Raw genomic sequence first — 139,779 nt, forward strand, 5'->3', positions numbered from 1 at the left:
TTAACTACTTTTGCAAAGATTTGTTTTTCCTGCAGTGTTAACGGCTATGCATGCATTAGATCGCAATGTCGGGATTTTCATGAACACATTCTGAGTTTTTTGGGGAAGAGTACATCTTCAAGGGGTTTCAGGCTGTTAAGAGGGTTTCTCCATGAGGAAAGTCCAGGTTTTTCTTTGCTTGGTAACTTATTGTTTGAAGCACGAGCATGATCAGAAGATTTTTATTTACAAATTCCCATCTCCGCTACAAAACAACAGAATACCAAGAGAATTTTTTCAAATGTTTTCTGCCGTCTGGTGCTTTTCTTTTCTCAAGAAACAAAATTCCTGTGTGGGAAAAGTCTTTGTCAGACATGTCTAGCACTTTATATTTAAAAAGCACCGTGCAATGTTCAATTTCCCACATGCAAAATAATTGAATCGTACCTCGAAGGTTAATAAAAAAAACACACACTCTTAAAACCGTACCCAACAATAAAATAGCTGGGGTATAGCCTTCCAATACTATCAATAACACATGTCCTCAAACAGAGTACTGTATAAGAGTATATATATATTATTTAAATTTTCAAATTAATATTTAGGGGCAACCCCACCTATTGGCTGAAGTCCCCCAGCCTGTGCAGGAGTAAAACGCCCTCGGCTCGAACCGTGGGTTATTTCCCCCAGAAAAAAACCCAACCCTCCCAGGCGCTGTTGTCCGATATTCAGTGGGACTCTGAACTCGAGTGGAAGTGAATCTTTCCCAAACGAACCTCCTAAATTGAGTTCCCATTTCCATCACGTATTTTCTCTCTTTCTCAAATGCTCCCCGTTTCTATCTGAACATGGAAACCCGTGCCGGCACCCAGATCCCCTTTATTTTATTTGGCCGATACCGTCCATATCTACACAGACGGGGTGCACAGTGCCGAATGTAAAATACTGTAGCTTCACCGTGAAAATAGTCGTGTGCGGGTTTAAAAGAACAGCGCTCACCTGCAACGTACTTACAATACAATGCAGGTTTTGTTTTTTTGGGGGGGGGAGCTCAGCATTTGTAAAACTCCTTTTCAAAAAGACTTTTGTTTTCTCTGGCTTACAGAACACTTCCCTGCTTCAGGGTTCATCATGGTCCAGGACCCTGTTTTTATTTAACATTTTAAGTTCTGACTGCAACGACTTCCCAAGCTACAGTAACATAAAACGGCTGGATTTGTTTTTAAAAAAATATACATATAGCTGTTGTTAAAGCAATGCAAAGCAATTCGGAAATTATTTGTGAATCCCTAAATGTCCCATCTCGCGTACTTATTCGGAAGCCTGCCTGGAGATCGATGTCGTACAATATCGTGCAAACCAAACGTGATTTTAAAGAAACTTAAAACTCTCTCATGCGTGGGGAAGGGTTAAAAACTACCGACCCCTTCTCTACAAATAACATTTTAGAAGCCCTCACGACTCCGCAGCGCGGGAACTTATAGTGTAAAATCGAGGTTATATTGATAGGAAACTACAAATTTTCATTCTTACTAAACGGACTGATCTGGGGGGGAATTTTCCCCATAAAAAACCCTTGTTGAGTTTCCCCAGCTGCTAACAATGTTCTCACAAGGCTGCCTCGCCAGTCACTGGAAATCCCCGGCTGCCTGTTGCTCCGCCCTTGCTCGCCTGGCTTATATTGGACGGGCTCTGCGCCGACACTCATTTTGAGCTCAGAGCTAGAGAGAGGACTGTCGGAGGCGCGACTCAAGATCAAAATGGAAGCTATTAATGGTAACCAGGGATATTACAACATGGAGGATCGGGATCTGAAGCATGGGAAACATTTGCAATGCCAGGACGAGAGGCTAGACAGCGGGTTGGATTCTTTGAAAGAGGAGGAATATCAAGAAATCCTGCAGGACATGGAAAACCTGAGGGTGAATCCCACGGAGGCCAACCGGAATGACTTCCACAACGACCCGTGGAAACTGCAGAGGACGGAGGACGGAGACACGTAAGTTGAATTTGTTGACCGCGGAGGACCCGCGCGTTACGAAATAACGAGGAAAGAAGGGCGCTTAGTACGAGTGCATGAGCTGGGGTTTGATCGAAAACGGCGTGGCTTGTAACAAGCATATGCCGTGCTTTTACAGAAGAATCAAGAAGTGTTCAGATAGAAACGACACCATAAGCGGGGGGGGGGTTCGTACTCGGAAACAAAATGACCATCGCGCACCAGAGCACGCAGGTCTGCAGGGAGTCGGGCGGCACAGACAAAAAGGGTGCATGCGAGAAACTTTTTTTTTTTTTAAAGAGTTCAAAAAAACCTTCGGTCTTTGAGGCGAGAAGGCGCTGGGCGTTAGTCGGAGGGGTTGACGTAAACAGCGGGGCTCGGAGTCCTCTGCGCCTCGCAGGGGCGGCGGCGGAAAGTCCCTGGCGCGGCGCCAGCGGCGGGGCGCTCATGTGTCAGGACCTCGCTAGTGGAAATTACCACCGAAAACCCAGGCTTGCGCAACACGCAAGTGCTGCTTCAAGCACTTCCCTCCCTCCCCCCCCCCCCCCATCGGCCTCCTTTCCAGTCCCTCCAGAAACCGTGTAACTGAATGGATTCTCATCTTCTTTTCCTCCAGGTTGCTCCACCTGGCTGTTATTCACGAGGCCGCGGACTGCGCCCTGCAGATTATCGAGCGCTGCCGCGGTGACCCGTTCCTCAACGTCCAGAACAACCAGAGACAGGTAATTTCCAGCAGAAGGGATGTTTTTGTCTAGTTCCCTTTAGTGGGGAGGAATTGTTAATGGGGGTTTTTTTTTTCCTTCAGATTTTAATGTGCAGTGAAGACGTTGATGAGCATGGATTGACATTCCTCTTCCTTTCTCTTATCCAAATAGACGGCTCTCCACCTGGCCGTGATAATGGAGCAGCCCCAGGTTGTGGAGAGGCTGCTGACCGCTGGCTGCGACCCCAGGCTGACGGATGACTGTGGAAACACGGCCCTGCACATCGCCTGTAAGAAGGGCTCTCTGCACTGCTTCAGCGTGCTGACCCAGGGCAGCACACAGCACCTGCCCTACATCTTCAACACCACCAACTACAACGGTAGGTAACCGTTGGCATTCGTCGTGCAGTGATGCCCTTTATTAATGTTATTAATGTTAACTCGGAGTCAGCTGGCTTTGGTAAAAATAAAGACTCTGAGCTGGAAATCGCCAACATTGACGCCAGAAACAGAAGGCCTGGTGCCGATGTTGAATATCTGGAAAGATCGGAGGATCAGCCCCACTACCACGCTGAACCATGGTGGCCTGTCACTGACCAGCTTGCTCTTCCTTCTCCTTTTCCAGGACATTACTGCCTCCACTTGGCCTCCATCCACGGCTATCTTTCGCTGGTGGAGAACCTCATTCAGCTGGGTGCCGATATCAATGTGCAGGTAGGTTTGTGCTCTGCCTTGTTGGGCAATTCCTCGGGGTTCGAAGGGGCATATCGTGAGAGGCTGGGTGGTACACTTGAGCATCTTTTCTGGAACACGTCTTCCAGTCCACCATTAGAGCCTTGAGTTTTAGCGGGGACTTTGCTGTGAGATTGTGCTTCCGCTGGCTCTGGAGAGCGTGTGGCCTGTCTGACGTGAGCTCGCCCTGTCCTCGCAGGAGCAGTGCAACGGCCGGACCGCCCTGCACCTGGCTGTGGACCTGCAGAACCTGCCCCTGGTGCAGCTCCTCGTCGCCAAGGGGGCCGACGTCAACAGCCTCACCTACGGGGGCCACACGCCGTACCACCTGACCTACGGCCGGCAGAACGCGGAGATCCAGCGACACCTGTACGCCCTGACCGCGCAGGACCTGCGGGAGCTCCCGGAGAGCGAGGCGGAGGAGAGCGACGACGAGCCTCTGTACGAGGAAGATGACGTAAGTGTCCGCGCTGTCCCAGTCCTTGGCTGAACCGGGTGGGGGTGGGGTGTTGACGCATGAGGCACTCGACTGAAGCAGGAGCAGGAATTAACGTGACACTAGTTGTCATCAGCTCTGATTGGATGTGTCGAGAGCCGTGGGTGGTCACTGGTTTCCTTTCAGGAAGCTAGACGTGGCGGTTCTCTTACCTCTGCAGAAAAGTGTGTGTGGGAGGGGGTTCTTGACTCCTGCGGGCCCCAGAGCCTAACCTGCTCCTTTGCTTTCCCCTCCAGATGTACGACGACATTCAGCTGGTGCGGCAGTAGTGCTCGGGCCCGGGAGCCTCGCGCTCTGCTGGAGGAGCAGAGGAGAACACAGCCGCTGGCAGGTCCCAGAGCCTGCCCTGGCCGGCAGCCAGTGCCAGCAGGAGCACTGGCCAGACTCCGTGTCGCCGGGCCGAGGGCGTGGGAAGTGTTTGTGGAGAGGAAGGGCGGGGCACAGGGGAGCTGGACAGACAGGCTTTGGAACTGATCAACACTGTGAGCCCAGGGAGGATTGCACTGGGACCCAGACAACCAGTTCACTGCACACAGAACCTGTACTGGACCTGAATTTCCAAAGGACTCTGACTCGGTCTTCACAACCCGGAATTTCTGCAAGCTGTACACCTTGGAGTGTAAATATGTAAATGATGTACTATACAGAGAAATCTATTTTTTTTGAATGAACTCTTTTCAAATAAGTTTCTTGAAGTAAATGAAATGTTATTATACATGAACACTATCGAGTGTGTGAGTATCTTGTATGTTTTAAGTACTAACTGAGGAGCCATACCTGTATACATACTGTAAGCAAGAATAAAAAGAGAACCATGACCTCTGTGAATTTGTCTTGAATTCTGGGATGTGAACAGGAAATGTGATAGTGGTGCTAAATGGGGGGGGGATGAGCTTTTTAGAGATTTGAGAGGAGTAGCTCAGAATTTGAGGGTCGCAAGCGCTTCCACTTGGAGGTTGATAACGACATTGGGAGTCCTGGGATTCCAGCCTGCAACCCCGGTTTATAGTCGGCTACTCTGAGGTGTTAATTCCACTGTTCAACAGCACAGTGTTGCCCTCGAGATGAAGTTAAGACAGTGCAAAGTACAGAACACCCCAAAATATCTTTTTTTAATATAAAAAATGGAGTGCTAAAATATCTTTGTATAGTCCTAGGTGCTACGCAACATTCTTAGACTTGCGCCAAATTGATTTCACCATGGCTGTCATTCATACTGTGGTGAGGGGGCTTGTAACTGGAAGTTGATGGGCTCAAGCACCAGAGAAGATGCTGCTTCATCCACTCTTGAGCAAGACACTTCACTTGAATTGTTCAAGACAAACGCCCAGCCTTATAAATACAAATATTTGCTTTGGATCAAGACATGAGCCTGATCAATCAGTAGTACTGTGTACACACTCGTCAGCCACGTCTTGGGGCACGGTCTGGACAATTATCTGGGAAGAGGATCGGATTGTCCCTGTGCATGCTGTACGTGCCCTTTTCCTTGTCTGATCAGCAGGCTGGAATTTCCAGAATGGGTGGGAACTTCCAACAGGCAAAGGGATTGTAAACCCCCACCCGAATAAAGGCAGGCTGCTTTTATTTCAACTTTTCAACTTTCCTATATCCCACGTCTTCATTCACTTAGGATATTTCCCCTGGGAATTAGTCAGGAGAGGGGTTTCAAAGTGCAGCTCTGGGAAATGCGAATTGGCCACGAAGGATGTTGAAAGAATTTCAAGAAAGACCGTCCACATTCTGAACAAGGATTGACTCACTGGGCATTTCCAAATGATGCACTACAACTACCCCAATGCACTACACTGAAAATAAACAACATTCCTTAACACAGAGAAGTTAGATTAGTTAGTGAGTTACACTAAAGGAAAATGAAAGAGGTATTTTTGTTCAGTATTTTCTAAATAATCTTTTCCTAATACCTGCAAACAAAACAAACAAGTCTGATTTGTACCACTGTGTCTTTCCAGGCAGCTTTTCAGAAACAAAGCAATCCACACTTTTTTCTTCTGAAAGCAGAATTCAAGTATTTTTGGAAATTGGCGTGGTTGTCATACTCCAGTGATTATCTCCACTATAACAGACGTTTCCTACGTCTGAATGTTTAAGCAGAGCCAACTCTGGTAAAGTTTTCTTTTTTTTTCTTTGTTCCCGTGCTCGGGGGAACATGCTGTTCTACAGGACATTAGTGAAGCCATTAATTTTTTTTGCTCGGCACTATCAGGTATGTGTTGCGCAAAGCCTCACTCGTTCTTTGGTCAAGGGAGAGAGTTCCCTTCATGTGGTCAGAGAGGGAGCAGAAAGGCCAGGGGTCATGAAGGAGAGGGCTGAGGCTTCGTTCACACCTACTCTCTTCAATGTGGCTTTAAATGTTATAAATACCCAGTGAATAGAAGCAAACATCCTCCCACACATGAGGAAAACCGCCAACGTAGGATGGCCGAATGCTTGTGTCCCCCGCCCCCCCCACACACAAACAGACTGCCAGTGCTGGGGGGTACTGAAAGAAGATGGCTTGTTGGTTTGTGAGTGGGGTGGGGTGTCAATGTGTGTGTGTGTGCTTGGTGCAAAAGATCAAGCAGAGGGTAACCCCATCCCTGCATTTTCCAACCACTTCATCCAATAATTCCACACTGGGAAATTTTCTTCTTCCTCCAAAAGGCCGATGGATGAGTAAGGGGGACATCGGGCAGGAGGAGGAGAACGTGGTGTCCATGGAATCGGAAGTCTCGGCGATGAATTCCGAGGGCAGGTTTGTAAAAGAATGGAGAGGTTAAGGAAGGAATGACCGAGTCACAGAATGCTAGGGGAAGGTGTAGAACTACAGGAGTTAAAGGAGAAGTTTCACTGTGAAAGGCCACAGACACAAAGGGCAGCGCGACCATGGCCTGGATTGTCAAAATCAACCCTTGAGCTCTGGTCTTCGCTGCCCTGACGTGCTGCTTGTCTTCTGTCTGTAGCACCAGTGGTAATGGCAGGAGCTTTCTGGAAGAGGTGCAATCAATATTTAAATGAGCTGGACAACCACGAGGCCTCTGGGTATCCGTGTTACTGGCTGGACGTTTGCTGGTGATGCATCAGCAGATGGTGCCTGGTGTGGATGGGTGGCATGAGGTGATGGTGGCTGTGGACAGTTAGGAGGATGTGGAGCAAAAGGCTGTGGAGATCAGGTGGTCAGTGGTATGAGATGATGGTGGATGTGGACGATGTGGAGTAGAAGGCTTTAGAGATCAGGTGGACTGCATTATGAGATGATAGGTGGGTCAGGAAAAATGTTTGCAGTTGAAGGTTTACCCTGAGAACATTCCAGGATCATCCAGAGGCTTCATTTGCCCACACACCCAAAGACTGTTCCCCAGCACAAATGTGTTTTTTCTGTGTTACATCTACTTTTCCTTGTTCCTTTGTTTTTTCCCTACTATCTGTTTTTTACATGCTCCAGCGGGGCCCTGGTTTTCCGCTGTTGGATATCTTTATCACGGAGATACTGTGTAAAATAATGCACCTCGTGTAAGTTAAGCTGGGGGGGTCCAACTGATAGGAACAAGGTTATAGTCTTCATTTTAAACACAGATTTCAACAATTCCCCTTATTGTTTCAATGGTGTAAATCGTTTGCTATTACAGTCACTGCAAAGGGCATGTTTTTGATGTGGTTTTTGTATCATTTAAATAGCAGCTCAGCTCTGTCCTGGGATTTTGGTGTTTCTCTAGTGTGCTCAAAGAGGGCTCAATGTGAGTGTCTTGTGATCACCTCCTGTTTACTGTTTAGGTAAATTCTCGTCCACAGCGTTGTCTATGAGCCTCTCACAGCAGCAGCATGCAAATGACTTAGTCATAACTCTCACCCATTCAAACAGGCAGGAACAGGAAATGCGCAAAAGCTAAATGAAAATTACAAACATCTTGAAGTGCCCCAGAAGTTCGAAGAGCCGCTTATGATTCAGTGTGATTTGAGAAATGACAACCATAGAACAGATGGAAAACCCAAGGCCAAACGAATGGCTTGGGAGGTGTATTACTCACACAGAGAACCAAATCATCTTATTGTTAACAAACTTGATGCAAAACTCTCCCTACATCTAAGCCCATCAACACAGCCTTCCAGGTAGGACCTACATATTGCTCAATTTTTATTTTCTGAGGAAGTCGGTTTATTTTCAGTTTGAAACTTTTCTTGTCATTGAGTAACACTTCACCTGTGAATGATTATGCAAGCATGTGAGTAATAAATCCTGGGACATTTCTGATACCTCTTGAAAAGAAACTGTTTGGCAAACTAATTTTGCAACTAATGCCAGCAATGTTTTTTATTAAATAGACTTTAAATATAAGAATGGGGCTTTCATGTGCTACTTTGATTATTTGTTATAAGTGCTTTCATGTAAAACATTTCAGGCAATGCACATGGAGGTTTTTGTAGTCCATGCATGGCAGCTTCTTAACCAGCATGCCAACACACGTTTTGCTATTTTATGGGCACTCTTCAGCAGTTTCTATGCTGTGTCACAGTGTCCAGTGCATATGACACAGCAGAGACAAAATGAGTAACAAATGGTTTGTGTTCTGTCACAAACGTGTAATTAAAATATACATGTGACATTGCTGGGGCATCCTGGAAAACACAGCTTATCTAACTTTCTATCAAGCAGTTCATTGATTTAAACTCATTGGATTTACTATCCAGTGGAGAAGCACAGTAATCTCATTGAAAGGGCTAGTCTTTAGAAGTCCTGAAGAACTACCAATAGCTTCTGGGAACATGAAGTCACATGCAAACCTTTCAAGGACATTCTTGGGCCTTGGGCTCATAGGAATGTCCTACACTGAAGAGCTGAAAGAGCTGGACATTGTTAGTCGTGTACACAGAGGACTTACAGTGTAAGAGAGCTTGATCCAAGCACGCAGAACCCTTAAAAGCATCCGATAAAGAACACCAAACACCCATTCCCAGAATCCGCACTGAGCCTAGAAAACAGAAGTGGAAACTTGGAGCTAGATCGTTTAAAACAGACAACAGGCGGCGCTTCTTTATACAGAGGTGTGGGTTCGTGGAACCGTTTGCTTTGGCGTCCAGGAACACAATATTCCCGTCTGCAACTTCAATTCGTTTGAATAAACATCTTTAATACTATACGTCAGACTTGCGTTCCTTTCTTCTTTTGCGTCCAATTTATTCGTAAACAGACGCGTAACATATGTACAGCTGCTGTGTTGTCTAGAGAATATTGGGAATAGGTCGTTCATTCGGTAAAGTGCCTTGATCGCAGACACGAAGCAGGAGACCGCTCCAGGTGCTTTCAGAGCACTAAAGCGCTGCAGTGATGTAGGTCATGTGACTGCGCACACGTACACTAAATAGGAAGTAGAGCGATAACTCATTCTCTTTTCCTCCAGAATAAACCCCCTGTCAGAAATCCCCTTCCTTCTGAACCTGTTACAAGCAAACGAAACAGAATCAGACTGACACCAAGCGAACGCGTCCTTGTTCTTTAAAATAATTTACCGGAAGGAAGGGAAATTTGCACACTACGGCATTTCTACTTTCTCCTGCTTTTACTCTTACTGGGATTAAGAAAATATACCCATATATAGACGTCAACAGTGTAATGAGCTGTTTGCAGAAAAAGAACTGAGTTTTAAAACAATGTCAGTTTGATTGATATTGCGGAGTTGTTTTTTTAAGCCTCAAAGATTAAATCTGGCTATTACATATCACTGTAACGATAAAAGATACTTGATACAGCAGTGTGAGCCTGGTCAGTACCTGGATGGGAGACTCCTGGGAAAGCTAAGGCTGCTGCTGGAAGGGGTGTTAGTGGGACCAGTAGGGGGCGCTCACCCTGCAGTCTGTGTGGGTCCTAATGCCCCAGTATACTGTAAAAAGGTGCTGTCCTTCAGATGAGATGCTCTGTGCTCATTAAAAATCCCAGGGTGTTTCTCAAAAAGAGTAGGGGTGTTACGCTGGTGTCCTGGCCAAATTTTCCATTGGTCTTCACCAATCATGGCCTCCTAATAATCCCCATCTCTGGACTGTCATCATCACTCTGCTCTCCTCCCCACTGACAGCTGGCGGTGGGGAGAGTACTGGTGCACTCTGGGTGCCACTGCATCATCCAGGTGGGGCTGCAGACTGGTGTTGGTGGAGGGGATCCCCATTACATGTAAAGCACTTTAGCGGAGTGTCTAGAAAAGCACTATATAAGTGTAATTATTATTGTCATTTACTCCCAAATTTTTAAACAAATTCATTTTGGCACATCTACAAACTGAATATGTAAGATACCACCTCAGGGAAATGTGCAGGAAGCTTGGTTTTGCTAATGCCAGTTATATCATGAGAACATAAGAAGCTAATGGTAGCTCATCCCTTACTCCCACAAGCCTTTGTGTAAAGAACTACCTGCTAGGTTTAAATGCTTATCCATGCAGATTTCACTTTCGGCCTCTGGTTCATGCTTTACCCATGATTCCAAAACAAGGGCTGACTTTAAAGATCTTAAATACTTGGATAAAGTCCGCTTACAGCTTTCTGTACAAGACTGAAAAGGTCTGTTCCTTCAGCCTGCCAGTGCAGGTCACTCCCTCAAGCCCACAATGTATCTGGGTTGAAACCAGAACGAAAAAACATTGCATTTTCTCTCTTCTCTTTTCAGTATGGAATAAACTTGTTCTTATGTATCTGGGTGCTCATTTCTAAACTGATTCCAGAAAAATAAATGTCATGCGTTATCCAAAATTGTACATAATTTAAATAAGGTCTCACTAGTTACTGTACTAGTTAGAACATCATACAATTTTAATATAACATCCCTTGATTTACATTCTATTATTCTAAATTTATCATCCAAACTTGTACAATTTTAACATAACATCCCTCGATTTCATTTTAAATTTATAATCCGAGAGTTTTCTTTGCCTTTTTTAAAAATAACTTCTACACATGATCTAAAAGATGTAAAGGTGCCAACATGTGCACCATCATTAATTTGAGTAACCTCTTTAAGCTCAAGATTTCCCATTTTGTATTGATAGTTTGCTTCTGCATTTGTCTACATCGAATGTCACAAGCCAGTGTTTGCCCAATCTTGAATTTTACATAAATCCTTTTGAATGTTGTTTGCTGCTTCTTCAGTGTTTCCTTATCTTCCTGTTTTGGTGTCATCCGCTAACTTGACTCATTTACTGATTATGGCAGAATCTAGATCCTCAATTCAGAAGAGCAGTGGTCCTGCGGCACTAATTACACCACTGCAAACTGAGCATTCAAGCCCCATCTGTAGTCTTTCCGTTAACCAGTTCGCAACCAAACTGTATTTCTGGAGTATCTATATAGGAAGACAATATAAATATATATATATAGGAAGACAAAGAAAAGGAACAAAAGCAACATTTTCCAAAACCTTTTTTTTAATGGAACAGGGTAAATATACAGCTAACAATGGTCATAAGGTTTGACCTGCATTCTATATTCTTTAGCAGTGCTTACAGGGGATCAATCACTCTCTGGCCTGGCCTATAGATTCAGTACAAGTTCAATCTCTCTCTGCTAGAGACACCAGGTGTCCATCGATCTCAGCTTCTGACAGGATCCTGCAGGGAAACAGAGGCAAGACAGAGACTGAGCAGTCTTTTGTGATAGAAATCCGACATATCGATAAAAAATCATTAACTTTGACTTGAAGCTTTAATTCTATAGACTTGAAGAGACAATAAACCTTCTGGTTTTTTTATATTAATTTACACAAATATATGTGGATGGTAAACTTTCAGATGTGTTAATCTCGTTTTATGCTGTATGTTATTCCATGTAAACTTCCTTAATTCATACTATTTGTTACCAACAATAACAGGAAAAGAATTACAGCTACCAATTTTAAGAAATAGAAACTATGTGACAATGTTCACACTGTCTTTGTCTTTGAAAATGGAACTGAAAGGTTTGTGATGTTTGGCTAATCTCAGATTGATACTATGATGCATAAAAGATCTTTGTCTTTCTTGTCTTCTTTTGGGTTTTGTGCATTGACATCTTCCTGTGATGTAAAAATAAAATGCAATTGTCATTTACCTGAATTTAGGGTCTTCTGTTGTAACAACGCCAATTTCTAGCTCTGAGGGCTTGAAGTCAATGGACAACACCGTAGACAGACAGGTTATTGCTGTCTGGGGAGATATCAATTTGAGAAACACTCATAAATGTATTGTCAAGGAAAATATAAATATTTTGAGACAAATTGCTAATTTATTCTGCCTTCCTTATTTTAAATTCAGCAAATGTAAATGAAGTCCTAAGGAAACTTTTAATACCTACTGATTCTGTGAGAATATGTAGCTTGAATTCTTAAGAGGCTTTTCACACTATAAATATGGGGAACATCCCTGTTAGAACATCATTAACACCATGATGACTGAGAAATCCCACCGTCTGCTGATTCAAGTCTTCTTAATCTGCAGGACACCAGGGCCCACATCTGTGGAGCTCACTGCCAAATCCATTGCAGACTCCGGGAAAGCCAAACGTGCATAAAGACCTAGGTTTTCACTGATGTTACAAAAAAGACTGATAACTCTTAGCCACTGTATTTCCAATGAAAAATAATGTTCTTAATAAGAATGTTAATAAGCTGAACTGTCCACAACCTATTGAATCTAGAAGACAAAACTGGTAAGCAAAAGAATTATTACAAGACAAAATAAACTACTGTTGTAAGTAGCTTACTATTACTTTGCATGTGATTCATCATTTTACAATACTGCCACAGATTTTTGGTGCACTGTGATACTTATGTACGGTATGTTAGTATTTTTATGGGTCGCCCTACATAACATATTCAGGGGACCGTAACACCCATTATAAAACAAGGGGGTGGAGTCATTTAGCATTCCGAGTTATTGCCAGTCCATTAAAAAAAAACACTTTTTTTTATAACATGCAAGTCTCGTTTTCTGTGAATGGAGCTTTAACATTTACCGCTTGGGCTCATCCCAACATGCACAAATCAGCTTGGGTAGAGCACTGGATTGGGAACGAACATGCACGCAATTCTGTGCAAGTCTGCAGATCCGAACGGTGAACCAGAGGTGTGACCAGACCGCTCGTTCACACTGCTGAGGTGCGCACCTTACCTCTACCGTTTGGTCGAAGGTCCAGTCGAGTTTCTTCTTCACCTTCTTCTCGAGGAAGCTGGTGGCCTCCGTCTGCTTGACGCCAGCGGCAGTGGCCTTGAACCCACAGTAATACCCAGCCGGATCACATTTGTACACCTGAGGGCCGAACTCTTCGTCCACTCCAATCAAGATCATGCCTGCGATTAGAGACACCAACCATGAAGACCTGATGCTCAGCTCTTCAACCCGCAGCCCCAGCAAAGCTATGGTCTCCAGCCAGAAAGGTATTTGATGAAGAGGACAGTTTTGACTGCAGACAACACTGACATAATTATCATCAGCAAATCACAGACACGCTCCGAAACCTACAGTAAGCAGGGGTGTCATTATGATGGGGTGGGGATAAAGAGGGACAGAGATCATTTCTCTTGATTTGGGGTGGGTACAAATATTCCCCGTTAAGCCAGTGGAAATAAAGGAAAAGGCAAAACTAACTTGCAATCTTAATAAGATTACACAACTTTAAACGAACAAGTGAAGGGTTATTCCCTGCTGAAAAGAGAAGAGAAGAAACAACGTTTCGGCTGTGGAGCCTTCTTTGGGCGCGACATGTTGTGTTTCTTTTCTTAACTTTTTGGCAGAGAATACACCTTTACTTGCTCCTTCGCCACAGCTCCCTACTTATACAGCTTTAGTTTGTTTGCAAGGCCAGCACATGTCAGAGGATACTAGAACACTAAGGGAAGACGCACAGAAGCTTTAGTGCTCACTTTAATAAGAGTACTTACAACAGCCAAGAGGCCTCATCTCCGCATTCTGTGTGTAGACCTGAGAAATGTCTGCGATTCTCTTACAAAGCATGTCCACGGGGATCTCGTAGCCATATTTATATTTCCAGTTTGCGGCTTCATAACGAGCTCTCTGGACCTGGGACCGGCTGTCAGCTTGACACACAAAAAACACACAGATGACCTCAGACTGAGTGCTGGGACCCAGCAAATCAAATCCTCTTCCCTCCAGAGAAGCTAAACCCCTAAAGGTACTAAATACAGATGATGTTAAAACACCCTAAAACAGTTTTATAAAAAAATCCTGTAGTATTTTTGTTTTAGATGCAAACTAAATGCACTAAATGAAGTGCTAGCATTAGTTTTTACATATGCATATTCTTATGAGGCTCACATTTTAAAAGTATCTATTCAAAAGTCCTCCCTACTCTACGTTTGTCAAGTATGCACTAAAGGCAACACTTGTCAGAAAAACTAGAACTGCTGCTTTTCCTTCTGGGGCGAGCCTGTAACACAGGTGTTAGCAGAGTGTCGGCAGAATGAGATTTCCTGCCCTTCACATACCTGTCATCCCAGACATCACACAGCCAATGGTTTCAGTTATTCTGAACAAATGGGTGACAGTGTTGGAATCCAGCAGCTTGTCCTAGCAGAAAGAAACCAGACTATTTAACTGTGTATGACTCTCGACATCCCACTCTCCAGTTTCTGATTGCACACTGAAACTGCCGTATAAACTGCATTGCTTTGCCTGAAAAGTGATGGACTGTCACATACTACAACATACAGAAGACGTATCTTTCTTCACAGCAACGGTATACCCAGACACAGCACTACAGTGGAGCGCTGTCAAATGATTATGTTTGCTTGCATCCAGGGAGTGATTTACAACCCCTGGACCCAGCCATTAAAATACGAAGGACCAAAGAACCTCTCATTGCAGAACACAACCTTGTTCTCATTTAAAAAAGAAAAAGAAATGGAAAAATCTGAAAATACCATAGATTCATGTGAAAATGTAAACCTCCTGAAATCAGATAACCACACTTCAGTTATATAGCATCACTAGAAGGGAAGAGGCCTGTCTCTGCATACATACCGGTACTTTCTTCTGTGTGACAACCACCGCACAGTCCTTTCCTCGGACAGCTACTGAGGTCAGACCGCCTTGGTTAATAGCCTTGAATGCGTATTCTGTTGAGTGTAAAGGTACACATACAAATCACAGCACACTGCCACATGTACAGGCATTTAAAAGGCAAAAAATACATCACTCGGGAACTTTGTTTTTACCTTTACCGATAAATAAGTGCCCCAAGCAGCGAAAAACAAAACGACACAAGCTGGCATGTTAGAATGATACTACCGGTAAGTGGTTTTCATTATCACTCCCGTATCTAATTATCTGGTGCCGTGTTGCGCCGTCATCTTCACAATAAAACATATTTTAACCTTTAAGGGTTTCTTAAACTTGAACATTATTTGCCCCCCCTTCCCACCGTTTCCCTTAAAGACGCAATGTCAACGGTTTTCCAATGAGATTAGATTTCTCAAGAAAATAAAACGAATTCAAAGCGACGTTCATCATCGTTTCATGAAAGCCTGAAATATTTCACCCTAACGACAAGCTCGCTGCTCTGTATTTATTGAAGGTATAGCGAAGCATATGAAACGCTGACCCCGCGGAAACAAAACAAGTTAAATAAAACAACGATTAATACTCATGGGGCCATGTCATTTCTGTATTTCTTTCTTCACCGGTATCGCCTTAGGATTCCCTTTACGCGAATGAACATTAAGGCCTCAGAGCCTATGACTCGAATTCCCCATCAAGTCGTAAAAAAATAAAAGCTAGGCGGATTTTCCGATGTCATCATCATTAAACATAGCCTAATTAAACATAGAAGAAAACGTTTTGGTTCAACGCTTCAACAAATGCTGTTTGTTGCCGTATGGGGGGAAAGGACCCCACAATGACTGAGCAACTAGCCGAGACGCTGTAGTTCAGAACCGATGCTAGTGTACAATCAAAGTTTAAAGCATAAACTTCCGTACTAACCTACTTGGTAGAGTCTACCTTCGGGAGAAAAGATGGTAATATGTCGATCGAAACCCGCGCTGGATCCCCGGGACATTATGATTTGTTTCAACAAGAATTTAATATACAAAAAATTGGAAAATATATTGCAAACACAACTAGAGACACAACATGCAGTTTCAATTCACCCGGAAAGAGAACCCCTCTACCCGACGTTCTACTACCGGGTCACAGGGTGAAAGGAGGGGTTGCCTTGGTGACAAAGACATTCGCTTTGTTTATTTTATTCAGCACATTGGCGAGTTCTCTATATTGTTAGATTACCGCAATGCTAGTGCATATCACAATAGGCAAAATATATATTCGTTTTTTGCAGTTGAACGTTATCTTTAAAAAAGCCTCTAACGATTTGTTTCCAAAAACGTCGATGAACGTTTATGTTTTGATTTCTGTTGAACCACTAGAATTTTTCAGTTATCTAAAACTTTTAAATGTTAATAAAAATTTAATTGTTATTAAAAATTAAATTGTTGCTTCTCAATTTATAAAGCTTGAACTGAATTTGACATTTTTTTAATCACATTCCACAAACCGTCTAAACATCTGTTCTGCCCTTAATGTGTGACTGATTTACAGCCCATGGTTTTAGATAAATTCGCCATATACCATAATAAAAGCACTACTCATATATTATGAATACTACAGAAAAAAATACTTCCCAATATAGTTTTAAAAGCTAAGTCCTTACTGAAAGGGACATGAAATTGTATTAATTTAGTATGTAAAGGTTTGCATTTGGAATAAGAATTAAGTTCTCTGACAAGAAAATCAAAAATCAAAAAATGATAATAATTAAAAACGTAGAATATTATTATATACAGTATGTATTTTCATATAATCTTCTCTATTTTCATGCAGGTTTTGACTTCACACCTTTCTTCACTCCTTACACTTACTGAGTGGCCTCACTGCCTCTCCTGCCTCCTCCCCACTCCCAGCTTTTGCTCTTCTGTGCTATTTAATCTTTGCTGTCTGCCCCGTCCTTCTCACACCTGAAGAAGGCTTCACAGCCGAAACGTTGTGTTTTATGTCTTCTCTTTTCAGCATGGAATAAACCTGTTACTTGTTCCTTTGCAGAGTATGTTTTGGCTATTGTTATAGCAGGACGTTAGGGAAGATGTGCGTTTGTCTTGTTTAAATCAGTTTTACAGCAGTTGTATTTCACCTTTAAAACTTCACCAGCTTTGCCATCAGAAATGTGTAATCATGGGTGTTAATAAAGGAAACGACATTCTTTATAATAATGACAATAATAATAATTACTTACAATTATATAGCGCTTTTCTGGACACTCCTCTAAAAAGCGTTTTACAGGTAATGGAGATCCCCTCCACTACCACCAGTGTGCAGCCCCAACCTGGATTATGTGACAGCAGCCATAGCGCACCAGTAATCTCCCCCCACACCAGCTCTCAGTGGGGAGAACAGAGTGATGAAGGCAGTTCAGAGATGGAGATTATAAGAAAACCATGATTGGTAAATTTGGGCAGGACACCGGGGTAACACCCCTACTCTTTTCAAGAAACACCCTGTGATTCTTTTAATTCTTTTTAGTGAGGGTCAGGACCTCACTTTTACGTCTCATCTGAAGGACAGCACCTTTTTTACAGTATAGTGTCCCCATCACTATACTGGGGTGTTTGAAACAACAGAGGCTGCAGGGTGAGCGCCCCCTACTGGTCCCACTAACAACTCTTCCTGAAGGAACCTTAGCTTTCCCAGGAGGTCTCCCATCCAGGGTCAGTACGTTTGGAATCAAGCATGGGCTGTACAGTACATCTAGATTTGACTAAGAAAAAAGTGCAGTGAAGGAATTCAACAAGAAAAAAGAACAAGGTGGATTGGAGAAGATGTGGTGTGCAAAGCTTTTCAAAAGCACAAAGTTAGGTCATGTTGTTTTGTTTGCTCAATTCACGGTCTTTGATTTTCGTTTGTGTGAATCACTCATGTGAACCAAATACAGTTATTTAAGCAAATGCACAGCATTACAGTTTGTCTTTATTTACAGTGGATATGCAAACATTTGTAAAAACGTCTAGATCAAGAGGTGTTTGCAGTACAGGGATAATTTTAATGCATTCAATAGATGGAACACATCAAAATACATTTTCCCACACTTTCCAGGAGGAACCCAGGAATTTAAATATAAATAAAAAAAAAACAGGATCTGGAAGGATATTATACAATGTTATGATTTAGTCAGTGAGACCAAAGTTATTTTTTATCTAACAGAAGAACTTCTTTTCAGTATCCTACAGACCTTCGTCTTTGCACAGTGTCTCTCTTTCTGTACTGAAGACCTCATGTGTAACCAATGCGATATATCACAAACACTTTGGAAATAATAAGGCCTCTCCATTCCAAAGTGTGTTTCCTCAGGATTTTCTTCTGAGACAAAGCCACTGTTTCGGGACTTCATAGGAGCACCTTTCCAGCCCTTCCACATCATAGGGGATGTGCCAGGAGGATTCATGAGTCTGGACGATGGTGTCGTAGCTCGGTATTTCCTGAAAAAGACAAATGAAATGTTTCTTGATTTAGCTCACCAGTTGTACATGACCCTGCTTTAAGGCACAGTGGCACTTTAAGGCTCAGTAGCTACATGGAGGTGCCCTTAAAACTGAGGACAGGAGGGCTGATTTACCATAGGGCTGTGGGAGAGTGGAACGAGCTGCCCAGCCACATTCCTGAAGAAACAGCTGGACCATGAACCTGGAAACCTAAACCAATTAGCCTCTTACTACCAAGTGGGTAAGGGGGGGGGGGGGGGGGGGGGGGGAAGACCTCCTCCTGTCTGTACACCCTTATTATGTTTGTAAGGCTGTTTCTGGGGCTCCCTCACCTGAAAGCGGATCCTCTGCCCGGGGAGGAAGTTGTTGAGCACCAGCTGGTGCCCACGCTGCCACTTGAAGAACAGGCGTCTGGCGCTGCTGTCAGGGAGACAGGCCTTGTGATCCCTCATCAGGTCCCTGCTGACAAACCTGCAGTGGTTTCCTGAGTGCAAAGCCGCATACAGCAGAAACGGGTCGTCTTCCGAGCTGTCCCCGGCCAAAGACAGAATCAACAAAGCACTATGGTGAGCTCCAGCTGTCCGCGGCTTTATTTCTTTTGGGAGATACGAGACTGGCGATGCATTTTGTTCATCTTGTAAAACTGCAGGAAACGTGCATTGCAAATAAGTATTTTTACATCACATTCACACCTTTTTGTATCAAGGATAAAAAATGCCGTTACCCCATATATGCAACTCTTACAAAGTAACACTAACTTTTTCACATACAGTACTTAAAGAGTTTCAACACGTGAAACTGTTTGATTAAGCCTCTCCTATCGCAGCTCCATGTGGTGCCAGATGTACAAACAATCCATCTGCAGTTGAATTATAATTGCCCAACTGACAGCCAGCAGGAAAAAAAAAACAAATGACATAAAGAAAGATTCTTTTTTCCCCAAAAAGAACAGAGATTACTTTTCACATTATGTAATGAAGAGTTCAGTTTGCATTTCTGGGTGCCATAATGAAACGTGGTTATATATGTTAGATAATATATGCAAGGTAGAACTTTGTGCTGGACTGTTTTGCAATATGAACATGTATTGGCGTCACCTGAAGGCAGACCAGAGCTCATATCTGCACAGCTCAGGGATGTGTCAGTCGATAGCACACACCATATCCTCAGACATTCAAAGAAATCGTAGAGATAAAGATGAAGGCTTCGGAGCTGCGCTGACTCAGCGCTGCTCAGACTCACATGTTTTCGGTGAAGAAGCAGTCTGCCTTCTGCTGAATGAGGACCATGTGGCTCCTGTCCCAGCTGCGGGAGTTCTTCAGCATGTGCTTGCGCCCCAGGACGAGCACCCGGAGGCCCTGCGAGGCCAGTTCGGACACCACTGCCAGCAGCTGTAAGGGCATGGACAGACCAGCTGACTCCGGGAAACAACCAGCTCTTTCTCAGCTCTTACCCTGCCTGGCAAAGACCAGCAAGGCTGGTTCCCAGACTTAGTTGAAGAGGAAGTGGACAGAATAAGACGACTGTCCTACTGTACATTCAGGAAATCAGTATTCAATACCCAAACAAAAGAAATTTCAGAAGTAAATATTGTATGATGGTTCTTTAAGGACTACACAAGGATTCATGAAAGAAATGTGGGGAGCTAAGGATGTCAAGCTTGTTTTTCTAATACTCCAGGTACTGTTTTTAGACTTGAGTAATTTGGGGAGAAAAACAGCACTGAGTTCACCACCCTTTTGCATGTTACAAATTGATTTAATTTTGTGATTTTGTTTTTCATCAACGTGCAGTGTCTTTTTCTCACTGCCTAAAAATTTACACGTGCTTTTTGTGGATCACACAAAGCTAGTGTTAAAAAAGATTCAGGCTTTAGTTACATATTCATACTATAACTGCATCAATCTGTAATGCAAAATACCACTGGCGTAGGATGTTAATGTAGTAGTTTATATACATAACCTTTTGATCTGACTTTAAACGCGACCTGAATTAAACGTTCCGAAGATGAAAATCATCATCTTGGTCTCTTGGTTCTACCACTCTCCATGCTTGGGAAATGTTTATTTCTGTACTCTTCCTCCTACCCCCTCTCCTTGTATAGCCCACGCATTCTTTAACAGTAACAGGGGGATTTCCTGCTGGCCAGGAAGTGGGCAAAGAGTGTCTCGACTAACTATGACTAGACTAAGGCCAGGGAAGACAAAGGAGTCATAAAGGAAGCTGATTACTGCAGCAAGTGGCTTTTTTCCCTTCCTTTTACTGATCATACCACTCCTTCCGGAGCTTCTGGGTTATACATCTATACTAATGGGATGCTGAAAAGGAGCAATTTATCAATGAAAAAAAGTAATCTTCAATCCTTCACAAGTCAAGGGCTAGGCTTCACGGGAAAGTTTTGTACGCACAAAAAACTCTTCACTTCGTCACCAAGCAAGTTAATTTTAACATGCCATATCTGAACATGAATGACAAAGCAGACTAGAGTATAGTTCCTGGTCCATGCACATCTCCTAGAATATTTAGCACAATGAAGTGTTATAATGTCCCCAACTCTGAGAGCCTCTGATTTTGCAGCTAATGTGAACAAGCTTATTTCTTATCAGCAAATAATTTTTAATTATTAATGCACCTCATCATTTATAGGAGGTATATGCAGTGACTAGACAAGCACATTCTGAATCCCTAAATCCATCTGCTTGAACTATTCTAACTATCACATGACGAAGATGCAAGTAGATCTATCCAGGATCTATCCTCTACGAAAGCAGCGTTACGGACAGGCTACTATTTTACAACCTAATTTTTTTAAACCAAGTTTTTAAGATAAATCCTTCTTCACAAGGGACTTGTGAAGGATTGAAGATCCTGTTTTTATCATCTTATTGCCTTTTTCAGCTTGATGGTTCCTGAGTGCCCCAGCTGTTCTCTTCCCAGATGTCTGTGTGCTGACTTGTCTGTGTGCATGTAACTCTTCATGACATGTCGTTTGCCAAACCACTTTATACCACACGGTGTCGTGGGACGCCGAAGCCTACCGGGCCAGCAATGAGCGCAAGGCAGGGTACACCCTGGACAGGACACCAGTCCATCGCAGGGCAAGTGCAAGACAATCACACATGGGGACAATTTGGAGGCCACGGTAAAGGCCGAGGGTAGAAATCTGGCCTGGACACCGGGATAACTCCCTACTCCAATCGAGAAATGCCCAGGGATCTTTAATGACCACTGAGAGTCAGGACCTCGGTTTAACGTCTCATCTGAAAGACAGCACCCACTACAGTAGAGTGTCCCCACCACTATACTGGGGCATTAGGACCCACAGAGACCGCAGGATGGGTGCCTCCCACTGGTCCCACTAACACCACAAACAGCAGCAACCATAGCTTCCCAGGAGGCCTCCCATCCAGGTACTGGACAGGCTCAACCCTGCTGAGCTTCAGTGGGTAGCCACTCGAGAGCTGCAGGGTGATATGGTTGCTGGCACTGTAACTCTACCCTTTATGCCTTCACACAATGTCATTGTCCTACTTGGCTAGTTTATTACAGTTCAAACGGAATACTCTGCGTTATTAGGAAGTCCGAAAAAAATCTTCTATAAAACGTGTAAAGTCAGCATGATGAGGAAATACAAATCAACTAGCTTTTTTACCCTTGCTACCAGTATGAGAAAATGCTGGCAGCCAGTCTTTTCCTCCCAGGATTTCGGAATGTTAGGTTTCATTTCGGGACTGTACCGTATGCTCATCACCACTGACTCAGGTCACACATTCCACAGGCATGACCAGACACATCACTCAGAATGAGATTTTTCATGAGCATCAGCCCACTTAACAAGTCAAACAGGAATCTGCTTATAGGCTAATCATTAGTAAGTCACACATTCCATTGATTTGAGACAGAAACGCTCTAAAACAGGGTAAAATACAAGCCCAGCCTTTTGAGAAAAAACATAATAAAAGCATTTCACTTTTTGGGGGATCTTATATTTAACCAGATAAGTCAAATGAGAACAAATTGTCATTTACAGTACAAGGATGACCTGGAGACCCATTTACAGGGCAGGATGCTGATTAGATTAACCTGAATGATGTGCCCATGCGCAGGGGTACACTAGCAGCTTCTGAAATGGAATTTGAAGCCACAACCCTCCAATGAGCATTTTAGAGACTTATAACCAATCCTGCAAACTGCTGTCCCTGTTTTATTGTAAATAATATATTTTAATTAACAAACTAATAGTAAATTACAAATAAAGTTTCAGCATTCCCTGAAAAATAGTTTAACGTTTAGTTCAATTTTTTCCCCCAATTATAAATAGCATTGTAGGTATAATAGATGGACACTTACAACACATCACAAAGAGTTAGCAAATATTATTTACGGTTCCCTACAGAGAGACTTTGCATATTAAGTATGCCATTTCAGAGCAAGTTCTTTAAAACAGCAATTTTTAAATGAGGCAGTATCAGTAACATCTTAATTTGTAAAGACTTTCTTCATTGAACATTCTGACTAAAAAAGACTGACTTATCAGGTAAGTCTGACTAACTTATACTGTTAAGAGTAATGTTGCTTTGCCATGTTGCACAGAAATATTAAAACTGGCTCTCAGATGTTAGAACTGCAGTGTCAGAAAACAAAATATACTCTCAATGAGCTAAACAGTTCCTTATAAGACAACAGAATTATTGTTTTTCTCTCTATATTGTGCGCTCACACAAAGGTGGCTAAACAATATATCACATGGCTGGTTCCAAAGAGGAAAAATATTTTTTTTTACATTTCATTCTTAATTTCAGCTTCTATATTTTAAGGAAGTTGTGAACAGACTGAGCATGTCAAATTGTCCACCTTGGAAACCACTACTATCCCGTGTTATCCAGCACTGTCTTGTGAAAGAGCTAAACTTTCCCCTACTGGACTCTGAAATGATTATACCAGGGCTGTCTTTACTGCCACACAACCTTGTGACGGTTCTTTGGAATACAACTCCTGGCAAGCATTCTGCTGAAAAATTCCCCTGTTATCTAATTCCATCTCATGGAGTTACGGAAGAGTTCAGGGTTAGTACTCTTCCACACAGTGCAATCTGACTCATTCATCACAGGAGGCTGAATGTGTTATGAATCATAACATTACAGATACAATGCATGGCCTGCCAAAAACTACAGGGCCCTCAAAAAGTATTGGGGCAGCAAAGCAGAAACTGTTTTGCTTTATAGTCAGCCAATTTGTGATATTTATGCCAGTATGATGGCCTGGACATACATGGCACCTTTGGAACTGACTCAGTATCTTTATAGATGATGTAACCAATAATGGCACCAGGAGAGTGAATTGTGAGGCTTACAGGTGCATTTCATCTGCTGATGAAGGAGAAAATGCTGCCGTACTTCCTGGATGGCACTTCACCAAGTAGCACGACAATGACCCAACGCATACGGCAAACACAAGCGTCAGGAGAAAAAAACCCGGAAAAATCCTAGCCTGGCCGAGCTCATCGCCGGATCTAAATCCGACTGAGTGGCCAATTTACAGTATATGCTGGAGAAAAACAATGAAGGCAGAACACCAGGAAAGAAATCAAGGCTTGGCAAAGCCTCTCGGATGGTCACACAAAGGGCTTGGTGACCTCAGTGGGCCGCAGACGTCACGCAGTTGTCGTCTCAAAGGGATGTGTAACTAAACACATTCAGCAACAGTTTGAAAATGACTTAAAGTAAATGTGTCCCAATACTTACAGCCGCTTGAAATTACTGGGATGAAGTGGGCTTGATTACTTATGTGATTTAATGCATGAAACTTCCCAAGAATTAGATACATATTACGTTGTAACTGTCATTCATATTAATCTACTGAATACGCATACAGTACCAACGCTTGACTGTAAAGCAAGAATTCCTGCAGGCTTTGCTGCCCTAGTTCAGGGCCCTGTGTGTGGCATAGCTCTGCAGCTCTCTCTCCTTCTCTGCCCCGTGTGCGTGGTGCCTGTCCCATTTAGGAATCCAGCTGACAGACAAGACAACAGCTGTAGGTGAGCAGGGCTGAGCCTGAACTACGGAGGTCAAGTCCAGCAGCAGACAAGGCAACAACACAGGACGGACGCCTTCGCTGAGTCCACAGGTGGCCCATCCCACCCTGAGATGAAATCAGCCATCTGTTATCTTGCCAAAGTACAGCCGTTCAGTTTTACATCTGGATATTTTTCATTTGATTAACACATTCACAAAAAACAGGAGTGCTCAGTTTCCGTATCAGCAGGTCTAGATTAACGGACAATCATTCTTTCATTCAAACAGTAGAACCTCTGTAGTTTTTTTTAACTGAGTTCTAAGAGGTGATTTGGCTGATTCCCAGCAGTCTGCTGGTGTGAGAAATAACAAGAAACATGCAAAATGTCCGAGCGACAATCACACTTCCTCCACTTTCCGTTCACATACTCTGTCAGTCTGCTCCACTAGCCTGTCATCCATTTGCCAGAGTTCAGGACCACTTTGTCCTGAGTGGATGGTGGTGACCAGGATCCTAACAAGGAAGCAAAAGAGTCTTCATCCCAAACAGAACAACAGTCCCTCACAAGGAACACATGAGAGGGGCACCAACTCGCCAGAGCAACATGTCTTTATCGCTGCCTGATGTTTAGCCATTAAGATTGATTGAACAACAAGTTCAATAGCCATGGAATGCCTTAACAAAACCTATTCAGGAAGGCTGAAATGTGCCCAAGATTAGGACAGGCAATATGAACACTTGGAAGTGTTCACCTTTAAATTAGAACATTATGACTGTCAAATACAAGCTTGTCCTGAATTACCTGTTCATTTCAATAAAATCGCACTGTTTGTGCTAATGATATCATTTGCTGCCTCCGATCATTGAGCGTGTAACTGGGCCAGATTCACGCAGGTCCTACTGAAAGTAAGGAAGAGGAACATGAGCAGTAACAGCTCATGTTTCTGTATGTACTGTACACCTGTGCTAAAAAAATGCCTCTATAGCTCACAATAAAGACATGCGATTCATGAAACCCCACTGCTATTTAGGATACATCATGAATCATCAAGCTTGAGAATGTTGAGGGATGCATGGTCAGAAGTTTAACACAGTATAGCCCCAGCTACACTGAAGTGTTATGTGAGCTAGATTAGACTAACACTATTCCCACTGGGTGCCGACAGAATTAATTAATTGCTATAATTGCTTACACTTATATAGCGCTTTTCTGGACACTCCACTCAAAGCGCTTTACAGGTAATGGGGACTCCCCTTCACAGAAGTAATTCTTGCATGCATTGTCATGTCCACCAAATTGCTCAGCAAAATCTCTTCGGTTCACAACGATTTTTTTCTGCTTGATGTGCTAAAACGAGTAAAACAAACTCTTTCATAATTTCAGAACCCAAATCCCAAGTCTGAGCCATTTCACAGCCCACCAGCACTTTGTTCTCATTTTTAATGATGAGGTGTTATGCGTACAGCCTCGTCCTACAAGTGAACTACTAGGCAAGGCAGTGCTCCTCTGCGCCAACTGGCTGAAATGCAGAAAGGGACTTTAACTGCAGGAGCTTGTAGGCTGATTAAAACTGCCAGCTGTGCCTATTAAAGTGAAAGAGGCAGTTATGCATCTGAAAACTTGTCCCTGCCATCCCACGTCTGATAGGTAACTCTCCCTTCCTCCCTCTCTTTCTCACTCTTGCTATCTCTTGCAATCTTGGGGAGTTTTATTCTTTTCTCCCTGGCAAGAGAAAGTCCCTCAGAGAGCTGGGGGAAGGTACCGAATCTCTTTGGAAAGGCGACGCCGACTCAAGGAATCTTTGAGTGTACAAGACACAACACAAAAGGCACGCTGGGCTTGTCCAGAAACCCTTAACCACAACGTAAACAGCCTGACCCTCTTCAATAAAACTTTCCAGAACTTCCTATGGCTTGGTTTCAAGTGTGGGGGACATGTCAGTGAATAATAACAAAACAGCTCTGAAAATGACATTCGGAGATGGAAGTTGAAGCACCCGTTTAACACTGCTGCTATGTGTGAGGGTCTTTATCTCCGACATCAGACTTCATTGCTGCTGGCTCTTCTACAAACCTTGCGGTCCTCTTAGTGTTTGCTCATTTTTTTACAAGAAGAGTTTATAAGAAAATGTGAAGGGATTTTTGTCAAACAAATTCTTCTAATCAACGTGATTTTGTAGACTTCCGTTACTAAAGTGAAATCTGTCATTGTTTTTTTTTCTTTAACTCCTTGCACTGTGCTTTATTTTGCCTTGCTAGGCACACACAGTGAGCCATTACCAGAACGTGTCCTGAGTAAGTCTTCATCTGTAATGTAGCCATATTTGAGCTAGAGAGCAATGATGGCAGGGTGGATAATAAAAAAACAATAATAACTGCTTTTCGAAAGCAAGTCTTGAATTTTACTACTAAAGTCAGGTTGATCAGATTAGGATTAACTTCCACTTTGCCTAAGCCTGCTAACAGCATTCAGCTGAAATTTATTGTCTGTGTGGTTTCTTTGCACCAGCTATTTAAGGGACAAAAGCCGCTCCAGGGTACAAAGATCAGTTGCACATGCACAGACAAAAAAAGAAAGAAAAAATCCACTTTTCATAATCAGTATATTTCACTCCTGTGTTAGTCATATTATTATGGTGCAGAAATCCCCTCTCAGTCGATCCACGCTTCTGAAAGGGGGTCTGTAGGCGTTCCTCAGCGCCAATTCCTGCCTCACACAGTGTGGCTGTCTGCAGAAAGGCCCCCACTCGAAGTCTGAGCCACTCCACAGCCCATGAATGGCAAAGCTCTGCACCCTAGTCTAACCACAGCTCGCAAGGGGCTTTCTGAGAGAGCAACGGCTCAGTCAAAGGGCTCCGACATTCACAAGGCCGGGTTAAGGTTGTGTTCTGGAAAACCGGTGAAATGCTCAAGAGTTTTCTGTGCTTTTTTTGTGTGGCGTTGTGTGGGGGAACAAAGATGTCAGAAGTGAGAATATGAACTTTTAAGGACAATACAGCTCGCTGAGGCAGCTGATCTGCCAAAGAACAGACACACTTAATGCATAGGAGATGAAGACTGTGAACAAGCTTTTGTCGTCCAGAAAAGCATGGAGAAGGGCACTGGTCCAGACATTCCACTGAAGACCACTGGCACTGGGCTGGAAACAGAGGCACTGGTGCAGTAAAGAGCATATCCACTGAGTTACTGGGCTCTTTCCAAAATGGCAGCTTTCGGCTTGGACCCGCAAAATGCTGACAAAGCTACTTGACCGCTCCTGTTTCTCAGCATTACTGGTTCTGAAGTTTTTCTGTAAACACCTTGCTTACTGTTAAAATTTGCCAGAGCGAGGATGAAAATGCTAAAGGGATAATATACTGTAAGTCAGACTGAAACCCCTCAGTGTTTCCTCTCTACAGAGTACAACTTTTTCCACCATACACAATTGTTTTTAACCAGCAAAAAATTAACACCTAAGTCTTACTATGACTGTGAAGCTCCAAGCCAATCAGACTAAGATTAGGAGGAAAAAAAACATTTTATTTTTTTGGTCCCATTACAGTAAATTGTGCTTTCAAGGAAATTTTTACTGGATAAAAAAAATGTCCAGAAATGCCTTGGAACCACGGAAGCTGGAGAAACCTGCATTAGTGCTGTCAGTGTTGCACACCTTTTCGGTGAGCTGACATTGCTTTAAAAATTAATCAAATGTGACGGTAAAAAGTAAAGGGTTTTTCCCCGTTTCTCTACATCTTTTAAACCGAGGCAGTTATGAGAGTGTAGAGAAGAGACACAGGCCTGTGAGATGCTTGATTAAGACAGAAAACACTGAGCTTCAGCACCAGAGGGGAAACAGGATGAGGATGTTCCATCCTGCTACATATGAACTGCTACAGAAATTAATTCCTATTCATTCCTATTTGCTCAAGAAAGAGAATCCCACAGAAGTGCTTTTCCTGTAACAAGAAACTGTATTCATGTGAGAAAAGATTTTGAAAAAGTTGTTTCCTGGACCTTGATTCTATTTAAAGTGACTCCATTGCCATCGAGCGCATTAGCCTGCAGAGGTGTGGGTTGTCTGGAGCAAAATAAGGAAGCAGCTGGTTTAACTACAGGCTACAGGGTCTGCTGTAAGTGGACACTGCAAAACAGTTTGAGATAATGCTCACATTCAATTTTTTCTGCATGCATGCTGTGTGCTGGAGAATGCACAGCACCCGAAGACGATCTTTTGTAAAAAGAGTGACGAGTAAGGAGAGACCAGAGGTTTTCTAGAAAAAGCAGTAAAAAAAACAGTAAGCCCAGAACTACACTTATTATTATTATTATTATTTCTTCAGAGAAGAAAATCTGCTAGCATTAGTTTGAAGAATGAGGGGAAGAAACAGATAAAAAAACGTTTACACGGATACACGGAGATACGCATTTTAACTGTTTACTCTCCTGGTTTGCAAAATCACATGCAGGTCTTCACAGCCAGGTCACATTCCATGGACAAGGAGTCTCAGGGTGACCAGCAAGACGTTCTAGAAGGCGTCCTAGAAGACACCTCGACTGAGGCAGCGTCGATGAGAATGAGGAGATCTAGAGTGAGCTTCTGCACGGTGAAGTTTGTCTTGCCCGGCATCTGTAGAACAATCTAAAAATAAACAACCTTCCCCCACAGGAAACTGTGGTGGTGACGGTACTCAGCTCTCTACTCTTCAAGGAAGCCTCCAAAGGGCTCATTGAGATGCCTCCCACCTTGCCTGCCTCCCCTGACCCAGCTCACATGAAGAAGATTCCATCAGGGGCTGAGGTCAGATGGAAAATGCACTTGTTACATCAAAAATTCCTTTGCCAACTGGCGGTGTGCTTTTCCAGTCACACCGGAGAGCAGTTATGAAAAAGAAATGTCTTATTAATGAGCTTAATGTCATATAGGTGGTAGGAAATGCTGCATTAATAAGCACATACTGTATTAGACTTATTCATGAGAAAGTCTGACTTTAACAAAGAAACAAGATCCTCTGCCAGGAATTGTCCTTCCAGGTTTACAGTACTGTTTACCTATTTCCCCAGAATGCTTAGAACCTTGTCTGTCTTTTATTACTTTTGAAAAGTGAAGCAGTTTAGTGGAAAGGATTATGAACAAAAGTTCAGTTTCCAATCACCAGCCGTAACTGAGGCCTTCACAGTTTTGGATAAATCTGATTTGGTGCTTCTTTTTTCACTGCAGAACATATACTGCATTTACAGTATTACTTACAGGAAATATTTATTACTGTATTATTTATAATGTGTATTCCTTTAAGACGAAGTTACTATTAAGTGAAGCCTGTGGATAGAAAAATATGCTCTGCTTTGGACAAAGATCCCACAATTGCAACATCATACCAGTATTCTTAAAATAGAAAATAATTTCCTGGTATTATTTATATAGCCCCAGACTGCTTAGTCTGTCTGAGGAGGCCGGTTTCCACCCAGCATAATGCTTTTCTGAATGTTTTTAACCATAGAAGATCACACATAATGTGATTAAGGTGAGTTTGTAAAAAAAGACAAACCGAAGGCTCAGTTTTCAGACCAGATATGATTCTGGTGCACTTTCAAGATTAACACTGCCAGTACAGACGATGGAAGTGTGATGCAGTGAAGGGGCCCTGCTATTCCTCATCAGAAGCCAGCCGCTGAAAATTCTTTGAACAACATTAAAAGTGAAGACTGGACCTGGAATTTACGTCTCCCAATGAGCTGCACCCCATCACCGTGGAGCGGCCGCTGGGTTGCAGTCTGATGTGAAGAAGAGCAGGTGCTTGCGTACCTGTAGGGATCTCTGCGGGATCTTTGAGCACACAGAATCCCCCCCCCCCACGAGCTGTGGGGTCCTGACCTCTGGGGGACGGAAAGTGTGAAGAGTTCAGCTCTCAGCAGGAGGGGGAAGAGACGGTGCCCTCCCCTCCCACAGGATCCAACCCCCACGGCCTCTGCTGCAGGCCGGTGCAGCGCCCCCTAGCGGCGGCCATGGCATCACACGCAGCTCACAAGCAAAGCAGAGAAGCTTTATCCGGGCAGAAGAGAGCCTCCCGTGGCCTGAAGGATGCACAGCGACCTGCTGTCAAAACGCTTCGCTCTGCCACAAACACATGAAGTGATGGGCACTTCGCAGCCTCCCGACCACACATTCGACGACCCCTCAGACCTGTGGATGCGAACCCTTTCTGAAAGCGTTGGGGAAAAAAAACACCAAGTGCGCTTCAAACCGGCACGTTTCTCAGGTGACGGGGTACAACCCTGCTGGCCTAATGTCAGTTACGTAAATGTGGGAAAATGAGGTCGGCGCGTCTGTCTGTATTCGCCACTCGGGGCAGGAAAGTGAGTCACTGGAGTTTCTGCACAGATTCTGCTCTGCCGCTGGTCCTCACACACAGGGAAGTGAGGAATGGTTGTCACGGTGACGGTTCATTTAAACCAAGGCTGGGCCCTCCTTCAGGCCAAGACCAAAGAGCTGAGTCACACTGACGTACGGCACGCTAGCTGAGAAGCAGGGAAGACCAGGCGGCTCGCAAGGACCCGCAGCCGGGTTTTCAAGCAGGCGAGGTAGCAAACATGGCAGAAAAACCCAAACAAAATCAAGATCAAAACTATAAAAAACCAACATATTAAAGGCTGGGGGGGGTTGGGGGCGGGCAATGCATCTGCGGTGACGGCAGCCGGTCCCTGTCGCCACCTGGCTGGTGTCCCAGAGAAACATCTCCAGACATGAGTCCTGCTTCCGTCAGTGACATCAGTGCCAGCTTCAGTGAGCTCACTGACAAGGAGACGATACCACTGGCTTCGGCTTCAGCTTCTTCAGGATGCCAGGATCCGGAACTAGCAAGCCACCCACAGCGCTGGAGTGTTTATTCCAGAACACAGGAGGACGGGGCCCTTGGATCAGTCAGCACCAGAGCCTCCTTTCTTTTGCAACCCTGTTTCTGTTTTTATGTGCGTCAGGAAGGGTAGATGGCTCAACTACGCGGCTCAATTTCTGGTGAAAGGCCCAACAGGAAGCTGAGCCACTCTGACTTCCACTTCTGGGCTTACTCGGCTCTCTTCCAGTTTTACAGCTCTTTCTGACAGCTCAACTCTCCATCAGGCAGTGTTACAGCTCGGCTCTCTGGCTACCAGTTCCACTCTAAAGCCTGTCTGGTAAAACGGACTAAAATGATCATTACACCTCTGCCCTCTCGTGCATGTTTTAACCGGGAACACGAGCTCGCACTTCGTCAGCGAAAGCAAGCCGTGCCACGCCGAGGAGCCCCTTGTGGGGCTGAACCAGCTGCTCACTGCTGCTGACTTTGAATTGAAACACGTGAAGTGGAATTAGAAGCCTGTTGAGACAATTCTGCTTTCCAGTAGGGGGAAAAGTACCAGAAAGAATAAAACTCTCACATTCCCACAATATGTAATGTGTAGATGAAGGGAACAGCTCCCTCAGAGTCATGCTCTTCTGTCTCCAGCTGTCATCATCCACCTCTCCAGCTCTCTCCACATCGCCACATCAGGAGTTACATTATAATTCCTATTTCTACAAGCCAGTCCTATTGTTGCGTATTGTTTACCCAAATAAAAGGGATTATTTCACACTGAAAAGACCTATTCAAATCTCTTCGAATACATCATCACACACTGCGAGCGCCTACGGCCTTACAGCTTCCCGAGAACTGCGACTGTGGTTGTGTAACGGCACAGTCACTCAGGTCCTGTGGGCACTGCTGAAGTGCTCTTCCTGGCCTGTGAAAAGAGAAAACCACTGGCTTCCACCTCCTGGCTGCCTGAAAAACTGCTCTGCTGCACTGATGTGCTATCTTCCCTTGTCTACTGCAGGATGCAGTGTGCTCTGATATCCTGTGGCTTGCTTCCGATTTCATCACGATGTGCAAATTAGTTGATTCCCCAATCACACTATATTGAAATAACGTAACAGGAAAAGAGAAATAATGCTTTCTACAGGTAGATGTAAACTTTTAGATGTAAAAGTATAACCTGTTTTATACAGCTCACTGTGTACACAGTGAGCCACAACACCTTACGCTGAAAGCAGCAAAGCCCAATTTTCTAAACACTATTTTGCCCCCAAAGGGCATAAATCGGAGAGGAAGAAAACAAAATAAGAGAGGAGGTTCAGAAACTCACCGTTTTGGCCTGATTCCCTTTGCTGGAGGTGTTAGCAACGTTGAGCCCGTCGATCACCACATCGAATGGAGGCCTCTTCTTCACGAAGCTCATGAAGCTCTCCAGCTCCTGCAACAGGAGATCCCATGGGTCAGTGGCACTGTGCTGCCATGGGAAAGAGCGTTTTTACTGTGTTTGAGTCCTGCCCTTCACTCAGCCACAGACAGCGGCTATCCCACCTGCTGCCTGCTGCCTGGCGTCAGACACGATCCTTCAGCGCACCACCGTCGCTGATGGTACGTCGGGTTCATAAAGACAAATGCTTTGTACTTAAGACAAAAACCCATTTCTGAGCAACGCTCTGCTTTGTTACAGCAGCCTACACTTTAAAAAACACTGGGGAAAAACACTCTTTTGCTTCAGTGTGATACCTGGGGACAAATCCAGGATATATGGACATATCTATTGAGCGCGTTGACTCAAATAAAGATGATTAAATCGCAGAGTTACAACAACAAAACGATAACACGATCTACATGTGCTGCGCCTACTAAAGTACTGACACTACACTGAAACTATAACCATGTTCTGAGCAACCTTTTATTCATATGAAAAATAGAGGATTTGCATGTGCAACCATTTCCAGAAATGGTTTTGCCTTTGGTTCAATGGGATTACAGGAATTTAGGCCATTTTAAGAGAATGTACTCTGATGTGGTGACAAAGAAACTATGGAAGCTGCTGAAGTTCTTGGGTTAGAAAAGGATTTAGTTTGTATCCTCCTGGCAGCCCCTCAGCACTGAGCACGAACCATGCTGTTTCATCACGAAAGAAGAACCAGACAGAAATGGGACCTGGGTTTGTGGATCTGATGGCCAGACTGTCACCTCTGGCTGCACCATAATCTGCAGTATTCATTGCAGGAGAGCTGCTGTGACCACATCTGCTGTTTTCTGGCCAGAAAGATCTTATTAATAACTTTAACATAATATCTAACAAACGCCACCCAGGACGAAATCTCACTTCTCTTTTCCACACACAAAGCCTGTGGATGCCGATTCACAAAACTCACTTTTCTTCCCCTTTTGAGGTGAAGCTGAATTACAGGTGTTAAAAAGGTAACAAAATCAAAGGGCTTTAGGACACAAGGGGATTCTAAGGCACACTAATGCCAGCTCACACTCTGCAGTTACCTTGCGATACTCGACCGGCCTTGCATTGATGAAGAGAGATAAATAATTCATAACAATGCAATTTTAATGAAAATAAAGCATGCTACATCTGTTGCAAATCTATAGCTTTAAAAGTAGGATGAAGAGCTATGTACAAATAAAAGAAACTAAACTATTAAGAGAACTATCACTTTAAAAAGGCAAAAAAACAGCTGAAGAAGGACTTTTGTCCAGCTTGTCTGGAAAATAAAATGATTTTCTAATCACTGAAACCTTATAAAAAATTCTATATTTCTGCAAAAAGTACTGTAAATGAAACTTTTAAGACAATACGTGCATTTTTTGCAATACACTGTTTACAGCAGATTTTCGGTTGAAACACTGTAAATCGCAGAAACCAGATCTTGTTTTCAGGACCCCAGAGCAGGCAGCTGCTTTCGGCCAGATAAGCAGCAGGGCAAGCTGTTAACAGGAAGGGGGAAGTCTATAAACGCCAAAAACGCAGGGAATTTCCTCGAGGGACAAAAAGGGAGTTTCACACAGAAAAAAACATAGCATCCGAACATTCTTATGAGCCTAAATTTAAGCGGACAGTTAAGAAAAAAAAGGTTCAACACATCTTGACAGTGCATATACAGTAGAGCCCTGCAGAAACACAGCTCAGAAATGTTGAAGTCAAAAGAGAGGCCTCAGATACAGTCTCCCTGCTGGAGAAGAGAAACCTCTCCAATCGTTCAGTTTGATCTGCTCTAGACACAGCGTAAACTAATAGGAGCGCAAGGTGAAACTGCAGGACAGCAATTTGCAACAGTAACCCAAAGCGTCACACAGACCACTGTCTCTGTGATGCGAACCTGCAGACTCAGGCTTGTCAGTAAGCAGAGAGATTGAGTAACTTTCATCCACCAGTATGGACATGAGAACAGCATGAATCCTGCCCCAACTTGCCACAGAAAGGAAATTCCTTTTTTTCAAGATTTACTGGTTAGTTTCATGAGGTTTTCTAAGTCTTCAGAGAAAGGGTATTCCTGTGCCAGCTCATCAAGTAAATATGCTAACAAACAAGATCTCTCCTTTTATTTCTACAACAAAATGACCATCTCCAAAAATGCATCGGACATTGCTTTCTCCTCATTCTAAATATACCACCATGCAGTGCAGCGAGCTTTAGTCGTTAAAGGATCATTCTTTTTTTTCATTCCGTAGCTATACAGGTTTACTGTGCTGTAAGTCAGCAATAAAAGGAAAATACATCCTCCCTGCAGATTTGTTATCTTTAGCAGTTTTGCTTTCCATTGTTCAGTGGCCGATCAGGAGAGCGGAGGTACAGTAGGGGTGGCGACTCAGGGGAATCCCAGCACCGGTGCTCTGTGCTTTTCCACAGTGTTCGTGTTTCAGGACAGGCGTGTCCAGAACAGCATGTTCCCTTTGTGACTGTCTCCACACAAACCTCCCTGTTGTGTACAGGCCATGTGACAACACAGCCCTGCTCACGCGCTTCAAAATACTTCACATGCCATTCCCTTGCCCAAGAGATCTCCAGTGTGATTGTGGGAAGACACTGTTGAAAGAGGGCCTTTGCCCCACGGGCTGTCTGTGCACTAAACCTGAAGGAAACTGAAACAGAGGCATTTGAAGGTTTATGGTTTATTCTAAACTTTGCTATGGTTTACAGAAAATAAATAACAATCAATTCTGCAAATGAGCCATCCAAACTGATTGTAGAGGAGCTAATGACAACTAAAAGTGCACATTTAAGGCAAAGGTGTCCTAGGAACAAGGGTTTTCCCCATAGTTGACATATTTCTTGAGCACACAGACAGAAATCATTTTCAGGCACATTTGTAATTCCAGCCACACTCCATAGTAATACAGATTGACAAGACTCACAAACTGGTTCACCCTTTTATTCTGAAAAACTGAAAGAACCAGTGTTTTTTTCTGGCCTCAGGAGAACTGCACAGCGCCAGGTGCACACCCTGCAGTAACATCCCTGAGGACCCCTGGGGGTCTCTTGCTATCCAGCACTCAGACAGGAGAATCCCACCACGTATTATTGGGATTTCGGCTCAATCTTGTTATTGGGATATCGGACCAACAACTGAAACACTGTAAGTGACCTTTTAATTGTGCCCAGCACCGGAAATAAGGATATAATCGCATAATGACCACAATACTGAGCAACTTTAAAGGCCTTATATGCTCTGATTCATGTTCAGATCCTCTAATTCCCATTGAGTTTAGTTATGAATAGAATTCCAATACATTAAAAGCCATGAGTGACTTCGATATTATATCACCAGTTGTGCTAGACTTGGAAAGGGAATTTTACCTCTGTTAAAGATACCAAGTCTGGGTTTTTTTACATCGTGACTACAAAGTGCTTGCTCAATTCATTTTTCACAGCCAGCTTATGTAGACAATTCACAAGTACTCAAAGACGCAAGCAGGAACACAACGCAAAATAAAATCCCCTAAGTGTTGTAATTCTGTTCCTGCTAAAAGTGTTTATTGCTGGTGCAGCAAAAAGAGGAAGCCAAATTCAGAAACCCAGCTAAATTGTATCTTTCTAATAATGTGCCATCATGCACGCAGTATACATGGCCAATTACTGTGAAAAAAGACAGCAGAAAACTGTAACTCTCTCTATGCTGACTGACCCTTTCCCAAGAAATGTGCATGCAAAGCTTCACTGGCAGTTATGACAAGTTTAATTTAATTTATAAGAATGTCGTCACATCTCACATCATCCTTTGACACACGACTTCTCAAGAAATGGTTATCTTTTAAAAAAAAAAGAGGTGTGTATTTCAGGAACAAGAGTTCGGGATCAAATTTCAGGTGCACTCTGAAAAAATCCCCATGCAAACACCCTGTTTAGTTTATGGAAATGCTTTCCTTGCGGCAGCTCGTTTTAACTCGTTTTGATAACATTTTCTGCCCAATGCTAAATGCAGACGCTGAAAATAGGAAGGGCAAAAAAAAAAAAGATTTCTACGGTCAGGGATTAGTTCTTTTGCTTGTGTGATTTTAAACACAGCAGCTCAGGGCCCGATCCTTAGCCACTGCTCTGCTCCAGGCTTGTTTCAGTTCTCCGAGGCCGGGGGCCGTGCAGGGTTAATGTACAGACCAGGGACTTTCCAGACTCACTTGCGTGCAGCGCGACACTGCGAGCGCCTGCAGCTGGAAACCACTGCCTGGTGCTTTTGCTGAAGAGGGCAGAGAGCCTCACAACACTCAGCTTGCTCTGCCAAAGGTTTCACAAAAACGTCCATACAAGCTCTCGGCACACACAACGCAGGCTAACCAAGCGCTTCGGAGACACCACAGTGCCCTTGCTCTGGGGCTGCTTCAAAGGTGCCAGACCCCAGATTTTTTTTTTGTGCCTAAACTTTTTGAGGCCATCACACTGATAAAATCTCCATCACTCTACGTAGTGATAATATCGGTAGCAACAACTGTTACTCTTCGAACAGTGCGTTGCATGCAAAATACATTTTTGTACAAAAACTACAAAGCTATGTTTCTTTCTGTTCTTTAAGCCAGTGCGTTTTTTATAAAATTGCTACCTACAGATAGCATTCTTGCATACTACATCTGCTAGCGCTGAGGGCTCTGAGCTTATTCACACAACACAAAAAGGCATCAATTGCATGCTTCTGATAAAAACCCCAACTGCATTCTACTGCACACCGGACAACAAAGAATGAAACTAAAGGTCAGCTCCCTCACATCTTACTGCACATTTTAATAAATAACATGATTACAAAAAATAATAAAAATGCATAAGAAGAGAGATGAAAAATTGTACATTTTACACTTCAATAAAAGAGATCAGTGATTATGATAAGGAAAGGCATGCATTTTCTGCACTTATAATGCACTGCTGTTTTTGAGATACCTCAACTGCTGTTTTTGAGATACCTCAGAACAAAGCTCAGATGACATTAAAAAACTAAAGACAGATGCTGTCATACTTTCAGGTGCTCTTGGTTTAATTTAATTTGCATTAGGAGGCAAAGGTCCTTTCCCTTTACATGACAAACACCTTGTCCCAACCCACCTTGAGAAAGCAAAGTGCCCTTTTCTTGCGCAAGCGCTGCTCTGAGGAAGTATGAAGAGAAACAAAGCCGAGTGCTGGAAATCCCCAAGCTGGAGACCAAACTGAGAAGCTGCCTGACACAGCTTTCTAATTTGAGTCTGTTCCTGTGCAGATGGACAGGTGGTTCTTTTCTTTCCTTTCCACACAGCCTTCAGCTCATCCCCCTTCCATTCCACCCAGAGAATCCTACACATTGGGGAAGTGAAAATGTTTATTTTTCAAATAAAAGTAGCACTTGAGGTGTCCTGGGTGAGCTCGGGGAGAGAAGAACTTTTGCAAACGTTTTGAGAACTCTGTGATGCAGTTCTGAACATTAATGAAAATTGATTAATAATAATTCTAGACTAATGAAGACTTTGCAGACACCATAAGCGCTTTAGCTGCATGGTGGAAAGCATTCTGCAAAGCACACGTGGAGAACTGGACTTTAGAAACAAACTTCTCAATAATGGAACTTCAGGACATTTGGAGGACAACTGCAGCTACGAACTCTTTTTACACACAAGAGCAGCCACCAGCCCATCGCATGCCAGAAGGACACAGTGTAATAAAGGCCACTGCTAAGCTCAGAAGTGACTTGGAAAACAACCACCATCATTAACAAAGGGGCCGCCAACAGTGCATCAACACCCTGAGTTTCCCCTTTAACTGAAATATTTGAAATATGTCGACTTCAGCTCTGCTTGGCCCCCTGAAGAAAAAGCAGGCAAACACACACACACACAAAATATGTGTGGTTTGGTTTGAAGCCGAGAAACAGAACCTGGATTTCCCCCTTGTTATTCTGAATTCTCAATGCAACTCTGTCGCCACCTTGAGGAATCAAGCCACATAGGCAAAAGTGAACAGTTTTTAAACAACTTTATACGGACCGGAACACACTGACTTAAACTAAGTAAAAACAGAAGTTTCTGTTAGTAGAAACTTAATAAGACAGAGAACAAATGTTTCTACTCACTGCTGTACACAGGTGACTATATAAAAGAAAAAAACAAGTTGCAAGGAAATACTTTTTTCAAACTACGGGGTGTGGTGACCCACAGTCTCTCAGAAGAAAAGCACACAAGGCAGGACTCCGCCCAGGGACGAGAAACAGCTTTTGTAAGAGTTTTATTCAGAGCATTCCAGCCTTTTGTATTCAGAGCTGGGGAGGCACCTTGTTCTTGCAGAACAGAAATAAGTTGAACAAAGTGACCAGGACGGGTGGCACATTTATCGGCGCATTCTTGGACTCAATAACATGTCTGACGGAGAGACATATTATAACTCTTGCACATAAAATTTTAGATGACCCCCTCACATCCACTCTTTTTAGAATAGACTCTCCTCCCGTCTGGGAGGAGGTACCAGGTCCTCTGTATAAAGACTAAGAGAGCATCTAATTCCTTTGTACCTGAAAGCACTGACATTTTGAAAATGGAAGAAACAGTTGAACTTGAACTTTATTGCCATATGTAACCTGTCCGTGTACTGGTACAATGGAATTCTTACTGACAGAAAGTCTCTCGACTGTTAAAACAAGTGTTAAAGTTGCAGGTAGGGATCTAATTATTATTGTTGTTGTTGTTTTCAGACTGTGTACATGCTAATCATCTGTTTATTAATCTTAAGGTTCTTGAAGAGTTCTGACTGAGAGATGTTGTTGAATGTTGTTTTGTATTATTGTGTGGTACTGTGGTTGCATTATTGTCATATATGTTGTATAACTATGGGCTCTTGACACGCATGACAAATTCCTTGCAAATTAATGTAAATGACAAATGTAAATTCCTTGAAAATAAAGGTTAATTCATAGCCTGTGTCTGGGAGAGGTGAGGAGCACTCACCCCAGTTTAGCAGCAAGCAAAGAACTGCCTGTACGACAGCGTCACAAAAGTAAAAATGGCAGCTGGCAAAGCCATGACGATGTAAAAGACGCAGGTGACCTCACATTGGCCCTTATCACAAAAACCCCCGCACTATGGGAGACAATGAACCTACTTCCTGTTGTGGCTGCCCTTTCTTCTCTAGAATGAAATGAATCATGTTTCTGAAGTACATGAGCTATAATCTAGGAAAAAGATCCAGCAATTTTACACACACACAAAATTGTTCTTCCAACCGCAAGACACAAAAATGAAAAAAGGTAAAAACCCCAAGGGTGCAGCAGGACCATGAAGGGGGCGGCCCTCACCTGTGGCGTGGTCTTGGTGAAGACGTCCCGGCCCCGGATGACATCGCTCATCACGCGGTCCTTCAGCTGCCTGTACTCCTCCTCGCTCAGCTGGATGGACTCCAGCCGGGCCCTGCAGCTCCGGCACACGCTGCTGGACATGGGTGGACGCAGGGAAAGCCAAGGGAATGCACTGGCACGAACCGCCCACTAACACCGAGCAGCCAGGCTTAAACGCGAGTCACCGAAAATACCTGGGAGCTCAGCTAACTTTCACCACTGGGGTTTGTGCCACAATGTCATAAAGATACTACACAATGCGTAGGCACTGCAGTATCAAAGTGTCTTTCTTACTAAGCACTCACAGTCTACACTATCTACACATTTTTTCCACTGGGTAGCCGTTAGAGTATCTTGAGTGGTTTTGAACACTGAGGTGCTTGAGAAAGATCTTACTGTCTGATCCCCTGGACTGACCAGAAGCAGCATGTTCTGACTACACGTGACACATGGAACCAGCCATGACTAGCCACGTTCACGGTGGGCCTCGTGACTTCATGCCGCTCATTGTAACCACCAGCTGGCAAGAACAGGGTGAGGTGCTACTGTATTTCCTGTCAAGGGAATGATGGTGAAGCCACACTTTCCAAACCACACTGAGGGCATTAGAGAGATATTCGCAGGTACAGACACTGAATAATAAGCTTCTACAACACCGCAGGCCTCTGGTAACACAAGCAGGGATGACTTCACCAGACACAATAAATGTGCACAATCCCTTACCTGGTCTCAACAGTGGCCCAACTTCCTTCCCACATGTTACCTGGGAGACTTAAAAGAAAAACGCTTTATGAGACTTTAAGCCTTAATTTCCTAACAAAGCAGCACCACGAAGCGAAACCTGCAACAGGCTGCTGGCTCAAGACACAACAGCAATGACTTAATTTGGACTCCATTAACAAATGAAGGTGGAACTGCAAGTTGAAGTTAATTTTCTATTATCAGACAGAGAGGTGGCGACCAGCACTGGCCTTTAAACATCCACAGTCTTGCAGGTTTCAATAACTTTACTTCATCATTGATGACAATGCTAAAATTATAATATTAACTTATTATAAAATCTAGCAGCCGTCTCTGATTCAGAGTATGACTTTTGACACAAACCTCCATTTTCTTACAACTGTGTCACTGAATCTTGTGTTTTTACCTAACAATATTTCTAACTAGAAGCTCACTCTTCATTCATATAATGTGTTTTAATGTCTCTGCCAACAAAGACGGTGAAAAAGGATGAATTTATTCAGAGCCACAGCTGTGGCCTACCTTTCAAACCAGGCCCTGATGCTCTTTGCCAGTGCCTCTCCAGGATAGATCTGGTTGTCTCTCATGTGAAGCAGGATGGACTGAAGTTTGCTTTCATTCCCTTGGCCTGAGAAGCCACTATCGAACAATGTCTGCCATGTTTCCTGGTTGGGACTAAGCCCCGTTCCAACCATTTCTTCATATAATTCCCAGGCAGTTGTGCTCTCGCCATGCTGGACAGCCCCCCAGATCGCATCGCCGTAGTTGCGAGGGCTGGGGGTGACGACTTTCTTCGTGCTTTCCAGCAGCAGGAGACACTCCCGCCAGCGCTCAGTCCTGCTGAAGCCTTTAATGAACAGGCTGTAGGCCCCAGTATCCAAGGTCTTGAACCTGTGCCTCATGATGTCATACAAGTCGAAGACCTCTGCTTGGTGGTTTCCATGGACACATAGAGTCAGGTACCTCAGAAGAAGTTCATAGCTCACAGTCCCCGTTTCCGTGGCTACGTACCCCAGAAGAGACTGCGCCACATCAATGGCGCTGCCTGCTGCCAGCATCTTCTCCATCATCTTCACCTCGAAGCGCTGAGGGGCCCCGGCACTCTCCTTCCGATTCTTCCACTCCGCTGCCGTGAGCGGGCGGCTAGGAATGTCATTTTCTTTCGGCCTCCTGGGCTCCTCTGGCCCCTCAGCAAGGTGTTTTCCCTCTTTTCGCTTAAGGAGCTCAGCTGTTCTCTTTGCTGTCCCCGCTTCAAACACTGAGCTGGGTGGCTTTTCCCTGCTGGGAAAGTCTTTCCATTTGGTGCCCGAGTTCCTGTAGCTCCCAGGGAACTTATTCCTCTCTCGTGTGGACGAGCAGCGCACACGAGGAGCACCTGTGTCCACAGGTGATCGCACACTCGGGTGCAGAAACACCAAAGGTCTCGAATGACTGAGGAGTGTGCAAATACTTCTAGCATTAGTCCTTGTGTAGGAAAAGAGTAGAGACCCCATCTTTAATCTTGGGAAAGTTACTTTGCGAATGCGTGGCTCAAGCCTACAAAAAACACCGCGGTCTACAGCTTTTGACAGGGAACAGGGCAAAGTGGCTTTATTACTTTATAACTGCACCAAGCCAGGAAAGTCAGAATCCGTGACTCTCATTTCTGGGTGTAAGAAGCAGACGCACTCCCCAGTCAGATTCAAGATCTTTAATAAAACAGGCGTTTGAAAACAGATCACTTAAGTGTTTGTGGTGATGCAGCAGCAGGTTACTCGAAAGCTTCAACACATCGAATCTTCTGATTTTAAGAGTTCAACAATGTCAAGCGACTGAATGCTATTTACGCTTCCCTAATGGTCCAGGAAGATCGCTGTTTCATCGATTAATCGCAAAAAAAAAGAGAGAGTAACTCACATTACTTTACAAGCCATCGTTTACTCAACCACTCTGTACGAAAAATGAAAACGTTAAACCAAAGCACACTTTCCGACACACGCTGGATGACGTCATAAACAAGTGACGCGCCCTCCTGGGGTGAAAGGTCGATATTGCCCCGCCCCTTCACGCCGTGTGAACCAATCAGAAACAACTACAGTGCTTTGGCAACAAATCGTAAATGAAAGCAGACGGGAACTTGTTCTGAGAGATTTCGAGTTGTTCTGCTTAGTTATAATTGATTTTAAAGTTTCAATGTCGAGAGATAAAGCAATAGAATGGAAAGAAATTCTAAAGAGGAGGTTGGCAACCTCAAAAAAAGGTGAGTGAATAAAGTGTGCCTTTGTTTGACCTTTTTAAACCATCACTGGGCGATATCTCTATGCCTTATAAATGGATTTTGTTTGACAATTTCATCAAACTGTATTTTAATGTTAAAGGAAGTTAGACAATCGCAATCGCAAAGTTAAAATTTACAGAAGTTATTTAGCTAATTAACATTATGTTGTCAATTACGGTATTTTTTACCGTTGTAAATGTTATGTTGTGTAAAATCTGTTCAAGGCCATTGGATAAAACTTAAAGTTGCTTCGATTATCGATTCATAAAGTTTTGCTTCTCCGTTGTCTCTCAACTCAAATTTGCATAGTAATTTTTGTTATTAATATGCAAGTTATATTCACAACGAGTCGTAGTGCACGACTGTGAAGCGCAGAAACATGACTGTGCAATTGAAACTATAACACGCCGATTGATGTTTATTAGGGTTTCTTCAGGATCCTGGAGATGAGTACGGCACTCTCTGTTCATTTAAAGGAGATTGTGAGGTTACAGTTCTTTGTTTAAGAAATGTGTACTACAAATATTTTAACTATTCGGACAAGCGTCTTTAAATACTTCAAGCCAACGTCAATCCATCCCCAATGTAAAAATTAAAATAAGCTTTCTGGCACTAGTTGTAATATTTCAGGTGAAAATACTGTAGCATTAAAACTTTTTTATTTTTCACATTTCGTCTCTTGTGTTTTCTGCCCAGATGAAATGACGGAGCAGGAGAAGAAAGACGAAGAGATGACGTTGTTCACTAAGCACTACACAGAGTGGGGCTGGGGCAGGCGGGATCGCTCCTATAGGAATATACCGCGCTTTTACTACCGGGTGAGTGCGAGGGCAGCAGGCCGGCTGCTTGCAGTCTGATGGACCTGTGAGAGCTCTGTAACCTCTGAGCTCTTTCCTTGTGTGTCGAGTATAACACTCGCTTGTGGTGCAAACTTCAGGCCATTACTTGTTTGATGATTTTTGAATATCTTAGCTATCCCAGCATCGCTGTTGCCTTCTCAGTTCTTTTAAAGTAAAGTAAAATTATATATATTTTTTAAGGACAAAGAACATTAGAAAAGGTTACAAATGAGAGGAACCTCTTGGGCTTTCTAGCCCTTTTGGTAGTTAATAGGGGTGTGACCCCTGTGTCCCTGCCAAATTTCCTCCCGGGCCTTTATCAGTCATGGCCTCCCAGTAATCCCCATCTCTGAACTGGCTTCATCCCTCTGCTCTCCTCCCCACTGAGAGCTGGTGTGTGGGGAGAGTACTGGATGATGCTCCAGTACTTTCCCCACTGAGAGCTGGTGTGTGGGGAGAGTACTGGATGATGCTCCAGTACTTTCCCCACTGAGAGCTGGTGTGTGGGGAGAGTACTGGAGCATCATCCAGGTGGGGCTGCACACTGGTGGGGATGGAGTGGATCCCCATGACCTGTAAAGAGTGTCCAGAAAAGTGCTCTGTAAGTGTAAGGAATTAATTATTAATAGTTTATTCATCCAAAAAAAACCTTCCAGCCATTTCTCGAAAGAAGCCATTGAGTATTAGCCTTGACAACAACCTTGATTTGTTAGTGTATTACAGACTCCCACAGCCCTTTGCATAAAGACATACCATGCCTCCTGTTCGCCGTTTTACAAGCGCAGGGGGGCAGTAATACTCAAGACCATATTTTTATGGTCTTGGTCTTGTCATGGACGTTTGCACTTGGCCTTGTCACGGTTTTGGACAAGGATGGGATTTCATTTTTTCCCGAGACCGGTTGAGACCAGTTAAAAAAACACAGAACACATGTACATCTGTTGTAGCCTATTATTTTGCTGCCTCTCAAAAACATATTTCTGCCACCAGATGAACATTATACGCATCCAATAATAACCAATGATTGTCCGTTGTCCGTGATCAAAGGCGCCAGTTTTTTTTAAGGATGTTGTCTATACAGTAGACTACACATCATTCTGCCGAAAATGTCATCTACATTGTCGATACTTCAGTTCGCATGTGAAGCACAAAGAGTTCGTCTGCAAAAGGACACTGGAAAAAAAAACATACTGCAGAGTGCAAAGTTTTCAATACCTCAATTTAATGAATTATTTTTGATATGTGAGCTGATTGCTAGTTTTGTTACTGTTTAGAATGTTTGTGCTAACACTTAACGTTTGGCACATTCATGATGATGGCATCATATAGCTATTTGCGAACTGGTCTTGAGTTAGACACACATTTATTTAGGTCTTGGTCTTGTCTTTGACTCACCCCCACTAATCTCTTCCCGGACCCGGTCTCGGGCCGGACTCGGACTAGGTGGTCTTGCCTACAACACTTCGGATATGCACTCGGTAAGAGATCTGCGTTTTAATCTGTTTCCTGCAGTTGCCAGCTGAAGACGAGGTTTTGCTGCAGAAATTACGAGAGGAATCCAGAGCTGTGTTTTTGCAGCGGAAAAGCAGGGAGCTTCTGGACAACGAGGAGCTGCAGGTAGTTAATAAAAGTGCACCTGTTCCTAGCTTATTACACGGTTTTCTGTATATTTGAAGTCATTTCTGTGTAATATGTCTTCTCGTGTGCTATTCCCAGAGCACTGCTGAGTTGAATAAAGTCACGAATTGCGAGTCTGTTCCTCCCTTGTTCTCCCAGAACCTGTGGTTTTTGCTGGACAAACACCAGACGCCGCCTTCGATAGGGGAGGAGGCCATGATCAACTACAACGGCTTCCTCAAAGTCGCTGAAAAGGCAGGAGCCAAGTGCAAGTAAGTGGGAACGGACAACAATGTAGCCTACTGTGTACGTGATCTGAAACCCTGATCTCATCATTTTTGCAAGAAACAGCAAATCTCCAATAGGTTTTATAAGTCTTATGATGTTTTGTGAAGGAAATCCTACAGCTAGGAAGTACATTATTATATCAAGGTTTTAATAAGCTTATTAAACTCAATAGTTAAAGAGGAAAAGATAGTAGGAAACAAAACCCAGATTTATATGTCCTACATCTATGTTTTCTTTGTACATACTGAACGACATTGTAGCACACTTTCCAGAATTAAGTAGTTGGTGCTCTGCAGATTCAAAAGATTCTACAGTGCTGGTTCATGGTTCCGAAATAAGGTGTGAATGCAAAGGTTTTACCCTTCACATGGTGTTTGGGGAAGAGTAAACCAACTTATATTTTAGGTTCAGCAGGGCTGTAAGACCTGGTGGTTAGTTTATTTTGCTGGATATCCCACATCAATATCTAGTTCTTATCTTTGGGGAACGGGAAAGGAAAACACACCATTGTCTTGAACTGAGGTTTACAAAATCTATGTGATAGAGTTTGCTTAAAACTCTTAAATAATTGATTTGCAATGCAAATTACAATTACTTGTTACACACAGTCACACATATTACAAAAGGGTACAAACAAAAAATTGAGTATTTTTTCTAACTGAAAACCCTACACAGATTAATAGTACTTTTAAAACCAATACACTGTTTTATTTAAATCCAAATTCTTATTAAGAAAAGGACTTTGTTTGAATCATTTTTTACAACTGTATTTGTTCCAAGACTCTTAACCAACAGGCTCCAGCCCTGGTCCTGGAGAGTCCCAGTCTAGGAAGAAATAAAGGTCACTGTCAACAACATTTTTAAGAACTGGGAACACGTGTCAGTTTTTGATTAATTAAAATAGTAATGTGTTTAATTAAAGGTACTCTCATATTGGAGGTCAATTTTTCTTGAATTAACTCGCTTTACAAATAAACTGTAATTGAGCACACAATTTATTCTCAGTCTTTAGTCTTTAGAAATTATTTAGTTTACCTATAAAACCCATCGGACTGGAGCTTTCCAGGACTACAGCTGGAGATACCTGCTCTAAATCTTTGTTAAATGCAGTAGTCCGTGTAAACGCAAGCTTTTTTATCCTCTTTTGAACAGGCAGTTCTTCACAGCCAGAGTCTATGCCAAGCTCTTGCACAGTGACCCATACGGAAGGATATCAATAATGCAGTTCTTCAACTACGTCATGCGTAAAGGTTTGCTTTTTGTACAGCTGCAAATGTGTGACTGAAACAGTGCGATACTGTAATTCATCTTCAGAAAGTGCTTTGTGCTGTGGATGTAACAATTGGCACATTGGGGAGTGTGCCATCTGGAGGCTGGTGGTGGTAGTGTTTCATTATTTACTGATACTTGCACTGTGTTACGTCCTGGAGCTTCAAAACTTTCAATTCCTACTTTGGAATATCTTTATTTAGTGTATTATACATGGTTTCAAAATAGTTACAGTTCAGTGAGTCTGTTTAGCTTTGCTGTTGTTTAAGAGTCAGATTAAAAAAAACAAACAGTCCTTCTGAAAGGGATACTTGCAGGATTGTGTATTTTTCATGTTGGGTGTATTTGTTTATGGTTATTGTTTTCTTTAAAACATCATTTGTTTCTTCCTTTTCCCCAGTGTGGCTACACCAGACGAGGATTGGGCTGAGTTTGTACGATGTGGCCGGACAGGGGTACCTCAGGGAATCGGCAAGTACTGCAACATATTGGTGATTTTGTTTGGCTTCCACTTTTATCCAAAGGAACACACATTTAGAATTTACAATTAACTGCGTTTTATTAAGACTTAAACAAAAAGGGAATGAGACCATTTCCCACTGCTCTCCCTTCACTTGGTACACCCTGAAAGACAGTCCATGATGTCACCTTGTGGAAACGATCTCTCCCTTATCCTGTCAGATCAGGTTTCTGAGTGTTCAGTGATTTACAGTTTCTCCTTAGCGCCCTCTGAACGATTCTCAAAAGTGTTAGCTAAATGACCCCAGAGATGACTTTTAAAAGGTGCTGATAATGTGCAAGGGTGGGTGATCACACACCTCTTGATCTTTTGAAATAAAATGGAATTAATTTGTCTGTCCTGCGAGTTATTTTGTTTTAATACATACCGTCAGGATTAGGAAACGTATTTTGGGAATGCTATTGCTTATTGCAGAAAATATCTGGATCTCTGGTCATTCTTGCGTTGACTGTGGCATCGGCTGAGGTCATGCCGTTGCTAGAATCGATGCCTGGGATTGTGACTGGACTGTGTTGTGTGGCAGGATCTGGAGAACTACATACTGGAGCTGATCCCCACTCTGCCACAGCTGGATGGCCTGGAGAAATCCTTTTATTCCTTCTACGTCTGTACAGCGGTCCGGAAATTCTTCTTTTTCCTGGATCCTCTTCGCACTGGTTGGTTGCCTGCCCCCCCCCCCATATATCCATATTAGCACAGCTTTGACCCTTCTTATACACACCCCCCGTATGTGAAAAAGATCCCCCTCATCCTTTTCAGGGAGTTTTATTAGATCTACATCACCGTGTTGTTGGCACAAAAGATTGTTTACTGATGTGGGGATCCATCTAGTTTTCCAAGGTGTCTTTGTGATCTCTCGTTTTAGTTGTATTAATCACTTTAGTGTGCATCAATCTCTACTCCTCTGACACATCGGAACCTGACATGTGTTTGAACCCAGGATTTGCGTGTACGAGGGCTGTGAGATATTAGGGCTGATAGCTGGGCCACACAGGTCTACCTGCTGTATGTAGCACATTTTCTGGAGGGGAAAAATGGAACAGCGAATAGCAATCAAGACATCTTCGCCCATGTAGCAGTGGTGAGACTGTGATAACAAATAACTTGCTAAGCCCCTTGAAAGATTCATAGTGTAAAATCTCTTTCTGGTGCGAAGACTATTTCTGCTTTACTGAAACAGTGGTCTGTATTCTTCATTGCACGGTGAAAGCTTCTTGCCTATGCATATGGTATTGACTAGGTTCTTTGTGTTGTGCTTTTAGTTTTCCAGTACTTAACTTTAAAATCTTTCTTGCAGGGAAAATAAAGATTCAAGACATTTTAGCTTGCAGTTTTCTGGATGATTTGCTAGAGGTAAACAGAGTTTATGTTTATTTGTTTTTTTCTGGGATGGCTAAATACATGACCAGTGGGAAGCAGGGCAATGGAAACTTGATTAAGATACTAAATATAAAACAGACTAATGAGGCCTTTGATTTAGATTTCTTGTTTCTTGCTGACAGTATATCGTTATCTAGTGTATTCAATGCTTTTTTACAGCTAAGAGATGAGGAGCTTTCCAAGGAGAGTCAGGAATCAAACTGGTTTTCTGCTCCATCAGCCCTCCGAGTGTATGGTACGCAAAGTTCATCAACTTTTATCTGGTTAATAAAAGGAACAGATTTCTGTTTATAGCGATATGTGTAATCATTGACATGCAGTTGTTTTGGCGCAGGCCGAGGTATCCAGTGCAGTATCACTTTATCAGTACTGCAGTATTACCTTCTTCAGTCTTGGAATCTCGTCTCACGTGAGGAAATGTGAAATGTTTTTAATGCAGAAGGAATTTGAACTTGGGCCCCCAAAGGTTCTGTAGACAACCGTGTTCTCAGGAGACCGGGGGGATGACCGCCGTGGTCAGGTTACATCAGCCCATTGCGTTTTCCCGCTGCAGGTCAGTATTTAAACCTGGACAAGGACCACAATGGGATGTTGAGCAAGGAGGAGCTGTCCCGCTATGGAACGGGAACCCTCACGAACGTGTTTCTGGATCGAGTCTATCAGGAATGTCTCACTTACGATGGAGAGATGGTAACTCCCAGCACGCAACGCGACACAGAGTGAATTGTTGCTACTGTGCTTAAATGTACAGGGTATATCAGTCGTCTGGGCCTATTCAGGCAATTAAATAGCATGCAGTTTTTTGTTATTACTGAAATGTGTTGCCTATGGTTAACCATTGCTTACTGGAACAATTCTTAAGACAGACCTGATCTGAGAGCATGAATTCCAGAAGCTTTTTTAGTGCTGCGACACAGTTTGATTTTCGGCCATAACCCCCTTTGAGTCTTGCAGGGTCTCAGTCCACTGGGCTACTGTGTCCTGTCCACCTCAGAGGCCTTGTGTCATCCAACCTGTTTTGGACAGTTTGAGGTGTATACTGTATGTCCTATGGGTGCAGACTCCTGATGCACCCTGTGCAATTAGGCCGGTTGATAAGGGCTGTCTTTACATGGATGCAGTGAGGGGTTCGGAAATAACCTCTTTGCCTCTTCCTTGTGCTTGTAGGATTACAAGACATACCTTGATTTTGTTCTGGCCCTGGAGAACAGGAAGGAGCCAGCTGCCCTGCAGTACATTTTTAAATTGCTGGATATTGAAAACAAGGGCTACCTCAATGTTTTTGCACTCAACTATTTTTTCAGGGTGAGTAACACTAGGTGCATTTCTTTTTGAAGCACGTAATGCATCAAAACACAAATATTGCGGTAATACAATTCTAAATTCCCTTGATGATTGCAATGAAATCCAAAATCAATGTTTTCATCAGTAATCACTAAAGGTTATCCACTTTCATTTTATTTCTTTGGTATACTAAAACGTGCCAACAGTAAATCCTCAGCATTCATATCCACTAACATGACCTGATTGAAAGTTTACCAACGCATTGAACTTTATACCAGAGCTCTATAAAATCTTAACAATTGTCTGTCACCACATACCCATCACATATTTACTCATATATAAATCATGGCTAATATCATTATTAACAATAATACTACTCCTAATACTGATGGCACATTCTGCCCCAGCAGCCACGCTCCCAAGCTGATCAGTTGAATTAAGGGAGAAATGTACAGAGCCCAGACTGTACAAACCCAGTGTGGCGTTCAGCCAGGACAGCTCGGTGAATACCCCTATTCTTATCAACAGTGCCATGGGATCTGGGATGACCTTGGCTTTTAATTCACAAGTTTGCACTTCAGTTTTCTGAAAAGTATCTTACTTCCTGAATCCTCATTGGCTGTTGCTGCTGTTTTTGCTGAACTGTTCTCACTTCCGTAGAAAGCACACACTGTTAGCTTTTCAAAAGATCTCCTTTGAAAGAGTGTGGAGGTTCCTTCTTAGATTATGGTTAGACAACCCCCCCCCCCCCTCACTCCGCTGTGCCATCTGTCCTCGCTCTCCTGCTCCTTCAAATAAGACTGCCTTTGTATTTGTTACAGTAAAGCTGAGCATTTTGTTGAAGGAAAGAAGTTTCTTTTATGGGACTGTGGGGTTTATATTCAGAGCAGGTGCTGATCAGAGTGGTTAAACCACTGCCTTGTGAGCCTATACAGCATAGGCCTGATATCCCTTAAATGCTGATTGTTTCTCTGTTTGCGTACCATCTAGTTCCAGGGGTCTTCTATTTGTGTACATTACTGTAGATATATTGTATATATGAAGTGTATTGTTCTAGTGGTTATAATGAGTGCATCTCCAGTAAAATAATAGCTTTTCATCCAGTAATGTTTCAACAGGCCGTTGTGGAGAATAGATTTTTTTGGTTTTGTGGATAGTACTGTTCACGATTTATATATATAAAGATTGAGGTCTTTCTGTTTTTTCATGCTGTAATTTTGTAACACAAATGGGAGCAGAAAAGGAGCATTTTTTAATTGCACTGTGCTGTTACTTCCACGTAGGCCATCCAGGAGCAGATGAAGCTTCATGGGCAGGAGCCAGTGTCCTTTCAGGATGTCAAGGTAAAGAAGCATTTGGCAGTGGCAGGATATCGGACAGCTACCTTTTTATTTCTTCTGGTGTGCTGACCTCATACAAAATCCTTTCTTGTTCTGCAGGATGAAATCTTTGACATGGTGAAGCCCAAGGACCCATACAAAATCACCCTTCAGGATCTCGTGAACAGCGGCCAAGGGGACACTGTCAGCAGCATCCTCATTGACCTGAACGGTTTCTGGACCTATGAAAACAGAGAGGTCCTTGTTGCCAATGACAATGACAGCAGTGCTGATCTGGATGAGACATGAAACTCCCTCTGGACTGGCTGCACAGCAAGAATGCTAATCCCTCCTTTCCAGAGAAATGTACAGTGTAACGTTGTGCAATAAATTATTGTTCCATTTTAAATGGAGTGCCATAAGGACATAAGAAAGGTTATGTATGTGAAGGGGCAACTTGTTGCAAGTTACTCTAGTAGTTTAGGAATTTGAGGATCTTCAATCTTTTCTTTAAAAATGACAAGTAATCTACTAGTGTGAATATATGGCTCTTGCCGAGGCTCCTGAATTTCCTTGCAAGTGTTTAGTGCTTCATAGTGCACAAAGTAAATTGATCCAAGTTTCATCTTTATTAAAAGTTTATTAAGCTGTATTATATACAAAATAAAATGCATATTCTTCCCCATTAAATATAAAAGCCTTCAATTTAAACATTTACATAAATAAATTATAAAATGTTTTATAAACAAAGTGAGCTTGTTTTAATTGTAGTGCAGCAGATTAAATGCAATTGTAGACCAGGTTCCACTAGACCTTCGCTTTCTGAAATTTAGTTGCTTAATCCAGGACTTGCCAAGGCTAGCTGTGGGATTTAAAATGAAACCAGGAGCTGTGCCTGTTTTGCCAAAGTCTAAACATGCTGCAAAATCTTCTAAAGTAGCACTGAGAAAAGTCTAAATCATCCAATAAAGACAATGTACTTATTAAATGAAAATATCATAGTATACAATTAAGGCCATGTTTTGTAAAGGTTATGCAGCCTGGGTATCATGTTTTGTCTGTATGAATGGAGTTTAGATACGAAATCCATGGTAAGAACAAGGATGAATCCACCAATTGCAGGAGTAACAGCTAGTCCTGGTTTAAACGCTTCACTCTTGATATACTATATCAGACCATTTCTGCAAACAATTAATGCTTCCCTTTTAGACAGCTATAGTTCATATTAAACAATACCACATGTAACACGTGAATTAATAGGCAACAGGAGATGTCCGAGGTATATCACAGTGCATGTCAGAAACATTACCCTCACATAGAAGGCTGTCATAACATTAGTAATGCAGCTGTTAATTACTGATTACTTACATATTCTAAATAGCCAGGTGTCTAATATAGATCTCCCACTGTAGTACAGAAGGTGTCAAATCAGATCATGCATGACCTTCATCCGTTTTCAAAGAGCCCCTGCATGAATGCTGTGAAGATCACGAGTGTTCAAACTATCCAGTCAGGTCTAAATGAAGGCATCCTACCATTCAACTGCTTTGGTAATTGACAGTACAAAATCAATGAAGATTTTGGACACCTGGTCATTGCAAGAATACACCTTTCAAACGATGAGTTCTGCAATATTGCCATTTCTACTTTTGTGATGAAAGTACAGAAGTTTTTTTATAAGCATCCCTAGGATCCCAAATGATGTTTAAAAACACAGCCTTACAGAAACTGTATGCTCTAATTAACCTTGAAGTGACAAGGTTTGAAATGATAAACCTCGGTTTATCAGTGCACAAAACATTTCTAGTAAAACATGTTTACTACTGGGTACTTCTTATATAAAATTTCATTAAGGTATCCAGACACGCATTACATACAGACATAAAACTGTATATTTGTGAATAGCAGCTGACTGCCATTTAGCCCCCATCTCATAGAAACTCCTTAGGTTTCCTGTGTAAAGGCCACTGGAATTCTAAAACCTTTTAAGAGATACATTTGACCAAGGCATGTGCAGTATAAATAGCGTTTTAGGGTAACATTTACTCATATGGGATCTCTCACATTTTTAAACAATTAAGGTATCCTGCTAGAAGTATCTAACGATTGGTTTGGTGTTTCAAGTGTGGCACATATACTGTACAAACAGAAGTCTAGTCAAGCGAACCCATGCAAACAAGCGATGCTGAAAAGGTACAAAAAGGTCATTACGAGGGGATCTGTTGTGTCTTTAATAGCGGGTTAAGTGGGCAGAGGAGCAGGAACGCGGGTGCTCTCTGGAACGGAGAGGGGCTCCTTCTCCAGCTCGAAGGTGACGTTGACGAAGGACGCGGACCCCCCCTCTGGCTGCTCCGTGTGCGGCTCCTGGCTCTCCTGCTTCTGCTGCTCCTCAAAGCGCCGCTCTGCCTCCTCGGACATGCGGTTCTCATCCTCTTCCTCCTCCTCCTGTGGTGTGTCATTCACAAGGACAGCGGTAAGTGTTTTCAGTGGGGGGGGGGAGTTTGCTGTGGGCAATACATTGACTCTTTCATACTGTATGTACATCACCCTCAATTTCTTAACCTAACCCTATTTGAGGCAGCTATTTATGCTAAGTTCCTATGCGGATTTGCTTTTTTGTACTCTTAACTTTCCACATGCATCCTGCTTTCAGGCCATTAACTGTTACATACCTCCTTCTTCACCCTGTAGTATTCATCGATGGCATACTGGTACTTAGGTGAGGTTATACCAAAGAGCGAAGCCATCTTCTCTCCAAGATAGTCACACACTGAAAACCACATGTGGTACATTCAAGTTAGAAAACACGCTTTACTGGACATTTAAAAAGGCGTAAAAGAAACTGATGTCTGCACTTAAGTTGGGGAAAAATAACTATGACAGGAAGCTTAGTTAATTCCAGAGTGTTTAACAACCGAGTACTGCCATTACAATGTAGGGACTTTGAATGATTGTCTTAAGAGGAGTGTAAAAAGCTCAACTGCAGAGCTGCTGAACAAACTGCAGCTACAAAAGGTGTCTTATTTCCAAAGACAGGTGCAGGTTTTGGAAACACTTACCCGATATCGTTGAAGTGGCAACTCTCCACAGATGGAACCAAAAGTAGGGTCCCCAGGTCAGCTTCGACTGTGAAGGAAATTTAAAGAAAAACTTTATCCCACAAGAGCCATCCTCTTGCTGGAGCAATCCGAGTTACGATTTGGGGAGCAAAATCAGCTTTGGAGTCTTCACTTTTCCACCTCTGAGAGTCAGGTGTGCAAGTCGCATGGATCACACCTGACGTGACTCGACCCGACTGAATGAAGCATGATGAACCGTGAACCCTTACGCAGGTCTGAGCATTCCACAGGAGCGCAGGACACCACTGCAACCACACACCGGACATCACAAAAATCAACTGCAATTTTTAAATTTCTTACCAATTAATCATCGGGTAGAAACTAATGTTTCTGTCTGCAGACAATGCATGGGGCTACGGAAAGTTCTGCAGAACCGTTCTCAGGTAAAGGGAGGATCACGATGTCTTTTAGAATAACCAGTACTCATTCTAACGACTACAAATTATAGGTTTGCAATGTCCCAAGAGTGCAATAAACCCATAAGTAATCAGACTTGGCATGGGAAATGAATGGAAATCGGAGTCCATCTTCATAGAACTCTGTCATTTCAAAGGGTCTCAGTCCATTTCGTATCTGCAGTGCCTCTAAAAAGGTTAAGCCCTCATGTAACACTAGTTCATTTTCCATCAGGCGGCTGACGGAGCCTTGAGCCCCGCACCCTGGATGAGGACACACACGCACCGGGTCCATAGCCGGCAGCAGATCCTTCTCCTCCGGCTCCGCCTCGTCCTCCTCGTCCGTGCTGTACTCCTCCATGGTCTCCCCGCTGGCGAAGTGGATGATCCGGCGGGGCACCTTCTGCTGCTGCTGCTGCGCCGTCGTCGTCTTCTTCCCCAGCTCCCCAAGCTCCACATTTTCGAAGTCCTTCCCGACGCCCGGGTTCTGCCAACAACAGGAAGCAAGCCCCGTTTCCCCGGGCCCAGAGGGGAGCCATTCGCTTTGCGATGAAGACGGGATGCGGATGAAGGGCTCACACACCCCCTCTCCCTCGCCGTTACCGGCAGCAAAAACAAACCAGGAGGCAGCATTCCAGCGGCTTCTGGCAACAACCTGAATCTGAAACCGCTTCAGCCAAAACCTGCCCGTGAACCCGATGCTCCGGACACCTGACAGGAGCAAGCCGGGCACAGAAGCAAGCGAAAGGCAAGACGGTCTCAGCTCCGGGGACCGGCGGCCTCGACGATTTCCCTCAGCCCCTTTAGTTTTACTTTAGGAAAACTTCCTTTGAAACAAAGAGCGAGAGACCAGAACATTGCATTCCACTGCCGCGCTGAGCGACAATGAATGACAACAAAGCACAAGCTACCCGGGTGCAGCTCCCGACACGACTCGGTCGTGGCCGAGACCCGCCAGCCGCCTCGGCTCCTGGTGTCGTGAGTTGAGCCCTGGCCAGGTGTCACCACTGAGTGACACAGACCTCTGCTCGGATTACTTCGCTCTGCGAAGTTTGCATTTCCCAACAACGTAAGAGCTGCAAAACCCTGTCATGCACAATTAGAGCTCAGCTGTCGCGGTCTATACTGGAGCCACGGCACCAGGAAACAGAGAAATTAATGAGAAAGCCGCCGCCGCCTCCGCCACCACAGCGACAGCTGAGCACTAACACACAGGAAAGGCTGAAGTGGTCAAATGAAGAGGACGGGTTGACAGGGAGGTGATCTCCGGCACTCAAACCGCAACAACGTCCCCATCGGTACACCCGCCGAGCTCAACTTACCTTCTCCACGTCCATGTTCTGTCCCAGAGACACGTTCACGTTGGTGAGATAGAGCGATAACTCCGCCATCTCCCCGCGTCTTGCCCCGGGTTGTTGTTTATGTGGGCTGGGCTGAGCGGCCGCTCTCCAGGGCGCACCCGGAAGTGACGTCACCCCCCGCAGCGGCTCCGCCCCGCGCGCCGCGTGAGCTCCATGGGAGCGGGTGGGGGCAGAGCCCAGTGCGCAGGCGCCGGAGGTGGGCAGTGTGGAGAGTTTTTTTTTTGCATTTTGCAAGCTGTACTCGGTGTTGTGGATTGTCTTCGCGTCTAAGCGTAGAATAATAATAATAGTAATAATAATTGCTTACACTTATAAAGCGCTTTACAGGTAATGGGGACTCCCCTCCACCACCACCAGTGTGCAGCATCCACCTGTAGAAAACGTACAGGTGTACTTATCAAAATTGTTGATGCTCCTGTAATGTATCTCACCATTAAAACAAAGTTGTGCTGTTGTATATGATTAATGCGAACCGCGCTCTTGCCCGCCGAGAAATACAAGTACAGCGCAGAGCTGTTTATGAGGTGGGTGCCAGTCGACTACAGCAACTGTATTTCTTTCTGAAGAACCAAATCAGAATAGCACAGATAGGCTATTAACAGCAAATAAGACATACGTGTTTTGACAGAATATGCACCTAAATGTGCCCCGTTTCTTCACTTGCCAAAGGCGGGTCAAAAGAGTACACTGGCTTGCCAGAAGTCAGTCTTAAATGGCTGTTACACGTGCACAAAACAAGCAAAGACGCTAGAGGCCTAGGTGTCACGGGGTGTGAAATCGGACATTATCTGCGGCCGACTCGGTGAAAATCGGCACATTCGGACACGGTCACAGTCCAGCCCACAGCTCTGGGTCCTGCGGCGCCAGGGCGCACGCGTGGCTCGGCGCAGACCGGGCTCCCCCTGCAGGAAATATGGAGGCACAGCAAAAATACCAGCGCTGCGGGCTCGACCATGCGCCTGGGGGACCCGCCCTGCCACAGCACCAGCACAATAGGGACGTGCTGCCAAACGCTAAACAAAGCAATCTCGAAACTAGACGTATTGCGTTTTTGTAAGGCCACGCGTTTAAACAGAGTGCTCACTTGGCTAGTTCTATCACAATCCACATTTTCACTTGTGCCTGGACCCCCCCGTCCGGGAGGGCAGTGGTGCGGCCCGATAGTAGTGAAGGGAAGGCTGCGGCGGGGCGCTGTTTGTTTTCGCTGAGAGGCTGCGCTGAGCAGCTGTTGGGGGGTGCTGCTTCGGTTTTGGCTGGCGTCCCAGTGTGAGCACCTCTCAGCTCTTTGCTTCGCGCTTCTGGGGGTGCCGAGAACCGCCTGACACGACGGCCATGGCTCTGTGCGGGGGTGTCGGAGCCTCGGCCTTGCCCAGCGAGCTCATCGTGCACATCTTCTCCTTCCTGTCGGCCCGGGACAAGCTGCGGGCCTCGGCGGTGTGCGCCCGCTGGCGGGAGTGCCTCTTCTACCCGGCGCTCTGGACGGAGCTGAGGCTCAGCCTCGGCGGCGGGCCCGGCCCCGAGGAGACCCCCAAGCTGGAGTTCCTGATGCGCAAGTTCGGCTCGTTCGTCCGGGAGCTGCAGCTGGAGTTCGCCCCCGTGGAGGGCTACCTGGGCCCGGGGCGGGCGGCCGAGGAGGAGGCGCAGTTCGCGGGCCGCTGGAGGGATGCGCTGCACACCTACCTGGACCAGGTGCTGTTCGTGCTGAGGGGCCTGCGGAACAACAGGTAGCGGAGGGAGGGGAGGGCGGGCCTGCGGTGGCGCCGACTCCCCGTCTTACGTAATCGCGCCCGGTGTTTCAAAGTACCGAAACAACCCTTGGTGTCGCTTTTCGTCATCCTCTCTCGGAATAAATGCTCTCGGGCGATGTATCTTTCTCAACTTTTGTTGTTGTTGTTTTACCAGCTACGTAGCGAATGCTTTGCCTGTAGCGGTTCATAGACGGGAAGGGTGCACGCAAAGCGTTTGATTATATATATATATGTGTTTTTTTGGTTCCCCACCACCAGTAACAGCGGGTGACATTGGCAGCCATTACATGTTGCAGTCGGCTCTCGATCTGACATCTGAATTCGACCGGTGACCCGGGAGCACCTCCGCAAAAGGCTGACCCGGTCCAGCTGCGCACTCATCCCCAGGAGCGTGTCCCCGGGCAATTTCATTTCGGGATCGAGCCCCGCTGACCCCTGCCCTGATCCGCTTATATTGTGAATTTGAATTTTGGATGTTTCCCCCTCCCCCCCGCTGCGGGGGCCTCCTGTCGCAGAGACCGAGCCTGCGGTGCCCTGGCGTGACGGGGAAGCGGCACGTCCCGGTGCCCTGCGGCGGTGCACAGCGGGACCGGTTCCGGTTTGCAGGAAACCGGTAGTCACGTTTGCCACCCCTCTCCTCACGGCGAAGCTGAGTTCGCCTCGCCTTTACCACCGGAACTGTTTTTCTGTGTGTGTGTGTGTTTTCCTTCAGCGTGAGGAGGTGTGATTGTTGGTTGAATGACATACGACGACAGACTGCACATGGCTGTACACAAAGCATCGTGTGTCTCATAATCAGTTTGGTGGCGAATTCCAGCCGGCCATTTGCTGGTTCTGCTGAATTCAGCAGGGGTCTGTATGCGACCCATCATCCTTCATGCGCTCCTGACGATTTAAGAGGATCTCTCTGGACTGGTACCAGCGACAGTTTAAAGGCCGTTACACGAGATCTAGAGTTTGCTTCGGTGTGAGTGTGGTCGCAGTGCCGAGGGACTTGAATAATGTCGCTGGTGTCTTGGTCAGGGTAATGCCTCATGCTTATCTCTGCACGTGAAGGCCGGTCAGGTCAGGAGGTGGTACAGACTGCGCTGGGATGGTTATGGGCCTGCTCCCAGGTGCTTGTCTGATGGAAACGGATCCTGGTCTCCTTGTGTGTTGGGCGGCGTGACGTTGAGGGAAGCCTGTGGCCGGGTCGACCGGCTTGACCCAGAGGGTCCCGGCCGGGGGGTCCTGACGCCGCGCCTGTGGTCTAGGAGGAGATGGGGCGGGTCCTCGACTTTTATGGTTTCCCATGCGGCCTGTAACTGTGTGTGCTTTCATGGCGTGGGGCAGGAACAGCGATGTGGCGTGCCAGCAGGAAATGTTTCACATCGGTGTTGAATTGGTGGGATTTCCCGGGATTTTGTGAGTCCAAAATTCCCGGCGGTAGCTGTGTTGGGTTTGTTTTTGTTTTCTGGAGTAGTTTCGTATTTAATTCTGTAGCAGGTACTTGGATTTGCCTGGCAAGAAAAGGGATTTATTTGTATTTAATTCAACTTGAGAGACAGCCACTCTGTTAAACATTTTTGGGGTGGAAGTGGCTATCAGGGTGTCGTAACCTGAGGGACAGTGGTTGGTCAGCACCTAAGGAGCTTCTAAGCAAGGAGGTGCCTGCTGACATGTAGGAGTCTGAGATTCACCTATCAAAGCAATTGTGAGGTTTATCTTGGTTTACCTTTAATTAAATCATTGAATGTCATCAAAGGTCCTTTTATAGAGGAGTTAAATACTTGGTAGCTGTGTGGGGTTTTTCTGGTTGGTCAGGACCGCAGGCATGTGGGATGCCTTGTTTGTAAACACTGTATGTTTTTGTTGCGTATTTAGTGTGCATATTGTCATCGTCAACAAAGGTGTTGAGCCCAGTGTGCCTGAATTACTCTTTTCACCAAAGCTGTGCTGGAAAACGGAGAACCCGGATGCTTCCCATTATACCAGCTGTTCAGGTATTTTCTTGGCAAAATTTGGTTACAAGTTGGGGATTGTGGTAATTAAATTTACTGATTGATTAATCCGCTTGGCCTGTATCTGATATTCACCATTTTCATGACCTGCTGTTTTTAGTGTTTTCTGAAATGCTGGCTTGTACCATTTTTAATTCTGCCTTGGACGGAGATTAACGCATTGGAATTGATCTCATCAAGGTGACTTCCGTAGGTCGGAACAATCTGACTTCCTGAGAGGCTCCCTAATGCGGTTTTATAATGTGGAAATAACGTTGCAGACAAGAGGGAGGCCCAGTGTTTAGATGGCTGTGGTGGTCCCTCCTGCTTCAGGAGGCAGTGAGTGGTGTTTGTTTGCAGGTACGATGGAATCTGAGGGTTGCTGGAGCTTTGCTACAGTCTAAATCACCTTTTCTGTCCATGTAGCTCCTTTTGATTGTTCTTAGGTTTAAGAACCATGTTGTGAAAGGGAACAGTAGTTTCCATTCTGGAATTCCAGCACGGCCTTCCAAAATATTCCTCTTAATTCAGCTGGTGAAGCAATTTCTCACTTTTCTGATCTGATGCATGTTGAATTCTGGACTTCCATAGAGGGTGAAATGGTTGCTCTCCTTTATGTGAGGCACCTTGGGATAATTTGGTATGAATAGCACCATTCAATTAATACAATAAATTAATAATAAATACATTTATTATTAATAAAATTATATTATTATTTGTATTTTTATTTATCCATTTATTAAAGCAGGTATTCTCATTTTGTTACAGAAGCTTCTTTGGTTTGTTTTTCATAGTTTCGAAGTTGGGGTCCTGTTCTGTTTCAAGTCATCTTCTGGAGTGTAGTCTTCTCCTGTGAAAAGAGACTAGCCAGCATAGGCAAAGAATTTGCAAATTAGAGATGCTGGGGGATGTTCATTGATGAATTATTTAGAACAGGAACAAAACATATGAAATGTCTGAGTGAGATTTTCGTTATTGACCACTAAGAGGGTTGGAAGTTTTAAATATGTAGCTATGTGGGCAGAAAAATCAGTCACGCTGTGTTCTGGAATGGGTCTGTCTCGGGTAGCCTGATAAACTATTGATGATAGCAATTTCTGGATCAGCAATCTTATTATCGCATGTTGTGTAATTTCAGATGATTCTCATTCAGATTTGGTTTTTCTTGCTGCTTTGACATTTGCAGCTGATAATTTAGAACTTAATTCCCCTGCTGTCTTTCTGGCGAAGCCGGTGATTTAGTTCATATGGGCTTTTCCAAGCCTATAGGCTGCTTGTTTTCTTACTTACCGGGCTGTTTTGGAAGCCTAGGCTTTTTCCTGTGAACATCACTAAGCCTAGAAACCAGAAGAGTGGGTCAGGGGGTTATTCTGCCCACTTTACTCATTTCATTGATAGCGAACCGGTCTGTGAGTCTGCTGGGGTGGTTTTGTGGATACAGCTGCACTGGCAGCTTTGACAGCATGGTGGGATACAGCTTGTTTTACAGTTTTTTCCAGACCCCCTCAGTCCTGTGCAGATAGAAGTGCCGTTGTTTCAGTTCTTTCCCATAGTTTTGCTTGAGGCCTGTGGTTTCTGTTTTTCTGTTGCTGCTGAACAAGCCCGTTGTGTTGATTTCGTCAGTGCCATTGTGCTCCAGTAGCCTCAGCTCCTGCAGACCATTCTGTGTGTCTCCTTGTTTTTGTTGAACGCAAGTGCGAAGAAATGTAGTTTGACATCGTTTTGTTGGGGTTTCGCTTCTCTTAATGTTTAAGAGTTCTAATAGAGTCCTTTTTGTTCTGCATTTCCAAGTTCACTCTACTGGATTCCTACTTTTTTATTTTCACTCTGATTCTCCTTTTTTTTTTTAAGAAACCTGCAGAAGCTGAGCCTCTATGGAGACACTTGTATCCTTCAGGAAGAAGGAATTTTGGACCGTGGTCATCTCGGTCAGGTGGATCAGGCGGGCAAGAAGATCAAAGAGTGAGTGACAGGGAAACAGAGTGCTGTTTTCTGGTGGCGATCTTTAAACGTTGGAAACTTTCCTTAATTCCAGTCATTTCTAAGCAGCTTGTAAGTCTTTTTTAAATTGGTTGTGTATCTTTCACACATTGGACTGAAGATCAGTTATGAGAAGTCCAATCCAATTTCTTATGTGGATTTGAAATTCCACTTAGTTTATTAATGTGAAAACTGTTCTGGTGCAACACACCTAGGTTATTCATGGAAGCAGGTCAACTCCTAAATGATGCAGGAAAATCTATCTTCTAGTGTTACGCTGTTGCCTGAAAGTCCTCTGATCAGAGTCAGAGATTGATAAGTCGTCTGCTCCTTTAGGATACAGCTCCTGTTTGAGGAGATCCTGGCCAACAGCCGGCAGGTGAAGTGGCTGTCGTCTGCGTTCATGCTGGGCATGGTGACCCCCAGCTCCCTGTCCATGATGTCCAATCTCAGCGCCAGCTCCCTGCAGCACCTGAGCCTGCTGGACAGCCAGCTGCCCTCCCTGGTGCCCGTCGGCGAGCTGGAGCGCCTGCACAGCCTGCGCTCCCTGGCCCTCGACTTCTGCGACTTCACCTCCGAGATGTGCCTGCTGCTCTCCGGCCGCGACCACGCGCCCCTGCACCGCCTCTCCCTCCTGCTCAGCGGCGCCGCCGTGCCCGACAAGCCCCTGGACGCCACCCCCAGTGAGGGCGACTGGAAGGCACTGGTGCGCAGCAGCGCCAACCTGCGGGTCTACGTCATGGCGCTGGACGTGCCGAGCCAGGACCTGCTGAGGGTCCTGAAGCCCAGCCTGCCGCTGGAGAGGATCCACTTCGACAGCTACTCCTGCTGCGCCTCCGAGGGCACGGTGGAGCTCATCTCCCTGCAGTACCCCAAGACGCTCACCCACTTCATCCTCATGAGGGACCCCGTGGAGAGGGAGGACGCCGGCTTCCCCGACCTGAGCGACAACCGCAACGAGGACCCGCTGGTGCTGCTGGCCTGGCGCTGCACGCGCCTGTCTCTGCTGGTGATCCACGGTGAGTGAGTGAGCGTTGCTTCTCTCCTTCTGGTAGATCTTTCACGGCTCAGTCCTGGCTGCTGTGCAGTTCAGGGGTGTGTTGCCTTGGAGGGCTGGCTTGAAACCCGCGTGCGTCTCGGAGGAATTCCCTCAGGGGCACGCCAGGCCTGTGACCAAGCAAGGAAGCCTAGCAGTTCCCAGGATTATTTCTGGAGCTTGACTTATCCTTGGGCGTGTCCCATGATCTGCTAAGAGTTTAGGAGTTTTACCATTCTCCCAACCTCCCCCCCCCTCGTCAGATTCCGCTGCTTCTGGAATGTTTTTACCCTTGAAACGGAATGAGTCCAGAAAAACCCAAGCGAAACCAACCCTGCCTTGCGTGCGCGGCTCTCACCCGTCTGCTGTTCCTAGGTTACACTGTGTGGGCGCACAACCTGATCGCCATCTCCCGCCTGCGCGGCTCCAATCTGAAGGTGCTGGCGGTGTCCGAGGAGAGCATCGACTTCGACCAGGACCAGCTGGTCTTCGTGGAGGAGGATCCCGTGCACAACCTGATCAAGGAGGTGTCTCTGGGGCTGGGTCGGCCCTGGCACCCCATGATGGACACCAGCGTTGTCCTCAGCGAGCCCACGCAGCATTTCTACAGAGAGATGCAGCGCTTCAGCGAGGGCGTCTAGCCTGCCCGCTTAGTCCTGTTTGTGGTTCCCTTAAAATAATGGGCCCTGTCTCTTTATTTTATCACGCTTTTTTTTCCTTTCCGTAGTGTGAGCTAACCCTTTATACGTGCTATGTTTAATCAGTATTAGCTCTATATTTATATCTATATATCTTGCTTCTGTACGAGAGTATAGTTGGGTATTGGTTTAGTAGCTAATGAGTGAATGTGGGGGGAAGGGCTTTTTCACGGCTAGCTTACAAGATGCTTAGAAGTGTGATGTTTATATTTTTATAGGGGATTCTTGAGTTGTTTTGAGATTAGCGAGTCTGTCGTGGGTAAATCCGTCCCTGCTGTTGAGATAAGTCCGTTATACTGATTTACCTCTCCTGGCTTGAGTCTTCCGGCCAAGGATGGAGTACTGATAAACGTACAGAGACCTTTAGCCCTCTGCTCATTTTTTGAGATGTTGCTATATTTGGGAAGATGATACTGCTGGTATTCCAACCTAGACAAAATGAAAGCACTTGGATTAATACCTCTGTCTTCCCTGTAACTGGAGGGTGGCGGAAGCAATCTTAGATCAACTGAGTGTTTAGGTGACTTTCCTGATCCCTTATACTGTAGAGAAACGCTCGTTAGCATAGCAGTCCATTTTAAAATCCTTTTGGTCTGTCTCAGGTAGGCAGCACGTTAGATACATGAAGCAATCAGTCTGTCTGTCTATTATTAGTCTTGAGTCAGAGTTGCCTTGGATGTTATTTCTATATCAAGTTTTAAAACTAAGGTTTTTCATCTATTGAGTCTGGGACAGAATTTGCTGGCTTGTTCCATATCTCAGGAATCTTGATCTTGTGGTACTTTTTTGATTTAAGGCAAGTTTGCTTGAAGGCTGAAAACCATGTGCGTTTAGAAATGATCTGTCAAAGTACAACTCAACCTTTCCATGGACATCTTTCTCCCTTCATAGTTTTAAAAGGTTTAGCATTTTTGGCATGTCTCTAAGACTTTTTAATTCTGTTCTTGCCAGTGCATTTTTTGTTTTAAAGCTTGTAAAAGAAGCATCTAGTGTTTGCATAGATAGCAGCAGGAGTTGGTGAAGATCATTTAAGGGTTGGTCTGTGCCTAATAACTTGATTTCCCTTTGACTCTGAAACGGTGGTAGACGTTTTACATCTTCTGTATGATTCCCCCCCCCACTGTGGTCATCTTGCAGAGGTGTGGAATTCCAGGTTCTTTTGAAACCTTGCTCAATTCAGTGGGTGTCGGAATCGGATATATTCGGAATCTGTTTTACTTGTGATAAAAAAATATTTTTACTGTGCTCAAAAATGAGTGTTAGTCAAAATCAAATCACACAGGATGAGTATTGATATTTGGGAAGGAAAAACTTGGACAAGTGGTGTTCCGGACTCGCTTTGCCTTGGAGTAGGTGTACAAGGTGGAGCCACGTTTCAGAGAATCCTTAAAAATCTGGAACTGGGAAAGAGCTTCCCAACCTGCATGGCTGTGCAAATTCAGACTGCATGGGAGTGTCCTCTCTGAAAGCTCTTCAAGCATAGAGTTTATTCACGAGAGGTCACAAGAGGAGGATATATTTGCCTGTGTTCAGAGTGTGCTGACCTGTCTGCCTATGGTTTAAATGGCCTGTTTCTTTTGGAGTACCACAACTAAAAGGAAAATGCAGGGGTTTGATTGGAATTCAGTCTACAATATATATTTATAGAGGCTTGATGGTGAATTTCTATTTAATCAAAATTCACTTCATTGTTACAGTAAGCAACTAATTTTTGTTGTGCCTGTTTCCAGGTAGCTTTCATTTCAAACTAAGTTGCTTTTCAGTTTTGATGGCTGTCTAGTCAGGAATTATTTTTAGAATGTTCACTTTAGTATCAAAGTGTTTAGATTTAAAAAAAAATGCATGTATTAGACAGGAGAGAGCACGTTGGCAGAATATCCGAAAGTATCGCTTTTCCTTTTAATCGGTGAACAATAGGAAACGGCCTTTCTCAGGGTTACCGTCAGACTAAGTGGTGGGAGAGGAGCTCACCTGCTCAGGCCTTGAAATGAAAGCTAGTCGTGAAAAGCTTTTCTCAACAAGTCACTGGATTTTACTTCTGTCAGCGCCCGCGTCAGCTGCCAAAGATCATGGAAATGCAACCCTAGAGAAGTGCCCACACACTGGCAGAGGCAGGCCAATGGCTGGTCAGCCAAGGTGTTCCACTACTGGGTTTACGTACTAAGAAGTCAAAGTTCGACCTGTGTGATGCACAGCTGTGCTGTGGCTTGGTCAGCAACTTTAGAACTCTTTGAACAATGCACCTGCTTCACTGTGAAGAGTGAATGTAATTTAAAAAAATCGAGGTTGGTTCTATCAAACCTGTAAGCTGCTATGAAACGTTACAGAACATTCCACTGGGGAGATGAAAGGCCAAATGTCTGCATGAAATTATTTATTTTTTTACTTTTTAAATTTTTTTTTGGCAAGGGGGTGGGGATCCAATCGTTACCAGATAACTGGTCTAATACAACAGTTGTGGTGTTTGTGGTGTTAAAAAAAAAGTGTAATCTGAAGAACTTGGATGTTTTCTTTCCCCTGTTGCTTATCAATCTCTGCAATGAATTGGGGAGGGAAACTATCTTATCATAAAGAACAACCAGTTGTTTTTTTACAACTAGGATCCCTGCTTTTCCTTTTTAAATATTTGCTTTGGGGAAATTTTCATATGCATTCTCAGTTTGAATTTCTCTTATTGGAATAGGGAAGCTGTTAGTACACTCCATTGCTTGAATACAGATGATGGAAGGCTTGATGTACTGCTGCCTGTATAATTTTACATCCTTTTTGTTTTTCTTTTCCTTATTTCAAAACCTAAATTTATGCCAGCCTTAAGGTAATGGATTTGAAGCTTGGTAATTGAACATTGCGCGACCTTTCACAGAGGGGGTGGGTGGGATACTGACCATAGATGCTTCCTATTTTTGATTCTTTTTTTTTTTTGAAAAATGACTTACAAATCCACAATCATCTGCTGTAATAGGTCCACTGTGGTAAAGGTCAAAATCAAGCTAAACCAGCCCCATCTTTTCATGGTTGGCTTGCATAACAGAAAAAAGTCAAACTATGCAAGAGAAATGCATATACTCTGTGGCTCTTTTTTTTTTTTCAGTAATCTTACAATGGAAAGAACTTACTTGCAACGATACTTGGCCTTATTATTTTAAAATCTTGATGCTTCGGAAGCCAATTCAGTTTCAGGGGCAACCGTGGGTACAGACGTAGTCTCTGTGAGACTTGCCAGCTGACCCCAGTTTTAAGTGGTACGAATGTTGTGCATTTATTGTTTAAATCAGGACAGTTTGCAATAATGAAGTCGTAAAGTGGCCACCGTGGGGTACTAGCAGTGCTAAGACCTGGCTGCTACCTTATAAACTTCGAAAAAATACAGTATATATATATCAATATATATATGCAACAAATGTCCGGATTCTATTTATGAACATGAAAAAAGTTTATAAGCGTGTTGTTTTACAAAAAAAATGGTTTTACCATCTTAATGTTTAATATTTCGACAGGTGTGCACTGTCTGTATTTTTGTCTCCAGCGAGCACATAGCGTTCGGATTTTATATGTACATCAGCATTACGCGAGTCCACTGGCACAGTTGTGAACATGCCAGATGTGGTGAGATTTTATCTATTGAAAGTGATCAGATGTTATAAAGGAAGGAAAAAAACTGACAGACGTGGGTAAACCAGCTGAAAGTTGATCGAATTATTGTTGATTGGTTTATGTTGAATGCATTTTCTTTTAATCAGTGAATAAAAGCATTGAAAAATTCCTTGACTTTGTTTCTGAATTATTTGACAATGAGTGACAGCTCTTTTGCTGTGTGTTTCTTTAGTGGTTTGTATTGTTGAGAATCATCTTTGCTGTTGGTGTGATACTCTTCATACTGTAGGAACGAGGTTTAAAGGACAGGTTTATAACTATTTAGTACGACTAGGGGTGGGAAGGAGTGATGGCTTTCTTATCGATGCTACTTTTGGTTTTTGTGAATAAACCAATCAAGAACAGTTTTGGCCCATTTGCTGCTTTGGTCACTAGTAGTGCTCTGGTTCTTAAATCCAATCTAAAACTGATCAAGAGCTTGAATATACTCAAGATGAGAAATAATTGAGCATTGTCGTCATGGGGGATAAGGTGATGCATCCAAGAATGCAACAGTTGTGAATTTTTCACACATTTCTTTGTGTTTTATTTTTAAATAAAAGTATTTGGATTTTGGAATCAGTTTGATTTGATCTGTCATGAAGGATGTTATACACTCAAGACTGATGTTTGCATATGCGCAATATAGCTTCATTAGGGAGACAGCTTACTGGGTGCAAGCAAACAGCTGGTTTAAATTGTTGACATTCGGGCCTGGGGAAAATCGAAAAGAATATAGTAAGGATCCACTACAGCCTGCTGACTGAGGAAAAAGGGGGTACACTTGTACCCTCAGCAGGTTGGATGCTGGCCTAAGCTGCCCTCTGGGCTGTTCACAGCTGCTCATGTCTAACCCTGCTTGCCTTGACTAGGCAACCCGAGAGTCTGATGCAATACTGATCACTTGGGACCCCACCTGCTGCCCTTCCTGCGGCCTCATCCTGACGGCATGTCCAGGGCTCAGACCGCACTGACCAGGCCCATGCTTGTCCACGCTGTACGAGAAGAATGGGACCAAATCCCACATTTGCATTTGCAACCTAGAGAAAAGCACATGTTGTCTATGTACAAGTTGTGTTGCTTTGGAAAGTGGCCACACTGTCTTGTGTACAAGCCTGTGGCTTTCAGCAGAGCCCTGGTTGATGACAAATGTCACTTTGCTTACTAAATCTGCCCATCATGAAATGCTACCTGCTCAGACCATGTTTATAAGAAAACTGGTTTCAGCATCTTAATGTTTTTTTTGAACGGTGCAGTTTTCCTTTGTGTGAATGGGTGGGGAAAAAAAAAACTTCACATTTTTTTCCAGTTTGCAGTCAGTAGTTGTAGCCAAATTAATACACAATCCTTGAAAAATGTATGAAACTGATCATGTGTATATATAGTTTTATATATCTAATATGATTCATGTACACCTTGTGTGCAACAATCATTTGATGACCAAATAACTGAATATTCAATATAGGTGTACAAAAGACCTGTAAGGACTTAAGTCCAGCTCCCTGTGAATTGTACAACAATGAATACTCCAAAAACTTTTTAGTGGAAAAAAAAGCTGGCAACCACTGGCTTCCCCACGGAATACTTCCATGTTTATGATGCACTCTAAGTGTGTGTTAAGTAGTGGTGCAAGTGGTGATACTGCACTCAAGATGGTGCTGTCCTGAGACCGGAGGGCCCTTCTTTACAATCTAGGCATCTCCAACCGGGAAGAAAGAGTCCCATTAATCTGGACTGCAGACATCACTTGGCTCAGAGAGACGCTGGAGCAGGGCTGTAGGTCGTGCAAGCATGTCGCCCCCTGCAGGCCGGGTCATGCCTCACCACTGGGCAGGGGCTGCCGACTCGACGCTCTGCAGCAAGAGGTGAACCGCGTTTCCTTTCTTCGGCCTAAGTGGGCTTTATTCATCTCTTTGAACATGGTGTTAAAAAGACCAGTCTCGGCACGCTAAGTCTTGGTAAGAGACTTACATACGCTATTTCACTTGTAGATTTTAAAAAGCAGTATCTTTATTTTTACACACCACCATACACACGATCAATTTAACTTTAGTTATGCCTTTTCCATTTAATCAATTGATAAGTCCCCCCATTTCGACAGACTCCAGCTGGCAGGAACAGTATGGACGGCTTTAAGACTCTCTCAATGAACAACAGAATGGCCACAGCAGACACAGGGGGCTCTTCGGCCCATCAGGGTCACCCGGTTCGTCCCAAAGCTGGAAGTACTGGGATCAAGCATCTGCCCAGGAAAGGGAAAATGTAGGGAATCCAGTCAACCCCACTGGGCTTGTCTTTGGGAGGTGGGAAGGAACCAGACGGCCAAGTGAAAACCCACAGGAATACTGTGGGACCATGCAAACTCCACACAGACAGGCTCCCTCCCTCAGAGTCGAAGGAAAGACCTACAGGATGTGAGGCAGTAGTCCTAATCGCCATGCAACAGTGCCAGGCATAGGGTGACTACATGAAACATGAACATATCATCCTGTACAATGAGTTAATTAAAAACAGTATGTGGCAAAGACACTTCTGTACAATGCCTCCCTATTCACAATATTAATACAAATTCTCTATATACATTTTAAAACAAGGATTTGAGCAACTTAGTTGTAATCATTTAAAAGCAATTAATTAAATTATGTGTGGCAGCTACATAGGGATTTCAAAAGGCTCTGCGTAGAAGCAGTCACATACTGCTCCTGTTCTTTATTAAATAGTGGAACTAGATTATTTTTTTTAAATAATGTATTCATTTAAACCTCTAGTATGATACTCAAACATTGCACATTGCAGATTCAGTGTTTCAAAAACTTACACATTTCACAGACCATTTCCGTCTATAAAACACCATGGCATTGACGCAAATCAAAACAAAAACAAATTTGAAATATAAGTCCAGTGCTGCAACAGTTGGCTAATTTAGAGGAATAATACTGAGCACTGCTTATCTGTTATTATTTATTCACCTCAAGAACCAATCAAGCAGCCCTAGACACAAGAAATGTTGAGGACCGAAAGACTACACACATCCAGAAGTAAACATTTCTCTATCGTGACACAGGTCCCACAGCTCTTAACGCCCATGTGGCTCATTGTAGCTCAGAAAAACTCTTGACCACCTCCTCCTTTCACTTCGAAAACCTCGTGTGCCAGAGGGGTAGGATCAACATGCGGTCGGATCAGCAACATGCCACTTGTTCCCACGGAGGGGTCCCGCGGGAGGGATGTCCGGGCTCAGATCATGTCTTGCGCGGGGGGCAGCTGGTCTTCCGCCTGCTCGCCGCCTGCGGGACAGGGCCTGGGCGAGCCGTCAGAAGGCGGTCTGGGAGGGGGGTACCCCAGGTGGTGTGGAGGAGGAGGAGGAGCGAATCGGGGGAACATTCCCGGCGGAGGAGGAGGAAGAAGCGGTCCTCGTACTGTGAAGCACAAAATAAACGCATTGTGTGCATTTGTTCGTTTTTAAATCAGAGGGTTTTAGTTTCATTTAAGCTTCCGCCCTCTTCGTCAGTGCGGCACTGGGCAACGCGGCGTTAAAGAAACGGATGCTTACAGCCCATCGGGGGTGCTCCTGCGACCCTGGGGTGGAAGAGCTCCGGGGGTCCGAAGGGGGGCCTGCGAGGAAAGTGATCTCTGGGTGGCCCTCGCATGCGGAGGCCGAAGGGGGGCCCCCCCCTGGGGTCAGCATCCGGGGGAACCCGCGGGTCACCAGGTATAGACAGGAAGCTCTAGACAGAGGCAGCAGTGTGGAGCAGGGGTCAGAGTTCTGGCCTTGTAACCGGAGGGCTGTGGGTTCGAATCCCAGCTGAATCACTGCCGGTATGCCCACGAGCAAGAGACTTCACCCACACTGTTCCAACAACACAGCCAGCAGTACGGCGCTTTGCATGAAATCAGCAGCCTAGATCAGCAGCAGTTTGTTTCTGCATAGTTGTTTCCATTTTGGGGAGATGGTTTCTAAAATTATTTTGGTACAACTCTTTTTATTTGCTTAATGTTAAAACAATACGTCAGTACTTACGTCTTTACTCTCGCCTTCTGCTACCCCTGAAGTATCCGAACTGTTTTCAGGAAACGATGCCTCTGCTGTAAAGGAAGAGAAACTGCTCAATCACAACCCATAGCACATTCCAGTTCCTCCTGCAGCATTGGAGAAACACTCGAGGATTTGGTGAAAAGAGAGCAACTCGAGGTCTTTAGGTCAGAAACTGGAGGTACACGAGGCAGTAGCCAGATAACTAGAAGTCTGCTAGTTTGGCGTGTTTTCCAAACTGCTAGTTTTAATAGAAAAAGACCCTCATTTAACCCCAAGGGACACTTACGCTTCGACATCTTTTTTTAGCACAGACGAGTTCGATAGCACCATGTCGTGAGATTCATCGTAGCATTTCTATTTTTTACGCCATGCAGCGCTCGATGTCAGCAGTGGAGAAAAATGTCTAAATGAACATGGATAATCCTGGGGTTCAATGACATATGACAGGACAGCTCACCGGGTCTGTCCGCTGGCTGTGGGTTGTACCCATGTGGCTCAGCAGGACCTGGCAGTCTGGGAGGCAGCGTGGGCATGGGAGGTGGCCTCCGGTAGGGAACGTTGGGGTCTGGGTACGGATATCCTGGAGGACAACAGCAGTCCCATTTTAATTCCGGGTACATGTCAAGCGTTACACTAAAGGAGGACTTCAAATCTCTTTCCTTTTAAATATAGCATTTTGTATATCCTGGGCCATCCTGTCATGATTTGACTAGGTGAACTAGGGTAAGAAATGCATCATGGAAGTAAAATAAAATCTTGTGCAAAAAAATTATCTCAGTCTTCAAGACAAATGGCAATTCTACATATGTTAAAGCTTTTCCCGAATACAAGACAGTCAAGTAAAACAATCTTTTTGTACAAAGAACAAATAAAAATCATGTTTACATACTAGGATAGGTAAGGTGGGAAAAGTGAAGGAAAATAATTTCAGAAGATGCAAAACAGAGGTTCAATCACTTCTGAACTTAGGAAACTACAGAAGATACTCCTGTGCAAGGACTTGAAAAATCCCTGAGGCCAGAATATAACCACCTTGTCCTTTCTCTTTTACATAAAAAACAGCATAACTCCAGCATTAAGGACAACACTAGAAAGAAAACTATTGTTGAGAGGAATGTGTTAAAAATCAGGTGACCACCAGCACATGCAACTTTATTCATGCAATAAACTGTAGACTTACTGTGCAATAAATTAGTTTGAAAAAGAGGGTGAATTAGTGTGCATTAGAATAAACAGTGATATAATAATGATGATGATAATGGTGGTGAGAAGGATTATGAACCTGTTGCAAAGGAGTCCCATCACTGTACAGTACTGTCAAACATCAAGTGCATTCTCATAAATGACATGCTAGCTTCAAAACGGTGCAGCAAAATATTTTGAGAGAACGAAGTTCAAAAGGTACAGACAAGCACTGTAAAAGGCACACGTGGGCATCAAGCGCAAGCATCAGGCAAAACGTCTGTCTGCATCACTTAGATTTCTTTTAAATCCTAGTTCAGTATTGTCTATTATTGAAAAGAAATGAAAAAAACACTGTATAAAGTCAAGGACAGTTAACATGATATCAACTATCATTTTCTTTAACAAAATACAGTGATGCCATAACAATTTGCACCCTCCAGATAATGGCATTTGTTCTCTTGGCTTAGAGCAAATGTCCCTCAAGAACGTTACAATGTCTTCTCCTCCTTCATGCAAATTCAGAAAATGACACTATTTAAAAAATGGGTGTCAGAATGGTCAAAGTGTTCAGAAATCTCTGGCACAAATGTGTCAAGCAGCTGAGCACTCAGAGAAACGGTCTGCTTATTCTGCTTTTTTAACAGCTTTGTGCTACAAGCTCATTCAGCTACTCACAAAGAGCTCCAATATTGGAAAAAAGCTCTCTAATAATCAGTAACAGATCATGAAAGAAGGCAGAAACAGAAGAGGAGATTTTATCCAGAAATATTGAAGCTTGTCAGAATATGCCTGATGATCATCACAAATAGATGTTGCTATAAAAAGACAACTTAACTTAATATATTAACACATTCCACAAGATAAACTAGATTAGGATTAAATGCATATACAGTATATATGCGTATGAATAAAAAGAGTCAATGAATATCTCAACAGAGCAATGCTGCTCTTTCTGCTGCTCAGCCTCCAAAGCCAGAAGATGAGTGACCAATGCCCGATATTATCCAGAGGGTGTCCACACATATGACCATCACTGTACCTGGTGGGGGCACTTGGACCCTCCTGTCTCTTTCCCATGTAGGAGACAATGATCCACTGTCAGAGTGAGAGCCGTGGTTTTCCAAAATCCTGTCACAGTCCAGACCTTCACTAAGAACTGGAGGACCTCTCGATGCTAACAAAATATAAAACAAATAGCCTGATGTTATTTCTGAATGCTAAATTCAATACACAAAAAGACTCCAGCCACAACAAGAACAACAAGAGCACGGCTCATTTTCTTTACTAATGTATTAAAGATTTCTAAACGAACATCTTCACAACAGCATCCTGTACTTTTTGCTACTAGTTTTAAAATCTGAATCTTTGCAGAAAAGAATGAATGTTTTTTTTTAACCTCTTATTAGATTGCTAGTAACTGCAATTTTGGGGCTAGAGCTTTGCTCAGCAACAAAGCAACACTGACTCAGGGAATTTTGCTGCTATGCTCAAACAATGCATGTAGCACAATTACACATGTAATGCTAGTTACAGTGACTATACCTTTCAAGTTTCTACTGTTTCAGGCTTTTGACTGCTCACAGCAAGAACACTACCCATCTATTTGTGACACTGCTTACTGATGAGGAAAACAAGCTCTCAAATGATTGATGTTTTTTCCCCATACCGAACACAGACATGATGATTACTGACAAAAATACACTTTGTAAAAAATAATAAGATTAAACACCTTCTCCCACAATTTGGTTATAAATCTCTTCCAAATCCAACTTAAAAGGTACAGTCACCTCAGCACTGATTTAATGCTTAACCTTCATGAAATGTGGCTGATGGGACATGCAATGTAAGTCCTACGTTGCGTGTACCAATTTCCAGCAGCAATGTATTTATTAATAAACGTGTCTTGATAACAGGCGCCGGAGGTGCCCGTAGCACCGCAGAGCCACACGATACACAGACAGCCCCGACGGACGCGTCACCTCTGCCCCCAGGCCCGCCGGGAAACTGTGGAGAGAGCCGCGCCGGCCCGTCCAGCAGCGTGGGAGGGGACAGGAAGGCCCTGGTCTCCGAGGAAGGCCGTCCCAGCGGAGAGGGGCCAAAGGGGGACCTCTCACCTAGCGGCAGAACACACCACGGCGGGGGTCAGCGTCTTCCGCAAACCGAACGGGCCGCCATTCCGGAGGCTCCGGGCGGAACGCGTTTTCCCCACTGTCTCGATACGAGCTACTGAGTCGGCAACGGGCACCTGTTCCACCACGGGGCGGAATGGCACGTAAAACAGTCACAGATTCCATCTCAGGAACTCACTCGGAGAGAAATCACAGCATTATAATTTAAGTAAGAATCTTGAGGGGAAAAAAAAGAAGTATGCAAGAAGAGTAACCCCATTTCTTCCATTACATTCTGGTTATATAAATATGCCTTTGCATATGTTTGTGCGCAATATAAATGTATTTTGTTCAAGGTATATCAAGAGGCATAACACACAGGAGGAAAAGCAAACAAAACAGTTGCAGACTAAATCAAGTGAAAATAATGCAAATTTCAATAATTTTCCTTAGGATGGCTCTGATGGGGGGTCACACTTTATTCTCCAAGTTCAGTCACTCCAATGATTAAAAAATAATGTTATCATCCCTATGGTAAAGATTTCAGAAGTTTGTACATTATTTCTCCATGTTTTGTTCATGCGTGGATTACTACTTTGCCTCGGGTCTCCACGTCTTGGCATCAGAGGGCAATTTTTACGCCTGTTCGTTCTTTGAAACAGAGTTACAACCTATTAAATTTTTTAAACATTCAGCTCGAGCCTTTAGGTGGTATTCATTATACTTGCATGTTTTAGGGCTTCATTAATTTTCTTATTTGCACAGGTAAAAACCACATCGTTGTTGAGTAAAACCTGCCCAAACTCGAAAGCTGGAAGTCGTGCAGGTGATGAGAGAAAGTCACCTCTGAACAGGGGCCGCCCGGGAACATCCAGCGCATAAGGGTCCTTCTCCACCAGTTCCAGTCTGAACTGCGCGTCCGTCAGCCTGCACAGAATCAACATCGTTCGCACCCAGTTCACCCTGCATTTCACCGAAGAACTACATACCACACTCCCCACGGCGGTCACAGAGGGACGCGACACTCTGAACACACACTAACAAGGCCAGACTGACATCAAAACGAACTTGACACAGACCTGCCTGACACTGAACCATAAAAATGGCAACAGCAGAAAACACATCACCCCGATGAGGAGCAAAGTCAAAAAATGCTTTTCATAGCAGTTATCTATGGGGTGAGGCGAGGAGAATGCATCTCTAAGGTACACTAATGTTACTGTTCTCTCTAAACCGCTCTGCTCCGTGGCGTAGTTTCCCGTGTGGCTAAACGTCTATTATGGCACTCTTACTTCTGCCGGAGGTGGGAGTTCTCTCTCTTGATGTCACCCAGGTCTCGGTCTGCTGCTCGCGCTGCCAGCTGGCACACAGACGGAAAAACAAGAACACCAGTTTGTGTGAGACGCAGATTATAGACGTTCTTTAATCAAGCCATATCCCATGCAGACAACCGCTTTCACCTGTGCGCAACGCTCAGCTGTGTGCCTTCCGACATTTAACAGTGTGCAGAGGAATTCTGGACAAGGTCACAGATGAGCAAAACTTTTCTTTTTTTAAAAAAAAGAAGAAATTAGATATTGTGCAGAAATCCTAATCCAGAAAACTGCCCCCTCCCTACTCACCCAGTTATCGTGTGCCTTCTTCTCATGCGATGAAATCTGAGAAATACACAAGAGCAAAGAGACAAGCACACTGTAAACAGACTGTTCTGGATAAACCAAGTAGAAGAGGCAAGCAATACCTTCAACTGGAATCAAAAACCAAACTGGAATCCAGTATAAAGAAAGCAGGGCACCCATCACAAGATCAACATAGTTCAAGCTGGTTTAACAGAAAGACCTTCTCCCCAAAGGGCTCATACAGAACAAGATAAAGACACAATGGCTGTGTGCACTACATATGACCTGCATTACCCACTTGGGCAACACAATAAGCAAACAACTTAAACCTTAGCTTTGCATTTCAAGGAGGACATCTTATGATCAGCTGTGTTCAATAAAGTCTAAAATTATTCAGTTCTGTAGAATTATCTGCCTTCACTGGCATTTAAAAAGTCTATGATGTGGATTGTACTATCTAGAAGTGACAATACTCTCTAACGTAATACAAATATTCTATATTAAAACAACAAACCTGATTTTTATAGGCCTGGTATGTCCTTTCCAATTCTTCTTCAAGGTCCTTGGTTCTTTGCCTACAAGAAAAAAAAAGAATGTTGGAAATAAAAAGTTCCTAAAAATGTTTTAAAAGCACCTACACAATGCAGTAAACAGATTCCAAACCAAGCCCCAACTTCCATCAAAAGCAACTTTCCAGATATGTACAAACAGAAAATCTTTATAATAATCCTAAAAGAAGAACAACATTTAAAATTACCAGGTTTAAAACTTAACTTAACTTAAGTTATCAAACTGGTCATTCCAATATTTCAATCAACATGCAGGAATATGGAGAACATTGAAATTCTGCAAAACTGCAGCTAATGAGGTGCATGTGCCTTGTGCACACCTGTAAGCAGTAGGGTCGGCTGTGTACGATATTCCCGCAGGTGTACAATTTACCTGTACGTGTTGAGCTCCTCTGCTGCCAGGCTGATCTTCTCATCGGCTTTTGTGAGCTTCTGCTCCTTCTGCAAGCGTTCCTTCTCCTCCACCGTCAGCTTTCTATCATGCAAGCACACACAAAAAATAGGAAACACTTCATGAACGGCTTTAAACCCCCCTGTGCAGTGCAATGCTGTATGTGATGCATCTCCTCACAAGCTATTCCATTATGATGTCTGAAATACAGTCCCACACAACCCTTCTCAAAAGCTGCTTCAGCAACACTGGCAAAAAACCTCACATTAGTAAGTGAAGATAAGTTGCTAAGTGCTTGCTTACAAAGCTTTAACCGATGAAATGCATTATTCTAGTGGTAAAGACGTGAGAAAAAAGCCCCCTATCTTCACTGCCTGTCTCTATGACAGGAAGTTTTCCGACTTCTGTTAAAACTTCTGATTTAGAAATGAATGCATTACATACGACAAGTCCCCATGTAATCAGGCACGGCTAAGCACCTGTGTAATTTGAGTTCATTTTCCTGGTACATCTCAGTCATGATCTGCAGTTTCTGCTGGAGTTTCTGCGTTTCGTCAGTGTACTTGGCACTTTCAACCTGCAGCGAGCTCTTCTCCGTCTGAAGCTTCCCGATGCGATCTGCCAAAGCAACGTGCAATTTGAGCTTCTGGGCCCCCGAATCCAGCGTTCTTACCACAAACACAGGAAGTGCCAATTAAAATTATGAACATGGGCCGATTTACTCTATGGAGGGAAAACGCGTTTTTACAGCACAATTTAGCAAGGAAAGTCAAAACACGTTTTTTTTTTAACTTAACCCTTCTGATTTATCTATGCTTAAGAGACACTTCACAAACTTTGTTTCTAGTTGGCCAAAAGCATCTAATGCAAAACATGACCAGAGTTAAAAATGGTCTCTGTGTAGCAAGTCCGAGTGGTTATTAGAGTAGCTCACACACCTCGCAGATCTTCTTTCGTTTTCACTTCATCCGCAAGTCTGGCAAAGACCCTGGTCTTCTCTTCCTCCATAGACTTTAAATCTGCATTCATCTGAAAGGGAAAACAGCCCTGAAACACTCACACTCACTCTCAAATTCTAACTCCTCTTCGCATGAAGGCTGAACTATACTGTATTATTTTACTTAGCAATGGATGAAACGGAGCGTCTCTAATAAGCCACATACAAATAAAAAAGAAAAAAACTGAAAAAATCTCATCTGACAGGTTTAAGCCAATGTTTTTTTCAAACTCACCCTTGCTGCATAAATGAGCTTCTGCACTTTTTGCTTCTGATGCATATCTGTTTCAAAAGAGATTGAAATACAAAAAACTGATTAAATTTGACTAGTTTCAAACTGTTATAACTAGTCAAAAACAGAAGGTGGTATCTTTATCCTGATGTGGAAAATCATCTGTCCTCCATGTGCCAGCCTTGAATGCTAAACAAATGTAACCAGTCCAGTCTTTTGGGGAGGTTTTGAATAAAAGACTGATTGTATTTTTATTCACATACAATGTTTTAAAGGCTCTCATTGTACGAGAGTCTCTGTTAACTGTTCTACAATAAAAAAAGAGTAGAAGAACGAGAGCAGTACCTAAATCTCCGTTTTCTGTTGTGCTCGTCCCTTCTTCCTCTTCCTCATTTGCATCCTCCTCCAGCTCAGAATCCCAGTCCTTCATCTTGAGCAGGCAGTCCGTCAGAGTCTGGATGGGCAACACGAAAGGAAACGTGAACACGCCTTCTACCAAAATCCCTACACCTGGACCGCACCAGAATCGAGGAGAATCAATCTCCATCACACATCTAGTGCACAACAGACATGCATTCAGAACAAGAGTGCTGCCTATGCCCATTACAGGGCACGTTACAGTAAAAACAGCTCCACCTTGATCTGCTCTTCCTTGTTTGAGCTGTCTGCCTGCATGTCTCTCCGAGAGCTCTCGCACATCTTCAGCTCCTCGGCAAGTTCGCTCAGCCGCTCCTCCCATCCCTCGGCTTCCTGTGCAAGCTGAAAGAAAATCCAAAGCAGACAAGCCCTTTAAACACGGCGGCACCCAGGTGGCACGTCTGACGGCAACCGGCCGAGGCGTGTCAACTTTATCACCCACAACCCTGAAGAAATGAAAGAAAATATTCCACCATTTTCCTTAACGATAGCGCATGCCAAACACCACTTGTTTACTTATCTGACCTGATGGATGACGATACATAGGTGACCTACAGTATTGTCTCAACAGAAGTGATCCAACACCAACGGTGCAGTTTGTTTTTAATTACATTTAACACTGTTCCTATAAAAATATATAAAGTACTTGCAATTTAATGAATTGTGGAACAGAAAGTAGGATATGTGTATTTCTTTTATAAGATTTTGAACCTCTTGGACCATTCCTGAGCAACAGAACAAGCACAAATAACATGGTGCAAGCAATGATGCTAGAGGATTTATGAAGCTTTATTTTTTAGTTTCAGGCATTCATAAAAAAACAAATGCAGAATACCTGGGATTCACTCTCGTGAAGATGAGAGTTCTCTTCCAGTGCTGTTTGGATACTTTTCTTCAGTCTTTCACTGTTAATGTCGTAGACTTTCAGAGTTGTTTGTGCCTAAACAAGTGGTATAGACAACAAAAACATACTTTTTTTCAAAAACTCCTTGAACAACATAGCAGCTCTATAAAGAATATGGCTGCTAGTCACCATTCGTTATTATTGCATTGCATCATTATTATGCAAAAAGGTAAAACAAACAAGCCATAACCCCAAATTACCTGCTCCATCTGTGATTTCACATCTCTTGCCTCTTCTTCCAAGCTCTTCAAAGATAACTGCATTCCAGCAAGCTGTCGACAATACAGCAAATATATTACTAATCATTCCAATCTCAAAATGTTCGATGTATTAGGCAAAACCAACTTCATTTAGCAATTATATAAAGAAGAAAAGAAAATAAAGACACCAGCCTGCAGCGATCTCCTAACCCCAAAGAGTAATGGTAAGATCGCTTTTGGGAGTGAGAGCTGTTTTCTCCCGATCACTTTCGAACGTCACTCACCAGCTCCCCCTGCTGGGACCGTGTGGCCTTCTGAGAATCCAGATCCTGTTTCAAGCGCTCAATTTCATCTTTCAGTTCCGCATTGGACTGTTCAAGTTTCTTAGACATGACCTAAAACAAGACAGCAAGTCCCCGAGTTTAGAAGTCTTTCAAGTTCAGAAACAGGACAGGCGCCACAGACGAGAGGAGGCCGCTTCGCTCACACGACAGCCAGTGCTGGTGGCACGTTGAACTTTGAACCCCTAACCCCCAGGAATGGGACACTCAAACCTAACCTGCGCGTCTCTGGGAGCTGGGAGGAAACTGGAGCATTTGGGGAAAACCTACACAAAAATGGGGAAATATGCCAACTGCGCACGCACAGGTGCCCTGAGCTAGAACTGAACACAGGCCCTGGAGCTGTGTGGCAGTATCGTGACAGCACCATGCCACTGTACTGCTATGTGTCAGCTTTTAATCACATGGACGGCTTTCTCCTGCACGAAAGACCGCTCAGGTTTAATATAACTGCAGCATCTTTGGTTTTGCAAATACTGTATTTATTTCTTAACATTTTTTTTAAATTGATATCACTCTAGAAAGGGAAAGTGTTTTAATATTTACATTCCCGGGTCTTTGCTACGCAAAGCCAGGTTTATTCAGACACCCTCTGTCATACACTCCATTACCTGCAGATTCTCTTTCTCTGTGGCCTGCTCTGAAAGGCCGCCGTGTTTCAGAGTGGTTTCCAGTTTTTCGTACTGCGAACACAAAAAAAAAAACCCAACTCAACCCAACCTTCTTTTTAGGGTGAACAGTACGAGCTCTAAGAAGGACACTAACACGTGCCGGTCTGAAAGAGTGAATAAGGGTAAAATCAGAAAAGGAGACCTGCTTACTTTTCGCTTGCACTCGCTCAGGGTCTCTAGAACTTTGCATTTTTCTTCCAGCAGCTCTGCTACTTTTTCTCCAAGTTTCCTCTCCTTTCCTGGGGAAAACAAATCCCCAAAACAAAACACAAACAACCTGCTTGTAAGCAAAGAACGGTATGTTTTAGAGAAAACAAAATGGATGCCGTCCGCAGGGAGACTCGATCCTGCAGGCAGAGGCTGAAGTCTGCCAGCCAGCCCACACGCCAGGTCACGACAGCATAACACAGTACAGGTGCAGAGCGTATACAAATGGCGGGTCATGACACAACATTCAAACTTTATGGATCTATACAAAGTATTTTTCAAAAGGTGGTAAAACATTTCTATACTCACCAACATACAACCTGCTTTTTACCTGTCGTGGAAAAAAGAAATGGGAAGATGCTGTTAGAAAGTGTTAAAATTCAGACTTATTAAGGAGTTAAAATATTTTTTATCACATAGTAAACTGAGGTAATGAAACAGACAATACACCTTCCAAATAATTCAACAAACCTGTTATGTATTTTTGCATCACAGGACTGAGGAAGGCACTGGCAGTGTTCTTTAAAGCACCCATTTGCCCAGATAGACATCTCTGAATATACAATTACATCACTTCTGTTAAATCCACATTTCACAAACAAGACATCCCCTGACATTATGTTAATAATCTCCCTATTGTACCACAAAATAGTCCTTTTATCTGTCCAGCTGGAGTTTCTTCTTCTTACATTTCAAGGAGAAATTTGAGGAAAAGCTCTTACAAAACAATATTAAGACAAAAAAAAAGCACATACATAAAAAAAGTTTAATTTAAGGAAAATATTGAACACCAAATGCAGGCAAGATTTATTATTTAATATATTTATTTTGGTTGTAATCCAGGCCTAGCAAGCGCAACTAGGAAGCACCTATCTTTAAGATTTTAAAGGCATGGAATACAAGATAGGTCATATTTCTGGCTATTTCTGAATCAAATCAAAATTAGAAAATCAAATCACATTATCAGTTTTGTCAGGGTTATATCAACAACCTATAATTCTGTAGGATCACTTCACATAATAAAGGTCTTCGTTTTTGTGAATGGGTCTTTACGAATTTGCCGACAGATTTAATTTCCCTCCTCTGCCTGGGTGAAGCTGCAGACCTGTGAGCAGTGTGAGTGAGTGGGTGCAGAAAGTGAGATGAGTCAAGTTTCCTGTTACTACACATGCTTTGGGGAAGGTGTTGGAGAGGACCCAATTCTCACAAGAGACACCATGTCCACCCGCGCACTGCCGCATCAGAAACCATCTAAAAGCTACAAACGAATGAGGGCCTCTCAGTATTCTGGTGCTCAGCCGGCTTGTGGAAGCTAGCAGATTCATCCAATCGACTCTCGTTCGTCAAAAGCCTCAGGCTCCACAATAAGGCTCGACTGCCAGGACACCCACAGTGCGCCATTCTCTGGAGAACTGAGGCCCTGTGTCCACATGTACCCAACCAAAGATCTACAGTAAATCCACCGATTTCTCTTCAGTCCCGAGTCAGACAAAACGTGACTGCTATTGTTGTTAATTTTTCTTTAACGACCCTAATCGCGTCTCTTTTGCCGTTTCTTTGTTCCTGAATGTAAAGGTTAAATTATCCTGAAACGTCATTCTAAGTAAGACCTTGCAGTCCTGGGAGCAACGTAGCCTTTTCCTTTATACAGCTTTCCCCGTGACGTTAAGACACGGCTGCCTTCTCGTTGGGTATCTCCCCAGGGACACGGGTACAAAGACACATGGGGCCTCAGCTAGGTGGCTCAGGTCTATTAAGACAAGGACTAGCAGGTTTCATAACAGCACCTACCTAGAGGTGAGGCGCATAACCTCCGCACTTTATATCTCGCACAGCTCGTTGTTACTCCCCACTGTTACTTGTTTCATCACTGGAGTGTGTTTAGGCTGTTTCCCAATGTGCTGGGTGGATGCACTCTGTGATTAAGCTTTATGGTCTATCGTCGTACTGTACGTCTTTGATGGTATGAGCTCAGCGAACCAGATCCCGTACAACGATGACAATGAAGTCTCAAAGTTGAACGTGCTGGTGTGGTTAAATGGCGTCTCCACGTGATCTCTGCATGCTCGTGTGAGTGAGTGTGCGCGCTCTGGGATGGGCTGGTGTTTCCCCACGTGCGGCTGGTGCACCCTGTGGGACTGATCACTTCCAGGATAGCTTCTGGGTGGTCATGAGGTTCATTGGGAAAAGCAGACTTGTAGCGATGCATGGATATATGACTGAATGAGAATGAGTTGCATCATTGTTACGCAACAAGAAAAATGCGGTGTTACAGAGGCTTAAGCAAGCTAACTGTATTTTCTGATTGCAAAATAAGACTGAATTAATTGACATAAGGGATGGAATATGCTTACTGAACGACAGGATCTACAGAAGAACATCAACACGGTCATTCCTCCCAAAAAAGCAGTGAGGATGACTGCTTCCCAGGGCAGTCCGTAGAGGTCAGGGCCAGGCCTCATGTCCTCAGGCAAGGACGACACAGCCTGAGGGGGGAAGAGGGCAAAATGAAATATTAAAGAGACGAGCAGAGGATCTCAGTGTTCACAACCAACGTTACTGACAACGCCAAGCAAAAAAGCTCATTACAAATTTTTCATGTCATCTTTGGGAAGAAGTATATTTTGGACTAAAAACTCCCTGGGAAAATGATTTAATTCACAGTAATGCTGGTCACTGAGGGTGTGCATTAATTCCTTTTTTAAATGGAATTGGGATATCATTCTTTTAAATGAAGAGTCATAATCTACCTTCTTGGAAGGCAATTTTTAAGTTGCATATACAGGATGCTGGAAAAGAAAAACTGAATTAGAAACATAATTCTGACTAGATACCATCAACAGAACATTGCTGTGGGATGTGTCTATGGTCTATAAACATGTTATTATGTAGAAACACAACCACTGATTAAGAGCAGCACAACAACTGACATGTTTACAAGTCAGCTTCCTGAAACACTTGACACATTGCAAAATATCCTCAAGCATGTAAACCCAACTGAGCATTGACAGGTCAAATTGGGGAAGTGCTTATCTGACATTCGCTACACGTCAATTGGATCACCACAGGGCTGTGTCTTGTCCCTTCTGCTGTATATTTTGCACACTAATGACTGCATAAGCAAACAGATAGACCTCTCATTAAGTCTAAGTGTGCTGATGACACAGCTCTGGGAGTTTATTAAAGGACACAGAAAACCATCATGGGCCCATTCTAAATGATTTTACTAACTGGTGCAACGAGTTCTCCCAACAGTTAAATGTTTCAAAAATAAAGGAACTGGTTATTGATTTTAGGAAAAATACCACCCTCCAAACCAGCTATAATTGATGGTCAGCCTGTTACAATTGTTGATGACTATAAGTACGGGTGACTGGTCATTGACGAAAACCTAAAATGGGACAAATGTGTCACTATCTATAAAAAAGGCCAAAAGAGACTCTTCTTTCTTAGGAAACTTGGCTACTTTAAGGCGGATAAAACTATTCTTACACTTTTCTACAAACCATTCATTGAAAGTGTCTTAACATACTGCTTCACTTGTTGGTTTGGCAACATAAGTACTGGTAACTGTAATAGGCTGGTAAATTTGTGAATATAAGTGGCAAAATAATCAGGAATAATCCAATCAATTTAAGCATCCTTTACAGAGGGTGACTCAGAAAGCCAAAAGCATCAGGGAGTGTGTCTCAGCCCCTCCATTGCGAATTCACACTTCTCCCAGCTGGGAGACGCCTCTGTGCCCCCAGGTGTAAAACCAGCAGACTCAGGAAATCTTTCATCCGCACTGCAATCACACACTTAATGCCAAGTCACTACCTTGTCTCTTGTTTCTTATCTCCTGTAACACTACTGTATTCTCTTCCCTTTCGGTGATGTTTATTTGTCATTGTGTTGTGTTTGACTGTGTCGTAAAACAAATTTCCTCTAGGGGACAATAAAGTTCGAATTGAATTGAACTGACCGAGTCAGCCAACTTAAAAAGTATCTGCAAATTGGTCAACGATGAAGAGTAAAAGCCGGAAGTCAACCTCGGGATAGGTAAAAACTAAAAAAATGAAAACCAGTTAAAAATATAATATATGAAGAATTGCCACTAACTACCGCCACCGTTTAAAACTCTAATGTTATTCTTTTCTTGGGTCTCGTTTAAAATGAACGTGCACGGAAAGAAAATGTAACTGCGATCTTACGGAACCGCTATCTACACGAAATCATAACTGCACACGCCAAAAAAACAAGTCAGTGTTTTGTGCGCTAAACACCGCCTGGCACGTCACTGCACCGGCTGCAAGGTTTGACTTGTTTTCAGACATTTAACATTTTCTCTCACTTCTGGCAATCGGTTCACGAGAAAGCACGAATATAAAATACAACTACAGGACGTCACTGGAAAGATAGACAGGGGAAGGCAATTTCGTAGGTTGCAAGACTCACATCCTTGACTCTCTCCACCGCTAGCCTATAGTACGTTCTGGCTGCAACTGTGAAAGCCGTCCCATCAGGTGAGCCGCCGACTAGGTCGTTTACGCTTTCATCTGGCATCATCTCTGTCCGCCACCACTCGGTTTACCCGTTTTCCTGGTGAAACGGTAATGTATACAAAACCCAAGACGCGGCTCCGCTCGGCTCGTCTCGTCTGTCACTTCATCGTTACGGAGTCCTGTTTAGGCAGCGCGCAGCGTAAAACGGAACGCTTTACGCACGTACAAGCAAGCGGGGGTGCGAGGCTTCCTATTGTAAATACTTTTTAAAAATATAATCCGCCCTTTTCTGTTGAATATTCCAAATGTTTTTTTTTTAGACACGCTATTTTATCCGTGATCATCAAGAAGGCTTTATTGCCCGGTTAAACAGCGTTATACGGAGCACGGGGTATACCCCGACCCCCCTCTAGGCGGGTGGTTCTTCTGGACGTGGTTTGCTCCGCACGTCACCAATTGTCGAGCGCCACACAAACACCGGCTGCGGACTGTCAGTCCGGCCTGGCGTGCTCCTACCGTGCGGGTCCTGGCGTTACAGCTGCTTGCATGAATACCACCACGCCGATTGCGGATAACGAATTACAAACCGAGTAAACGCAGCCCACAAAAGTCTGTGCGCCCCCATACCATCTACGTTACACGGTGAACGTCATGGCAATGCTTACATAATAGGCATGTATGGCGGGCTGTGCTATACGGGCTCCTGTTCCTCGGTGTCAGCACTTCACACTGAGTTCACATTCGTTTTGTTTCGACTTTACGTAAAAGAGACACCACCTTTTCCTGTATGTTCATCCTGAATACACTTTCTCTTTTTTTATATATTTCAGTGAAACGAGTGGACAGCACGCGTGCGGTGTGGGGGAAATCCACTCGAGTTTGCCCTCCACGTATTCACTTGTCTGTCCACCTGTACAAACTAGTCAAAACTGCCGCTGTCGTTGAAAACTTCACTCACCTCCCCGGTGTCCTGGTACAATTCCATTTCGACAAGCCTGGAAACTTCACATTTTTTTTGTCTTCCGAATCAGTTTTTAGAAAAGCCACCCGTTTCGAGAGGAAAACAGCTCGCAACCCTGAGCATCGTTTTCAGACGAAACCCACACCCCCAGCCCTGCGTCACCCACATCGGATTTCACACCGGTGACACGACAGACCAATGACAGCAAGCAAGGCCTTCAAAAAGAAGTTAAAGCAGGAAAAAAAAAACACATCTTAAAGCGACACCTTGATAAACATTACTCATCAGCTACAAGGATGAAACAAGTCGACCTGCTTCGAACCACAGGCTTAAATTAATATGAACAGAATTAAACACGGCAGAGGAATCAAACTTTCGTCCATGACGTTTGAAAGCCTGCTTGAAAATGAAAACTTCCATGCTAAATGAAACGTACCAGGATGTACAGCCGAAACCAAAATTATTTATCCACCCACAGCAACCTGTGACGCCCAAGTACATTCACCTCATCCCTGAACTTGACGTTACTTCCTCTTTAAATCCTACTGCAAATTCCAGCAGACGCTGCTTTTTATGTTAATTAATTTAATTAATTCATTGCTTACACTTATATAGCGCTTTTCTGGACACTCCACTCAAAGCACTTTACAGGTAATGGGGATCCCCTCCACCATCACCAGTGTGCAGCCCCACCTGGATGATGCGACGGCAGCCATAGTGCGCCAGAACGCTCCCCACACATCAGCTATCAGTGGGGAGGAGAGCAGAGTAATGAAACCAATTCATCCCCTTAGCCTTGAACTTCTTGAAGGCGAACACTCTCTTTGGAGAATTCACTGAAATTCCCTCTGTTAAAGTGGCACTGATCATTTGGCTTCTGTGTTCCTTCAATAACCAATGGAAATCTAGAAGCTTCCAGAAGTTTCCATAACCTTTCGAAGGCTCCATGAAACTACTAGATGACTAAAGAACGTTACAGGATTAAATTTCCAAAAATTATTTTCAACATTTATTTACAGGACATTTAAACGTCTAGACATTTTATTTAGAAAAAAAAAAGTATTTTTTAGTTATGTTATTGATGTTTTCAATACCCTTTCATACTATAAATTAAAATTTCCTTTGCTTAATCAATGTTTACTTACAGTTCATTAAGGGTAGGAATAAATTGGAGACTACTATAAGTGAAGCATCAAACAGCAGAGTCTACAATACTACACTGAACTAAAGGTAGTCACTTTCATTTATAATCAGCTACAAGCACAACAACACGTCAATGAATGTCTTCATATTAACGACTGGTTTAATCAATAGGCACACAACAGCTGTTTTCTACTGAATATCTCAAAGTTAGCTTCAGATCTAGAGATATCCAAAATCCTTCCATTTATTAAATACTCCCTAAAAAAGCAAGCTTCAGAAGTAACATACAATGGCTGATTAAAATATTTTTTGGCAATGTATTTAGATCAAAATATCCACTAACTATAACAGTATAATGTAGGAATTAAACTGATAATTTTACATAACAGTTTCAGAAAAGATGTAAACATCTCAGTACCATACTGCTGAGGTAGTGAGACAATAGTGTGAAATTCAGACCGCTATAAGAATGGATATTATGAATATGGATATTAATTTAAACACAACAAGCCACATCAGGATAAAAAAAAAAAAAACACCCTTACCTTCATAATTTGAAGTTTGACAGATGACCAGCCACTTTCAACATGGGAAGGTGATCCATCTCGGACTACATGCTTCAGGGCTGAACCCAATTCAGTGTCACCTGTTCAGTGTAACAAAGCAAAAGGTATTTCTCTATTTTAAAAGATGTCCTTATCAATTTTTGGGTCAGTCAACATTTGTAACACATTTGTACCAACAGTAACAGAACTGCTGTCATGTGTAAATAAGACATTTTTTAAATAATTGGTTGTTATAACACATGAACAAATGGAGAAAAAATACAGGCATCTTCTGATTAGAATCACACTCTCTCTCACACAGACATACACACAGAGAAAGGCAGTTTTATTGAACTGATTTTGTTTTACCAGTTTTTGGATCTTGCTTCTGTGCAGCGAGCAGAGAAGTTGTGCTCCCGTTTGGCAGATTTGTAGCGTGTTCCTGTGCAGCCGTGTGAGTTTTGGTGTGGCCATCGCTGTCTCTAGCGTGCTCATGGGTGCTCCAAGTTTTCTCATGTTTCACCACAACTCTGCTCGCTGTGGAATGTGGGCCTTGTCCTGCCCCATCTTCAACACGATTTTCACTGTTCCTTTCCTTCACACAAGGGACAGTGAAACAGTCTGACATATCCGTGCCTACAAAAATAAAAATGTAATAATTGGGATTCAATAACAGAACTTTTTATCACCAAAAAGTTATAAAGAATATAATTAATTAATTAACACATCACTGTGTCTCCGCAATGTTTAAAAAATACATCCACATTCAAAATAAATACTTGGAGTTACGTGTATCGGAGAACAAATGACAACTGATGTCAAGCACTGATTGTGACATACATTAAAAATAGATCACTGTTGTTAATGATACCCAACACTAGCAGCAATAATTAGACAAGCAGATCAGAAAAAATAAAATTAAAACAAGGTATTGCTGAAAAATATTTGAGTTATTTACTTAAACTTTCAAAGTACATTATGGAATAATGCCATGACCTTAAAACTAATTCTTATAAGCAATATCACAAATGTATACTTTATTTAATTGCGTTGATTATATATCACTAAATTCTATTTTTGCTTGCAATATTAGGTGTTTCATTTGAAAAAAAAACAACTAATGTGTGTAGTACCTGAATTTTCATTTACACTGATATCTCCTGCCACTGCAGTGGATTTACAATTTAGGGTTGACAGAAGATGTTCTAATTTTTGAAGGGCCATGCTTTTGCAATGAAAGTCATCTTCCTTCACATTTCCCTCAGTACTTGAACCTGTTGAAACTGAAACTGTTTCCTGATGATGTTCCAAAACACGTTCAAAATCAGAAAAAATAGCCAGATCATCATCGCCCAGGCCTGAGATTCCAGTCTCTGTATTTTCCAGGCTGTAGTCAAGCCACAAAAGCTTATGCCTCCCAAACACATCCAGCAAATACTGTATATCCTGTGTTGTCATATAGGCCTGTATCTTTTTAAATTCCTTAAAGACCTTTGCATCCTTGGTGGTCTGCGCAGCACAGTGTGGGACATCCTGGAGTTCAGCCTCATGGCGGAGATGTTTTGAAGACTGGATTGAGGATTCATGCACTACTTCTTGATCCCTCATTGAAAGTGATGCTTCAGTGCCTTCAGTGCGTTGTTCCGGAATTAAAACCTCATTGTCTTTCGAGGTTTCTTTGGAAATTGTATTTTTGCTGGTTTCATCCCAGTGGATATTTTTAGACTTGGCTCCTGAGTGGGTCATATCCTTTTCTTCAGAGGCTATGGCGTGGAGATCTTCATCTTTGTTCATTTGGGTATGCGACCTATCCATCCCTTCTCGATTGGAATAAGCAGCTAGTGTATCTTTCAAATCACTTAAAGCTTCGCCTTCAAAAGTTAACTTGCTGTCCTCCCTGTGGAGTTTGCCATCTTGTGCTCTTTGATCTAATATCGATGGTCTCTCAACATGACTTGGCTCGTGTATTACTGTATCTAAAAGACCTGTGCCTCCTGAAAGTACCCCACCTTGACCTGGCTCTCTTGTTTCCCTCTGTCTTTCACCCTGCTGGTCACGAACAGCTGTTTTACAACCACCCCACCTGCTATCCCTATCAATACAGCCTTCCTCACTTCCATCCTTGCTGGGAAACAACTGCTCGCCATTAAAGAAGCTTTTCTCATTGTAAATGGATCCATCCTCAGCTACACCAAGGGACTGAGTATCTGAACTCAAGACATTAAAGTTACCTTCTCCAGTCTTTTCAAGTCCCTCCCTGCTGCGAATTGGTAAGGAGCAGTCAAGATTTTTATCATCAAGGCCCTTTGGAGCCGGCTGTACCAAAGGCAACACATCATTCAAAACTTTGCCTTGCTGTGACTGTACCTCAATCCCATCTTCAGTTGTTTGCACATTTGGGGATGGCACAGAATCACCCATCTCTATCAGAGGGTCTGCTGTTGTGTCTCCTGAATGTGCCTGGGTCGGTACCTCAGCTTTCTGCTTCTCTTCATTAGCTTTGTCTGCACTCTCTTTTATCACGATGCTCTTAGTTGTACCCTGCTGCTGTTCTGTGCTTAAAGGCTGCTTAATCAGGGTTGTTTCCTGACTTTCATCGCCTCGGGATTTTAACCCTAGATCTAATGCTAATTGCACGTTGTCTATAGAGTTTTTTACATGTTCACCAGCATCACCATCAACTGGCAGCACCTCTCCTTCAGAAATAACCGTATCTTCAAGGTCAGCCCTGGGCTCTGACAATGGACCTTGATTATAGTGTGTGGTCCTTACATCCGACACATTTAGGGAATATAAATCATGCTGAATATCATCTCTGGAATCCTTCTCTGGATGATGTTCTCCGTTTATAATCTCTTTAAGTTCTACAGCACTCTTCATTATAGTGGATTTTTCTCCATTACATGACTGCTTTTCCAGAGGTGGTGCATCTTTAGGTGATACTACATCCACGTCATATATTTTATTCAAACTTTCTTTATCTGAGCTTTCCTGAAACAATCCTTCCATTTTACTCGATAGGTCTTCCTGCATCAAAATCTTTGATTTTTCTTTTGAGACTCCCATTTTGTGAGGCTCTTCCTCATATTGTCGAACAATTTCCATATTTGCTTTTGTATCTGTCTCCTTGGTAGTAAGATTGTCACTATTTGCTTCCGACGCATAAGTGATATGAGCTTCATCAACCTGTAGTTTCCGACTGTCATTGTCTTCAGGCACAGAAGTGGTACGAGCTTCATCAGCCTGTAGTGTTTGCCCTTCAGTATCTACTGGCACAGAAGTGGTACGAGCTTCATCAGCCTGTAGTGTTTGCCCTTCAGTATCTACTGGCACAAAAGTGGTACGAGCTTCATCAACCTGTAGCTTTTGCCCTTCAGTGTCTTCTGGCACAGAAGTGGTACGAGCTTCATCAGCCTGTAGTGTTTGCCCTTCAGTATCTACGGGCACAGAAGTGGTACGAGCTTCATCAGCCTGTAGTGTTTGCCCTTCAGTATCTACGGGCACAGAAGTGGTACGAGCTTCATCAACCTGTAGCGTTTGCCCTTCAGTGTCTTCTGGCACAGAAGTGGTACGAGCTTCATCAACCTGTAGCTTTTGCCCTTCAGTATCTACGGGCACAGAAGTGGTACGAGCTTCATCAACCTGTAGCATTTGCCCTTCAGTGTCTTCTGGCACAGAAGTGGTACGAGCTTCATCAGCCTGTAGATTTTGCCCTTCAGTGTCTTCTGGCTCAGAAGTGGTACAACCTTCATCAACCTGTAGATTTTGCCCTCCAGTGTTTGCTGCCACAGAAATGATATGAGCTTCATCAACTTGTAGCTTTTGCCCGACAGGGTCTTTTGGCAAAGAAGTGGTACGAGCTTCATCAACCTGTAGCTTTTGCCCTTCAGTGTCTTCTGGCACAGAAGTGGTACGAGCTTCATCAGCCTGTAGTGTTTGCCCTTCAGTATCTACTGGCACAGAAGTGGTACGAGCTTCATCAGCCTGTAGTGTTTGCCCTTCAGTATCTAAGGGGAACAAAGTGGTATGACATTCATCAACCTGCAGCTTCTGCCCGACAGTGTCTTCTGGCTCAGAAGTGAAATGATTTTCATCACCTTGTAGATTTTGCCCTTCAGTGTCTGCTGCCACAGAAAGGATATGAGCTTCATCAACTTGTAGCTTTTGCCCGACAGGGTCTTCTGGCACAGAAGATGTATGAGCTTCATCAACTGTACTGGGCTTTGTTTCTAATGGGCTTTCAAACCTAGAATTCAGCATGTTTTCAGTATTCTCACTGGCACTGGTTTCTTCTATCCTTACTTTTGCCTCACTGTCACCCTGAAGATCACTTACATTTTCAGTGATATCTTGCACAATGCCTGATTTCTCAATCTGATTTTCTGATAGTAAAGTACTTTTTCCAGCAATGTTTATTCCAGTTCCATCAGATTTTATGGTATGATCTTCAGATTCTATTAGACTTTCAGATTTTGAGGCATTATTATCCACTGACAAATCTAATGATTTTAAATTAACTTCTGAATAGGAACTGATCACGTCATGTTCCATGACACTTTCTACATCCAGTTGAACTGCAGGTGGTTCCTCTTCTTTAAGCCTATTTTTTTCTTCTTGACTGTTTTGATTCAAACCACTTATGTTTATAGCACCAGATATGATGGGCTCCTCCTTAGACAGTACATGCTCTTTGTCTTCATCTGAAAATTTGGCTAAACTTTCTTCTCCTAGGATATGCTTGCTGGGATCATAATCTTTAATGTTGCCTATGGAATACATAGATTGAGACTCTTCACCCTGAATTTCTTTAACTTCTTTGCCTAAAGTATATTCTTGACTGCCCGTTTCTTGAGAACCCTGAAATGAACTATCATCATCAACGGCTTTACGTCTTGCCTTATAAAATCCTACAATATTATCATAGACACTGCCATACCAACCTGTATTTTCCTCTTTCTTGTGCTCTTCATCTTTAGTTATCACTACTTCTGGAACAGCATTTGATTCTTTCATCTCAGCTTTTAATTCAGACATCTGGGAGCTTTGCTCACTGTTTCGCTGGAGAGCTGTTATTGTTGTTGTTGTTGTTCCACCAGGATCTTTTGCTTCTTGATCCTGTACAGTATGAACCTGTGATTGACTAAAATCCTGCCTTGGTGTTTTCGCATCTACAGCAGTTTCTAACATTTTACTTTCACCCTCAGTATTTTCTCCCCTTCCCTCACCTTCCTTGTCACTGTTCTTCTGACCATAGCTCAACAGATCCCCGACACCAAAGCTAAGCCAAGACTTGGACTGTGCATCCTCTTCCTTTGTAGTCTCTGTCTCAGCTATCACCCTTTTATTACTCGTTGCTGGACTTTGACCCCTGTCCTGCAGTGTGACTTTTACTCCTTGTTTTTCAGGGGCATCCGGACCCACGACTTCAGACGGAGTTTCTTGACTAAGACCAAATATGTTTGATAGTTGTCCCCCAAGCCAACCAGATTTTTTCGCTTCTGCCACTGTTTCCAGCTTATTACCATCTAAATCATTGTCCTTCAGATCCAATGCAATCTTCCTACTCCTAAAGGAGTATTGTTCCTCTTTCTCTTCCTGGGAAACATCATCCTCTTGGCCTCCGATGCCCAGCCATCCAGTAATTCCAGATCCAAGCCAATGTGACCCACCTCGTTCAACAGTCTTGGGCTCCTCGCTTCTGTCAGTGGTGTGCGGTACTGCCGGGCCATTCTCTTGCCCTTTGGCAATACCTTCGCTATTCTTAAATTCTGTTACAGAGCCTCTTCCAGAGCCACTTGCTTCTGGACTTTCTGTTTCATCTCTTGCTGTTTCTTCCTGATGTTCTTCACTGTCCCAGTGACTGGAGTCACTTTCTATGAAAGCACCGTTTCCGTCTAGACAGAAGAAGTCATGTTCCTGAAAGGAAAAAATAATTCTTCCATGAGAACATTGTGCTGAGAGAACCAAATCCCATCGTGCCCAAAAATCATTAGAATCCTCTTTTCCCCCTTTTAAAAAACAATTAAACAGGGGAAGGAGGTCACTAATTATTCTAGTTCCTATTTTAATCAGATTACATTTATGATGACAAGAGTGTTACGAGATGATTTCATCAGAAATTCATGCGGAAAAAGTCTGGCAGAACATGAAATCGTCAAAGGTTATCAAAGTTATTGTGAACTTATAACTGTACTTATTTAAGTTTAAATTATGAAGATAAAGTATTTGGACTTCAAGGATAGAATTTGATTTTCTTAAACTTTCTTCGTTTTTTTAGCCAACTAGTACAAGAGAACCATGCAAAACTCACTACCTTTGTTGGAACCTGCACTTCTTTTGTTGCATAAGTCTCTTCAACCTCAACTGCATCTTTTGGGAAATAACCAAACCGCTTGCCGATCTAAAGGAAAGCAACCAGAATTTCATTACTTTTATTATACTAGACTTTACATTTCAAATCGTATAGCATTACAATAATATACATATATTCAAGTAGTATAATTTTTAACTATGGGCATTAATATGAGATGAGCCCAGGGTCTTATTTTGTTTTAATAATTGGATTTAAATGTTTAATATCATGTTAGCTCAGTGAATCATCGTACTTTGCATTGAAACATGCATAGGGAAACAATTGAACAAAAACGTGTAATGTTCCTCTAAAGCAGCAATAAAAATCAAAGAACTATGTGTGTTTTATAAGCAGTTGTCGCTCCTTATGGCGGTTTTTCAGTTAAATATCTGATTTCAGTTTAAATACATACAGTTCCTGCCCACAGGTCGTCTCTTTTTCCTGAAAGTTTGTGATATACGAATATTACGTCACCGCTTCTGAAATTCAAAAATCTGCAGTCGGGGTTCTTATAGTTTCGTATGGCCCGGACTCGATTTATTGAGCCTAAAACGATACAAAAAAACACAAAAGGTCATATTCTTGCAAAACGGAAAAAACAAGCAGGTACTAGTTTGTAGTAAGAGCAATTAAAACACCATTCATTTTTAAAATTGCGTATTTTGCTTTGGCAATCAGGAAGCAATGGCTCAGAAGTGCTATATCCACTCGTTGAAAAGTATTTATAGACTTTAAAATGGAAAATAAACATATATATATATTAAGCTTGTAACGTTTACCTTAATATGCGAAATGAATGTTATCGACCTTTGACCTATAGTTTGCTTAGTCACCGAGTACCAAGTCTAAAATTGGTTAACTCTGAACTCGAAAAAAATATATTGCTACGCAGATCGAGATGTATTTAAAAAAATATCCATACTCTTGAATAAAGATAAAACAACTGGGTGATAATGGTTACCATACTGTACATTTGTCGAAACAGTCTACATATGCTAGTAGATGCACTGAAATAATGACATTTTTAAAAGCAAATAGAAACCTACTCCAAACACGAGTGCTATTAAAAAACCTTGCTCATTAATTATTACTTTCTGGAGGTGTAGTTACCTGGAAAACTTATTTCTCTAGTTAGACCCCATATTGTAATAAACATTGATGCTTACTTTCACACTCAAGATCTCCACATGTTTTGTAGTCGGACAGTAACCCCAGACTTTGCCTAGTGTTGAGTAAAAACAAAAGAGCTGGCAGAAAAAGCAGTTCACTAATCCCCCGCACCATGTTTTCAATTAGAAGAAAAAACCCATGTTAAACAGTAGAATCTACTTAAATAAGTTATTTCCACAGCGCCATAATATGGGTTAGAGAAAGTCGTCTTCTAATGAAACAGAAAAAAGGCATAAAAGTTTGAAATTCAAGATATAATCCTGCGAAAACAGCGCCTGTTTAAAATGCGGAGTCAGGTCTGTTTGAGAGTAAATCATTAACTGCAATTGAACGGCTTGAGGGCAAAGCCCAGATAGCATGGACTCTCAAAAGACTATAACAGTGGATTCAGCTAATGACATTAAAATACATTTAGGGGAATCAGGGGTAGAATAAACGACATCAATGGCGACAAGTTTCGCACGTTGCGTTGTAACATAGCGATCTGCGTTCTGAAACGGGAAAATTGTTAATGTTTATATTATTTTCGAGGTGAACGTTTAACTGCTAACACGATAACAGCTAACACGCAAATACAACGTGTAGTTTCAATTTAGTCGACCTATTCATATTTTCTATACTGCTTCACTTCATCTGTACTGTTTGTGCATTTCTGGCAACAAGCGGTAACCATGGCAGACGTCGCGTAATTTGTGCGTCACAAAACAACATGGCGGCGACCAAGGGAGAATAAGAGTAGCGCATGAACGATCATAATTTGTATTTTAAAGCGTTGAGTGACTACAAAGCATTAATCTAAAAAAAAAAATCAGAGATTTAATATGTACCCCGTTTCGAGATAAATCCACAGCTGGGATCTTAGCCCAGAGGTTAGTAGTGGGGATCTATTTCAAACTGAGCACAGCCACTATGAAGTCCGATGTAGAGGAACTCATGCCCAGGCTCCTGCCTGTGTCAGAATACGATACTGAAGACATTGATCCCAACGTACCTCCAACAAACCCCCAGGAGTATCTGCGACAGGTTCAGTAAGTTCGTTTTATGTTTTTTGTTAAAAAAAGCTTATTCATCTCTGTGATGAAAATAATAAATTAATCGGAAAGGTAAATCTAAACAGTTCTATCGCAGAGAATGACGCTGTGTGCATCTGTATTAAAAAGTGCAGTTTAAACAGGATTCTATTGGATCTGTAAGTATGGAACAATTCTGTGAACGGAATTTTCTTTTCAGGCTGGAGGCTGCGATGTGTCCTGATGTCGTTGTTGCCCAAATTGACCCAAATAAGCTGAAAAAGAAACAGACTGTGAATATTTCGGTAAGGTGTCATTTATAGTTCAAGTAGGTACTGTAGATGCGTCAAGCTACTTCAAGTAAGGTGACACACCTGAAGAAGGCCTCATCGCCGAAACGTTGTGTTTCTTTTCTTCTCTTTTCAGCATGGAATACACCTTTACTTGTTCCGTTGTTGTTTATATTCCGCTGTGCTGGAGTATGCTGTGTTTGTATTGCGTGGAAAACCATTATTACAAAATACATCCTTACTGCCCTGCAGTTCTTCTAACTTCTTCTGCTTCTAAGGGGTTCCTCTTAAAATCATTAATGGATTAAAAAACTGAACATGTCAATACATTATTTCACCTTGCTTAAACATAAGTGTTCCCAACTCGTGGATGTTACTTCCATTTAGTACTGTGAGAATTCATTTTTCTTGGATTACCATTGTGTAGCACAGTGCTTCACAGGGCTTGCTGACACAAAATCTCGACAAAGCCTTACAGTAACACTGACGACCACTTGTGTGTGTATCTGGGTGTCTGTGATTGTGTATCTAACATTGGACTGACTTCACTGTCTGCCAGCTTTCTGGATGCCAGCCTGCCCCTGAAGGACTTGCCCCAAGTCTCAGATGGCAGCAACAGCAAGTTGGCAGTTTTTCAGATGTCAGACAGGTAAAAAATATTTATTGTAAAGTTATTGTACTTAAAGTATACAGGCACTGGCCAGGCTCACACCTGCTGAGCTTCAGTAGGCTGCCAGTGGTGAGTTATATAATGGTGAATTGTATAATGTTAGCATACCCAGAGGGGTTGGGCAGCCAGTTGACCTTGGACCCCTAGAGGTTTTTCTTCTCTTTACTGAGGAGTTTTTGGTTCCTCTCCTCTGTTGTCTTCTGGCCTTTTCTCTTTCTGTGACATGTAACATGACATGTAATGTATTGTCCCACAGCTTTTTTAAGTGTCTTTTTGGGTCAACCTCGTTGTGAAAGGCCCTATATAATATTGAATTGAATATGGCTGCTGGCGTAAAAGTGCCAGCGCCTGCTGTATAAAAGTCTCCTCCCACAGCTGCAGATAATATTATCCTTTTACAAGAACTGCTGTAATGCATTGTTTTCAGTCTCTATGTCCAGATAACTGTAGTAAAGCCGTGCCTGCAGTTCCCCTTATTCGTTCTAGTTGAATTATTTTCGCACAACACTTTCCTGCCTTGTATAGGGACTTATTTGCATTTCTCTTGACTAGATTTGCATTATTTCCCCACTGCTAGGCTGCTGCGTGTATCTGTTTCTTCCTGTCGTCATCTTTATGCTGATTTATTCTAAGTTTGTGATTTGTGTCCTTGCTTTATTAGGATTTTATTGTATTGATCTACCTATTGCATTGATCATATGCAACTGGAAGGGCTCCTGGATAAGAGCTTCTGCGAAGCATATACATAATGCTAAAAAGGTGTCCAGCTTTATAATATAGGTCACAACTCCAGTCCTCAGAGCCAGAACACATGAGGTTTCTTGTTCTCTTTCAACACGTATTTAATTGGTTCAGTAAAACAACTAGTCAGCTCAATTAAGTCTAGAAGAGCAGAGATGTAATGAAAACTTATACACTGCTGCCCACCAGGGCTAGAGTTGCACACCCCAGGCGTATAATATCTATATTTTTTGCTTTCAGAGGGTAAACAAACATCGGCAGCACTGGAAGGAGCAATCCCTGGATGACAATGTGATCATGGTGAGAACATACCACTGAGACACTTGATTTGTAACTTGGAGGGGGGGGAGAATTGGGTCAATAGTGTTCAGTTATTTCTTCATTTATACTCACTAGCCCAAAGCAGGCGATGAAGAAGGGTGGAAGAAGTTCTGCTTGGGCGAGAATGTGTACTTTGAAAGGCCACGCACACAGGACCCCATCGAGAGCGACAGCCCCAGTATTGATTACGTCAAGGTGATTATTGACCTGTTCGCATCCCTCTGCTGCAAACAAAGCACCGCTGTATTGAAAGCTATACACAGGCGGCTAGTGAGGGGAATATTGTTCCCCATGTTCCTTTTTACTCTGATCCAGGAAAGCCCTGGCTTTGGAGATGAGTAATGAGATTTTCCTGACCTCAGCTGTTACACATGTGGACCCATTGAGAACATGTGTGACTCTTCTGCTGTCTTTCTTTCAGGTGGGGTTCCCTCCTCTGCTCAGCATCGTCAGCAGATTTAGCCAAGTAAGACGTTTCATTTTGCTAGTACAGATCAGCCTGCATTTGCTTGTATTTGATTTAGGCACCAAGGTGGAGAAGGTTAATATCTGAGAAAGACAAGAAATACATTATTGCAGTGGTAATATAAATTAGTTTTGCTTTCTCTTCAAGGTATTAGTTACTACTGTTCTGGAGTATTTGATCAACTGGTTTGGGGAGAGAGAGTTCTGCCCAGAACTGGTAAGTTTTCTTTCACATTGAATTCTTTATTTTAGTAATTATTTCTTATTTTAAGATCAAAGTAAGAGACCAGAGCTGCAAATGTTTTTTTTAACTGTGTTTAAAGTTATGTGAAATCTTTGCAGTCTTACTGCTTAATGTTTAATCTTATTCCTTTTTGTCATATATTTAGTCTCTGATTCACTTGGATTGTGCAGCCTACTGTATATATTTTTTATACATCCCAGGAAACTGGTGTTTGACTTGTTTTGATTTTGCTGTGTCTTCAGCTGTGGTGGAGGCTTCTTTGAGTGACTTGAAGTTCAGCTATTTCAAGCAGTTGTTTGCTACATTTTTCTTCTTCTCACACTTGAGAATATCTTATTATAATGTATAATATAATAAACAGAAGTATCTAAACTGCTTTTTCAGACTCCATTAAATCACCTGAAGGTCAATGAACTCTATTGTATTGTATTGAACTCTAAATATATTGTATGTACAAGCAAAGTCTTGACTATATTTGTTTAAAACAATGACTTTGTTTAACAGCAACTTTTGGCTGCTGATATAAATATACTTAACTTACCTGCAGGGAAGATGGCTTTATGCATTGCTGGCCTGTATTGAAAAACCTCTGATTCCTGAAGCGCATTCCCTCCTCCGACAGCTGGCAAGGCAGTGCTCCGAAGTCCGTGCCAGAATTGTAAGCTTACTTCTACTGCTCGGGAACATACACATGTCAAAACCTTACTGTCAAAACCTTACTGTTTAAAGGAAAAATCATCAGTGGCCACTAAGGTGAAAGACAGTGTGTGCAGGAAAAATACAGCAGTTTCGTGATCAAATCTAATGATGTGAAAGATGAGACTTTGTCAGCTGGAAAGGGAATAGAAAATTATATTTTCCACTTGAATATTTTATTTTTTAAATAACATTTGTTCCCCTTGGATATATATTATATCATTTGGATACACCTATTAACAATATCATCATTTCTAAGCTGTGTGAAAAAAATCATCATCTCATCATTGTGCTAGAATGAAAATATCTCCAGACATAGGTGACAGTGAGTATTTTTCCATAATCAAGGAAAGAAATGCATGCAAGATTTTGAACTGGAGTTTAGGAATTTTAATTAATATACATTAAATGTTTGTGTCTCCATTGAATACATTTTATTGAACAATCGGGTAAAACAAAAGATTGGGGGTGGGGTGGGGGGATTTGTTACATGAATAAATGTTACAGAATAAAGAGGCATTTTCTTACAGGAAAGTCAAGAAGATGAAAATCTGTGGGCTCTGAACTTATTGATTTGTCTGGTTGCCAGGTAAGTCTGATATATTGCTTTTCTTTTACTCTGTAGTCTAGTTAGGGAAATATTTTGTTGACAAGTATAGTCGAGGTTACATGACACATTTTTCAAAACAAATACTTTGTGTTTGAAAGCCAACTGACAAAGTGCTCTTTCTTTAGATATTTTGAACAGATTGACCTCGCGGATAAAGACTGACGTTTCTGCTGAAGACTACGTTTACTGTGGTAAACAAGCAGTACCAATACAACATGTTCTGCTCTTTTATTTGTTACACGCAGTGTTGTCTCTGATAAAGCTGTCTTGCAGATACATGTTAATTTCACAGTTTTCCTTTCAGTCTCTCTACATCCTGTGCTGCAAAAAACAAAAATAAACTGTAAAAATAATTATTGTATTGCATCTTGCTTTAGATCAGGAAATGTTGGGGTTGGTCATGCAAGTTTTGATACTTTTTTAGATTGTAGGATTGTTCTGTGTCAATATTAAATACATTGTGAAAAATTAAAGTGATAAGATGATACACAAAGTGGAAGAAAGTTAAGAAGAGAATTCATTTATCTTAGTTATAATTGGTTTGTTTCTAATAAAATCAAATTAAATGGTAGTTCATGGGTTTTATATTGATATTATCCAAACTATACATATCTGTGTTGGTGTATTTTGATTCCTATGTAATATTCCATTGACATGGGATACTGCTACAGGTTTTTTTCATAGTACCTAAAAGGAGAAATTAGTGCAAATTCCATCACAAAGATGAAACGGCTCTTTACAAAACTTATCAAATGAATGCTTTTAGGGAAATGTATGTTAACTGACTTTTTTTTTCAAAACGTTTTTTGGTTTGTGCATATTGTTTACTGTGCTCATATGTAACTTAACCTGCTTGTTCTATGTTTTTGCTCTTCAGCGATCATGTAAGCTATTCGGCAGTAGATTTTTAAAATGTAAGTGTTGTCTGGCCTGTACTTTGATCTAACAAATTGCTTTTGGTAAGCACTCTAAAACATGTTTAGCGGTGTGGTACTAGAATTTTTACTTTTATTTTTTCATATCCTTAATGATAAAATATATGAATATTTTTTCTATACAGTTTCATGTACTGTGGTTTTGCCAGTAGGTGCCATGTTTGAAACCTTGTCTATATGTGGAAAAATATTTATCTTCCAATCCATCTTTGGTACTTGATAGGTAGGAGAGCACCCTGGTTCCTCAAAGGACACAAGCACAGAGGGCAGTTTAGAAATGCCAGTTAATCTGGACAGCATGTCTTTGGACTGTGGGAGGGATCTGGGCCATGGTGAGAACGCACATGTGGACATGCTAAAAACATGCAAAGTCCACATAGTAGAGGCCACAGGCCGGAGTCAATCCCAGAACCTTCCAAAGTACTGCTCCTGTCTCGAAGGTCTCGCCTACCTCCCTGATCTTCTTCTTTTTCAAACTTCTGGTCTTTAAGGTCAGGTCAGTTAAATCTGCTGCAGGTCCCCAGAACCAAACTGCATCGTGTGGGTGACTGTGCTTCTCTGTCTCTGCTCCTCACTTGTGGAACAGCCTCCCTGATCATCTCAGACAGTTTCAACTGAGAAAGCTTCTCTACCAGCAAGCTTATCAACTTCCAGTACTATAAACTCTCTGATTTTCCTGTATTTTCCTTAGCAACTTGTCAGTTCTTTGACTTCTCTTTTATGTGCTTTTTATGTGAAGCACATTAAAATTCATTGTAATGAAGTGTGCTATACTATGTAAATTAAACATTATTTCCATTGACAATGATTAGATTTTATGATGCTTAAACATTACAGGATCTTAATAATCAGGAAATCAGAATGTTTTGTAGGTTATGTATAAAGCTTTTTTGGGCACTCATTCTGAACAGGAGCAATGTTTTAGGTTAGAAGGCTACAACCTAGTCAAACGTACTCTACTAAAAACAATGCAAAATGCATCAGTGCAATGGAGTATGTAGTATGTATTAAAAGATTAATAATGCTTTATTTAAAAATTAATGATTTGTCATTATCATACATTATATTACAATGGAGTATGTAGTATGTATTAAAAGATTAATAATGCTTTATTTAAAAATTAATGATTTGTCATTATCATACATTATTTTTATATTTTTAATGTTTAAAAGACCCTGTGTAAATTTTGAACATATGCACAAAATACTAGGTCAGAGCAGTAATATGAATTTAAGAAAAGTAACATAAAAAGAGAAAAATCACATACTTTTAACAAGATTTAAATCTGTTTTTTTTTCTCCTGGGGGACTAATGCTATGTTACTCCAAAGTGTAGGAAACATATACTGTATACCTGTTCCCTTTGACCTCAATATCAAAGCACCTACATTCCTCTCTACTAAGATGGCGATTAAGTTACGAAAATTACGTTGGACCCCTCCACTTCTACGACAACCAAACTATAATAAAAATATCTTCCTGTCTCCCGTTTTCAACTGACCTTGCTACCTCCCATGTGACTGGCGCCCGGACCGGTAGTTTGCTTGTCATTGGACAGCGTTGCTGCCAATCATCCTGATTTAAGCGGAAGTAGCGATACACTTCCCGACGTGCTCTACGGCGCAGGAGGCAGGCTGGGCTCCAGTGCTTGGACGAGGGAGAGCTAAGATGGCGGTGGCCGTGCGAACTTTGCAAGAGCAGCTCGAAAAGGCTAAGGAAAGCTTAAAAAATGTGGACGAGAACATCCGCAAGTTGACGGGCAGGGATCCGAACGAGCTTAGGTATGTGGGAGCTTGAGCTGGAGTCCTTACCAGAAGGTTCTTTATTCACCGGGTTCCAGCCTGTACTTCTTGGTCCTGCCTCTGGCTGCCGTTGTGGAGAGCTCATTATGTAAAATACGAAGTCAAATGGATCTGATTTCGAGAGAACACAAGATGAGCACATTGGCGCCCCACAGCAGCTCGGATCAAATGCTTTGTCGTGTACAGTTTATGAACAGCACCAGCACATCGGGTGTCCACCTTTCTGAATATCTGTTTTCTAGTTCCAAAGGTCGATGAAACGGTAGTAGTTATGCGTATGATTCTCAGGCTGACTGCCTAATTCAGCGGGCACAGATTGGGTTACTTACAGAACTTTAAACCGTGCACCCATCCTCCCAGTGTGGGTGTATGTGTTTTTAGTGGTGTGGGGAATAATGGTGGCCGCTTTCCGGCCTTACTTTCCCTGGGAGCCACATGTGGGTCGCCGTCACCAAAAGCAGACTTCGTCGTGTAAAATGCCCACGAGTAGTTCGTGCACAGATCGGGATTTCCGAGAAGCCTCAGAGATCATTAATGTCCCGAGTGTGTGTGTGCGCGCTGATCACGCACGTACTGCAGAGCGCGCCGTTCAGCCCACTCTTGGCGGCCACGAGGGAGAGAGTGCGGTTCTGATTTCGTCGAGCCCAAGTCATTCCCCGCATCCCCCAGGCGAGAAGGGCTGGTCCGGCCCGGACCGCTTGGGTGGGGGGGCGTTAACCCGTGTGCAGTGACGGTCCACCGCGAGGAGCTGCAGTCCCGGGGCCCGACTGAGCCTGCTTTAGCCCAGAACGCTTAAATGTCCGCGAATAGAGTTTTCTAAAGCCTGCACCCCAGGAGATTTTCACATTTATTGGTTCCTGGATGCCCAAGCGTCAAGTACTCGAAGACTGTACTTCCTATATGCGTTTATACTCTTCTCCCCACACAGAAAATCCTCGTGTGTTGAAACACTGTAGCTTTTGGTTGTGAATGGGCCTGTCTCCCCCCCCCCAAGAAAAAAAACCCAATCCTTGTCCAAGAGCCGTAAGGGTTCTGTCTTGCGTTGATGTACTTGCTCTCGTCGTGCCTCGCCTGCGCAAAAACATGAAGTGAAATGACCCCGTGTCACGTTTTGAGGAAGCCCGTTCTCCGGTCTGTGTTGCTCTGCAGGTTAGCGGCAGGCCTGTAAATCTGCCCTTTGTTTTTCAGGCCTGGCCAAGCCAGAAGGTTGACCATCGCAGGCCCAGGTGGAGGTAGGGGGCGTGGGATTAATATACTGAGGTAAGGAACGTGTTTTATTTTCCTCTCTGTGTTGTATTCTAATCTATAAAGGCAGTGTAGTAATCTGTGTAGCTTTTCATTGGGGGGGATTCACAATTTGTTAGTTGATATAGCTACCAATGGTATTCCCTTTAATTTAAAAGGGGGGCAGCTGGCAGTATTCAGTTTTGTTTTGGTGGGGGGGTATTCACAGCTGTTCACAGCCTGGGGCAGAATGTGTGAGTTTGCGCTGATGTGAATACCTGGGATGTGGGGGTGTGTCGGTGTGCAGTGGACTGAAGTCACCTGTCTGTTTTAGGCGTGGACTCTCGGATGGCGGAGGGGGCCCCCCAGCTAAGCAGAGGGATATTGAAGGGGCGCTCTTGAGGTGAGCAAGCCGCCTTGCAGGTGTTAGTCTTCTGGCTGTTATCTGTGAGTGCTTGGAAGAGGGGGACACAGGAGACGAAGCTGCTGGGAAAGGATCGTGTGGCTGCCTTGGAGTCGTGCCACACAGCTACACCTTGCTTCCCTTTTTCCCTTTTTGTAGCAGTAAGACGATAGTGAACATCGCTGCTGAAAGACTGCGTGTGATGCACAGGAAGAGTGGGGAGACCTTGTCAAGGCAGTCTTATTTGCACGTGCCATAAAATGTCATGTTGTAGAAACAGGCTGTTGAATAAGCTTTCTGCCTCTATAACCCTCCTCCCTTCCTGCCTCTGTAATTCAAATGTTGGATCTGTTTTGAGCTTGGGCGTTTCGGTCTTGCAAGCTATTGCGGATTCCCGTCATGCTGTAGAGACCTGCAGAGGTTCCTTAATCATGCAGCGGGTTTGAGGTTTGCATTGGTCTGGTAAACCTAGGCACCACATAATCCCTGTGCTAGTTTTTTGAGTCCCGTTTTTCATACTTTGAATACCAGGCTGGCAGGTGATCAGCGGGCGAGGAGAGAGTCGCGCCATGACAGCGACGCAGAGGATGATGATGATGTCAAAAAGGTAACTTTGCAGACAGTGGCGGAGAAACTCTGAAAGATGTTGCCTCCCAGGAATAATCCTGCTCATCTCCCTTCTTAACAGCCGGCGTTGCAGTCTTCAGTCGTTGCTACCTCCAAAGAACGGACACGTCGAGACCTAATTCAGGATCAGACCATGGATGAAAAGGGCAAGCAAAGGTATTGATCTGTTGGATTCTTGGATATTTGGTGATTGCTTGTAGTCAAGGAAGACCAGATGGTGTTTTTTTTCTTTTGATCTCATTGGTCTGTTTTAAAGCTTTCCTATAAGCCCTCTCTTCTATACAAGTAGTGAACTACAGTCTGTAGTGGAGAGTATACTATGCTTTTTGAGCTACACAGCTCTTGTGCAGCCGGTTACATCTTGGGTATTGCATAATATAAGTCTTGCATTGCATCCTATAAATCTTGTCTTGGTTTCTTTAAACAGTGTTCTAATCCCCTAAATTTGAACTTTTAATTGTTGAGAGGTCCCCCAAAACTTGCAGTGTGGCCACTGGTCTGTCCATTAGCGTTTTAAGTTGTTTTTGTTCCTTTCCTTAGGAATCGACGTATGTTTGGCCTGCTGATGGGAACTCTTCAGAAATTCAAGCAGGAATCGACAGTGGCCACTGAAAGGGTAATGCGTTCATAATCCGCTTGTTCGTGGGATACGTTACCTGCTTAATTGGGTATAGGGGTCTGCTGGGTTTTTTTGCCCACCACTGGAGTTCTGATTTTTACCCTGCACCACTCATTTTTCTCAGATTTCTGCGAAAGCTTAGAAATACTTTAAGCCTCTCTTTCCCGTGTTTTTGTAAGACAAGGAATTTTGTAAGTGTACACCATGATTATGTAGGCTGCTAATGTGCATTTATTTTCCCTTGCAGCAAAAAAGGCGTCAGGAGATTGAGCAGAAACTGGAAGTCCAAGCAGAGGAAGAGCGCAAGAAAGTTGAAAATGAGAGACGAGAGCTTTTTGAAGAAAGGCGAGCCAAGCAGACAGAGCTGAGACTTTTAGAACAGAAAGTGGAGCTTGCTCAGTTGGTAAGGAGAGTTGTTATGAATTTGAGGAGTTTTAATAATGAGATCCTGTCACCTAGAGACAGGTTTTTTGTTGTGCCTCGTGTGAGAATTGGTTTCATTTATTTCTACAGCAAGAGGAGTGGAACGTACACAACGCTAAAATAATTAAGTACATCCGTACGAAAACAAAGCCTCCAATCTTCTACCTTCCTGGGAGAATGTGTTCAGCCACTCATAAGCTCTTAGAGGAGTCTCAGAAAAAAATGAATGGTAAGCATTTCTTTACTGACACCTGTGCCGTTGTAAATGTGTTCTAAAACAAGTTAAACAGCTCTACTTCATCTGAGTTCAAGGAGTGGGGTGCCTCTATCGTCTGTTTACTGCTGTCTGTCTCACACCACCGATTTTTCTTTCTAGCCTTGTTTACCGAAAGGCGTGAAGAGTTTGCAGAGCAGCTAAACAAGATGGAGGCGCGCCCCAGGCGCCAGTCGCTGAAGGAGAAAGACCAGGAGGAGGTTCAGAACGAAGACCCGCTGAAAGAAGAGCAAGAGGAGGGTAAGCCGTCTCGGCACGAGACCGAGGGGGAAGAGACAGGTAACCAGAGCAACGACGTAGAGATGGAGGAAGCAGGGGAGAGGGAGGAGAAAGAGGTGAGTGTAGTTCATAGTGATGTGGAAGTCGAGCAGGAAGAGAGGGGGAAGCAGGCAGCACAGGAGCCGGCTCAGTCAGCGGAAGTGGAAGGAGCAGAGGAGGAAGAGGGGGGTGCTGCTGAGTTCAGGGAGGTAGAGGAGCAGGCGGAGACTGTTGCAGAGGTCAGGGTGAGCGAGGAGTCTCAGTCAGGAGCCAATGATCAGGAGATGGAGGAACCTAAACCGCAGAGCCCCGCTCCTGTAGAAATGGAGGTCGGCAATGACAAAGCAGAGGAGGATGAGCAAGAAGCAGAGGCTGAGGCACAAGCTGAGCAGGAGTCCGCTATGCAGGTGGAAAGGCAGGAAAACGGCCTGGAAGCGAGGCCGGCTGATGGCGAGCAGCCGCCGGAGGAGCCGGCCCCCCGTGTTCCCGAGCCCGAGCTGGCCCCCGAGGGGATCGCGGCGGCAGCTCCCGGGAGCCAGCCCGGCCTCGAGCCCGCCGCGCAGGCCGGTCCGCCGCGACCAGAGCAGGCAGCGCCGCCGCCGCAGCAGGCGGACGACCTCGCCAAGGAGCCGGGCCTCCCGGGCGATGGCGGCGCGCAGGGCCGGGGCAGGGCGCCGGACAGGCACAAGGGCCGGAGCAGCAGCAGCTCGTCCTCGAGCAGCTCGTCCAGCTCCAGCAGCAGCGGCAGCAGCTCGAGCAGCAGCTCGAGCGGCAGCAGCAGCCGGAGCACCTCCAGCAGCAGCACCTCCAGCAGCCACAGCAGCTCCAGCAGCAGCACCAGCAGCGAGAGCAGGAGCCGCAGCCGCGGCCGGGGCGGGGCCGGGGGTGGGGCCGGGGGCGGGCACGCCCGCGACAGGAAGCGCAGGAGGCGGCCCTCGGAGAGGGAGAGGGACAGAGAGAGGAAGAGGGGGGCGGCGGGTGTGGAGCGGAGCCACAAGACCTCCAAAGGCAGCAGTCGAGACGCCAAGAGGCCCAAGGACAAGACCTCCAGGGCAGACGGGAAGAGGTCGGTCTCGGAGGGCAGTCGATCTGGGAAGAGGCCTTCTCGCGGCGAGAGAGAGCGAAAGACGGAGAGAAAGGACAAAAGGCGCTGAGCAGATGACAGGCCGCCCCCCCCACCCCCTTCCTTTAAAAAGAGAAAAGCCGCTATCTTCAGCTGGAGGGGACTGTAAATGGACGAGCGGGAAGAATAGTTCCTTTGTAAGGAATAGAATCGCCTTATGAATCACTCGCTGACTTTTTTTTTACGAAGAAACACAAACCCGATGAGGCATTGCTTAAAATAAAACTTCTCAGTTTACGTCCTTTTTACCTGGCTTGCGTAGTGTTCCTCAGACTGACACGATGTCGTTTTAAATTTCGGACCGGACCCGGCTTCCTGTCGGGTGATTCTTACTGAGCTGTTCAGTGTTTGTGTTGGAGGGGGAGGGGGTTATATTGAAATGGAATACCTCGTGTGTTTAAATTGAAGTTGGTAATTGTGATGTCGGTGTTGCAAAAGAAAATGGTCCCTCTGGGTTTTGAACATGCAATTTTTTAAAAAAACGTACATGTTTTAAAGGTTTCTACTGATCTAGCCATTGCGTATTTTCATTTTGTCATTTGTTAGCCGAATGGCATTTTGTTTTGTACTGATCCTCTGAGCAAGCGGGCTGCTTTCTTCCCTGTGGCCTTGCCTGCAGAATGCTGGCTTTGGCTGTGTTGCCTTGCAGTGCACAGAGATTGTCCTGAGACTGTGCATCATTGCAGCTGTCTTCTATCTGCTCAGTGGCAGTGTGTTCCTGCCAGCTGTCCCTGATGTGGAATTAAATGATGCAGCCCTCTATTTTAATGTGTACGTTTCATTTTGTATTTTATTCTTTTGTAAATGCCTGTTGGCACCCACGAGGGATAATCAAGTGTCGCACCTCCAAAGCTTTTTTTGTCGGGGACATTGGGAGTCTGTAGCTCAATGGCTCAATGGAACATTTTTGGCCTTTATGGGGGGTGTCTGTACAACTGAAATTGAAGCCCCTTCCTAAATAAAAGCGTCTTTGTTGCTTCTAAAACTTTTTTCTGTAAGGTTTTTCAGCCGAATCAGTCAGTTCTGCAGTCTCGTCTCCCTCGTCTGCTCTTGTATTTGTGAGGTCTCAGCTGCCCGTGCCATGCCTTGTGAGGTGTATGAGTGAACCACAGTGTCTGTTTAAAATTTTGGGGTTTTCACTTCCACTGTTCATGACAGTTTGGGGGGGGAAAAACCTTTCCCTTGTTCTTTTCCAATTTGTTTGTAGTATAAGGCCATCTTACAATTATTTTATAGCTTTTCATATGTAGCGTGGCTGATTTTGTAGGCCTTTGCTTTACCATCTTTAATTTTCTCCACCACCCAGTAGTAATAATCCTTCTGTGGGCTCTGATTAATGTTTAGGTACAGAAAGTTAAAACCTGATAGTTGCTTCTCCAGCACATTTGTTAGGGAGGATGAGAACGGTTTTCATTTAGCGGTCATTGGCCTTGTCTAGGGATTGTGGAAGGATGGTTAGTTAACTTGGCCAGAAATTAAATACTGTACATAGTTGGGATGTGTGCAAGTCACTTCCTTTGACTTGAAGTATGTTGCTCATTTCGGCTTAAAGAGAAGGCTGCAAGTGTTATCTGTTGTGGCGCCATTACAGTCTCATAGCTGCACTACCGATGGGGTGAGCAAAGCAAGCATGATTTTGCAGCTGTCTGCTTGCGAGTTACTGCTTTTACCCATGTTCTAGATGTGCTGTCTGTGTGGATCCCTGGATGAGGTGCAGGACATGTCCGTGAGCCCTGTGGTTTTCTTGCAGTAAGACTGTGGTGGGTGATGTGCCTGGGCTCCAGCAGCATTAGTTTCAAGGGAATGACTGTCAAGGCCTGTGCTGCAGCTCTTCCTGTTTCTCATGTGCAAAGGTGTCGGTGAGTCATTGTAAGTCAGTTGCTAACTGAAACCCAATTGTTGCATTCAGTTGATATAAAATAAAAAGATTAAAAAGTTTGAGTCTTCTGTTTTGAGTTTTGCTGTACTTTTGTGTCCTTAAGTTTCAAAGACCTGGGTACTTGTTCCCTCCGGTTTCACTGTCCTCTTCTTCCTAACTTTTGATCTGTGGGAAGACAAATCCGCTGGTGTGGACACTTCTGGGCAGGTGCTCAGAGTGAGGTTCGAGACTTGGCTCTCTTTAGCCAGCGGCGAATGGGATTCCCAGGCTGTGGGGCCTAATTGGCCGAGTGTTGCCAGCTCTGGTCTGGTTTGAAGCAGCATGGGCGGTGCCTGCAGCCCTGCCAGCAGGGGGTGCTGTGCTCCTTCAGCTAGAGCTCACTGCAGACACGTTAAGTAGAGAAGAGCAGCTGTCTGGTGAGTATGTCAACATGTTCACATGACTTAATCTCGCCTTTCAAGGGTGCGGGCCCTTGAGTTAATACTGGAAAGGGTGTATTACCTGCTGATTCAAAATACATGTGCAGAGTTTGCCATGTGCTATTCAGAGGTAGGTGCTTAACCTGTCATCAATAAGTGATCGTTACCCAAACCTGAAAACTCATTTGTCAGCTTATTTTTGGAACAACTTTAACTTTTCATCACAACACATCAACTTTTAAACCCTAAATCCTTAGCCTGTGCAGAGCCTTTCTGGACACTCCACAAAAAGAGCTTTACATGTAATGGAGACTCCCTTCAACTACCGCCGGTGTGAAGCCCCACCTGGATGATGCGCCAGTCCGCTCCCCACACCCCAGCTCTGTGGGGAGGGGAACAGAGAGATGAAGCCAGTTCAGAGATGGGGGTTATTGGAAGGTCAGGGGAAAATTTGGCCAGGACACCAGAATAACATAATGTAGTGTCCCTATCGGACTACAAGATGAGCGCTACTAGCCCCCATAATACCTCTTCCAGCAGAAACCAGAGCTTTCCTGGGAGGAGACCAGGCTCACACCTGCTGAGCTTAAAGCCTGAGATTATTTTATAGTTCAGTTACTAAGTCTTTGATTTTGTGTGTTTCCCTAGATCCTCCTGATGACAGCAGTTAAGAAGGAGCAGAAATGCGTTTTGATCGCTGTTCATCTGCAGTTAAACGGTTATAACGTTTGTTGATCTTGAATACTCAAGATCAGAGCAGCATTAATCCTCACTCTATCCTGCAGGGTACACCAGGCAACGTTTTTCAATCTTCTTAAACATTGGTTAAAAGGTCTTGAGAAAAATAACTTCTAAAAGCAAGGAATAGTTAAAAAGTTTTTCTGTCCCCTGAGAGGTATTAACCCTTATAATAGAGCATGACCTATTTGTCTTGAAAGCCATTTTATTTAAGTGGTTTTCTGTGTGGAATTAAGCTTTCCCTCAGGGGGGGTGCCTCTAACTTTTCAGAACTTGCTGACAGAATGTGCTGCATACATGAATAAAAGAATAAGCGTCATTTGCATATCAATTTGTTATCTTCTCCAACACCTGTGAAACACGCAAATTGAAGCCCACAGCTAGTTGGGAGCAAAGGAGCTGATTTCATTAAAAAGCATGAGGAGAAGCTGGGTTCCATTTGCAGAGTCATTGCCTCAGTGGCGCAATGCACTGATGGACATGTCCTCTTCACAAAAAGCCGCACTTGTTCCTAGGAGGTCAGGGAAAGGCTGTGGGCAACCCCCTTTTCATATTGCTAGGAACACCAAAGGGATTTGAAAACCAAATTAAGAATCATGTGAAGCCCCAGATGTTTCTCTCTGTTTTGGTTTAATGCTCCTCGAGCAAAAGATTATTTTTTGCCCGTCTCAAACGATATTTTTTTTAATTAAGGGAAAACGATTGTGTTTCTGGCATGGAACGGCCATTCTATGAGCCACTTAAAGCTTTTTCAGCCCTGTAATCACTTTGTGACTGATCATATCGCAGTATGTGCCCTGAGAATGTAAAGTTAAATGCAGTGCAATGGGCGAAGGTGTGAGTGAAATGTGTAACTTCCAGAATCGCAGTCATTAACCAGGCCTGTCTAGTCCTTTTCCTGGAGGGACAGTGTGGCTGCAGGCTTTTAGTTCAACTTGGTTCTTAACCTAAAGCACCTTATTTGCTTAATTAGACAATTTTGTCAAGTTCTTTGATTTAAAGTTTTGTAATGTAGAAGTCCTGTGCACACGCCAGCCCCCTGTGAGCCTGTTAACTGTGTGTGTTTGGTATTGAAGTACCAGCAGAGTGTGCCAATGTGTATTGAGGGTGTGTCCCACATGGTGCCCGTTGCTTGCTGGGATAGGCTCAGGCTCCCCTTGTCTGGGATTCAGTTGTTGGAAAACAGTCAGATGGATGGATGATCTCTGTATTGATTAATTGAAAAAAAAAATACAGTAAAATTTCCCCAAGACTTAAATTAATTTAATCGCTGCTTAAGGATTCTGCTTGATAGAGGATTTCTAGGAGCAGGGTTAGAGACCCTTGTTCTAGATATGGAATTATAGAATAAAATAATCACCAATAAAATAATCTCAATGTTTTCAATGTGATGCAACCTAACGTCACATTTTGTTTAGATTTGCTTTCTAGAGCTCCCAGATCGAGAATGTCCAGAATTGGTTGGATTGTGTGCAGATTGATTTATGGCACGTTAGGGCAGTGGCAAGCATTGCTGTCTTGCAGTGCTGGGGCCCTGTTCTTGTCCTGGGGTGCTGTCTGTGTGGAGTTTGCATGTTTTCTCCACATTCATATGAGTTTCTTCCCACAGTCCAGAAACATACTGCTAGTGTGATTGGGTTCTGGGAATTTTGGCCCTGGGTGTGCGTGTGTCTGTCTGTGCCCCAGGATGGACTGGTGTTCCACCCAGGGTGTATCCTGCCTTGTGCATATTGCTTGCTGGGATAGGCTCCAGCTGTGACCCTGAATTGGAAGAAGTGGTTAAAACGTGGATAGATGGATGAATATTTAAATCTGAGATCTGAACACATTTTATAAAGACTATTTTTACTTAGAAAATATTACTGCTGCTCTTATTTTTGATTGCTCTTTGCAAACGGTTTATTCCCTATACAGTCATTAGGTGATTTTGCTGTTGAATTTAGTCACAGTATGCTCGCAAGCAGTGTTTGACAGAAGATGCAAGGCGCTGGACATGTGCACTTGTTCAAGAGGCCAGCGGTTGCAGACAAGTATTTTAATCCTTGATTAAATAATGCAATTAAATGTGATGAGTGAAAGACTGATTTTTTTTTGTCTTCACGTGTCTATCACCCCACTTTACTTCTGCAGGGCCACAGTCCAGCTGGTTTTGTATATCTTCTCAAATCATCACCACTTTAAAGAAATGGTGGAAAAAAAACTTGTCCGGTTTAGCTATTTATTAATGTTTTATACGCATTACTTGTGTGCCTTGATTGTGCTAAACCTATATTTCTTGAGGTATGCAAGGGGATGAGGCCCATATTCCAGCCTCTCAATGTATTGACACACAGGAATGTTTGCTTCTGCGATCTGTCTCGAGTCTCACAAATACTTCGTTCTTTCAGTTTACAACTCTGATCTGGCTCCAGCACTTCCGCAGTCATAATCGATTATCGTTTTTTTTTTAATATTAAATTTGAAATATGATTTCTTTCAGTGTTTCTTGAAAACAAACAGAAGTTGTGGTAAATGATACCTTCCACCAGGTGGCGGTAGCGCCCCAGTTTATCGACTAGTTCTCTGCAAGCAGCTGGCTCTCCCAGCCTTGGGAAATGTACCTTCTGAGATGCCTCCTCTTGTTTGCAGAAGCAGCCTGGTGACAGCAGCTGTGGGCTGGAAGAGAACAGGAGTTGGTTTCTTGGCTGCAGAATTTACCGGCCTTGAATCCAAGTGTTGCCACAGTGTATCTAATTAACGATGAAGGAAAACACAAGTTGGCAGTGGTGTCTTTTTTTATTTGCCAGGCTTTTTTTTTTATTTTTCTTCATTTTGTTCTTCACTGTTGGAATTGTTTTTCCTTCCTGAGCTCTTTTTTTGGCTGTAGGCGATGATGGTGAAAATGGCAGCTCTGCTTCAGCTCTTTTGTGCAGTTGGTATTAACCCTTTGATTAAAAAACAAAAACAAGCACAAGCACAGCTATTGCATAAGGGGTGTTTTTAAAATCCATTCTCCTGAAAGAGTAGCTGAATTCTTTTCGCGTTTGTTTCCAACACCTACAGTTCTTCAGTCGGCACTACATTCGAACCTTTTGTTAAGTAGGACAGGATTAGAGGAAAGATGAAATTGCTGAGGGACATCTCTGGGGAACAGGCCAGTGCAGGATGCCCAGGGCTGCTCGGAGACAGCTGGAATTTACCCCTGCAATTTCTCTGAGGAGATGAAGGCCGTTTTGTTAGCGCCGATAGGGAACTGATGAGTCAGCTGCTCTGGGCTCATTAGTACAGTAGCTTGTTTTCTTTGATGACTGGGTGATAGAACAGTTCTATTGATCCCAGAAAATTTGCAAGATAAACAAGTGTACTTAATGATACCAGGGAGAGCTGTTCAGAGGAGACTTTAGAGAGGGATGCTGGCAAATGCACACAGAAAATCATCTATCCATTATGGGAATATGAGTATTAATTAGCTCTGGCTGTTTGGCTATTGCTAACAAAAGTTTGCATTTCCATTCCCAGTAACTGTTTAATTGTAAAACCAGTACATTTTAAGGAACACTATATACATCGATACTTCCATTACACTGGTCAAAGTCGGCTATATCACCCTGATTCTGCCCTTATAAGGGTAACGGCTGTGCCTAGCTGCCACCTTTGATGTTACATAGTATGTGCATGAAGTGGAACTGGACGTCCGTTTCAGTGGTTTTGGTTTCTAGTGTTTGAAATAGCTAGAACTAATTAATATTCACAGTCCTGTAGGGACTGCTTGCTCTTAAAACAACATTACCATGAAAGGTGTCCCTTGTGAGGCACCTATCTGTCCATTTCTTTCTGTGCCATGTAATCTGTTGTGTGTAGTGTAAGCTGATAGTGGAGATTAGAGATTTATATCTGGATACTTAAGTGGAAGGGTTCTTATAGCTAAATGGCTCTTATCTCTACTCTTTGTAAGAAATGTAATAGCCACGATTGGAAGGTTTTCTAACGTGATTTATGCTACATACGATTCCTAGAAAATGGTAAGAAAGTGTTCTGCAATTTCTCTGCACCTGTATTCCCTTTGTTTTTCCTCGGAGGGAAGAATCTGGAAATGGCAGATTTCCTGGAGGTATTTATAAAGCTAAATTATTTTTGTGAAAACATTGAGTTGTTACCCTTTAACATCACTATCGGTGAGATAAGTGAGCTTCCTTTGCCTGAGGGTGATATTTCTGAGTGGGCTTTTGTATCACTTTGCAGTTGGATGTTTATCAGTGGTATGTATAGCTGTGCTTCTCCACCGTCCGCGTTGAGGTGCATTGGTAAGTTCCAAAAGGCAGTGTACAGGAAGCTCATTTACCGATGTTAGTTTTTTGTACAGTAATGATTTGTCAGGTCGTGCAAACTCATTTAAACCGAATGAGCCTAACCTCATGCCAGAAGAAGACTAACACATGGTCACATTTTGACACCGGATCTGCCGCTGCCTTTCAAAAAACATCATAGAAAAGGTTAAGCAAAATTATTTAAAAAAAAGAAATAAAAAAGCTTTTGTCACATGATTAAAGAAGTGGACGTTTTGCTCATTTTCACGTCTTGTGACGTCCTTGTGATTGGAGAGTGCTGTCGGTTTGCAATGAACAGTGAACCTTAAAGTAGCAATTGTTTCTCTCTGCGTGTGCCACCGGATATTTCAGTGCTCCTGTGAGAGCTGACTCCAGCTGTTCCCTGTGACCAGCTGGGCTTCGCAGATCCCAGCAGAACACAGGGAAGGGCCCTGGCCACAGTGTGGGCTATTGTGCCTTTTAAAAATGCACCTCGTCATTGGTTTTTTTAAATGTTGTTTTCTGTTTTTACCTAATTTTTTCCGTGTAGATTTATTAAAACAGTTAATTGATTCCAGATGCCACAGAACTCTGTAGTTTTAACCATAATTTAAGTGGAATTACTATGAATGGTAAAAGCTGTCCAGTTTAAGTATCATAATAAAAGTTTGTTTTTAATGAAGATAAGTGATGTTTTTACAAGGAGCTGGACAGTTCTTTGTAACTGGTTTAGCTCCAGATGTTTGTTTTTTTAAATCTCCCCTAAAAATTAAAGGGTTTAGGACGCATTTTGAATATAAATTACACTCCAAAGATGTTAAGTGTTTATGGAGCAGGAAGAGATTAAAAACCAAGCTGAGGTTTCCGAGTCTACAAAAACATGTTTGTCATGTAAAATGGGTAATGTTAAGGCTTTTAAGTTTTTTTTATAACAAAAACTTTTGCTTTGTTTTCCAATAAAAGTTTCCATTAGTAAATCGCACACTCCAGTAAGTTGGAAACACTTCCTGGACTCATTGCCGATTTAATCTGATGAAACATCCACAAATACAGCCCGATGACTTTCTGCTATACGGTTTTCAATTGGCAGTCTTCCGCCGTCTCTCTCAAAGAGGAGATATGGTTATTGCCGTTACAAGAGACTGGTTCTTAAAAATTGATCTTTCTGTTTTGAAATGGGCAGTGAATTCTTTCAAGGGGATCTGTGTAGAAGTGTCCCCGCTGCCTACAGTAACTAAGCGCTGCTGTGTGTTCTGGGAAGTCCTTGGTACCTGAACAGGGAACCTTAGAGGTGAGTTTCAGACGTAACAGAAGAGAGTTCATAACTTCCCTGTACTTTGATAGGTATTCTCTTGCAGGACTCCATTTTAAAGCAAGTATTTACAACTAGGATTGATACTGACAAATATATGTTTTCTACCGGAGAGACGAAGGCAGTTGAATTCTGAAGCATTTCCTTTATTCAAAAAATTGTTCTCTGGTGCCGGTTAATATTCCTGACGCTGGATTAATGCCCAGAATCTGAAGGTACTCTGACCAGTGTTATTAAAATGATGCCGTGCGAGTGTCTGGTGATGGACTGGCACCGCGTCAAGGGCAATGTCTCCCCTCGAACCCTGTGTCTTCCAGCTCACGTGGCCCTCTGGAAGACGAAGTGGCTGAGGTTCATGGATGGATAGGAAGTGTTCTTGTCCGCGCCAGGATCGTAACGTTAATGTCCTTCTCTTCTTCTTCCTGGAGTAATGGGGGGCTGAATTGTTTTGCTCCCATGTCTGCTTGGATTTCCTCCTCCGTGTTTAACAGGGAAGTTCCAGAAGATTAATGAAACGCAGTCTCGACAATACTAGGGTATTAGCATTGCTTTCAGTGTGTTATCTTTTAGCATTACTTTTCTACCAGTCAGCAGTTTCCTTCCAGTAAAAGCAGTCACAGTCTCTTAGCAGATGATCAATAGAGAGCTTTTTTGTCTCGCGCATATATGACATCCAAAGATGGTGAATCTGAACACAGCGTAATGAAGGAGAGAAGAATCCTTTCGGATGCTGACTTTCTAACCATTTTGTGTTTCTTTTAACAAGTAATGGATAACAATCCTAAATTTCAGTTGTTTTGGGGATGTAGAGTAAGATCCCGATAATTAGCTCTGCCCAAGGTAGTGGTATAGCTCAGGTAGTGGGAAGTGTTTTTATTGAGCCTGTACCAGAGCCAGGGATGGATTTTGTACCGTGCTGTCAGAATATGTAGCCAAATGGCAGCTTGTAACTTGCTTCTGTCTGATTTTGTTTGGCCTTAAAGTTTGAGAAAGGGTGGAGTGCGATAAATTACTTCAGTCAGTCTTTTCAGAGAAAATGTTTCATTTGATCAGCATCACTTGTACCAGTTAGCTTCTCTGAGCCGGATAATTATTTCATACCCTTGCGTTATTTGCTTTTAAATTGATTTTATCTGGCTGTGGTTTCCTTGTTTTAAACCAGTTATTTAAAAAAAAAACAACAACCCAGGAGCAGCATAGTCTATAACCGATCTGTAAATACAGAAGTCCTTCCCCCCTTCAGTTTAGCACTAGGTTGTTTTAAACAATTCACTTTTGATGAATAAATGAAGATATCTGGGGATCTACGGCCACATCTGCAGTGAGACGATAGGAGGGAGCCAGGGGTGAGATTGCCCTTTCCATTAAGGGGGCTCCAGCGCTGCACGCCGACGGCCATGAGGGGGCAGCGTACCTCTGCTGGCTCACACACGACTGCATCGGTGCCGGGAAAATGGGATGTTGCACTCGGAAAAATATTTTTTTCCAAGGTAACAAAAAAAAAAAGCCTCTGGCTCTTCCGACAGTAAATTGTTGAGGTTTCCAGCTTTCTTATTTGAATACATGTTTCATGTTTGGCTCTGGCTTTCCAGACAGCGCAATCTGTAATTGATGGGTTTTTATCGGGGGGATGCGGTGCCTGGGTTCAAAATGCTGGAGCAGAGGGTTCAGGCCCAAAGCCCTTCAGACTGCCCCTCGGTCTCGTTCTGTCGGTATTAACGATGACGAAAGAGTGGGGCAGAGGAGATGCTCAGAAGGGTGGTGACAACAGTCCCTGTGACCCCAGGGGATCTGTCCTGTCATCTTTCAGTGCACCGACTGCGGGGGATCTCTTATCTGCTTTCATACCCGGCATTCATCTTTCCTGGCGGGACTTTGTGGGGCTGAGTCCAGGGAGCCCTGTCTCCCACTGCTCTCTCCTGTGGGATTGATTCCCGGCCCTCGGGATGACACGGAGGCCATTGGGCTGGGATTAGTGCTTCCACTGGCCAGGGGCCGTGGCCCGATCCTGTCAGGGAAGTGAACGTACGATAAACTCGTTTCGAAGTCACATTGTATGATCATTTGTTTGTATTCTAATTTTTTATGCTCTGTTGTTGTGTTGGAGAATTATAGGCGTGAAACATGGTTTGATATGTGTGAAACCTTCCCTGACTTGAGATGAAGAAGCCCAATATCGGTATATTCGTATTCCTGTTATGCTCAGTTTGTGTTGTTCCTAGAACTCTAAACAATTTATCTTTATTTTACTGTAACAGCAAAGTGTAGGCATTTTATCTTCAGGGTACAGTAACAGTCTTTCATCCTACACACCACACACTGTACTCTGAAAGCCCTGATTTAAATAACAGGCTCCATGCAGTTTTCGGACTGTTACGAGTATAATTGTGGTTCCGAGAAGCTACAGGGAAGGAAACAAACACTTCAGGGAAGCAGAAACTGGAAGATGAAGGATTTATGAGCTGCAGACCACACAAATGACTTCTAATTCTTGAATTGCTTTATCAGCACATGCTCGCATTATCTGCACGGAGCTTGCCTTCACAGGTGGGGGAAAAATGCAAAACTCCATGTACTCCGTCGCAGGTGGAGCAGCTTGCTTTTTTTTCCCCCTCGTTTGTCTTGAAACTAAACACAAGAGCGAGCGGCTCGGTGTTTTATTAATATCCGCAGGAGACCCGACCGTGCAGGCCGAGCCTGTGGTGCGGAGCGCGTCAAATGCGTCACCGTGGCAACGGGCTGGGCGTGTCTCCGCGGTGACCATGCTGTAATTTTGCAGCCTGCTCCCCGGGGGGCTCGTAGAGGCACAATGTCCTTCTGTCGGGATGGCAGATCCGCAGCCCAGACCAGCACCACACAGTCAACTGCTTCCAAAATCTTTCACTCCCCCCCTACTTAACATGTGAGAACGATTGACAGAAAACGTAAAGAACAGTCAAAGAATTTCTTAAATTGAACCCCACCTTCTTTCAACGCGTGGCCGAGTGAGGCGCTTGGATCGATTAGTGACACAAAACTACAGGGGCTGGGTTCATCCTAATTTGCCTGTAAACGTTCTTATGTTTTGAAAGCATTCAAAAGTCATTACTGAATTGCTCCCTTAGGGTCAGTGCTTCACTGCAATGAAGAATTGTAGAGACTCCCCAGACCTGTCCTTTTGTGGAGATAAATTATTTGTTGTTTTATTTTAATGTAAACACAGAACAAAAATTACTACTCCTAGATGGCAGTTTTTTTTTATAATGGGAATATAATGCCAGCATTTATATATAATTAATAAATTATTATTATTAAGACCAATTCTAAACCTTTCTAAATGGCAGTATATCATTTAAAGCAGAAGGGAGCTTAATTGGGGTTATAATGAATTAACAGCCTCTCGGTGCTAAGGCAGGTATTTGGTCTGGAGAATAAAAGAATTTCTAGCTGAAACATCACAGGGGCATAAGCGGTAACAAAAGCCTTTTTATGTGAAATGTTGGTTATCAAATGCAAGTACATCAACTTGCCCTTAATGTCAAAGGGGGGATTTTAAAGTTCGGCAGCAATGCAATTAAAGCCCACTTAAAGAGAGACGAGGAGGCTGACAAACGGTGGTATTATTAACTTTGCAGACACACAACATACAAGACTCCTGTATCCTGGCAATATCTATTTCTTTCCTTCTTCGCAATCGTTAAGAGACACCACATTTTGTAGGAGAGTTTAACATGCCTATGGGCCTGGCCAGATGCATTATTCATGTGCATCAGAAACCCTACATGATGTCAGGCAGGACTGCTGATCCGAGTGAATGAAGTCTGCATAGCAGCTCCTCTCCTCTCTCCTGATCCCTTGTGCTTGTGGAGTTTGGGACACATGTACCACCATGACATGAGGACAAGACCCCCCCCATAATTCAGTCAGAGAACAAAGAAAAGGCTGGCCTGTACTGTACACAGAGCGCCACCTGCTGCTCCATTGGCCTCGTGTGGTGAACAGCAAAGGTGGCAATCCCAGCACTCCCACACGTTTCCACATCCTCTCCTGTAATAGCATTGTTCTGTAACTAGCTTTGTACTGTTTATAAGCCATTTATTACTGCCCTCTAGGAAGATGGAGCTGCCTACAGCCACAGGTGAGCCTCCCTGTAGCGTACTGCCCCTGCAGAGGTGTCTTCAGCAGGCACAGCACTTCGGGGGGGTGGGGGGGGAGGCGAGAAATTGCAGTAGTTCTTCCCAATAAGCAGCGGCAAGGCTTTTTAAAGGCTGGTGCGGCGCGGGTGGTCCTGTGTGTGCGCTAAGCAATGCCTTTCTATGTGCTGTTGTCTCTCCAGGCACTCCTGCAGCCTGGCCGCGCCACCCTTCACTTTAATGAGCCAAAAAGCAGATCAGCTCCGGCTCGCTCGGTGCTGGATGAGGAATTCCGCGCTGCACCTTCAGCTCACCTTATGCATCTCCTTTGATCTCTCAGGGCCCCCTCCCGCCGCACGCAGCGTGCTCCTGTAATTAGCCCTTTCCCCTTTGAAAGCGCTGCAGCACCGACGCGGCCTCCTTCTCGAGAACAGCTGCGCACATTAATCATAATGGAGAAGCAGCGCAGAGCAGCAAAATTCTCCCCTGCGAGGGAAAAACTAAGCATCGCACAACGGCAGAAAGTAAGGGCTGGGTCAATCGTCTGAATGCATTTTCAGCCTGAAGCATGCAACATTTTCAGAGCAAAGGAACTTTAGAGACTTAAAATAATGAGAGGGCATTGTGTCAGTGCTGAAAATTCCAGGGTACTTAATTCACTCCCAGTTATGGGACTGCACCTGAAGCTAGGAAGACAAACAGACAGCCTCATTTGAGATCCCGCTGCAGGGTTTCGGTTGAAGAACTTTCCCCTTAGATCTGGGCTGGTATTTTGTATTTGTTAGTACAATTCGGGAAGAGAAAAAAAACAGCTTGATTTGACCTTTAAGAGCTTCGGTGGTAGCCTGAAGTAATTGCACCAATCCAGATGATAAATGATCCAGGGTACCAGCATCGTCCAGAAGCCTTTCTGTCGGCAGAGCGAATCATGGGATTGGTGAAAGGTTTGTTTTTATTAAAAATGAGTGAGAAATCACCACACATATTGCCGTTGAATGCCACGAAAGTATTGTATGTTTCACTATTCTAATGACGTTCACACTCTCTAAAAATATCCTTTGTACCATATAGCTGCTGCACACTGCAAACTATGGAGCAAAGGTCTGGAGTCTGAGCTGTGATCTGTGCTATTGAAAGCAGTGCCATAAGCACACCTAATTGGCAAGACTTACAGCCTTTTACTGTAGGGTTTGGCAGGAGGCCAGTAAATAAAAAAACACTTATTGCTAATTTATGCACTATTTGGTCATACAATGTTTCACACACTTCAGACTAAAACTAGTGCCTACAGTGCTCTGCTTGCAACTGCTTTTCACTGGGAGTTTCTGTCATAAATGCGTGCGTTAATTTGCATTACCGGTCTACAAAGCCCAAACCATCCTTAATACGAAGCCTCAGCCAGGCTGTAAATCTAACCTTGCCTCTAACCTTAAAGTTTCTGCTACTCCTGCTAAAATGACACGCTAAGCGTTTGCTGTGTCCAATCAAAGGTGCAATTATTTTAAATCGCCACCCCTGTAACAGCAAAGCAAAATTAACTTAAATTGCAATCATAACTTAAGTTTATTTAATAGACATTTTGTTTTTTTGCATTTTGGTCGTCCTGTTTAATGTCAGGATCTTGGCTGAAGCTGGCATGGTAGCCATTTCTGTCATTTTCTGCAGGGGTGATGGTATTTGCTCTTCATGGCTTGTATTTACACAATGATAAGGATCTGCTAATATTTACATGAACCAGACACTTATCTAAAAATAAATTAATAAACAAGCTAAAATATGAAAATATTAGTGAAGGCAGAATGATTAAAGTTTTCCCTAGCATGTTGCTAGATCTTGGCTGTTTTCCCTGGCAGTTATGAATGATTAAGCCTAGTGCAAGTGAGCCAATCAGTCATTAAGTAGCTTCCTCAGTACTTTCAAAGGGAATTAACTTATTTGATTTTTTCCCTTAATCAGCAGGTGAAAGAGATCCGTACTTGTGGAACACTCCGTTCTAATTAATTTTTGTAATGGAACAAAATTGGAAAAACTTCAATTGCAGAGAATGGCAAACTGAAAAGTAGAAAGTTGTTGAAGGGAGAACACAACGACATTAATAACTCAACATGAGGCACCGTATGGAGTACAGTGCTTTGCTTCATTTCACCATCAGAAAAAGAAAACTAGTACTGTCAGAGTAAAGTTCATAGTTAATGACAAAGCTAACATGTATGCAGTTATCTTTTACTTTGCATAAGATACACTCACTATTATGAACTCTAATTCTAACGCTAACTGGAAACATAAGCTCACCCTTTTCCCAGCCCTAAACCCTTCTTCATCTTTTATCCTAACAACAGCCATAACACGAAACCTAGCTCAGCCCTAGCTAATCCACCCAGGTCCATGAATATTATACGAACTCCAGCCCCTACCATATCCTTAGATCCAGCAAGGCTGCAAAATGAGAAATCTAACCCTAACTTTAACGGTATTCGAGACCTCAGGCCTCCAACTGTCTCCCACTTCAAACTGAGTCCTAATCCTCACTCTAGAGATTAGTTTATGCATTCTTCCTAACCCCTCCCCTGCCCTGCTAGCTGCTGAACACAGTATGTCTGTTACCTTGATTCTTATTTGGTGATCCCTGCCTTTGCAGTGAGCCTAATTCAGGATCTCTGCAGCCCAGTGGTGCAGAAGTGCTCCCGGCTCGTCTTTCCACAGTACACCTGTGTGAAAGTGAGGTACCCTGCCGCCTGTGCCTTGGCAAATGAACAGTTAACACGGCTGGAGAGCACAAATTCCCCCTTCAGGGATGGAGTGCCAAAAAGCTACTTCACGTTCTGTCTAATTTGTTGTTCAATTTTCTATTAATGTAAACCTTGTTAAATAAACAACAGTAAATCTGGATTCACACCCAGGGGGATTCTGTTCCATATACAGTAGGTAATATCCCAATCACTAACATGTGCTTTGTAGTCCTAAACAGAAACTGATATGCTCAGTCCTCAGCAAATGTCTTTAATGTTTGGCTGTCATTGCTGAAAAAGAAATGTACTTATATGACATTGAAGAATGAAAATAAGCCTTGGAAACATAACTGCTTCCAAAGCTGTTAAAACCTAAAAACCTGAAGTAAGAAACAGCGGTTCTGGTGGATGTAAGGGCGAATTCAGAGTAAAACATATCTGAAGAACTTAATGGAGCCTAGCTGATTGAATATTATAGAAAATCACTCTCCCTGCCTCTGACAACTTCTGCAAAGGTTTCTTGACTATTGCAGCTTCAGTTTGGAAGGTTATTGAATAGAACTTCAGACGTCATTATGGTTTCGCTGAAGACCTTGATGTTTCACGGGAGCTCTGTCTGCATTACCAAACACCAGGCTGTGATGAGCAGAATTGCCCCAAACATTGAAACCTGGTGCTGCAGTTAGTCTCATTCATTTGCTGTCTAACACTGATTGGAGCACAGACCATGTCAGTTTAGATCGTATGGTTTTAGGTCCATTTTTTGATTAAAAACCAAGAAACAGATTTTTATAGCAAAGCAGACTTCTCCTGAGCAAAGGTCTCAGAGTAAACAAATCAGCTGGCCCTGAACAGAAATAGGGGGCATAGAGCAGGAAATTAAACCTCTAAAATCAAGAACTCATTTTGTCCAGCAGCCAAACAAATCAGATAGGCTGAATGGCCTCCTCGTCTCTAGAACCTTTCTTGTGTCTCTCTTTTAAATAATGAAAAGTAAATACACGAGGTACATCCTCTTTAACATAGAAAGTGTAGACACCAGGAACCCCAGGCAGGTACTGGAGGAGACACAGGGAAATTAATACCGTGTTGAATGTGTGGTTCGTGCAGAGTGTTGATGCTGTGACTGCTTGCACAATCACATCAACATCACATTAAATACGTTACAGAAAACATCTATCTGCATTAATTGTTCATGGTTTAAATATTGCAGCCAGTAATCTCATTATATTGTGCTTGATGTCTTATGAATATTTTGTATTGATGAACATTGAGTTGTTATAGAAGAGATTAATGGTGGAAACACCTAAAATGAAAAAAATGGAGCTTCCAAGCAACACTGAAAGTTTTGGGAGGTTTTTCATATATAATTGTACATTTTGTTTCTTATAAATATAGCAATGCTCATGTACTTTTTATGAGCAAAACAGAAAAGTTAACATTCATTAACAGTACTAGCAATCAGACAACAATATACTGTAAATGTAGTGTTGACTAACACTATGACAGAAGTTTACAGGTTTGTAATAATAACAATAACAACAATAATAATACTAGTTAAGGTGGGTAGCTGCGTCAGCATGCGTAGGCTGCAAAGGAACAAGTAATAGGTTTATTCCATGCTGAAAAAAAAAGAAGAAAGAGAACACAACGTTTCGGCCGTGGAGCCTTCTTCAGGTGTACACCTGCACCTGAAGAAGGCTCCACGGCCGAAATGTTGTGTTCTCTTTCTTCTTTTTTTTTCAGCATGGAATAAACCTATTACTTGTTCCAATAATAATACTATTCAGGATGATGTGATAGGTGGGCAATATTGTGTGCTACACATGTGAATGTTTTCCTGCCTTTACCTCCCAGGACCACAGCCCAAGATGGCAGAATCTCAATTTGGAAGATGTGTACTTGTTCAAGTTTTCCCTTGTGGAAATGATGGTGTCTCATCTGCAGCGCTGCAGGATGCACAAGGCATTGTTTTTTTCCTTTTCTCACTGTTGAACACCCTGTTGCAGCTGTGGCCTGTAAGTGCTGCCTACACTACTGTGCAGTGCAGCAAGTGGATTAATGCAGGTTCATTTAGCTGTTTTTATGACCTTTGTTAATAATCTCACTTCTCTTGGTGTGAGTCACTTCCTTCTGGACGGGTTAGGGCAGTGGAAATGCACTTTAAAATGGAAAACGGGAAGCATTTCTTTTACGCAAAGGATGGGAGGAGTAGGGAATGTTTTTGAAGCTGAAACCCTGGCTTCCTTCAAGAAGCAGCTGGGTGGGATTCTCAATTTTAATTGCTTCCAGCAGGCAAGTGGACTGGATGGGCTGAATAATTCGATATTCTTATGACGACGCGTGTCACCTTTCTGGACAGGAAAATTGTCCAGAGGTTAGGAAAACTGGGCTTCGGGAGGGGGTACGTACATCAGAGAGCTCACGTTTCCTTAGAGCCAACTCCATGGTCAACTAAAAAAAAAGATACAACTCTTGATATGGGAAGGCTACATCATCCTTGTGGGGAAAGAGCCTCTCTTCTGTCTCAGTCGAGTGCCAGAGAAGCAGATGAGTGTCATGAGTAGAATCCCAGATTGCGGGACTGTCTGGGAAGTGGTTTCATGTAGGATTATGGGAATCTGGAGAATGAAATGAAAATGTTTTGTGGTTTAATCCGGCCATTTAGACTGACAAAAAATGTGTTATTGTAAAAAAAATGTCCATGCACAAATATTTTGCGTAAAACCTATGTTTTCAATGCTTGCTGGTTCTTTTTATGAGACATTGACATCATGAACAATGATGAATGTCCACTTTTCTTCTGGGAGTGAATGCTAGAGTGATGTACACTCCCCACAGCTACATTCCCATTAGTTATGTTCTACATTTAACAATCCGTCTGGGAGCAGTTATCTGTTATTAAAGTTATTCATTAAAACAGTGCTAAATACATGAATACACAATCAGCACATTGCAGTTTTAATTCTTTTGTCTCTAGATGTGCTCTGAAGGTATCACAGGTTAAGATAAGTTTTGAGTAGTCTTTTATGAATTTGCTACATCCTGTTCAAAAGAAAGGAGCATCCCTAGCAGCTTAAAATAAGGAAAGAAAATAGGACAGAGATGTTTTGTTCACTAAATAATGCAAAAATGACATTTGGAAAAAGATTGTTTAAAACTGAAAGACATAAATCCTTTAGGGATGTTTTGACAATGGAAAACAGGAAAAAATATTTTGTCCTGGCGTGACCTCATCTAAAGACATGAATGTTTCAACTTGTTATCATACCTTGTAAAGAAAAGACACATGAAATCCTTTAAGAAGGCAAGACAAAGCCATTCCCACCGGCATCATGGCAAACAACACGTAGGTCAAAGCTCTGAGGCCAATTAAAAAAAGATCTGATGAAATTACAGAAATATATATTTTTTCAAGAGAAATTTCTAAGAATCAGCATTGAAAATAATGTACTGCATTTAAATGTATTGAGCTTCGGATATAAAGTTCCATGCATGGTGTTCTGGGTACTCATTTGTGTGCCTCAGTGCTCAGGGTCTAAGAATCAAATGTCACGCATCAAGCTGGGATTGTGGGAGGCTCAAGATGATTTCCAGCATGTACTGTATTGCATATATTTTCTAATTCAGCGTTTGTGTCCATCATTAACTTTGGACACCACAATATGTTTTGGTGGGAATTGGCAGCATCCGTCCCAGTCAGAAGAAAACTGAATTGGGTGAACATGCTCAGTGTGGCCTATAAATGGCTGCACTCTCAGTGTTTTCTGAGCTCTTCTGTACTCCTCTTTCAGTTGTAGAGCTTTTCTGGATACTTTCACGGGAGCTAGTGATCAGTATCGAGAGTACTGTTGAGCAAGGTGTAGAGCTCTTCGATGTGATTTCTGTGGTCTCTCTTTCTCTCACAAGTGCTACAACACATTAATGAGCTAGAAGTAAAAGATGTGTAACACATCCAGTGGGATAGTTGTAGTGAGACAAAATCCTGTGAGCCGCTGGAGATGATTCCAAAAAGATTCAGTAGTAACAGAAAATTATGACAACTCTTAGTTGTTAATGAAATAAGCATAAGCACAATGAAACAGCCTACTGTTTTCTGCAACAGACTTATTGGGCATGAGTGAGGGCCCCACTGCCAAGTCATCTGGCTGCCTTGAGAGTTTCGTCTGGCTGTTGATCAAGAAATATGGCGTTGGCACCATGATTGAGCAACTTTGTGAGGTCTGTTTAAGAATAATGAAGACATAATACAGACTCTGGACATTATTTATGAGCAATTAAGGGGAAGAACTGAAAACCTGCACTCAGAACACAGAGTTGGCATTGGGCTTCTGAGTGGCTCAGCTGGTACAGGTGCTGGTGTGAGCACAGGGTCAGCTCAGTGCTCCAGGTGTTGTGGGTTTGAGTCTGGTCATGTCTGGTTCCCCGAGGGGGGGGGGTGAACCAGCCAGATTTTTCTTGGTGCCGGGTGACATGGCGAGCCCCGAGGCATCATGGACCGTTGCAGGCGTGTGGAGAAGCCGGTGAAGGACATGCCCCTAGCACAGCTGGCGCTGAAAATCTGTGACGCGATGAAAGAAGAGTGGCTTGAAGCTGGGCGAGGCAGAGACATCTGCCTACACTTCCCCATAGCCCTCCCCTTAGTGAGAGTCTGCAGGATTTGGATTTGATGCTGTGGGGATGTGAGCAATACACAACTGGCGATCCCCAGTTGGGTGGGTGCTTAGCAAAATATTTGTTTTACAATTCAGTCGCTAAAAAGAGCTTAGCGCACCCTGGGAAGCCTTGTGCCACACGGTATGGCCTGTGAGCGGACAGCGGACGAGGCTGGCGTGGACGAGGAAGGGATGGGAACAGGCCCTGAAGGGAGTGCGCGGGGTATTCAGCCCATCGAGAATGTCTTCGTGTCTCCTGTCAGTTCAGTTATCTGTGTGGTGAGGCATTTGAAATGGCAGCTGGATATTGTCTTTGCATACTTCTGTGAAAAGGAACGGGAAGGGATAAGTGGTTTCTTAAAGATGGCCTGTTAAGGTAACCAGATCGTTTCATTCTTCAACCTTCTTGAAAACAGGAGTCATCGAGTACAGAATGCGTGTGTTGCAAAAAAAAAAAATCTAACTTCCCTCTAAAAGAAAAAAGGCAGTTTGATCATGCCTGAGATGAATTTCCATCCATTACCCTCCTCCTCTCTCACCTGATTCCTGTTCAGCTCCTTTCCAATCCCATTATGTTCTCTGTAGCAGTTAAGCCCTCTGAACTGAGATGCTGCCGTTCCATATCAGCTGCAGTAATAATATGTAATGAGATTATGATGTTGAATGTTTTAAATGGAACCCAGTCACATCCACGGCTGGATTAGCCTCAGAACTGGCACACAAAGAACAGGAATTGTAGCACATCCTAAACAGCAAAGAATTTAAGCTGCTGAATCCACAATGAGACCTCTTGACATTCAGTTCTGTTCGTGATGGTTTTACATATAGAGGTAAGAGCCTATCAGGAATGTGGCAGTGAGATAATTCTAAGTCCCTTTGTAGAACTGCAAGATTGCCTGGCAGCTTCCCAAACAGTTCCGGCCTCGACATTTTATTTTTATTTTCCCTCTAATATCTGTAAAGCAAGAGCCCTGGAAGAAAGTACTTTTAACTGCACCAGTCTCCTTCCTGTCTTTCCCATTGCTGGCAATCGGTGTCATGCCAGGGAGTTTGCATTCAGTTCTGTCCGCTTGTTAGAATTGTTCCAGAAGAGTAAGAGCTGCTCACAGGTCAGGTAAGATAATTACCTTCCAACGAAGAAGGAGAGGACAGTTTTTGATCAGCTTCCCCCTGGTGTGAAGTTTACAAACCAATCTTGTTGCACAGTATATTCATCACGGACAACCCTTCTACAGCCTGGGCGTGCAATATAGAAGATGAGGAGTAAGTCTTTGTGCTGAGCTCCTTACATTCACAACTTTAGTGGTTTTATGAACAGTCAAAATGTCTGTGGTTTTCTCTGCCTTTGGAGGGCACTGTATACTTTTAGGTGCAACACTGACTTCTTTGCTTGTTTTTGTTTTAACCAATTTCACATGCTACTTCTGGGCTTGTCTATTTAATTAGATACCATAGCAACGAGAGTAGAGATCTGTAGAAGCCAAACACCCTAATGTGTTTATGCTGTCTTGGAGGGTGTGGCAGGTGTATGGATCCCTCAGAGAAAGTGTCTTAAACCGATAGGGTTGAACCTCTGAAAATTATTTTATTTCAGCCAAGCTTCTTAAAATGTGTTCTTTGCAATGTGGTATCCTTTCGGCCTCCTCTGAAACTGTTAAAAACAGAGTTATTACAACTCTCAGTTCTCGAGCCTAAATTTTTGGTATATCCTGCCAAATAAGAAAGCTTTTCTTAACCTATCAGTTCCTTCAGGCCAGTTTTTATTTATGTCTACTCAGATGACTCCCAGACAGCCGAATTTTCACTTGGCTGTTTCCCTGCCACAAGACTGTACAGGTTGCCTTGGAAACCCAGGCAGTGCCAAGGTAACGTGTTGAAATGCTGGTGCTCAATTTGCATAAAGTGTGCTTCCATCCCAATTATTCCTTTTCTCTGTTTTTGTTGCAGTGAATAAAAAATAGCCACCTACTTTCAGCCCCTTTCCTTGCCAGAGAATTTGCTATTTGAGCCTTTGAATTCTGCCTGAAGGCAACAACCCAGCGGCAGGTAATCCTTGTCTCCCAGTTTCCTCCCTGAAGCACTGAGCAGACGAGGACGATGACACCCTCTCCTGATAGACTACTCTCAGGGATGGAGAGGTTTGGAATAAAAAGTTTAAACAGCTCGGTGCAGGTTGTGCAGTCTACGCATGCTGTGAGATACCAGAGGCTGAATTCTGAGATTATTCACAACAGCCCTTTGAGTTATTAATGCTAATTGTGATCTTTTCACTTAGTGATGTGGCAATCGCAAAGGAGACTGACTGGATAGAATAAAATGCCTTATTCATTTCTTCTGAATACTTCAGAGCAGACAGAATTTTATTTTTTATTTCAATTGTCAATTCTTCTTGATACAGATATTGCTTCCATAGTCTTTCGGTTTTGTGGTTTTGGTTACGGACAGCTGCTTCACTGAAATGTATTGTGTGGTGCCACTAGAAAATCAACTTCCCTGTTTGCTTTTGCTCTGTCGGCTAAACCCTCATTCCAATATATCATCCTTGCCCTCCTTCAACATGAGACGTGCTATTTCTTACAATAAAACTGTAATTTTAGCTTTTAATCTTCTTTCACCATAATCACATTACTGTTTTTCATCTTCCAGCTTCGGTGTTACAGGCTATGTGTTACATTCACAGCAAGGTGCCCCAGCCGCAGTGGCAGTGAGCCGTAATTCCTGGCTTGTCAGTGGCCACACAGCTGTGGTTTAATGGGGGTGTTGGCTGGCAGTGCTGTAGAAGCTGTGAACTGCAGCGTGGAATGAAGGAAAACCTCCTCTGTGCCATTTTTGTTTTTAGAAAAAAGAAACCTGTGGTTCTGGCTTCCCCAGAAAAGAAAATGATGTTTTCCATTGTTTCTCAAACAATTGTTGACTTCCGCACCTGCAAAGCTAAGCGTTTGGTTGCTCCTTAGCTCATTTAGTGCACCACTTCAGTGTGGGCTGGGACCCTCTCCTTCTGCTCAGTAAGCTTAGTTAGAGGGAGAAAAAGACCCCAGGGTTCACTCACAGAAGACTCAAGGGAACCTGGTGTCACAATGTCTTCTCCCTCTGCAGCCTGGACGGACCAATCTGTTTTCTCTTTGTCTGTGTTCTTTGTTTTTTGTCATGATATCTATCTGCAAGGTGTAAATACTCCAAAAGTGTAAAACAAGGGTCATCAGGACAAAATGGAGATCTGTGCTTTAGGTTCCAAGACTGTTCCAAAGGCAGTGCTCTGAAACTCAGTGCCTTTGGAGTATATAGTATATTTGCCATGTGCAGCTCTCCCTGTGACTAAAAGTTTGGCTCATATTGGTATGCAGGAGCAGAAGGGGTTAAAATAAAGTCGCTCTAATCAACTGCTGCAAAACACACTTATTTGAGCCTGAAAATTATTCCCAGATGAAATCTTGTCACCAAATCTATATTAATGACAAGACAAATCAGAAAATATTTTTTTTTGTTCCTTTCTGCTTAATTGAAAGACTGCATCCCTTGTTGCTTTAATATTTTTATCAAGATGACAGCTGGTTTGCAGTTTTTAATAGATTTTTAATACAATTTACATAACAAACTGTCAAGTTTGATTAATACTTAATGTGCTTCATTTATCAGTGTCCTGGTTATAACTGGCAATAGCTGCTGTTCCATTCTTTTGTGGACTGGAATTGCAAATAGATTGTCTTTCTTGTGCTGAGACATGATGGATCCTACACAAACACAAAAAAACCCACAGTGCTTAACCTTTCTATAACGTGGTTGTGTTTAATTTTAGATTTATTGTGTTTAATTTATTATTATGGAGCAAAATGTATAATTTGGCATTTTGTTAACACAATATAATGTTTTGTTTGTCTTGCATTTTCTAAATAGCTATTATAAATAATTTTCTCTCTTTGTTCCTGTCATTTCTGACACTGGTTCTCAAAGCGTGCTTTGGCTGCCTGGGTGGGCTGAACTGCTTCCTTTCATTCGCAATTTTTCTTATTTCTGACTTCTTCAAGATTGCTGTGAAGGGTGGCTGCCCGAATTGCACTTCTCTGTTGAAGGTACTGGATGAAAACGGAAGGAGTGCTTCTCTTTATGCAGCAGATGCCCTGCCTAGTGCCCAGTGTGAGACTGGGGTTCCCCTCCATGCCTAGAGTAAGGCAAGTGTGCTCCTCAGGTCTGCAGGCTGGCCTGAACAGAGAGAGCGGGATGATCAGTGCCCAGACGCTTTCAAGCTACTGCCTGTCTCAGCACTCAAGCTGGAGCTGTCCATTTCTGATATCTAAGAGATAACACCACCAATTCTGGAGACTTGACAGGGAGGAAAGTAAAATCTCTCTAGGTGTCTCATCTTTCTATTGTTTGAGGTTTTGTGATTAAAAAAAAAATCTGACTTATAAATGTGGGTTTGTCCTGGTATAACTTAACACCGTGCAATATGATCATGGTCTAAAACGTTCCCGAGTGCGGTAGATATGGAGGGCAGCTCTAGAGTCTAAGGTTGTACAAAAAAACGAGATGGGAACTGTTTCTTAACCCCTCCCCTATGTAACTGGTGAACGACACAAATTTTCTTATTACTTCCAATTGTTTTTAGAGGTGACAGCCATAAGTTCCCATAAGTGATATCTGAAAGTAAAAATGATGCAAGCTTGTACTGTTTTATTAAATAAATAATACGTTTTGTCTTAATAGCGCACAGCAGCTGTGATGCCTTCCCGACCGACAGGAAAGGCTTGGAAGACAAATGAGGATCTGCCAGATGCTGCTCATTGCCGGGGAAGAGATCAAATAGACAAAATGGGAGAAGCGCATGGCTTCGTTTTAGTTCTAGTTCTGAAAATCCGCATGCTGGGTGCATTCTGTGAAGCATTGATTTTTCACGGAGGGGAAAAAGTCACCCTGTTTAGTCTTTCCTCTTCCTTCCTCTGCCTCGTGTGCCCCAGTGATTTATGCCCGTGGCCCTGAATGCAAAATGTCTTACAAGCAAAACATAAACGCTTCCAATCAGACGGACTCATTTCACCCCATGCCAACATGGCCAGAGCTCAGGCCTCTTGACAGGGTCACTCAGCTAATTCCGGGACATTTAAAACAATTCCCTCTTGTCGTCCGACAATGAAAGCAAGCCCCAATTTGTTTTGCAAGATTGAAGTCGAGCAGCATTAATACATTAATCTTTCCAAATCCCCTCCAAAATGCTTTTCTTTCCTCTTTTCACTCCGTTGTCCCTCTCGATCAGAGTTTCCATCCTTCGGATGCGATGTTAAACAAGGTCCTGACTGCTGCTCAGTGAAGAGCCCATGTTTGGAAAAGTAGGGATGTTAACTCCTGATTTCAAGGCTGACACTCAGTGAAGTTAGGGTTGTTCGTTAAGTCCTTTCCCAATCACCGCACCCTTCCTGAGGGTCTGGGTTGTCTGCTGCAGACACTGGGGGATGAAGAAGCACTGTTCATCTGATGGAACAGACACTAGTGTTTCGGCTGCCGTACAGTTCAAAACCTTATTGACCCGTAATTCAGCCAATTAAAAGATCGCCTCTGATGTGACCCAACGTGTTCACAGCACAGGGAGGAATGTTGTGTGCAGTGCATGGGCTTAGGAAGGCTTCAGATTTCCAGGGGTGCTGAGCTGAGTGTGACACTGGCTCATGAATAAGTTGTAATATTAAAGTAGCTCTCACTACCATGACAGGGAGAAGAAGGTGAAGGCAAGGCTGCTGAAGTAGTAGGCATTCAGAGGAAGCCATTCCTGTCACATAGTAATCATTTCGAGATTATTGTTCATTAGTATTCAGGTACGAGAGAGCTTTTAAGTCAACAGTTTTTTTCATCATCCATTAATTATCCTTGTTGATGTACAGTGAATTTGGATGGTACTACATTACCATATTTTTACAAAATGAGAAGTTATTGTCTGTTGTTGAATTTAAGCACTCACCCAGAAGAAAAAAAAAACTCTCCTGGTAATGGAAGTATAAAGAGAACAATTAAATAATCATATGAGAGTTGAAAACATGATTGTTCATATCAGGCTTTTAAATTACTTTTAATCAAATTTCCTTCTTCATCCGTGACCACAGTCGATAAGGTATTCTGACTTCTTTTCATGAAGGAACTTAAAAATCTGTCTGTTGTTTAAAGAGTGTTTCAGTTAAACAGACATATTTCAAAATGTTTTTACCATATCTGTAAACTTTCAAAATTCTGCACTTTTGCAGACCAAATGTACAAACCAAAGGACATTTTAAAATGTCAATGTTGACTTCCACCTGATCGTTTTAATGCTTGTTCACCCATTGGAAACACTGTAGATGTTATCCAAACAGGGTAGCTGTAATTGTAAAGAAGAAAGACATGAAATGTTACCCATGTACAAAAAATGCCACATGCCCATTAGTGTTTTTATAGGTTAGTAGATTTGCAGTAGTCTGTGTCCACTCATGTTGTTTGCCTATATACGTTCATTCGGCGCATGTAATAATGAAACATTTCACTGTCTGTAGGAGAGAATTTTAAAACATTTTTTAATTTAAAACATTTTTTTATTGTCATTGTTTCATGGGTGAAACCCTTTGAGTTTACATGCCAATTAGATGTTCTTTTCCAGGTTTGATATCAGATAAGGCTAACTAAATATTTTGTATAAAGTGTGTCCATTACGAGCACCTTCATTTTTTTAATCTTCTGCCCTAAAGGTCATTTCATGCAAAAGGAATATGGTAGATTATAAAAGAATACTGCACGATGATGCTTACTTCTCTGTATAAAATGGACTGTAAAATCCTTTGCTTTGTTAGCACTGTCTGATCATTAGCTGAGGGTGTCTTTATTCTCTACACAGCCTTTTGAAGTTGGGCGACTTTCACAAGGAACTTCCAGCAAAGCCAACTAATGGGCACCACCATGCTCTGTCACTTGCTGTACATCACTGGAGCTCTGACCTTTACTCCACAGGAAGTAAGAACATCGCAGTGTAATGGGGACTGGCATGTAAAACAGGCAAGAAAGCAGAAGCTGAACCTTTGCAGACTGATTTGCAGCATAGAAAGATTTTCTCTGTCGACAATTTTTTGAGCAATTCACTGAAAACCATACACAGATCAGAACAACTAAAATACACGATAATAAGAGAAGCAATAGATGAAGGGGCCTGAAAATCAAATGTCCTCATCTTGATCAGGGCAGGGTATTCTGCACACCCCAGGAGCCCTCCATGTACACGATTTGCTGGAGTGTACTCTGGTTTTGTAATTTGTAAAATTGTAAAATTTTGTAATTTTTAAGCCACGTTTGCCTTTTAAAGTTTAATTCCTGTGTTTTAATAAGTGACACTGTGTTTTTTGAACATCTTGAACTTTGGTCTCTGTAAAGGTGTTATTTATTGTTATTTACCGTGTTAGGAATAAGCAGTGTGGCCGTAGAAAGGAATGTCTGTGTGTTCTCAGAGATCAGGGCGGAAATTTTGCTCTTGGTTTGAGAACAAGGATGTTCTCTATTTATAAAAGTTTCCAAAGAAGCTGTACATAGTGATAAAGATGAAAATACAATAAAAAATAAATTAAAATGAAACAAGAACATGATAAACAACTAAGGCAATCAAACACAGGCCCTATTTATAAAAAGTGAGGTTTAAGTTTAGATCTGGAAAGACTCCAAAAAATTGTCTGTCAAAGAGTCAGAGGAAGAGCATCCCTTAATGAGCAGCGTCAGGATAAGCACTGTCATCAGAAGTCTGAGATTTAGTCCTGGGTACAGTGACCGGCCTCAACTGACCGGAGCCAACAAGAGGGAGTGTAAACATGGAGGAGGTCAGAGAGGTGTGAAGGAGCCAGATTATTTACAGCCTTTCAAGTCAGTAACAAGATCTTTTTTTTTAATTGTTTTATTAAATGACAAGAAAAAACAAAGGCACACAGATATCCATAGAAACAGAGGACAAAAGACATCCACTGACAGAAAAAAAGTACTCAAATATTAATAAATACTTATAAATAAAGCCAAGGTAAAAATAAATAAATAAAAGCATCCAAGATTCTTCACTTTTTACCATATAAGCACAGATAATCATATATAGATAAAATAACATCACTCCTTTAACACAAATAAAATTTTTACTCAGTCCCACTTGATTGAGTAACACAATCATATATGGAATATGTGACTTTATAGGGCACCAGAGATTTAAGTGTAGTCCTGATGTGCCACCAGGGTCTGGAGTGAGTTAGACGTGTACCTGCAGAGTTCTGGACATAGCACAACTAACTTCGAGAAGTGTTCGGAAGCCCACAGAGTAAAGAGTTGCAGAAACCGTGCCTTGATGTTATAAATGCATCAGAAACTCAGCATCGGACATTTATGGAGTTTGCCTCACGTGGGCAGTATTTCTGAGGTGAAATAAAGATATCTTTATCACGCCGTTCACATGGGGGCTCAGTGGGAGAAGGACCAGGTGTGACTCCCAGACTCCTGTCTGTGGCTGAGGCCTGAATGGGGAAGCCGAGCGCCTTCGCTGTGAAGCTCTCCAGCTTCTCCTGTTGACATTTGCTGCCCACCAGTACAATTTCTGTTTTGTCACTATTTAGCCTCAAGAAATTTGATGTCAAGCATGGGTTGACATCAAACCGACTGACTCTTGACATCAGAGAAGGAGAAAGGACAGTAACCAGACCAGATTGCTCCACCATAGAAACGTCACTTTGAAATCATTAGTGTTGAAATTACAGAGGTGGGGAAGGAGCAGAACTGTACTGCTCTGCTTTTTACTAGTTTCCAGCAGCCTTGTACCCTTACATTTAGTTGAAAGGATAGAAGAGCGAGTCAGTCATAATCTGACATTGATTTTTACAATTACACGGATCTACTTAGAGAGAGAAGTACCTGCAGGCTCGTCTGGAGACCCTGTGCTATGAGAGGCTGTAGTACACTGCGGCAGAGCTGTCTCTCTGTGGCTCTTTATCATGACTGGTTGAGGGGCTGGTTGGAGATTTATTCATGGTGGGGTTGAACACTCCAAGAATTACAATGCATTATTGGCTGTGCAGTAAACTACAATCTCCAAGCTGTGGTGGCATTTGTCTTTTAATTCATTGGGTATACATTAAAATTCATGAAGAGAACCTTCCATGTTCAAATGTAAATGTGTTTTGTACAGATGTAGATCTTTTTAAGTGCAAGAATGCTGGGCCATCAACAGAGCAATTTTTGTTCTGTTTTGTTTCCTTTATTTATGGGTTTTCTTTGTGAGGAGGAACGGACAAGAAAGGTAAAAACGTCACAGCTTTCATTGGCGCTGTTGTGCAAATATGCAAAGACGACAATTGTGTTTTGTACAAAGGGACAGCTTACACAATTTATATGTAACTTATTTACAGATTGATTAAAAGAGTTGGTACATTGGTAGAAATTTATGAAATAGCGAACCTGCCATTAAAAGAACCCAGCAAAAAGTGTAGAGCTTTTTGACAGTGTGATCAGGCGAATATTTGAGAATAATATGGTTGTAAAAAAAATCCTTTTAATGACAGCAGCCTGCGGTTATAAGCGGATTGTCCTGACACAAACTCAGCAATAGAAAAGGCAGTGGGAAGCCCGTCTTAGTCGGAGCTGGGAATCTAATGACATTTCAGGAATGCCTGCCCAGAGATAACAGCTAATGATGACCCATCCTTGAAAAGGCAGATGACTGAAAGGGGCTCTGTGGCCTGAAAATCCTCTAATCTTGTCTTTCAGCTGCTCTTTCTCTGTAGACATGAAAAGGCACTTTTTAGTTTTCCCTCTTGGGGATTTCAGACACAATAATTGCCCAAAATGCATATATTATACTTTATATATGGCAAGAAACATAATAGATAATTCAAAACCTATACCTAACAACAGATTCTAAAATGTATACGCTGGCTAGCCAAACTGTTTAAAATTCTCTTAGCTGCAGGAAATGTAGTTGCAGACGAGTCACTTGACTTCACCAGGCGACTGCATGGACAGATGCAGGGAAACGCAGAAAACTGGGAATGAATGATATCGGGATCGGAAAGACTCATGACCCAGAGTACTGGAGCGCTGTCTGTCAGGTGTCATTCACAGCATGGCTTAAAAAACACAGGAAACGCCTGTCAGGAGCAGGTTGTATAAATGAGTGGAAGTGGAAGTCTCACTGGATAAAAGCATCAGGCAAATAAATTAAGTCTACTTAAATAAATTCTGTGGGACAGGGGCGAATTCATATTGGCTTGACATGTTAGGAGGACTAGTTCAGCAGCGGGGAAACAGCAGTATGACCATGCCTGTTGTGTTCAGGAGGTCTGAGGAGAGACTTGCTGATGTGGGGTGGTGATAGCACGGTGTGGAGCACAGCACAAAGTTCCAGCATTCCCGGCTGGGGCAAATGCTTGGTGAGGAGCTCCCGGAATTCAATGGGCAAAACTATATGGACAAAAGGGGCTGCTGGGACGTGGCAGGATGCACATTTAGGAAATAAGGGTTTTTGTAATCTAAATGGTGCTGTCATCAGTGTCCTTCCTGCCTGATGATGGGGAGCATGAACCCAATAGGTAAGAGGTAAAACCTTGACTGTAGTATGGTATATTCTGTTTGGCCCCAGACATTAACAAAGGAAACGAACCCTATCATCCCTGCTTATAGAAGGATCTCGCAGGACTTGTTCTGAATTTGAAGGAGTGATTTACTGTATTTCTGTGTTATCCTCCCCCCCAAAATGTAAACAGAATTAAAGCTGCACAAGATCAAAACATTGACTTCTGTATCTTGGAAGTGCAGTTTCTGTGATTATTGGATAGTTTCTTAATAATTTATTGGGCACTAGATGTGTTGTTCCTAATGAGCTGGCCACCTCACTTTTATTATTTATGATCGTA

At 43.2% G+C, this 139,779-nt stretch overlaps 9 protein-coding genes and 1 long non-coding RNA gene across 18 annotated transcripts; 6 read left to right on the forward strand and 4 right to left on the reverse strand.

Moving 5' to 3' along the window:
• The first annotated feature begins 1,674 nt into the window (after nt 1-1,674).
• Nucleotides 1,675-4,727, forward strand: nfkbiab (nuclear factor of kappa light polypeptide gene enhancer in B-cells inhibitor, alpha b). Its single transcript, XM_006632277.3, has 6 exons — nt 1,675-1,978; nt 2,595-2,700; nt 2,854-3,061; nt 3,307-3,395; nt 3,613-3,870; nt 4,146-4,727. The coding sequence occupies exons 1-6, from the start codon at nt 1,740-1,742 to the stop codon at nt 4,176-4,178; spliced, it is 933 nt and encodes a 310-aa protein (XP_006632340.2). The 5' UTR covers nt 1,675-1,739; the 3' UTR covers nt 4,179-4,727.
• Nucleotides 4,728-11,303: 6,576 nt separating this feature from the next.
• Nucleotides 11,304-16,058, reverse strand: psma6a (proteasome 20S subunit alpha 6a). Its single transcript, XM_006632138.3, has 7 exons — nt 15,870-16,058; nt 14,910-15,004; nt 14,375-14,456; nt 13,811-13,966; nt 13,041-13,219; nt 11,983-12,077; nt 11,304-11,504 (listed from the first exon to the last, which is right to left on the reverse strand). The coding sequence occupies exons 1-7, from the start codon at nt 15,943-15,945 to the stop codon at nt 11,447-11,449; spliced, it is 741 nt and encodes a 246-aa protein (XP_006632201.1). The 5' UTR covers nt 15,946-16,058; the 3' UTR covers nt 11,304-11,446.
• Nucleotides 16,059-17,886: 1,828 nt separating this feature from the next.
• prorp (protein only RNase P catalytic subunit) lies at nt 17,887-42,787 on the reverse strand. 3 transcript variants are annotated; one of them, XM_015350193.2, is made up of 7 exons: nt 41,298-42,787; nt 40,758-40,805; nt 39,996-40,125; nt 32,570-32,677; nt 19,661-19,809; nt 18,751-18,946; nt 17,887-18,415 (listed from the first exon to the last, which is right to left on the reverse strand). In XM_015350193.2, exons 1-7 carry the CDS (start codon nt 42,266-42,268, stop codon nt 18,284-18,286), a joined length of 1,734 nt encoding a protein of 577 aa, XP_015205679.2. In that variant the 5' UTR covers nt 42,269-42,787; the 3' UTR covers nt 17,887-18,283. The 3 variants fall into 3 exon arrangements, with proteins under 3 accessions (XP_015205679.2, XP_006632341.2, XP_069049119.1); XM_006632278.3 differs by having other exon boundaries at nt 39,996-40,128; XM_069193018.1 differs by lacking the exons at nt 17,887-18,415; nt 18,751-18,946 and adding an exon at nt 18,967-19,061 and having other exon boundaries at nt 39,996-40,128.
• Nucleotides 42,788-42,857: 70 nt separating this feature from the next.
• On the forward strand, nt 42,858-52,298 carry ppp2r3c (protein phosphatase 2, regulatory subunit B'', gamma). Its single transcript, XM_006632139.3, has 13 exons — nt 42,858-43,014; nt 43,729-43,850; nt 45,384-45,488; nt 45,648-45,760; nt 46,929-47,026; nt 47,446-47,516; nt 48,089-48,221; nt 48,863-48,918; nt 49,105-49,180; nt 49,499-49,635; nt 50,113-50,250; nt 51,513-51,572; nt 51,669-52,298. The coding sequence occupies exons 1-13, from the start codon at nt 42,948-42,950 to the stop codon at nt 51,855-51,857; spliced, it is 1,365 nt and encodes a 454-aa protein (XP_006632202.1). The 5' UTR covers nt 42,858-42,947; the 3' UTR covers nt 51,858-52,298.
• Nucleotides 52,169-56,541, reverse strand: fam177a1 (family with sequence similarity 177 member A1). Its single transcript, XM_006632140.3, has 5 exons — nt 56,385-56,541; nt 55,349-55,549; nt 54,608-54,674; nt 54,221-54,318; nt 52,169-53,993 (listed from the first exon to the last, which is right to left on the reverse strand). The coding sequence occupies exons 1-5, from the start codon at nt 56,451-56,453 to the stop codon at nt 53,790-53,792; spliced, it is 639 nt and encodes a 212-aa protein (XP_006632203.2). The 5' UTR covers nt 56,454-56,541; the 3' UTR covers nt 52,169-53,789.
• A 370-nt stretch (nt 56,542-56,911) lies between these two features.
• LOC102697428 (F-box only protein 33) lies at nt 56,912-67,626 on the forward strand. The gene is made up of 4 exons (XM_006632141.3): nt 56,912-58,147; nt 62,002-62,112; nt 62,467-63,149; nt 63,542-67,626. Exons 1-4 carry the CDS (start codon nt 57,756-57,758, stop codon nt 63,805-63,807), a joined length of 1,452 nt encoding a protein of 483 aa, XP_006632204.2. The 5' UTR covers nt 56,912-57,755; the 3' UTR covers nt 63,808-67,626.
• Nucleotides 67,627-69,482: 1,856 nt separating this feature from the next.
• On the reverse strand, nt 69,483-96,647 carry mia2 (MIA SH3 domain ER export factor 2). Of its 5 annotated transcripts, none has more exons than XM_069193019.1 (29): nt 96,026-96,646; nt 95,272-95,405; nt 94,821-94,907; nt 89,641-94,423; nt 88,877-89,143; nt 88,508-88,608; nt 83,729-83,860; nt 81,684-81,705; nt 81,318-81,406; nt 81,108-81,179; nt 80,440-80,550; nt 80,156-80,227; nt 79,887-79,991; nt 79,271-79,393; nt 78,980-79,088; nt 78,638-78,684; nt 78,344-78,434; nt 77,885-78,023; nt 77,388-77,489; nt 76,960-77,020; nt 76,449-76,484; nt 76,119-76,186; nt 75,671-75,753; nt 74,698-74,832; nt 73,758-73,892; nt 71,991-72,113; nt 71,519-71,583; nt 71,051-71,225; nt 69,483-70,916 (listed from the first exon to the last, which is right to left on the reverse strand). In XM_069193019.1, exons 1-29 carry the CDS (start codon nt 96,141-96,143, stop codon nt 70,735-70,737), a joined length of 7,767 nt encoding a protein of 2,588 aa, XP_069049120.1. In that variant the 5' UTR covers nt 96,144-96,646; the 3' UTR covers nt 69,483-70,734. The 5 variants fall into 5 exon arrangements, with proteins under 5 accessions (XP_069049120.1, XP_069049122.1, XP_069049121.1 ...); XM_069193021.1 differs by having other exon boundaries at nt 93,448-94,423; nt 96,026-96,633; XM_069193020.1 differs by lacking the exon at nt 73,758-73,892 and having other exon boundaries at nt 96,026-96,647.
• Nucleotides 96,648-96,706: 59 nt separating this feature from the next.
• On the forward strand, nt 96,707-101,429 carry gemin2 (gem (nuclear organelle) associated protein 2). The gene is made up of 10 exons (XM_006632142.3): nt 96,707-97,057; nt 97,260-97,344; nt 97,889-97,978; nt 98,981-99,040; nt 99,137-99,256; nt 99,483-99,527; nt 99,675-99,743; nt 100,318-100,428; nt 100,997-101,055; nt 101,202-101,429. Exons 1-10 carry the CDS (start codon nt 96,939-96,941, stop codon nt 101,236-101,238), a joined length of 795 nt encoding a protein of 264 aa, XP_006632205.2. The 5' UTR covers nt 96,707-96,938; the 3' UTR covers nt 101,239-101,429.
• A 2,120-nt stretch (nt 101,430-103,549) lies between these two features.
• On the forward strand, nt 103,550-110,704 carry pnn (pinin, desmosome associated protein). The gene is made up of 9 exons (XM_006632143.3): nt 103,550-103,791; nt 105,001-105,072; nt 105,371-105,439; nt 105,971-106,046; nt 106,128-106,222; nt 106,607-106,682; nt 106,933-107,088; nt 107,199-107,337; nt 107,485-110,704. Exons 1-9 carry the CDS (start codon nt 103,679-103,681, stop codon nt 108,792-108,794), a joined length of 2,106 nt encoding a protein of 701 aa, XP_006632206.2. The 5' UTR covers nt 103,550-103,678; the 3' UTR covers nt 108,795-110,704.
• Nucleotides 110,705-127,710: 17,006 nt separating this feature from the next.
• LOC107077729 (uncharacterized) lies at nt 127,711-136,899 on the forward strand. Of its 3 annotated transcripts, none has more exons than XR_011190187.1 (4): nt 127,711-131,031; nt 132,919-133,062; nt 133,598-134,700; nt 135,747-136,899. It is a non-coding gene; the product is annotated as an uncharacterized lncRNA (long non-coding RNA). The 3 variants fall into 3 exon arrangements; XR_011190186.1 differs by having other exon boundaries at nt 127,711-130,758; nt 130,841-133,062; XR_011190185.1 differs by having other exon boundaries at nt 127,711-133,062.
• The last annotated feature ends 2,880 nt before the right edge of the window (nt 136,900-139,779 follow it).

The sequence above is a fragment of the Lepisosteus oculatus genome, chromosome 8, assembly GCF_040954835.1.
Source record: "Lepisosteus oculatus isolate fLepOcu1 chromosome 8, fLepOcu1.hap2, whole genome shotgun sequence".
NCBI classification, from domain to species: domain Eukaryota; kingdom Metazoa; phylum Chordata; class Actinopteri; order Semionotiformes; family Lepisosteidae; genus Lepisosteus; species Lepisosteus oculatus.

Excerpts from the sequence above, each read along its gene's own strand:
- nfkbiab (XM_006632277.3), top strand. The coding sequence starts at position 1,740 with ATGGAAGCTATTAATGGTAACCAGGGATATTACAACATGGAGGATCGG. Across the intron at positions 2,701-2,853 it reads TCCAGAACAACCAGAGACAG|ACGGCTCTCCACCTGGCCGT; the intron begins GTAATTTCCAGC and ends TTATCCAAATAG. Across the intron at positions 3,396-3,612 it reads GTGCCGATATCAATGTGCAG|GAGCAGTGCAACGGCCGGAC; the intron begins GTAGGTTTGTGC and ends CTGTCCTCGCAG.
- psma6a (XM_006632138.3), bottom strand. The coding sequence starts at position 15,945 with ATGTCCCGGGGATCCAGCGCGGGTTTCGATCGACATATTACCATCTTT. Across the intron at positions 13,967-14,374 it reads TGTGATGTCTGGGATGACAG|CTGACAGCCGGTCCCAGGTC; the intron begins GTATGTGAAGGG and ends TTGTGTGTCAAG. Across the intron at positions 13,220-13,810 it reads GATGAGGCCTCTTGGCTGTT|GCATGATCTTGATTGGAGTG; the intron begins GTAAGTACTCTT and ends CTCTAATCGCAG.
- prorp (XM_006632278.3), bottom strand. The coding sequence starts at position 42,268 with ATGGGGTCTCTACTCTTTTCCTACACAAGGACTAATGCTAGAAGTATT. Across the intron at positions 40,129-40,757 it reads TGGGCCACTGTTGAGACCAG|CAGCGTGTGCCGGAGCTGCA; the intron begins GTAAGGGATTGT and ends ACCCATGTCCAG. Across the intron at positions 18,947-19,660 it reads TGCTTCTTCACCGAAAACAT|CTCGGAAGACGACCCGTTTC; the intron begins GTGAGTCTGAGC and ends GGCCGGGGACAG.
- ppp2r3c (XM_006632139.3), top strand. The coding sequence starts at position 42,948 with ATGTCGAGAGATAAAGCAATAGAATGGAAAGAAATTCTAAAGAGGAGG. Across the intron at positions 47,027-47,445 it reads CAACTACGTCATGCGTAAAG|TGTGGCTACACCAGACGAGG; the intron begins GTTTGCTTTTTG and ends CCTTTTCCCCAG. Across the intron at positions 50,251-51,512 it reads CACTCAACTATTTTTTCAGG|GCCATCCAGGAGCAGATGAA; the intron begins GTGAGTAACACT and ends ACTTCCACGTAG.
- fam177a1 (XM_006632140.3), bottom strand. The coding sequence starts at position 56,453 with ATGGCGGAGTTATCGCTCTATCTCACCAACGTGAACGTGTCTCTGGGA. Across the intron at positions 54,675-55,348 it reads TGCTGCCGGCTATGGACCCG|TCGAAGCTGACCTGGGGACC; the intron begins GTGCGTGTGTGT and ends TTTCCTTCACAG. Across the intron at positions 53,994-54,220 it reads ACTACAGGGTGAAGAAGGAG|GAGGAGGAGGAAGAGGATGA; the intron begins GTATGTAACAGT and ends GACACACCACAG.
- LOC102697428 (XM_006632141.3), top strand. The coding sequence starts at position 57,756 with ATGGCTCTGTGCGGGGGTGTCGGAGCCTCGGCCTTGCCCAGCGAGCTC. Across the intron at positions 62,113-62,466 it reads GCGGGCAAGAAGATCAAAGA|GATACAGCTCCTGTTTGAGG; the intron begins GTGAGTGACAGG and ends CTGCTCCTTTAG. Across the intron at positions 63,150-63,541 it reads GTCTCTGCTGGTGATCCACG|GTTACACTGTGTGGGCGCAC; the intron begins GTGAGTGAGTGA and ends TGCTGTTCCTAG.
- mia2 (XM_069193019.1), bottom strand. The coding sequence starts at position 96,143 with ATGGTGCGGGGGATTAGTGAACTGCTTTTTCTGCCAGCTCTTTTGTTT. Across the intron at positions 78,685-78,979 it reads AACAGAAAACGGAGATTTAG|ATATGCATCAGAAGCAAAAA; the intron begins GTACTGCTCTCG and ends CTTTTGAAACAG. Across the intron at positions 78,435-78,637 it reads AGCTCATTTATGCAGCAAGG|ATGAATGCAGATTTAAAGTC; the intron begins GTGAGTTTGAAA and ends TTTCCCTTTCAG.
- gemin2 (XM_006632142.3), top strand. The coding sequence starts at position 96,939 with ATGAAGTCCGATGTAGAGGAACTCATGCCCAGGCTCCTGCCTGTGTCA. Across the intron at positions 99,257-99,482 it reads CCAGTATTGATTACGTCAAG|GTGGGGTTCCCTCCTCTGCT; the intron begins GTGATTATTGAC and ends TCTTTCTTTCAG. Across the intron at positions 99,744-100,317 it reads GAGAGTTCTGCCCAGAACTG|GGAAGATGGCTTTATGCATT; the intron begins GTAAGTTTTCTT and ends ACTTACCTGCAG.
- pnn (XM_006632143.3), top strand. The coding sequence starts at position 103,679 with ATGGCGGTGGCCGTGCGAACTTTGCAAGAGCAGCTCGAAAAGGCTAAG. Across the intron at positions 103,792-105,000 it reads AGGGATCCGAACGAGCTTAG|GCCTGGCCAAGCCAGAAGGT; the intron begins GTATGTGGGAGC and ends TTTGTTTTTCAG. Across the intron at positions 106,223-106,606 it reads GATGAAAAGGGCAAGCAAAG|GAATCGACGTATGTTTGGCC; the intron begins GTATTGATCTGT and ends TCCTTTCCTTAG.